At 41.7% G+C, this 126,832-nt stretch overlaps 1 protein-coding gene and 1 non-coding gene across 8 annotated transcripts; both read right to left on the bottom strand.

Annotated features, from left to right (window-relative positions):
• Positions 1 to 24,219: 24,219 nt before the first annotated feature.
• ATP13A3 (ATPase 13A3) lies at positions 24,220 to 120,521 on the bottom strand. Of its 7 annotated transcripts, none has more exons than XM_072726667.1 (34): positions 120,083 to 120,211; positions 119,237 to 119,346; positions 91,162 to 91,259; positions 89,311 to 89,484; positions 88,448 to 88,630; positions 88,105 to 88,175; positions 86,425 to 86,505; positions 85,176 to 85,245; positions 82,940 to 83,074; positions 82,423 to 82,495; positions 79,413 to 79,544; positions 77,923 to 78,102; positions 77,628 to 77,785; positions 76,559 to 76,747; positions 74,856 to 74,917; positions 71,440 to 71,590; positions 61,090 to 61,206; positions 60,001 to 60,018; positions 59,754 to 59,907; positions 59,537 to 59,657; positions 54,288 to 54,412; positions 52,607 to 52,782; positions 51,666 to 51,788; positions 51,503 to 51,582; positions 50,778 to 50,820; positions 50,581 to 50,690; positions 50,196 to 50,292; positions 49,205 to 49,277; positions 46,981 to 47,158; positions 44,809 to 44,996; positions 39,755 to 39,843; positions 36,244 to 36,324; positions 34,536 to 34,625; positions 24,220 to 27,972 (listed from the first exon to the last, which is right to left on the bottom strand). In XM_072726667.1, exons 3-34 carry the CDS (start codon positions 91,210 to 91,212, stop codon positions 27,775 to 27,777), a joined length of 3,771 nt encoding a protein of 1,256 aa, XP_072582768.1. In that variant the 5' UTR covers positions 91,213 to 91,259; positions 119,237 to 119,346; positions 120,083 to 120,211; the 3' UTR covers positions 24,220 to 27,774. The 7 variants fall into 7 exon arrangements, with proteins under 7 accessions (XP_072582768.1, XP_072582776.1, XP_072582796.1 ...); XM_072726675.1 differs by lacking the exon at positions 120,083 to 120,211 and adding an exon at positions 119,904 to 120,010; XM_072726695.1 differs by lacking the exon at positions 119,237 to 119,346 and having other exon boundaries at positions 120,083 to 120,521.
• On the bottom strand, positions 26,363 to 26,470 carry LOC112913819 (U6 spliceosomal RNA). The gene has a single exon (XR_003233737.1). It is a non-coding gene; the product is annotated as a U6 spliceosomal RNA (small nuclear RNA).
• Positions 120,522 to 126,832: the final 6,311 nt, after the last annotated feature.

The raw sequence follows: 126,832 nt of genomic DNA, 5'->3' as shown, positions 1-126,832 counted from the left end.
TCGCGGCACCACCGCGGGATGGTCGGCCTCGGCGCTCGTCGGCCAGGAAGAGAGCCGTCTCTGGCTCGGCCAGACCGTGTCACCAGGGGCCCTGTCGCATGTGGTCCACAAGAAGCCTCGGGAGCAAGCAGGGCCCGAGAAGAGAGACGGGTGTGGACAGATACCGTGGGGCCTCGCAGTTAAGGGGGAAGAGGCTCAGCTTGCAGGGGGAAACTGAGGTAAGGCAACCAGAGAGGTCGGAAGGGAGGGGAACCTTGCCAGGGTGGGCCACACATTTGCCTCCAAGCTTTGTCGCAAAGAGAGAAAGGCGAGCAGGTCTGTTTCTGCCCCAGATACGAAGGTCAGGGGCTGAGGGGGGTGTAACCCTGGGCACAGACCAGGTGAGCGTCTCTCCCGAGGGTCTGAGCACAGTGGCTACTTTGTCACTTAGTCCAACAGTCTCCGCACCGAGCATCCTTGCCACACACGGACGGGAGTCCCATGGGGCTGTTCTTACCACACTCCTCCACGAGCCCCTGCCAACTGCCATATTCTGCAGAGGCCCAGTCCGTGTGGTCCGGACCCCAGTTCTCGGCATCCCTGGCCTTGGGAGAGGCAGAGCCTAGGCTATTGGAGGGGGTCACGAGCCGCACCCCACATCTCTTTCCAGCAACTCTCCCTAAATATCATTCCCCTCCCCTGGGCATTTCAACAACATCAGCTGCCTGGGCAGGGGGGGCAGCACTGCTCCTCAGGCAGGTATTGAGGTGCCGGGCTCCTCTCCAGAACATACAGACCCATCTGTGCTAGAGTCGCTCAGGAAATCAAGTTGCCCGAAAAGAGAGTCTCTAAGCGCCCGACAAAGAAACCACCTGGCTAATCGGAGCAAAACCAGAAATTCCTCAAAGAAAGGAAGATGCAGGAGTTTATTTTCAACTGGGTGTTTAAGTGATACCCCATAACTCAACCTATAAACCAAGCCCAAAGGGCTGGGCCCTGGTTAAGAGTCTGGCATTGCGGGCCTGTCGGGAGGATGACACGCTCAGGAAGCTGTGACACCCGGCGGGCCTGTGAATCAGCCCCACTGTCCCCACGGGCACCTCCTCCTCAGGAAGGGAGGCAGGGGGAGGGGCAGCCCGAGCAGGGATGTCCACTGCCCTGCCGGTCCCCTCCCCGGTCACGGAGCTGCTCAGGTCACCCTGGGCTCCCTGCTGCCTCCCACCAGCCCCTCCTCGAGGGCAGTGGGACCCAGGCATCCCAAGGCGTCAGAAGATCCTCACGGAGCCTCACTTGCATGAGGGATGTGTGCACGTCTATGCCATCCAGAGGAACTGAGTTCCTCCATTTACAGGCAACTGAGTCCAGAGGGGAAGAGACTTACCCAGGGTTGTACCGTGAGAGGCACAGCCAAGTCAGGAGTCCACACGCTCGCTCGCTGGCTGTTCCTCCAGGAAGAGCCTGACCTCAGCAGGTCTGACACTTGGTGCCACAGCGCCTGCTGACATGACGTGCCTCAGGAGATGCCACCGCAGGACACCAGGTCCTGGGGAGGACCCACCTCACTCCGATACCATGGGCGCCCAGGGGACCTTCTGGATGCAGCAAGTCCTCCCACAAAGCTTTGCAGGTCACAGAGCACTTTCTCAGCCATGTGTCACCATGACTGTTCCAGGAGTGCCTCTTCCCGGCATCCGTGGGGTAGGAGCAGGACTGCGACGGGCAGGACGACTCTTGCTGTCTCACTAGGAAGAGTGAGGATCCGCGCCTGATGCCAGAGGATGAGCTTTCTGTTTGCGGCAGCGACTGGGCCGCAGGACACACAGGCGGTGCTCCCAGTTGGCGAGGAGCCTGGGACCCAGCTGCAGCACCCACCCAGGGGGCCTCCGACAACCTCGCCAGGGGTCACGAGAACAACCAGCCAACATGTGTTTCTTCGAAGCAGGGGGTGGGCGGCGGGAAGGCACATGGGGACAGGGACACAAGGGTCAGCGCTTACCCTAATTTCCCAGCTGTTTTGGGAAAGGCCCTTTCTGTAGCCACTTAGGTATCAGGAGGGCAATGAGCAGGGTCAGCCCTCAAGTGCAGCCTAGGGGAGGGAGGGAGGGAGGGTCGGGTGACAAGGGTGTGTCTTTGAAGGGACAGAGGAGGATGGATGGACAAGGGAGGGAAGTGATTCAAGACTCAGACTCAGGGTTCCTGTAGCATCAGAACACGAAGGACCTTTATAGATGGGGGTCTGAGGCCCAGGGACGGGAAAGGATTGACGCAAAGTCACAGAAGCTGGTCAGTACAGATGGAAGATGTGATCCTCGGGAGGGCGACACTGGGTACCTAGGGGGAGGGATAAAGTAGGTGTGAGAAAACCAGACTCAGGCTTTGGCTAGCGGCCAGCCGAAGGGCCATGTGAGAACCTAGGATCGAGCTTTCCAAAGCAAGGTGGGCATGTAAAGCCCAAGGAAGCCTCTGAAGGCCTGTGAAAGGCCATTGGCACCCTGCTGCTGGGGCGACTGGTTTTGCACTTGTTTGTGAGAACATGGACGGGTCCCAGGGCACTAAGCTCCCACGCCAACTAATGCCCGCAAACTGATCTTCCGCTCAGCACAGGTCAGCTCAACAAGGCCGTGACCAACGTCCCCAGTGGCTGGTGGCTGGGCACTGGGTTACACCCTTATCCACCCAGTTCAACCCAGGGCTGGGTCCATTAATCACAGACTGTGCGAGCGGAAAGGGATCTTAACGAGCATTTTCCAGCCTCACACCTATCTCCATCAAACACTGGAATCCATCGCGGGGTTGCTCAGCTACAGTCTGAGCTCCAGAGACGGCTCCCAGCCCCAGGTGGGGGCCGCTCCGACCCTGCACGGCGCTGGCTGGCTTCTTCCTTGGACTCAGCCGCGATCTCTCCCCCTCCTCACTCTGTATTTCCCGCCAACGGGTCTTCATTCGACCCCTTGAAACCTTAGGGAATACATCCCTTCCTCTTCCCCAGACCAATCTTTAACTGGTGGATGCAATGGGCAGCACTCCCCAAATCCTCACTGTTCCGGTTGGACACCCTTGGCTCTCTAAACCGGTTTCCACAGGCCTGGGTTCAGTCCTTCCCCAGGCCCTTCTCCATCCTAGTGATTTTCTACTATACTCTCTCCCCTCTAATGCTGGGGGATCCCCAACATTGAACATGACAATCAAGTTGAAGATGAACATCTCAAATCACTACCCACATGCCCCCTCTCCTTTCTGCTATCTTGTGTTTAAGCTCCCTGATGGGAGCTTCTGAGACCCAGACTGTGGCTCATAATTCAACATGTAAGGCACAGGACAGGACGCCTGGGGGCTCAGTGGTTGAGCGTCTGCCTCCGGCTCAGGTCGTGATCCCAAGGTCCTGGGATCGAGTCCCACGTCGGGCTACCCACAGGGAGCCTGCTTCTCCCTCTGCCTGGGTCTCTGCCTCTCTCTGTGTTTCTCATGAATAAATTTTTTTAAAAAAACCTAAACACGCATGGCAAATCCTGATTTTCCAAAACATTATTAAGGAAGTATATTTAACTCTGTAAAAGGCAGTGGGGTCAAGGGTGGGATCCCCCAGTGGCACAGTGTGCATGGAAGCTAAGGTGTCAGTTCCCGTTGTGGAGGCCAGCTTGTGCATGACACCTGGATTCAGGTGACACCTGACTCTGGTGCCCACCAAGCACCAAGCCCTGCAGCTCCATGACAGAAAGTCCATATAATACACAGCTTTTTCCCCAAGGAGCCCAGTTAGGGAGAGCAGTACACGTGGAGGTACAGCGAAATGTGCTGGACGCCATCATGGAGGCATGAGAGCGGGAAAGGTCAGGTTCCTATTACCGCTGTAGCAAATTAGTACAAACCCAACAGGGGTCTCAATGAGCTCAAATCAAGGTGTCAGCAGGACTGGGTTCTTTGTGGAGGCTCTAGGAGACGATCCTTCGATCCTTTTTTTCCAGCTTCTAGAGACTGCCTGCCTTCCTTGGCTCATGGCCCTTTCCCCATGTTCAAAGCCAACAGTGTTGTTACTTCTCCCAATCTCTCTCTCTAACCTCCTGCCTCCTCCTTTCACGTAGGAGGACTTGTGTGATTATGCTGGGCTCCCCTGGAAATTCACAATAAACTCCCATCTCAGGTGTCTTAACCCGATCACTTCTGCAAAGTCCCTCTTGCCCTGTCAGGTAAAATGTGTTCCTGGGCTCTGGGGACCGAGACCTCAACATCTTTGGAAGGCACGAGAAATTACTGTCCGTGGGAAGACGTGGTATATTTGAATGGATCCTTCAAGGCTCTGCGAGAGTTTTATGCAGGAAAGCCTTGGTGCAAAAAGGAAAAGGGATTCACACGAAGAACGTGCTTGCTCAAGGCCTGGAGACAAGAAAGCATAGCTACTGTTTCCTTTTTTGATGACCTGCTTTTCTTTGTCTCTGGAAAGACCCAACCCAATGCTGCTAGGGTGCAGAGGTTTACTACCCTTCACTGCAGTTCACTTCTTCCTAGGATGGCTCTGAACAGAGAAGAACCTGCCTTAAATTGAACCGTGCTGTTCTCTTCATCACTGGACACCTTAATAGATCTCACAGTCCCCAGAAGTTGCTTTAGTTGGACCAGAAAGGGGGACTGGGCAATGGAAGGGTCATGGCACACAGGGGTCTGATACATCCGGAAGGTTCTCTGAGGTTCATCCTTGGGCAAACTGTTCCTCCTAAAAGCCTCAGAACAGGTCACCAGGCCGATAACTTACTAGAACAATACCATTCCCAAAGCTGGCCGGCCTCCTCTACTCCTGTGCTACAAGTCAACTGAAAAGAACTTGAGCTGAGGCTGAATTTGGACTTGAGCTTCAAGAGATTAAAAACTCAGAAATGCTGACATTTTCTGTTTCTCTTGATGTCATTGCGAACTTAAATTGCTAGAGGTTTGGAGTCAGGGAGGAGGCCCACTGCCCTCTCCCCGAGATAAGTCAGGGTTCTGACAGCCTCAGTCCAGGGAATCACTGCTGTGGCCATGGGCAGGGCGGCCAGGAACTCTGTGGGCTGCGGAGGGAGGACAGTGCCTGGACAGGCTGGTCCAGGACACACCTCCAGGTCCCTGATCTCTCTGCATCCTCTGTTGACATCCTCTGCCCCTGCGTCTCCTCTATGCCAGGCAATTGCTCCCCGTGATGCTCTGGTGTGTGAGGCAATGGAGCGGATACCACCCTGTCCTCAGTGCTGAGAAGGGCTTAAGTTTACAGCGCATTTTTATATCCCTTACTTTCTTCAACTCTTACAACAACCTGGTGAGGGAAACGGAGTAAGTGGCAGGGCTGAGACCAACTCTCCTCTGTTCCCGCCACACGTGGACACTACCCATGAACTCTGGACCACGACTGCTGGGTCAAGGCTGGGCCTGCAAAAACCATCAATGATGGTCTGCACCCAAGATTTCCAGCTGCATTAGAGACTCTTAACTCTAGGGAAAAAACTGAGGGTTGCTGGCGAGGGTGGGGAATAGGGTAATCGGGTAATGGGCCCTGGGGGGGGGGGGGCACCTGATATAACGAGCACTGGGTGTTATATGCAACTGACAGATCACTAAATTCTACCCCTGAAATTATTAATACACTATATGTTAACTAAATTGAATAAAAAATTTTTTAAAAAAAGATTTCCAGCTCCTTTCTCTTGTTTCCTCCCCCCTCTACCACCTCTCTTCTGTATCTGTATTCCTCTCCTTTTCTTCTTCTCACCAGCCAAGAACCCCACTAATGATGCTCATTTCTTGGGGGCCCCTGCTAGGCTGGAGGGACTAGAACCCCTGGACCAGGATGCCTCCAACCACGGGATGTGAGTATCCTCCTGGTGCCTGTGTCCCCCAGTCAACAGGTCCCAGGTTGGGCAGTCGAGTCATCCATACCAGAAGCAGCAGTGGGGGCGGGATCTTGGAAAGCTCCAGGCCAGAAGCCAGAGGTCTTCACATGACTCTGCCAGTCATAACCTTAGATATATTACTGCCCCACCCTGGACCTCAGTTTCCTCATCAGTAAAGTAGGACAATAATACCCACCTCCCAAGGCAGTTGTAAGGGCTAGAAAAATTGACTTCATGGTGCTGGGCACTTATTAGATTTTTAATAAAGCTTGGTTGAACATGGCAGCAGCTGGAGTACAGAAGCTTCCTATGGCTGGACTTGGAAATATCAATATCTATGTTGAGTAATAAGAGCCAGGAAGCACCAACAGAGAGGTAGAAAGGGATAGAGGAAGGGTGTCACGGGGCAGAGCCTGCTCATTGTTTTTCTCCTAGGCAGCTCAGGCTCCCGGGACTCTGGATCCAGCCACTGGATGCAATTAATGCTTGTCTTTTTATGATGTTGATGAGATCATCTTGTAACATTCCAAATGCCTAATGAGGGTGTGTGCAACTACTGGACACTGAGTCCTGGAATCTCCCTGCCGTCGGCACACCCTGGTAGTAATGGTGATTTTTAAAAGCTGGGAAGCCCAGAGTGACTTCTCCCCAAACAGACTTGGCCAGTCCCAATGTCAGTAGAGATTCAGAGCCCAACCTGCAGTGGTTCCAGAAAGAGAAGCCAATTACAATTCTCAGTGGTGGGGGCAGGGGTGGGGGATGGGGTGGGGGACCCCAAAGTATGGGAGGAATCCAGGACCCAGAACAAGGAAAACTCAATTTTTCCCAGGGGCAAAGAAACCCCAGAGCTTGAAACTTGTAAACTAGAAATGGATGGATTTTCAGTTAAACATGCAAATTGGTCAGAGCCAGCTGTCATCTGCCCCTCCTAGGATCTCACTTAGATGGCAGTAAAGGAATGGAAATGGTATAAACCCACAACATCATAGGGAATGGGAGAGGAGTATCAGTGGATTGGACCCCTCAGCACATTTACTGAACAAAACAGTTGAATGTAGGTGGGGAGGAAGAGGAGGAGGTCACAGCCAATGTGAGCAGAGAGAGCTCATTTTCCTAACAGGGCCGCACAAAGGCCTGAAGATTCATTACACCAGGTACAGTGCAGGACAGATCACATAAGCTGTGGAAGTAATAACCAGGAAGTTTTTTGAAAGTCAGTATGTGGAATAGTTGCCTCTACATCCATCCCTAGGAAAACAAACAAAAAATTTATTTAAAGAAATTATAAGGTCCTCGAGAAAACAACCCTTTACAAACATTCTTGCTTATAGAGATAGATTCCTAGTATAATACTCAGCTTGCTACGCCAGAGCCCTAAAATGAAGCTTGCCAGCCAACAACTCTTGCCCACATGTACAAAGTTCTCAAAGTCAGCTACCCTATTTCCTCATTTAAAAATATGAACAGGCAGGGATCCCTGGGTGGCGCAACGGTTTGGCGCCTGCCTTTGGCCCAGGGCGCGATCCTGGAGACCCGGGATCGAATCCCACATCGGGCTCCCGGTGCATGGAGCCTGCTTCTCCCTCTGCCTGTGTCTCTGCCTCTCTCTCTCTGTCTGTGACTATCATAAATATAAATAAATAAATAAAAAATATGAACAGGCAAACAAGAATTTAAGGCAAGCAAGCAACAAACAACAGCAATGACAACAAATCCCAGAGAAAACATATAGTTTGGAAAATAAAAGGGAAACTTAAAAACTGCAAAATTTAAACTGTAATATCCTAAGAAAAATCCAAAAGAGACAGCATCCATAAAACAAAAATAAGAACCTAGAAAAAAAAAAAAAAAGAACCTAGAAAAAGGAACAATTAAAGAAAAGAATCACAGAAATTATAAATACAATTGCAGAAATTATAATTTTAATTCAACTGTTAGAAGATAGAGTTGAGGGATGCTTGGGTGGCTCAGCAGTTGAGCATCTGCCTTTGGCCCAGGGCATGATCCCGGGGTCCCAGGATTGAGTCCCACATCGGGCTCCCTGCATGGAGCCTGCTTCTCCCTCTGCCTGTGTCTCTGCCTCTCTCTATGTGTCTCTCATGAATGGATAAATAAAATCTTAAAAAAAAAAAGATAAAGTTGAGAAGTCTCCAGAAAGTACAAGAGAGAGATTAAAAAGAAAAAAAGAAGGTAAGAAAGATTAAAATAAAGAACAAAAATTATAAAGGAAATAGTAGAAAAGAATTTCACAAAACTTAAGGACACCAGTCTCCTGAGGACCCTGGATGTTTCCAACAGTATGAATGAAATAAAGAGCAACACATGCTGCATCATATTGAAACCAGAACATAAAGGATATAGAGAAGATCATGAAGTCTTCTAAAGAAACAATGAGCAACTCTAAATAATAACAAATTCCCATTAACAACCTTGGTGCAAGACAATTTGAATTCAGAATTCTATTCCCAGCTAAACTAGCAATGAATGAATACTAAAGAAATTTTTAGGCTAAGGACTTGGAAAAGAGGAGAGTCTGTATATCCTCTTTCTTAAGAAGTTATAAAATGAACTAAAATGAAACTACAGATTGGGAGAAGATCTTTGCAAATGACATATGAGATAAAGGGCTAGTATCCAAGATCTATAATGAATTTATCAGTGCTCGCTTCAGCAGCACATACACTTAAAAGAGAATTTATTAGACTCAACACCCAAAAAACAATCCAGTCCAGAAATGGGCAGAGACATGAACAGAAATTTCTCCAAAGAAGATATGCAAATGGCCAACAGACATGAAAAAATGCTCCATATCACTTGCCATTCAGGGAAATACAAATCAAAACCACCATGAGACCCCACCTCACACCAGTGAGAATGGCTAAAATTAACAATTCAGGAAACAAATGTTGGAGAGGATGTGGAGAAAGGGGAACCTTCTTGCACTGTTGGGGGGGAATGCAAGCTGGTGCAGCCACCCTGGAGAACAGTGTGGAGGTTCCTCAAGAAGTTAAAAATAGAGCTACCCTATGACCCAGCAATTGCACTGCTGGGGATTTACCTCAAAGATACAGATGCAGTGAAATGCTGGGACACCTGCACCCCAGTGTTCACACCAGCAACGTCTACAATAGCCCAACTATAGAAGGAGCTACGATGTCCTTCGACAGATGAATGGCTAAAGATGACGTGGTATATATATATATATATATATATATATATATATATATACACACACACACACACAATGAAATATTACTCAGTATCAGAAAGGACAAATATCTACATTTTACTTCGAGGTGGATGGAACTGGAGGGTATGATGCTGAGTGAAATAAGTCAATCGGAGAAAGACAAACATCATATGGCTTTACTCATATGTGAAATATTAAGAAATAGTGAAAGGGACCATAAGGGAAGGAGGGGAAACTGAGTGGGTAAAAATAAAGAGGAAGACAAACCATGAGAGACTGAACTCTGGGAAACAAAGGGTTGTAGAAGGGGAGGTAGATGGGGGGAAGGACTAACAGGGTGACGGGCATTAAGGAGAGCACAAGAGGAGATGAGCACTGGGTGTTATATGCAACTGATGAATTATTGAAAACTACATCTGAGAGTAATGATGAACTATATATATTGGTAAGCTGAATATAATAAAAAAAAAGAAGTTATAAAATGAGGTACCCCTAAGGTGGAATTTAAGTACAAATGTAACTTTTAGAAAAACTACATGTGGGGGCCCCTGGGTGGCTCAGTGGTTGAGCGTCTTGCCTCCAGCTCAGGTCGTGATCCCGGGGGGTCTCTCCCAAATATATTTTTAAAAAAACCCACTACATGTGGTGCTATATCTTTATTGAATTACGTGAAACTGTTGGGGTTTTTAAATTAAAAATGGTTGAGGGATGTCTGGGTGGCTTAGTGGTTTAGCGTCTGCCTTCAGCCCAGGGCATGATCCCGGAGTCCCGGGATTGAGTCCCACATCGGGCTCCCTGCGTGGAGCCTGCTTCTCCCTCTGCCTGTGTCTCTGCCTCTCTCTGTGTCTCTCATGAATAAATAAATCTAAAAAAAAAAAAAAAGAATAATCTTTAACCAAGTTTGAAAAGTTCAAACCTTAAATTAAATAACAAGATACCGAAGATGGTTGTGTGTTTGCTGGGGAGTGAAGACAGTAAAATCCACACCATGTTTAGAAAGAGAAATGATGAGGCATGTGGGTGGCCCAGTGGCTTAAGTATCTGCCTTCGGCAAAGGTCACGATCTCAGGGTCCTGGGATTGAGCCCTACTTCAGGCTTCCTGCTCAGCGGGGAGTTTGCTTCTCCCTCTGCCCCTACCCCTTGTGCTAGCTCTCTTTCTCAAATAAATAAATAGAATCATTTTAGAAAGAAAGAAAGAAGAAGAAGAAAGAAAGAAAGAAAGAAAGAAAGAAAGAAAGAAAGAAAGAGAAAGAAAAAGAAAGAAAGAAAGAAAGAAAGAAAGAAAGAAGAAAGAAAGAAAGAAAGAAAGAAAGAAAGAAAGAAAGAAAGAAAGAAAAGACATATTGAATACTTTAAAATTTGTGGGGAAATTTTATAGTTAAGTATGCATTTTTTTAAAAAATCACTAAAAGAATAAAAGACAATGAACAAAAAACCATAGATATACATATGAAAGAAAGAGAGTAATATAAATTTATCTATCTGCCGGAGGGTGGTGTTAAGAGAGGGTGTCAAAAAAGCAAGGACAGAAAATGGGAAATGGAAAATATAGAACGCTTAACCAACTGAGCCACCCAGGCACCTCAACAAGCTTTATTTAATGAATGTATAATAACCTGAATTCAGTTTTTTTATTTTTTACATTATTTTTATACTCAACGTGGGGCTGCAACTCAGGACTCCAGGATCAAGAGTGGCATGCTCCACCGATTCAGCAGCCAGGCAACCCGTGAACCTGAGCTAAAAGAGAATTTTTTTTGTCAAGCACAGAGAAGCACTCACAAAAAAATTGCCTGTGTACTAGGCCATAAAACAAGGCTCAAAAATGTTCAAAGAATTGGGATCATGCAGGGGCAGCTCAGTCAGTAGAGTGTTTGACACTTGATCTCAGGTCATGAGTTTGAGCTCCACGTTGGGTGTAAAGATTAATTCAAACCTTTAAAACATGAAAACAAAAAATTGAGACAAAGTGTTGGGATCCTACAGAGCACAACTGAGTTAGAAGTTAATACAGGGGGAATCCCTGGGTGGCGCAGCGGTTTGGCGCCTGCCTTTGGCCCAGGGCACGATCCTGGAGACCCAGGATCGAATCCCACGTCAGGCTCCTGGTGCGTGGAGCTTGCTTCTCCCTCTGCCTCTCTCTCTCTCTCTCTGTATGACTATCATAAATAAATAATAAAAAAAAATTTTTTTAAATTAAAAAAAAAGAAGTTAATACAGGAAAATTTCAAAAAAAACAGGAAAATTTCTTCAAAAGCACCCTTCTAAATAACTCCGTTCCAAGGAAAGCTCGAAATAAAATGAGAGCCTGCAGGAGGAGCCGGTAAGAGAGACCAGGCATTAACTGGAGCTGAAATCAGGAGCCTCCGGAAGAGCAATACCTGGGAAGACGGATACCCTGAAGAAGGGGGACGGTGGAGAATTAATGGGCTAAGACCCCAATCTACAAAGTCATGAGAAGAAACGACTACGTAGAGTCAAAGGAAACAGAAGAAGATAAAGGTGAAAGCTGCCAGGGAATGTGACAGAAAACAATTATACCAAGAGGGCTGTGGGGGAGCCCAGTTCGTTCTTACTAAAAGCTAATGAAAATGGAAAACGTATTGCAAATGGATCAAGAAAAAAGGAAGATGGGTCTCAACAATAGTGGGGATGAAGAAAGCACAACTGCAGATGCAACCAAAAATTTAAAGCAAAAACAGAAATAAAAACGTGATGAAAAATGTTGGACCATAGAGAACATGAACAATGTCTGAAAAAATACGTGTCACAAAAGTGAGAAATAGAAGATTGAATAGCTCTCTACCCGCTGGAAGACATGAAATCAGTAGTTAAAAATGAGCTACACAAGTGTACACACGTTGCAGGAGCCGGACCCCCAAGTGGCCCCAGCAGGCCCCGACCCTGGAACCCCAGCTCCTGGGACCCACGCCTCCTGCTCCGCCGGCCCAGCCGCGCACCCGGGAGGACGCTGTGCGGGAGGACATGTGACTTCCCGGGCCCAACAATAAGGCCCTGGGACTTGTGCTCCCATCTCTCTCGAGGGACGAGGGCTGCCCCGGGGACACCAGCTGCCGGGTCATGAGACACGCAGAGAGCCTGATACAGAGGCCCCTGTGCCAAGGGTCCCGCCGTCCGTCCCCCGAGGACTGGCAACCAGGTGAGGAGCAGATCCTCCAGCCCCGACCAAGGTGGCCACAGTCCCCGCCAAGGCTCAGTGATGATCCACGAAACCCCCGAGCCACAGCCACCCAGTTAAGCTGTTCCCCATCTTCCAACCCTCAGAAACTGTGAGAAAATAAACTGTATCATCTTAGGCCTCTAGGATTTGGGGTCTTTTTAATGCAGAAATAGATAACTAGTACACACGAAATAAAACCAAGAGGGCGTTGGAAAGGAATTCTAGAACACATTCGAGGAAAATGTAATTATTCTTTACAGGCTATTCCCAGAGAGATTACCCCCACCCACCTTATTAAGCTGTATAGTTTGGACAATACTGTAAAAATCAAAGATATTATTATTTTTTAATTTACAAGGGAATCTCATTAATGAACAGATAATAAAAGTTCTAGATAAAACATTAACAAACTGAATCCACGTGTATTTTTTAAATGCATGATGAGGCTTGGGATTACTTTATAGAGTTGTGAGAATGAACTTATTTTTCAAAATCTATAAATTTAATTCACCACTTTATTACATAGGACAAAAACTGTAGAGCATATTAATAGATAAAAAAATAACATTCAACACCTACTCATGATTTTATAAATGACTTAGCTAGAGCTAGAAAGATCACGTTCGTTAATGAAGCATTGGAGGCTTTCCATCTGCAATCAGGATGCTGTTAAGGATGCTCCCCTAGACCATTGCTATTCAACATTGTATTGGAGGCTTTAGCCAATGCAGGGAAGATATAGTAAGATCAGTAATTATAAGGTGTAAGGGTTTAATAGGAAAAAGCAAGTTATTGGAATCATAGTCAGAAGATAATTACATAAAAATAAATCCCATTTCTACATCCTGGTAATAAACCATGAGAAAATGTAATTTTAAAAAAAGATAACATCTATAGTAACAGCCACAATTCAAAAAAGGGGGAGGAGAACTAGGAATAAACCTAAGAAAATCTGTGCAATATTTTTTTTAATATTCTATTTATTGGGCAGCCCGAGTGGCTCAGTGGTTTAGCACCGCCTTCAGCCCAGGGCCTGATCCTGGGGTCCCAGGATCGAGTCCCACATCGGGCTCCCTGCAGGGAGTCTGCTCCTCCCTCTGCCTGTGTATTTGCCTCTCTCTGTGTCTCTCATGCATAAATAAAATCTTAAAAATATATTATTTATTTATTTATTTGACGGAGGGGAGTAGGAGAGCACAGGCAGGGGAGCAGCAGGCAGAGGGAGAAGCAGACACACAGCCCCACTCCCCACTGGGCAGGGAGCCAGAAGTCGGGCTGGACCCCAGGACCCCGGGACCATAAGCTGAGCCAGGAGCCCCTGTGCAAGAATCTCATGCAAAAAATTCTGAAACCTCATTGAAAGATCATAAAAGAGCTAAATAAACAGAAAGGCAAACCACCTTTATAGACAATTGTGCTAGGTTTTGTAAAGGATGCAAACCCTCCCCCAGATTAGTTCACAAATTCACGCAGCTCCCACCGGCATTCCAGCAGGTTTCTCCGTGGGGCTTGCCCTGCTAACCCTAACGTGTGCGTGGAGTTGCAAAGGGCCCAGAATGGATGAGGCTTTTTCTGAGGAAAAACAAAGGGTGGTGACCCCATACTAAGAATTACAAAAGCTACAGTAATGATGACCGTGAGTATAAGAAGAGACCAACAAGCGACAGAAGCCAGAGGCCAACCTGTGCATGCAGGGAAATGTGACAAATGACAGAGGTAGCTTTGCAGACCAGTGCGGAAAGGGTGGGTTAGGTGGCAAACGGTCTGCACGTTTGGGAAACATGCAGTTGGTTCCCTACGTCACACAGTATAAAAAATTCCACGTGGACTAAAGCCCTAAATGTGAAAAACAAAACTTTACAACTTTTAGAAGAAAATATAGAAGAGTTCTCTTGTGACTTGAGAGTAGCAGAATTTTTTTTCTGAAGATTTTATTTGAGAGCGAGTGAGCGCATGTGCAGGGTAGGGGCCGACAGGAGCACAGGGAGCGGGAGAGCGAACCTGAAGCAGACTGTGCGCTGAGCAGGAGGCCGACCCGGACCTGAGCCAAAATCCAGAGTGGACACTTAACAGACTGAGCCACCCAGGGGGCCCCAAAAACACTTAATCAAGTGTTTTTTTTTAAGGAACCATAAAGTTATATTGCTAAATTTGACTAGATTAAAATTAAAGCTGCTATTCCACACAAGACAGCATAAATAAAGTGAAATAAGCCGCAAACTGAAAAAGGATAGTTCCAAAGTATACAATTTAGAGGACTGGTGCCCAGGATATTTAAGAATTCCTACAAATCAATTTTTTTAAAAAGAAAGGCAAAATGCTCCATTATAAATGGATCGATGTATATGCACAGATAACTTTCAGAAGAAATGAGTAATTATAAGTTTAAGCATTTTATTTATTTTTTTAAAAAGATTTTATTCATTTATTCATGAGAAACACAGAGAGAGGCAGAGACACAGGCAGAGGGAGAAGCAGGCTCCCTGTGGGGAGCCCGATGTGGGACTCGATCCCAGGACCCCAGGATCACGACCTGAGCCGAAGGCAGATGCTCAACCGCTTGAGCCACCCAGGTGCCCCAAGTTTAAGCATTTTAAAAATAAGTCCAATAAACATACAAACATTTAAAAATAAGCTCAGCTTCCCTAGTTATCAGGGAAATACAAGACAAAACAATGAGATACCATTTCATACCTATCAGACCAAAATTCAAAATGATGATACTATCAAAGGATTGAAGAGGATATGGGGCAATGGGGAATAAAAAGAAAAAGACATAATGGAAATACACATCCATCAATGAGAGAACAGATAAGTTGTGGAAAATTCATCCAATCGAATATTGTGCAGCTATTAAAGTGAATGAACCAGAGCTGCAGGCTTGGACAGATGTCAATAATCCGGGGGCGCCGGGCTGGCTCTGTGCAAAGGGCACGCAGCTCTTTTTTTTTTTTTTTTTTTTTTTTAGATTTTATTTATTTATTCATGAGAGAGACAAAGAGAGAGGCAGAGACACAGGCAGAGGGAGAAGCAGGCTCCCTGCAGGGAGCCCGACATGGGACTCAATCCCGGGACCCCGGGGTCACACCCTGGGCCAAAGGCGGCACCAAGCTGCTGGGCCACCCGGCGGCCCGGGCACACAGCTCTTGATCTCAGGTGAGGAGTTTGAGTCCCATGTTGGGTAGAGATTAAGTAAATAAAGTAAAACAAAAACAAAAAACAAAAAACAAAACCCCATGAGGCCTGGGGAAAGGCTTGACGAATGCTACGTGCAGAGTCACCCGTTCACAGAGAACGTGAGAACCGGCCGCTACGTGGCTCGTTCAAGGGCACGAAGGCACCACCACGCGCAGGCACTGGGACCCGCACCCACACAGGTGGCATTTTGTCCTATTTTGTGGGGCTAAGAAACAACACACCTGAAGCCCCACCCAGCGGCTTGCTATGGCACCGAGGTCCACACCGATCCCCGCGACGCCCCGCCGTTGGCAGGCACGGCCCGGGCAGGGACATGTCCAGCTGGAGGGGACAGCACAGCGCAAGGCCTTGGAGTAGGGCTCAGGTGCGGGCTTGCTCGGCCCCTGCACAGAGAGCGCCGCCCGGGGAGGGCCTGCAGCGGGCCAGGCGCAGGTGACCCCGGGACCCTGGGACCCCAGAGGGCCCCATGGGAACGACGCCGCCCGCCGGCCTGGGCGCCCGGCCACTGTTCTCTGCGAGGGAACAGCCTCCGCGGCCAGTCTGGGCCGGAGCCGGCGTCCCCTGGGAGCCCGGGCGTCAGGCTGCAGGGAGGCCGCAGCTCAGAGTGGGCGCCCCGGAGGCAAGACCAGGTGGGCCATGGCGCGGAGCGAGCACGCAGGGTGGGGGGTGCCCTGGGCCCGGAGGCTGAGAGGCGGCCCGCGACAGGCCATACTTGAGGCCACACCTGAGCCTGCCTGGGCGCTGCTGGGGCCTGGCCCCCAAGGGGCAGCTCCCACCCTGCCCCGGTCACACAGGGCCACCTGGTCACACAGGGCCACCACCGACCACAGGGCCACCTGGCCACACAGGGCCGCCACCGACGGGCGAGACAAGCTGACTTGGCGTGATCTCCAGCCCGAGAAAGTCTGCTCTCACCGTCATGTGCGCAGAGCAAAAGGCCGCTCAGAGCTCTTGTGCAATCAGGGAGCAAATAATTGCTTTAGCTCCTTAATAATAAGAGCTGGCGTTTACTGAGCTTGACTGGGCGCAGGGCACGGGGTGAGTCAGCACACGATTTACTGCCCTTACTTCTCACAAAAACTCCCGAACGCAGATATTGTTTGTCCCTCTCCAGGGATAAGGACCCAAGGGTTAGAGACTGTAGGTGTGGCCCAGGCAGGAGGTGCAGCTGGGGGCGCTGGCAGAGCTGTGTGCGTGGGACGGGGACAAGGGGGGATGGGGATGCGGGGGTGGGGGGACGGGGACACACCGCCTCGCACAGGCTCCCAGTGGGGAGGCCGGAGGAGAACGTGATGCCGCTCGAGAACGTGATGCCGCCACAGCAAACTGGAAACCAAGCTTCTCGTCACATCCACGAGCACCTGTCGCAGGTCAGGGGCTCCATTAATGCTTTGACATGAGGTAGCACTTAGTTCCAGAAAATTAAAACCAACCCAGTATCACGATGACACTCGTCACCTGCGGAGGAAGCAGGGAGAGACACGTAGATAGAGCTGCCAGTGGCAGGATCCAGGGCCTACCCCTATACCTGAGACCCACTGAGAGGCCCCCTCCTGCACCCCCTCCTCCCACCCCTTGGCTCGGGGCAGGAAGGCACTGAGCTCCTGGTCCCGCCTGCAGAGAAGGTCTATCCCGGAAAGGGGCACTGAAGGCAGGAGCCACAGGCCAGAGGCTCGGGGTGAGAAAGGACAAGGGAGACCCGGGACAGTTCGGCTTTCAACAGCAGAGAGAACAATCCATCCTGGGCCCAAGAAAAGCCCGCATCCCGGGGGTGGCCCGAGGTCATGTTACTCAGACTGTGCCTGGGACAGGCCCGGCCGGGGGCTGGTAGGCCGTCTGCACCCTTCCCGCTGGGAGGCAGGAGGCCCCTCCTGGGCACCGGGGGCACTAGGATGGGCCCAACCCTGGTGCCCCCGGGCACCGTGCGAGCAGCAGCCACAAAGCAGACTCGACTTAGAGGTGCTTGGAATCCCAAGGAGGGAGGGGGGAGAAGAGAGGAGGGAGGGGGAGGAGGAGAGAGGAGGGAGGGGGGAGGAGGAGAGAGGAGGGAGGAGGGAGGGGGAGAAAGGAGGAGGGAGGAGGAGAGAGGAGAGAGGAGGGACAAGGGAGGAGGGAGGAGGAGAGAGGAGGGAGGAGGAGGAGGGAGGAGGAGGGAGGAGGAGGGAGGAGGAGGGAGGAGGGAGGAGAGAGAAGGTGAGAGGAGGACAGATCTGGCCACGGTCTCATCAGCTGCCCGTTCCCGTGGACTCACAGGCCGCTCGCTGATTCACTCTCCCAGGAACAGGCCGAGTGTAACCACAGCGAACACGAGGGTCCCGGGAGGATGGTCTGGGGACCGAAAAGCAGAAAACAGAGACCTCAGAACGGGCTGCGGTCCTGGCGTCCGCCCCTGGCCACCGGCTGCGCATGGCCCAGGGCTAGGGTCTCTGGACGGTCCTGCACTGTGGCGGCCGCGGGGCCGAGGGGGAGGGGAGGGGAAGGGGGACCTCGGGGAACGGGGTGGGGTCCGGGGGCCTCCCGCTGGCAGTGTTCGAGCTGCGCCCGATCCAGGCCGCGGAGGGCACACGGGCGTGGGGCAGGGCCTGCCAGGGAACGCCACCGGCTGACAGAGAGCGCTGCGGGCACCTGCACCTGCACCTGTACCCGCACCTGCACCCGCACCCACACCCGCACCTGACTCGCACCAGACTCGACTTAGAGGTGCTTGGAATCCCAAGGAGGGAGGGGGGAGAAGAGAGGAGGGAGGGGGGAAGCGTCCTGGTCCCTCACCTCCCGCACCCGCACCCGCACGGGAACCGGCACCCACACCTGCACCTGCATCTGTACCCACACCTGCACCTGCACCCATACCTGCACCCGCACCCACACCCGCACCCGTACCTGCACCCACACCCGCACCCACACCCGCACCCGTACCTGCACCTGCACCCACACCCGCACCCGCACCTGCACCCGCACCTGCACCCGCACCTGCGCCTGCAGCACCTGAGGGGCAGCGGCGGGCAGCGCGCAGCTGGGGTCGTGCAGCCCCCACAAGCACCCGAAGGTGATGCGGGGCGAGTGAGCCCAGTGCGGGGGGCGACTCCACAGGTGCGGAGTGCAGGTGCGGCCGAATGCGGAGACACGAGCTGCTCGCTGTGGAGTCCGAGCGCCCCCGAGCGAGCCGTGCGGCCGCAGGGCAGGTGGGTCCCGAGGGCCCGGGGTGCGGCTCCACAGGTCGGCGGAGCGCAGGGAGGGGGCGCTCCCGCAGGGTCGCAGTCCTGGAGTCCCTCGCCCGCAGCGGCAGCCCCGGGTTCAGCGCCCGTCGGTGGACACCAGGCTGCGGTCCAGGAGGTGCGGGAGGTGCGGGAGGTGCAGGAGGTGAGGGAGGTGGGGGCGGTGCAGGAGGTGTGGGAGGTGCAGGTGGTGCAGGCAGTGCGGGTGGTGTGGGCGGTACGGGAGGTGCGAGAGGTGAGGGAAGTGCGGGAGGTGGGGGCGGTGAGGGTGGTGCGGGAGTTGCGGGAGGTGCGGGAGGTGCCGGCCCTGCGGGCGGTGCGGGAGGTGAGGGAGGTGCGGGCGGTGCGGGCGGTGCGGGAGGTGTGGGCGGTGCGGGAGGTGCGGGCGGTGCGGGAGGTGTGGGCAGTGCGGGCGGTGCGCGAGGTGCGGGAGGTGCGGGCGGTGCGGGAGGTGAGGGAGGTGCCGGCGGTGCCGGTGGTGTGGGTGGTGCGGGTGGTGCGGGAGGTGTGGGCGGTGCGGGCGGTGCGCGAGGTGCGGGAGGTGCGGGCGGTGCGGGAGGTGAGGGAGGTGCGGGAGGTGAGGGAGGTGCGGGAGGTGTGGGCGGTGCGGGCGGTGCGCGAGGTGCGGGAGGTGCGGGCTGTGCGGGAGGTGAGGGAGGTGCGGGAGGTGAGGGAGGTGCGGGAGGTGTGGGCGGTGCGGGCGGTGCGCGAGGTGCGGGAGGTGCGGGCGGTGCGGGAGGTGCGGGAGGTGCGGGCGGTGCGCGAGGTGCGGGAGGTGCGGGCGGTGCGGGAGGTGAGGGAGGTGCGGGAGGTGAGGGAGGTGCCTGTGATGTGGGTGGTGCGGGTGGTGCGGGCGATGCAGGAGGTGCGGGAGGTGTGGGCGGTGCGGGCGGTGCGCGAGGTGCGCGAGGTGCGCGAGGTGCGCGAGGTGCGGGAGGTGCGGCCCCGCGACGCCGCCCCGAGCCCCCCACGCGCCCCTGCAGGCCACAGCCGGCTCCGTCCCCGGAACCCCAGGGTGCCTCGCGGCCGCCTTCCCAGCTGCAGCCCCACGTGCTGAGACCCGGTGCTCCCGGGACAACGATCCGCCCCCACGGATCCTGGCCCTGGGTAACGTCCTGCAGTTAAAGCGCCTCCAAGCCCGGGGCACGTGGGGGCTCAGCGGTGGAGCGTGTGTCCTGGGCCCAGGCCGTGACCCCCGGTCCTGGGATCGAGTCCCGCGTCGGGTCCCTGCGTGGAGCCTGCTGCTCCCTTGGCCTGGGTCCCTGCCTCTCTCTGTGTCTCTCAGGAATAGATAAACAAAATCTTTAAGAAAACTTTTTTCAAGCTATAGTTAAAAGCCGATACTTTAAAATCTTTACACAGAACTGGTGAGTCACGTCGAAGCTCACAGACGCCGGAGCAGGGCCCACGGTGAAGCGTCCTGGTCCTCCTGCCCGCTCGCACAGGGGACGGGGGGCCACAGGCCTGAGGGGCCCAGCGGTCTGCACAAACCAGGGCAACGACCGCCCGGTTCCTGTCGCCCCAGTCCTCGAACAGTGGACAACTCTGGTCAGGCGCCCGGGAAACACGGGCCAAACCTACACTTTATGCCACTCAGTGTTCTCAGCGTTTTCTTTCTTCTTCCCTTTTTTTCTTGGGATCACTTATTTATTCATGAGAGACGCAGAGAGAGAGAGAGGCGGAGACCCAGGCAGAGGGGGAAGCAGGCTCCACGCAGGGAGCCCGACGCGGGACTCGATCCCGGGCCCCCGGGGTCACCCCGAGCCCAAGGCAGCCGCCCAACCCCGCCCAGGCCCCGGGCTCCCACAGCGCTTCTTTACGTGAATCCCCTCCATCCCTGTAAGAACACGGTTGTCCTCCTGGGCTGAGGGAGAGGCCGCTGAGGCCCAGCGGAGGTAACACCACGGTCGCGGGGCTGCAAGGGGACAGGACCTCGGACTGTGCCGTAAATGAGCAGCTCCCGTTCCCAAGCCGCTTCACAAAAGACACCAAGTCGTGCACTGAAGCACACGTGGCCAGTACCCAGCAGTGCTGACCTGCCAGCGCAGTGTCCCTGAGCGACACTGCGCAAACCATCTCTTGGACCAGCCCCTGTGATTCTGCACGTGGACACTGACCGAGCCCGCCGCCCGCCGCAATTTCCTTCAAGTGTTGGGCCTTGCCCGGTGGCGCCGCGCCCTGAAACCGCTGATGGGCTCAGGGCCTGGCCGGTGACTCGGCGCTCTCCAAAGGAAGAGGGAAGCGTCCCTGCATCCCGAGGATAAAGACCCGGGGACGGTCAGGGAAGGCCCTTCCCAGGAGGCGAGCTGTGGCGCTAACTGAAGGGGCCGCACGGACTGAAACGCTGGCGTCAAGGCGGACGGGAAGGGGCAGGAGGGAGGTAAGTTTCTCCACAAAGCGGCACATTAGGACCCCGCGATGCCGGGGAGCTTGGGGACACTTGATCCCCGGCAGCCTCACCCCTTAGGTGGGTCACCCTTCCTCTGCCGTCCCCCCCACCGCCCCAATTCTCCGTGCCAGTTCTCCTCTCCCATTTTGAGGAGTAATACGACTAAAAACGTCCTTGAAGGGGGCCCACACGGCACTACAGGTTTGAAGGGCGTTCACGCATCCAACGCGGGCCGTCCCGCTGCTTTCCACGGAGCTGTGCCAACAGCGGTGCTGCCTAGAGGGCAGGCCGGTCCTCTGCCTCACAGCCCTGCCGTCCTCGGAACGGATTTTTTTTTATTTTTACCATACACACGCAGCAGGTCTCAGTGTGGTTCTAATTTTTCATATCCCCCACTTAATGAACTTGAGCATCTTTTATATTTTTAATCCTCACTTGTGCTTCATCTCCTGAGAAATTTTGGGTTCTTTTGCTCATTTTTCTATATGTGAAGTGTGTATGTCTTTAAAAAAACTAAACTAGGCATCCTTTATATATTCTGGATACTAATCCTTAGTCAGTTAAAGGTGCCAAATATCTTAAACTAGTTTGTGGTTTGCCTTTTCATCTTCATGATGCCTCTTGACAGACACAAGTCTTAATATAAGCAAAGTTATCTATCTTTTATGATTCCTGTTTTTTGTATCAAAAGTCCTCCTCTCATCCCACGTAAAAAAAATTCTCCTATAATGCCAGAGTTTAAGTTTTGTCCTTTGTTCTTAGGTCCTTAATCCATATAGAACTGATTTTTGTATATGATGTGAGTTGAGTCCAATTTTATTTTTTTCCATTAAGAAAACCAGCTGTCCTAGCCCCATTTATATATAATTAAATCCCCTTTTCCTTCAGAGCTTACTGTCAGCATAGTCATGAATCTGGGAGTCTGTTCCTGGGCTATTTGATAATCCCTCCACCAACACCAAACTGAAATAACTTTTTAATGTTTAAAGCCTGAAAATATCCAGCATTTTAAGAAATGTGAAGAAACATTCTCATACTACAATGATGGGAATATAAATTGGAGCAAACTTTTGGGGGACAAGTTTAGCAGTATCAACTAAATTAAAAATATACATACCCCTTGCCCAGCAGTTACACTGCTAAAAATACATTCTATATCTAGGCTCATTAAAATTTGTGCACAAGGGGCAGCCCGGGTGGCCTAGCGGTTTAGCGCCACCTTCAGCCCAGGGCCTGATCCTGGAAACCCAGGATCAATCCCACGCCGGGCTCCCTGCGTGTAGCCTGCTTCTCCCTCTGCCTGTGTCTCTGCCTCTCTCTGTGTCTCTCATGAATAAATAGAATATTTTTTAAAAATTTGTGCACAAAATGGAGCACCCAAGAGTTCAGTCAGTAAAGCATGCAACTCTCGCTCTCAAGGTCAAGGGTTCAAGCCCCCATGTTGGGTGTGGAGCCTACTTAAAAACAATTGTGCAGGGATCCCTGGGTGGCGCAGCGGTTTGGCGCTTGCCTTTGGCCCAGGGCGCGATCCTGGAGACCCGGGATCGAATCCCACATCAGGCTCCCGGTGCATGGAGCCTGCTTCTCCCTCTGCCTATGTCTCTGCCTCTCTTTCTCTCTCTCTCTGTGACTATCATAAATAAATAAAAATTAAAAAAAATTAAAAAAAAAAAAAACAATTGTGCACAAAAACACTACAGGGTTGTTTGTAGTAGAAAAAACAAAAACCCCTAAATGACCATCAATAGGAAGGTAGTGAAATTTCTAAAGTATGAAACATCCATGCAATGCAATGCCTTGTGGACTTCAGTGCCGATGTCTAAGATACACAGAATGATGTAAAACAAAGGCAACATAGCACACATATATAATAGAATTCTTGTGTAGATCTTAAATCAGAAGAAGACTTTGTGTCAAATTCGGGTAAGCTGCTGTGGCCTATTTCCCAAGGAAGCGCTCTGATCAGAAGCACCTCCAAGTTTTATTCTTTGGAAAGAGAATATTCTGAATGCCAAGGATATGGAAGGTGCAGACAGTAGCACACTGTGGAGTCCATTCGCTGAAAACCTGGATGTTTAGGATTTTTTTATCCATTCATGAGAGACACAGAGGGAAAGAGAGAGAGACCCAGGCAGAGGGAGAGGCAGGCTCCCCGCGGGGAGCCCGATGCAGGGCTCCCGATGCAGGGCTCTGCCCGGGACCACGACCCCAGCCACAGGGCCACCCAGATACTCCTGGATGAGGTGTTGAGAAGTATTTTGAACAATGAAGCTGATGGCTCCCGTGTTTTCACGTCCTTTGAATTTTGGATTCATGTTAACAGGTTAGAAATCTGCTCTGCTAAGAGGCAACTTCTGCCTCTTAAAAGTCACCCCAGCCTATAAGGTTTGGCCTTTCCAAAGCTTAGCTGTCTGCCTGGAGGAGACATGGTCTCCTCAGTGAGGGGAGACTCGGGGACCAGGGCACTGGAGGGATCTCTGTGCGCCTACGGAGCAGTCAAAACCCCAACTCTGAACAGCTGACGTTCTCCTCCAAACTCCTCCAACCTCATCCTTCCCTGCAATATACACTCAAAATACAGCACCTGACAGTGACAGCCAAGGAAGACGGGGGCTGTGGGGTCATGACCACAAACCACAGGGGCCGTAAGGAACCTGGGACTCTAACCTTCACACCACCCAGTCCATCGCACCACAGCAGTGCGGAGGCCACAGCAGAGGATGCCCACTCCTGTAGAACCCGGGATGCCCAGAAGCATCTCCCGCCCTAGTACAAGGCCAACACAAATCCTGCCTTCTCTGAGGTTTCTCGGACAATGCACAGTTCCACAGCTTCTCTCTCCTTGGGAACGCTCTCTTTGTAGCCACGGCTGCCACTTGACTTCAAACTTACACAATTTTACACGGCATTGACGTGGCTGGATCTTCCCAACTGTTAGTAGATTCTAAGCCTCTTGTCTCAACATTTCACGATTGCCCTCTGGCCTCCATACAAATAACGTTTGGTTCTACATCGTATCTGACTAACGTTTCCACTGGATGGTCACACACATGATGTGATATATATGTGCAAAACGGTATTTATCCCCTTCAAAAATTCTAAGTTAAACAAAGGAAATGGGAAAATAAGAAGTAGGAAAATAAATCCAGAGAGGGCAGTATTTGTATGGCTAAAAGGCAAACAAATGTATAAGGACACAGAAATAAAATGTTATTTCATTCATTTAAATTTTTATTTTGAATAGCTTCAATCCAAAAAAGATTATGAATTTACAATGCTAAATGTACAATTATGAATGTATGCCTTTTTGACATCAGGGTACCATTCTTGAGCAGCAATACAATTTAAAAAATATAAAGATGCAGTATCATTTCTGATATAAAGTTACTTAAAAAAATCCAAAGTCTTAGGGAATTCACAAATCATAACAGGAAGTAGCTATCTTATTAATTTAATGTGCACATAATTACCAAATTTAATTACATTAAAAATGTGTAAATGCCCACAGACTATACAAAAATTAACATCGCACATTTTGTCAAAAGTTCCCCATCACCTCCCACCATAAATATACAAAAACCTATTTTCGGATATGTCAAAATTGCATGCATGCGATTTAGAAGGTTTTCTAAAGCTTGGATTTTGCTCTTCTCTGGATATTATTATCTATAGCCATTTGGGGAACAAAATACATAAACACTGATATGTTATTTACCATGCCTCTGAAACTGTGCAGTATCTTCACAAACATGGGAGACAAAATAAATACAGTTAAGACCGCAACAGTTCTGTTTAAATGCAAGTGCAATTTGGAAAGCTCTCGAATGTAAGAATTATAAAACTAATATAAAAAGTATTTATTTTGTTGTTGGCTTAGCCACTTTTATTCAAGCATTATTTGCAGCATTGCTTTACAGCAGTTGGTGCTAGAAGATACAAAACATATAGTTACCACTATTTATATCTGAGGGAGAAAAAAAAAAAAACTTTAAACAACCCTGAGGGAGACACACATTAAAAATCTTGTTATTTATTTAAAAAGTTAAAAAGTTACATATCATTATTTAACAATTACTTTTCCGGACATTTCTGTCCTTTAAGTATGTGCATAAATAAAATTTAAATCGGCAATATTTATTAATCTTTAATACATCAAAATAAGATATGTACAGATTTTTAAATTTAGGTCTGTATACACTCAAATAATTTAATGTGAAGTTCAGAATCAAAATTACTATGTAACGGTGACCTACAGAGAGGGAACTCCTCCTATCTATGGCACTGAGTAGGACCCACACCTAGATTCACAGACATTCTTCAAATAATATTCTGGAAACCATCAACTGCAACTTGAACAACCCACCTTGTCTATGTTCAAATCTGATTCCTACAAATGCTCTTTCAGCTACCTCACTCCTTTGAAACCTCACTCCTTTGAAAATAATATGGACAAATGAGATATAAAACACTTATAAAATCTAAATGTTAAAAAAAGAGAAAGGTGTAAAAAGTACAGCTCTTTATGGTCATGCTCTTAAAGATGTTAAATACAATCCGGTAACTGGATTTCTAAGCTGCTATTTAGTCATTAATTATATGCTTCAGTATTTAAATCAAAGAATAAAACCTACAATTCTGGGAAATCACTTTAAGAATAACGCTTATACATACTGAAAATGAATGTGGAAATCAGAAAATGATCAAGAGTAAGTAACTATAGAAAACAGTGCTAATTCACAGCTCAAGAGGTCTAAGATGCATAGCTTCACAAAATTGTTCATTCATGAACAACTGTTCTTATCTAATGTGTATTAATATCATATTATGCTTTCTGATGGAAAACTTCGATTAATATTTTTGTAAGAATCATCAGTGGCAATAGCAGTTAACAGTGATCCTGAGTGTAACTTACATTTTCCTATAGTTACCTAACATCATTCAGGTCTCTGCAGCATAAAAAATGAGAACCATGTGGTTCTAGAGCTCTGGCTAACATCTGATAAACTGGTAAGTATCTATCAGAAAAACAATGATCAGCTGGAAGTGGACAGCACAAGCCTGCTACCAGTTAGGGAAGAACACAGGATAATGTCACATAGTTTAGTTAGTTTAGTGTCCGTTTTATAGCACAGCAATTTCTGTGTTTATCAGAACTGTGGGCTTTGCGAAACTGCTGGATCTTACCCAGAAAGGCATTAAAAAAAAAAAAAAAGATTTATTTATTTATGAGAGAGAGAGAGAGAGAGAGGCAGAGGAGACTCAGGCAGAGGGAGAAGCAGGCTCCTCACAGGGAGCCCAATGCGGGACTCGATCCCGGATCCCAGGATCACGCCCCAAGCTGAAAAGATATGGAACATGTGGAACATGTCACGAATTTGCGTGTCATCCTTGCACAGGGGCCATATGCTAATCTCCTCTGTATTGTTCCGATTTTGTGTATGTGCTGCAGAAGCGAGCACCAGAAAGGCATTTTTAAGGTTACTTTAATTTTGTTTCGAATTTAAAAATAACCAGAAAAAACAGAAAGGTGAAAAATACTTTTCACATTTCTTTTGGCCCAATTAATGTCTATTCTTTAACTTTATTTCATTTTTTCTTCCTCCCACAAATTTTTACATCCAAATTAATGCTCCTTGGTAAACATCCCGTCTTAAACAGGTAAGCTCTGACCTCTGGCGCCACCTAATGGCATAAAACAAGCTCAGCGAGTTCACACTGTTTTGAAGAAGCAGTCACTCAAAACCACTCATTTTTAAGCCTCATTATTCATAGGAGAGACATGTATCAACCCTTCAATATTTTAGTAGGTGAAAGTCTAACTCAAAAGACTAAAACAAAACAAAAAACAAAACCCAATTCACTATTATCCTATGTCTTTAAGTAATTAAAAAGATAGAAAATAAAAATATTTAAAATTATATAAAACCTGAGAGAAAAAAAAGAGATATCAGACAGACCTACATCTATTGCAAAACAACAACAACAACAAAAAACTTTCTTTCCCAGTGAAAATTGTCCTACAACATTTAAGTGAAGTAAATTATACTACTGACAGGAGACATACCACAAGATCTGTTTAATAGCTTTGAGGGACGTCTGAAGAAGGCAGTGAAGCACCTTGCTGATTAGAAAAATAAAACCCAGGCAGTTTGTACAGAAAATATAAAACCATAAATGGGAATTACCTGAGTTATTCTATAAGCAACACCATAAAACTAACTCCTAGGCTATCAAAGGGAACAGGTGTAGGTATATATGGAAGTCTTTGCAAGAAATTTTGGAACCAAATGAAAACAGGCTTTCTACCTATTTTCACTGGAGGGTAATTAACACCCATTTTATTGATCAATCGCAAATTTAGGGCTGGTATATAAACGAGGACTTTTTCTAATAAGCGAGTGAGGAAAATAATAAATTTAAACAGATAAACCAAGTCTCAGAAGCTAATGTCTAAAAGCCTATCAAATACCAACTTTCTTCTGTACCCTATATAAAGAGTATCACTGAGGTTAACAAAAAATTCTGGAAATATATGTATCATGTAGTTACTGAAAGAAGATATAGGACTTTACAGACTATTAATTTAACTGACAGGCCAATCTTATTGTTCTGTTCTGTTTATTTAAAAAAAAAAAAAAAGGGGCTCTAGTATCAGCTATTAGAAGGGACATAAATTGAAATGGTGCCATCCCGACACACAGGATCAGAATGTCCTAAAATTGCATTCTCCTGCTACTAACATACCACCGAGAGTGATGCACTGCTATGTTATGGTGATGATTTGACATGATCCGTTCTCTTTAACTAAAGCTTTAGCTTCTGTTGTTGTCTGAGGTTTTGGTGGCCATTCTGGATCAACCAAGAGCTCCTGAGCCAGATACATATACTTTGCCTTTGGTACCTTCTTTCTACAGCCCAGAGCCCAGGACAAGCAGCATTTTCCCCACCGATCCACTGACTCCTAAGAAAATAAGGGAAAAAAAGAATATACGAGTAGATTAAGATCTGCTTGTTCTTAACAAGTTTTTAAAAGCAAAATACATCAACAGGAAAATAAGAGAAATGACTTCTGAGTACAACAAATAAATGGAAAAAAATCCAAATGAAAGAAAATATTTTTAATATTTAATATGAAAACCCCTGTATTCTATCCCAGATTATACCATTGCTCCTAGCAATTCAGCCAGCTAGCTGCTCATTTTTGGAAGAAAGTAGTATACAAATATTATTATTATTACTATTCATGTCATCTTTCAAAAAATAAAGCACGATGAAAATACTGTTAGGTCAAAACTAGAACCTGGATCGTGTTTACTGTCAATCACTTCTTTTCACATGTTTTCATTACTATAAAAAAACAACTTTGTTTTATAATTATAGCTTCCCCCGGTGTTCCACTATTGGAAAGAAGTACATAGAAAAGTATAAATCAAGCACTATTTCTTAGTATTATTTCATTATAAAAAGCTCTGCTGGCATTGAAATTCTTCTGGATCAATCCAAATGTTTTTAATGAATGTGATCTTAGATAAACAATCTTTTAAGAACAAGAAAGCAGTCCCTAGTTATACAAAAATGTAGATTCAATATAGGTCCTCAGAATTTAATTGAAATTTGAGATAAAACTGAAATAAAATAAAACTAAAATGATTATACTGAGACGTAAGTTATAGTCAGTCACCTCTGCAGAACAGTCAACTTCTAATTACTCTGGCTGTCACTTCTTCAAACAAAATTTAAACCCCATGGTGTTTGTTGTCCCATCAACATGTACCTCAAGCTGCAACTAGGTTTAATCTCAATTGAAGTAATCTCACAAAATGAAATGTAACATAACTGAGGTAAGTAAAGCATTTTAATATTGATACCCAAAATGGTTTCATCATCAAAGAAGGCAAATTTGCAATTACATGTTTTGAAACGTGTGTTTCTAAATTGGCCAGCAGAGAACAGCAAAAATAATATAAAATTAAAAAAAAAAAATCTTTAAGACTTTCAAAGGTCTTCTAGTTTATTTTATCAACAAAACACAAAAAGATGCACTGGTACCAAGAATTCACAGGCAAAAACTGTGGTCACAAACAAGCTGTATGAGGACTGGGGGGCGGGGGAGGCTGGAGATCTTTATCTAGTAGCCTCTTTATTGTCATAACTAAAAAGAACTATCATCATCTTAAAAGAAGTCTACAAGAAAATACTTGGCATTAGGATTCAGAAGAGACTAAATAGGATTCTTCAGGTGATCCAAATAACAAATACAGCTAACCCTTGAACAATATGGGTTTGAACTGTGCAAATCCAATTACGCAGATTTGTAAAATACAGTACAGTACTAAAAGCTTATTTTCTCTTCCTTATGATTTCTTTTAGTAACACTTTGCTCTAGCTTACTTTATTATAAGAATACAGTATATAATACATACGACATACAAAATATGTGTTAACTGACAGCTTATATGATCAGTAAGGCCAACTGTAGGCTATCAGTAGTTTTGTTTTGTTTTTAAAGATTTATTTACTGGAGAGAGAGGGAGGGAGGGAGGGAGGCAGAGAGCGCAAAAGAGCAAAGGAGCCCAACACAGGGCTTGATCTCACAACTCTGAGATCATGACCTGAGCTGAAATCAAAAGTCGGATGCTTAACCAACTGAGCCACCCAGGTGCTGCCCCAGTGGTTAAGTTTTTGAGGAGTCAAAATTTATACACGGATTTTGGGCTGCACGGGGCGAGGGGCAGTTAGCACCTCTCACACCTGTGCTGTTCAAAGGTCAACTGTAATTCCTTCCCACATTACACGTCGTGTAGGCACATACACAATACACCTTCATATGTAACCTGAGACGAGACTCACTACTTGGGTCTATGTTTTCCCCAAGGTGCTTAAATTCTTCAGTGTAGTGAGAAAAAAGATCCCTGTTCCTAAATCAATCTGAAAGCTGTCACTTTTCATTTTACAGCCTGTAGCACTGTTAAAGGACCACAGGAAAAGGCAAATGGTGAATGCTGACTTTAAAAAAAGCGAAAACATACAGGTTTTGACTGTCCAGATGAACTGGCTGGGTGGAAGGGCACGCAACAATGCATAGCAGGCTGAGTTAAGATAAGTCACAGCCCAGTGCCTTCAAATTTAAGACACACATACACCCGTAAGTCCAGTTTCCTACCTGTAGAAAGTGAGGCAAGCAATACATTGGAAACTAATTTCGTTGCAAACAGAATCACAATGAAATAGAAATCTTTTTACATTGAGATGCATGTTTTTTAAAAAAATCCTCACTTCCTTATCAAAAACAAGTAAAATTATTATAATTCAGAAAAAATAAAGTCACAAGAAAACTAGAGAATCTCCTTCTACTATGATTAGAAACATGCTGTTCCTGTACCTCACCTTCCCCAAATATCATACACAAAAAAATACACAATATAGGTTAGTTTAAAAATACAAACATACCACATACATCCTCAAATACAATCCAATTCACCGGTAGAGAAAAGAAAAGGTGCTACAGGCATGCTAGAGAAATGAACCAAGGGAGATATGATGATGGCAAGAAGAGGAGGGCAAAGAGGTGGGACACCACAGGGCTTAGAGTGAGCACGCAGGTCTCCCCCAACATCCAAGCATAATCCCTGAAGCAGGAGAATACAGTAGTTATAGCAACGGGATCTTCTCCTTTGCTGCCGAAAGCAATGGTTAAATGACTGAGTGTGTCCCTCAAAGACAGGAAAGTGGCTACCACAGTCCAGAAGAGAGACCACAAAGAACTTTCAAAAAGATCTATAGCTAAAATTCTCCTGCTTCTTAGGCCATTCCAAGCTATTCACTCTAGAATCCCAATGCCAGACTACTTTTAGGAAATGCTTTCACGGGTAGCATGTAAAATATAAAGCCATGCTTGTGGGGGAAGCGCTGTAATGATACTGTGGTTCTCAAAATCGTCTTCTTCCATACCAATCCTGAATATAAAATAAAGATAATCAGAATTAACATTCTATCTAAATAAGTTCAAATAATCTTCTACGTGGCATGAAGATTACCACTAACATCTGCTTTTCCCCCCAAAAGGAAAACATGATCCAGCACAAATCCTCGGGCAGGATCAACCTACACAACGACATGATCCTAGGTCCACATCTACTACTAATTGGCCCTAGTTTACCACACACAGGATACACACAAATGCTTTTTAGTAACAGATTATGCAGCACAAATCTTCCTAAATAGGGGTAATGCTTTATAAAAAAAGAAACTCTTGAAATTGAGAAACCCTGGTTTCAACTCCCGATTTTGTTATTCAATACATGCACAACCTTGGCAAGTCAGCCCAATGTTGCTTCTTTATGTACAAAGTGAAGTTAGGAATAAGACCTTAAGATGTGGGAGGATGCTGGAGGTGTACAATGTCCCTTGTCGATAAACAGGTATTTTAGACAAAGTCGTCAGAGATTTTCAGATAAGGCTCCTGACTTCCCAATCCAACTGTCTAAGATGTGGGGCCTAGTCCAGGGCCTCTAGCTTTGAAATTTTCAACACAATTCCATGGCCCTTGGGTCTATATGGTAAAGGAGGAAAAAGTAAGAAATAGGTCTTCTCTTCCTCCCAGAATTAATACAGATGGTTGGGAGTTGCAGTCTGAAAAGACCTCATGGGATCCTTGGTAGAAAAGAGCACAGAGCAGTCAGAGGCGGAACGGAGAGTTTGTGGCAGAGAATCACGGTAGCCACAGAAGTCCTTAAGGGACTTCTCGCCTCTACTTTCTTTTTCACCTTCAATTTTGGCACTAGTGACATCTCGGACTAAAATTTCTTTGTGTGGAGCTTCTGGGTGGCCCAGTTGGTTAAGCATCCGACTCTTGATTTCAGCTCGGGTCATGATCTCAGTTGTCATGGAATCAAGTCCCATGTCAGGCTCTACACTGTGGAGTCTGCCTGGGATCCTCTCTCTCCTCTCTCTCCCCGCCCCGCTCATGCACTCTCTCTCGCTTTCTCTCCAAAAAAATCAGTCTTTGTTGTGAGGGGTTTGTCCCGTGTACTACTGTAGGATGTTTACAGAGCAAAACCCCTGGCCTCTACCCACTGCACGCCAGGAGCAACCCCTCTCCTCTCCAAGTGTGACAACCAAGTAGGCCTCCAGACACCATCAAATGTCAGCGTAGGCAGGGGGCAAAGAGAACTGTCTCTGACTGAGAACCACAGCCATATGGATACAACTAGCTGACTAGTTCTTGAAGGGTCACAAATATGAACAGTGAAACCACATCACACACAGAAGTGTCAGAAGATGAAAGTGGGAAGCATTCTGTGCTAAAACCTTACAACAACTCTTTTCTAAAGCCAGTAACTTAAAAAATGCTTTCTCAATCATGACTACAGAAAATGAAGACTAAAATTCTCGTCTACTCTGGGATTCTCAGAACAAAGTGGCAAAACATACAGGGAATGCTGGAGCTGCCTATGCTAGACCACTCGCTACCTTCACTCTCTCCTGTGAGCACTTCTGAGGTAGGACTTCACATGAAAGACACAAACTCTTAAAAATAAGGAGGACAGATACTACCAAATTTCTAGAAAACAGATTTAGCAAATGATAGAATCTTCTCCCATTCAATTTTGGTTGAAAACTGAGGAGAAATTTCCAATTCAAATATTTTAAAGGAGGCTTACGATACCCACTTTTTGAATAAATAGGTATAAATAGGGCCTCCTCAGAACCTGCCATTTCCTGCTTAAAGAATTTTTTTTCTTAAGTAATCTCTAGGGGCAGTCCAGGTGGCTCAGTGGTTTAGCGCTGCCTTCAGCCCAGGGCCTGATCTCGGGGTCCTGGGATGAGTCCCACGTCGGGCTCCCTGCATGGAGCCTGGTGTGTCTGCCTGTGTCTCTGCCTCTCTCTCTCTCTCTCTCTCTCTCTTTCTCTCTCTCTCTGGGTGTCTCTCGTGAATAAATAAATAAAATCTTTAAAAAAAAAATCTCTACACCCAATGTTGGGCTCAAACCTCATAATCCCAAGGTAAGAGTCACAACACTACAGATTGAGCCAGTCAGGTGCCCTCGCATTTCCTGTTTAGATCAACAGTTAGAGAACTCTTTGGAGATGCTGGAAACTCAATGTAAATGTTTTCCATGGCCTGGGCCTTGCTGATACAAACATTTCATATGAGGACTGATGATATGAGCCAGAATATACCCTTTGAAATAACATAGTGAGGTAACCAAAAGGAAAAAAACTTGGACACAAAGGAGATTTAGCTAAAGGATGTGAGCCCCTGATATAGCTGTGGCCATATCACTACACCGCTTTGAGAAAAAGGAACTGAAGCTGAAGCCAGACTCATCCCATTACTACCAAATTCTCACTCTTCATCATAAAGCAGAAGACAAGGAAATGGCACTCTACGGGACCTCTTAGAAGGAAAGTAATCTGTGATACTACACTGGGCATCAAGCCCGTTGAAATACCAAAATAAAGCTCAGGAAGTTGGTACTTAAATAAAAGAAGGCTAAAAATAAGTGAGTGGCCCAACTCAGAAATGCCAGGGAATCCTCTTGAACTCTGAAAGCTTTCCTTGTGCCTCAGAATGAGGGGAAGATTTAGAACTCACATGTGTAAAAGCACATCACCTCGCCAATGCATAAACGGCAATGGGTCAGATGAGGAGGTGGGGAGACACTGTACTGTCAAGTTCTTTATATCCAAATGGGCTGGATCAGAGCTAATTCAACGGTATCAGGTAAAAAAAAAAAAAAAAAAAAAAAGACTGACCTGATATGTTACCTTACATAGGGCATACATATGCTTCTACACATGTAACACAATATTAGTTTATACTATACGACTATGTTACGGTATCTAACTATACTTCAACATCCAAACACCAGGAAATAAAACATGGGTTTTATTCAACTATTTCTCTCCTCTTTTTCCCATGGAGCTTGTATGTCTTTCAAATCTCAGGCTTGCGAAGGGATCCAAAAAGTCAAAGTCCCACGCTGTGATTTATTTACAGATATGCATGGTCTCTGAAAATCTTTATGAAGAGAGACCTATGTTTGGAAAAGCCAAAAAGCCACCCAAATCAAGGTACAGTGATTGCTGACAAGAGATCAGAAATAATTCCTCAAAATTTTGGCCTCTGAATTTTGATTCATTTTGGCCTCTGAACAATTCCCATTTCATAACTATGTTTCCATGAATCTCATTTAGGTCTAATGGGACTCATGAAAACCGTAAACATATAAACCAGAGAGAAATGGGAAACCTCTCACTACTGAGAAGACCTTTACACACAGCGAAGATACGGATTGGAATGGAAAAGAGACTTATGAAATTTCTGAAGTCCTGAAAAACCTGTAACAAAGGTTTGCCAAGAATTTTCTAGGACTCCTTACAGGGAATGAAATGCCAGGCACAGGAGAAAAGGTTGAGGCAACACACAACAGAACACCACCCTACAGAAAGGCGGCAGAGCACACAACTAAAAGAGCCTAAATACACGTGAAGAATTGAGAGTAAGTGCTGATTTCCAACCTGTGGTGGCTGTGTGGTGGTGAAGCGATATTCTCCTTGTTTGTCTCGATTGAACACAACTTTCCAAAGGACCATGTCAAGGAAGAAGTTCTGAGAGATATTCCAGTGAGTTAAGAATTAAAAATGACTAAGTCATTCTTTATTAATGTGCACATTTTAAAATGCTCATACAAAGCTGCATCATTAGTGAAAAACATGACTTGGTTTTCATATAGACAATTTCAATTAATATTGGAAAAGGATAAAGCATAACAAGAGAACATTTTTGGTTTTTTGGTGTTTTTTTTTTAACAAGTACCATAAAATTCTTGAAAAAATGGGACCTCTAAAATTTCCACAAAATGTGGTTTTTAATCGCATCCTTGGGTCTTTCCCATTTTATAATAATGCTTATAATGAGGTTTTTTTTAACAATGAATTATTTTCGTTCAATTAACATAATATTAAGTCTATGTCTATAGATGAGCTCATGAGCATCATCAAAGTCCAACACAAAAATTCTTTCAATACTAAACAAGAATAATAGAGATTATGAGCAGATTCCCTAAAAATTGTTTTTCTCTAGATTTTATTTTAAATAATATTTGTGTGAATAGATGAACTTATATTATAAAAAAGGGAAAGCTTTTAAAACATAATATCTCAGATGTGCTTTCTTGTGTCCATAAAACAGCACAAATACTTTCCACTGGACAACTTAAAAAAGCAGTAGCATAATAGCTACGCTGCCAATTATGGCCCAAATTTAAATACCAAGTCATCTTTTAGAAAGATAACAAATTAAGCATAATTTCCAAGTCAAGAACTATTATCACCGAAGTATACACATTTCCCCACAGATTACTTAATTTTAAATCAAAAGCCTGCCCTATGAAGAGAACCTTTCACTTAAAAATGACAACTGTATCTCCTTCTTCCATTTCATATATTGCTACTATAGAAGTGAATAATAGAAGTGAATATATATTCTATAATAGAATATATTATATTCTATAATATAATTATAATAGTGAATTATAATAGTGAATATAAAAGAAGTGAATTATAATATTTTAATAGAGAACAGATAAAATCTTATTAATAAGCATTACTTATTACTGGCTCCCTTTACAGAAGTCAACTTAAGGGCAATCCTAATAGGAGAATAACTATATAATATACAATCGATCACAGAGGACTTAAGACCTCCAGAGGAAACTCAAAAGTAAATACCAAGGAGGAGGTTCCAGTAATCAGTGCCAGTAAGTTCAGAGCAGTCATTATTTTATACTTTGAATAAACTGTTATTAAAATTTACTAGAGTTCATGTAGAAAGCCCCCTCACTCCTTTTTCCCTTAAATGGGAGTTTTTACTGTATACCACAGGTCTCCAGTGGTACACCCCCATTCTGATTTCATGATCATGGGCCCACTAGTTGAGGGGTCGCATGAGCACTAATCTTCTCCCCTTCCCATAGATCACTAATGTTCACTATCTCTCTGCTTATCTCCTCCTATCTGTATGATTACAGCTACATCATATCCCATAATATGACAATTATCAGTTAACAGAAAAGGTCAGGAGAGAGAGCTAAATTAATTTAACTAAAATGAGACTGAAACTCTTTGTGGGCTTCCTTAATGTTACCTGTCCTCTTCTCCCAGGACTATTAAATCACCAAGAATCCCAAAGCAGCAACGTAGCCATCTGATTATCTGAAGTGCTTACCTCCACCATGATAGATACAAGGGCATTGACAAGAACAATCATGAGCATAGTTATACGCCACTGATATGGTACACACACTATCTGTAAGACAAAATTTTTAAGTTAAAATTGTAGTGTGCAGTTTATGTTACAGCATTATATCATGATTTTGAAATTTGCTGAATTCCTATTACATACCAAGCACCTTCACATACATTATCTACTCAATCTTTAACAATGCCACAAAGTATATCCACTTTTCAGAGGATGAAACTCAAAAGTATAACTCAAGGTTAAAAGAATACAGTACAGTTAAAGTTGCTGAGCTTACAATCAAATCCTATTGATTCAAACTCAAAAGCCCATGCTTTCTACTAGTTAATGAATTTCTAACAAGTTCCTATTTTTAAAACAAAATCCTGTCTATAATGAGGCAGATACTGATCAAATAATGAAGTATCACTCAACACTCTATATACTGTCATAAAGACAAATTCATAAAAGTATACAAATTAACAAATACAGTCTAAGTTTTCACTTTAATGTCTGTGATTAATTTCTAAGGTCTAAGAAAATAAAAGGGAAAAAATCCTATTCATGCATTCACCTTTTAGTCAACACATATTTACTGAGTACCTAAAATACTGTGCTAGATGTGGAGGACTAATATGATCTTATGTTTTAGAAAAACACCTATGATCCCAGCAAGAAAGATTTTAAGGGTGGAGACTGCTATAGCAATCAAGATAAGAGATGATCGAAGTAGAAACCAGTGATGGGGCCACCAGATAATAGTTATATATTTGGTCTCTGACACAGAGCACTTAAAACTCTTTTAATTTCCTGAGTGATGGTGACAATAAGAGCGGCTTACTCAGAGGTCCTAAACACCCTGGAATTTCCTAGGGATCATGTCTTTTATTCTAAGGAGGCTACTCATGGTGGGCTCCTGGATAGCTCCAGGATGGGGGCTGGTTATCAGAAAGACTAAGCAATGATTAGAAGCTTGGCGCTTTCAGGCCCACTCCCCCATCCTCCACGGAAGGGAGAAAGGCTGGAGACTAAGTTAATAACCGACCATGACTAGATGAGGTAGCCTCCATTAAAAAAAAAAAAAAAAAATCCCTAAACTTCAGGTTTAGAGAGCTTCTCGTTCAGGCAACACAGCCACGTTCTGGGAGGTTGATGCATCCCAACTCCACAAGGACAGAAAGTCTTATGCTCGAGACCTTTCCAGACCTTGGCCTATCTGCCTCCTCATCTGGCTGTTCATCTGTACCTTTATTATAAACCAATAAACATAGGTCTTAACCTCAGTTTTACAGCAAATTATTGAACCTGAGGAGGAGGTTCTGGGAACCCTGATTTATATGTAATCAATAAGAAGCACAGGGGATGACCTGGGACTTACAACTTACAACTGTTATCTCAAGTTGGAGAGCACTCTTGTGGGACAGTCTTTAACCTGTAGGGTGTGTGCTGATTCCAGGTAGTTGGTATCAGAACTGAATCGTAAGATACCCAGTTGGAGGACTAGTTGGTTTGGGACACACAGTTGGTGTTACAAGTATTGTGAGTAGAGGAAACAATAGCTGCCTTTTAGGTGGCAAATGAGATGGAGTAAAGGTAAAATAGATTCAGAGTAAGAAAACAGAGAATCTAGCAACAGACTGGCTATGAAAAGACGACGACACATATACACACTTCTCACTCAGATAAGTACTAGTAACAAAAAAACAAAAGACAAAGCAGGGTCGAGGGAGAACATGATGGTAAGGTTAGTTGTCAAGATGATGAATGAAAGAACTGATCCGTGAGCTATGCATGTAATATTCAGTATGCCAGTGGATACTCAGTTCTGAAGCTCAGTTGTAAAAGCTGGGCCAACATAAAAGATATGACAGGAGAAGCCAGCACTACAGATGAGCTCCTCCAAATGTACAGAGTTAACACGGGAGAGAAGAATAGAAATGTGTGGAACACTAACATCTAAGGAACAGGAGGAGAGTCTGGAGATTAAAAACGATGAGTCATAGAGGTTAAGAAAAAAAACAAAGGGAGCACAGCATCACAAAATTGTAGAGGGAGTCTCCAGAATGATCAATCACCTGGCTAACTTGTCAAATACTGCTGAGGAGTCAATTAAGGATGGGGAAAAACAAAAAACAAAAACTAAAAGGACAAGTCCACTGGACTTAAGAAGAAAGTTGTTAATGGCCTTGGCCAGGGCAACTTCAGTAGGTAGACGCCAGACTATCTGATGAGTGTGTGAGAGGGGACTCGAATTACGTTGCACTCTTTCAGGAAATAATTTGGCTGTGAAACAGAAGACCCATGTGGCAGGAGAGAAACATAAATGGGTTTTATTTTGTTTTCTTCTTTTGCTTAAAGTGCTTATCTAACTCCCTCATCAAAGCACATGGGGCAACAGACACACTCATACCCTGCTGGTTAAGACTATAAACTGTCAACCTCTTCAAAGTTCAGTAACACAACTGCTTGTACCTGGGATAAAACCCTGAGCACAGGAAAAGATGACAAACGACCTAATTATTTCCCAATGGAGATGGAGAAATGAATAAAAGTATACTCCCATAATCTATAATAGAATACTACACAGTAGTAAAAATGAAATACATTTATTGACATGGATGCATCTTAAAAATAATGCTAATGAGAAAAGGCAAGTCACAGAAAAATACAAATAGCGAGGTGCCACTGTCATACAATCAAAAGCAAGCAGAACTATCTCTATGGCTTCATACAATATTGGTTAAGTATATAATTAAAGCAAGACAATGAGGTAAAAAATTAGAAGAGTGGTTCCCTCAGGGTGTTTGGAGAAGGGTATGTGACAGTGCCTTACTGGTGTCATGTTACCTTTTTTAGGTTGGATGATAAACTCATGGATGTTATTTTATTACTATTGTGCTGCACAACTTATATACACGTGCATATTCTCTTATATAAAACAAGTATTTCATCATTCGTAATATTTTTAATGAAAATATGAACTCAGTGGCCAGAGAAGAAGGGGCAGTAGGTACAGACTATTCAAGTAAGTTGAGAAGGGACAGATCAAATAACAGGGTCAAAGCTTTTTTTTATTTTTTTTTTATTTTTAAAGATCAAGGAACATTTTTTTTTTCCAGACAGGGAAATAGAACCAGAGCAAAGACTGAAGAAAACAGGCAAGAAACATAAAATAACAGACTCAATAAAAGCTGCTGTTTCAATTATGTTCTTTATTCTTTTTAGGGTATTTTGGGGTTAATATAACTGCACCTTAGAAAATTCAGAAAGAAGAGATCCTGGGGGAAATGACCTTGACAGTTGAATCTTTGTCCCCAGTAATATGAGAGCAAGGGAAGGGAGAGATCGTTAAACCCTAAGCAAACCTCCAGAAGTCCCATCTGGCTGTGTAAGAACCACATAATACTAACACGTCATTGTCTGTTCCTGTCTTACTACTGCTCTCCTAGATATTATCACCCTCAGACAACCAATAGTAATTGATGTGCTGAACCCTTACCTGAAGAACCTGGTCAATAGAGGCAACTGGATGCAACATGATGAGTAATATGAAAACATACAAAATAATCACAGACACAACAAAAAAATCTGAAAAAGAAAGTAAAACAATTAAATTAGAAGTTCCTTTAAATAAAAATGCATATATAATAACAACTGATATACTAGCAATCCTGTATTTGGTTTTGAATACATCTATTTAGGTTGGTGAAATATATAAAGTGTGTGTTTTGTTAGGGCCAAAGAATTTATTTATGTGATACAGACATAATCAGCATTTATAAAAATAAGAGACAGACTTTTATGGACACTTATTTCTAATTTCCCCAGACAGATAGCTACTTTATAAGATAATCAAGACCATATATAATTCAAAGACAGGAGACTAGCCTATGCAGAGCAAACTGAGATTATCATTCAAAACATGTATGGACTAATTACTGTTGACTATAAAAATACTGAATAACATTGTTACTCCCAGTATTAGGTATGTTATAATCCTAAATAGAGGCATTCTAATTTGCCTCTAAGTATATTTCTGTTAGGGGAATCCCACTTTCTCAATGACTTCCTCTGTGAAAATATTGCCACAGAAAACATTAGTTAAAACCCAGAAACTGAGTTGATTTACTATTTAAATGTGAACTATTCTGCTTGCTGCTGTAGCTAGAAATGGTAAATTCAATCCAGCAGTACTTCCCATTACTTTCCAACTCAAAACTCCCTGCTTATGGCCATTTGCTAACTGTGTATATGCATGCATACATTTGCACATAAACAAGCAGACTCTTATTTATATAAGGAGCCTTAAGGCTCAGAAATTTCCCCATTATATTGGTATTCTCCAACTCTTTTCCCTTTTTTCTTTGGCCTGGATATTTATTTACAAAATCTTTTCTGAGGTTTGAAACTCAAATTTTATTAATACCATGTGGAACCAAAATTTTATCAGAAATCCTTCAGATTGGGTAAAGAAGTTAATATACTATTCTATGGACTGTAAATGAGGGATCTCATACTATTTTTAAATATAGGAGTCATTTATAAGTATAAACACTGTTAATATGTCAGTTTCAAAACCATAGGCCAATATCATTCATTGCTCTGCAGAAATAACATATATAGTTATTGTTTATATATGTTAATATACATATTTATTGTTCTAACAACTTAGGCAGAAAGTTGTATTATTTAACATCCATGCCAAAGTAGGGGAACTTTTATTATGAGTCACTGACCGACAGGATGAAAAGTCTGGGACACATGTTAGATTTAAAAAATTTTTCCCTAGATTTTTATTTTTAAAACACACTACTAAACTATAAACAGAAAACATTAACATTTTATTCAATAAATGTAGCAGCTAAGGCAACACATAAGTTATATAGTTATTCAAAGAGTTAATGTGGTCAGTTAAAAAAAAAAGCGTTTGGAAAGTGCTAGTTGTAAGTACAGAAACACACAAAAGACAAAATCAGAAAAAGAACAAGAAGAAATGGTCAGAATACAAATGCCAGAGAGACACAGAGACAGAGAAAGTGGTTTCAAAATAGTAATAGCCCATATTGAATGTTTTCCAAATTTTACTGCATTTTTACAGCTATACACAAAAGAGATTTATCATCTAGTTCCTGACATGTTGCCAGAAAACAATTTTTTACTCAGGCTCATAAACTTCTTACATCCACCTCAACAGCGTTTCTCAAATTTTCCTCTTTCTCCTAAGGCCACTCCCTTTGATCACACGTCTAAAAACCTGCCACAATATCCATGTGAAGCAGAAAATAAGTATTTAAACCTTTCCTTTCTTTAGCCAGGGTAAAGAAAGAGGCGCTATTAGAAGGAATCTGACAGGGACGCGCATCGGCGGCCAATGTAAATAGCCACCAAAATGAAAAGATAAACAGAGAAACCAAGAATGGGAAAACCAGGTATTCATTTTTGAGAGCTACGGAGTTTCTAGCTGACTGTGCTCTCCGCTCCTCGACTCTCCTGGCATCGCTACTGAAGTACAAGTAATGCTCTTCACCAGAAGACTGAGCGATCAAGACTAATTCTGTGTTGGTGGTGACTGGAGATAAGGGGAGAACGTTCCTTAAGGTAAACATTTAGATTCCACCACAAAGCTGTGTGAACATGAACACATCCCTAGGAGCTGAGGTATTTCAACTAATAAGATGAGGATATGATGAGGAAAGAGTAGACTTAGGCCTTCAAATGCAAAGCATTTGTAAATTCAAGTTATTATGAACGATGTCTCAGCTTATGGCATCACAGATTTGTTCATCAAAACCAGTTGGTTTTGATGGCATATGGCATCAAAATCAGGCATCATAAAGGAGTTCCTTACGTTCCCCTTAGTATGTAACTCAGAAATAAAGCCTTACATAGAATAAATAAACCTACAATACTCGTTCATGACTCTGATATATACTTCTCTTGTTCCTTCCTCAAAAATATGAACTGGGGTCTTCTGACTTATAACCACAAATTTCAAGTCTTTTTATTCCTAACCCTACTTCCTTATTATTCAGTTTATCTTTGAAAGGCCACCTTATCCTGCAGAGCCTCTAGGTATCTGCTCCAATCAATTCAGGCCTGGCAGAGGAACAAGAAAAAATATAGACCCAGAAGAGGAGAAATACTGGCAGTCCAGCAGTGAGGTCTTCGCAGACCGGACTTGGATGTCACAAGCAGGAAGTTATAGGACTCAAGTAAGACGCTGTAGCAAAAAAGAAAGCCAAATCCAAGAGATCACATCTAGTTAAACAAGACTCTAAGAATTAAGCCTGTATCATCACGGCCCACGGTCAAAGGAGAAAAATATAACTGGGCTAATAAGCTGAAGCTAAAAATGGGTCACTGCAGACTGCAATTCAGTTTGATTCAGAATCCAAGAGTACAAAAGAGTACAAAAACACTCTGACGAGAATGCCTAACATGCCTAAGATTGAGATTAATTTTTTAAAACAATAATCTCAAAATAGGTTTAATATGTTTCACTATTAAGACACAGAGAATAGCACCAGCAAATCCTAGCAAAGAAAGAAGAGCTAATGTCAGCTCTAGTAAAGCCTCACTCATTCCCAGCTCTACTTATACCTTATGCTGTATTATTTCTTTATACTGTTAGACTATTCCTATCACTGCTTCCCCCCCACTTCTTTATGCATCAGTAATGGAAAGATTAAGGAACTCTAATGACAGACAAGATGTGAAAATCAGCAAAATACGTGTATGCTGTCTTTAGTGTTCCTATTTTACTTTTTCAGGAGGCATATTTTAAGACAGCATGCACTTCTGTTTATCCACCAGACATGCACAAGCTGCTTATATTAAGGACAAAGGTTTTTGTGGGTATATTTTTGCTAAAACATAATTTTTAATACACATCTTAAAAAAAATAGTCCAATGATCAACAACTGAGTTTATTATTTATTCAAGTCAATTTGAATTTACATGCAAATACAAAATATCTTAATACAAAATTAAACGGTAATACAAAGCTTTTAAATTTCTTGAAATTTTCCAATACAAAAGATGCATTTAAAAAATTGGCAATTAATAATCTCTCTTTTTAATTGGAGTGGCATGGATAGATAGGGTTGATTTACTTAGATCTATAAAATTAACTTTCCTGACATGGCTGTCTTACTTACAGTCTGAACACCAGTTTTCTTATATAAAGAGAGCATTATTCTCTGAGGAGATGTTTTAGCCCTTGGGCATGCTAAATATCCTTGAAATTTAAAAATATGGAACTAAAAATAAAACATGTATGTCAACTTTAATTAAGTTCACCAACTAAAGCTAACTTTAGTTATGAAGTACTCAGAAGCTTTTGAACTTGTATGGAAGGCTTTTTGTTCCAAAGCATGCTTCCAATATGCTTTTCAGTAATACAGTTTCTACTTGTTAGATAATATCAGAGGTTTTTGTTGTTGTTGTTTTTAATTTATTTATTTGGTCGAGGGAGGGGCAACAGGAGAGGGAGAGAGAACCCTGAGAAAAGCTTCACCTCACAGATGCGGGCCTCAATCCCATGACCCTGAGATCATGACCTGAGCTAAAACCAAGAGTCAGACACTCAACTACAGCACCTAGACACCCCAATATCAGTTTTTGTAAAAGAAAAGCATAAAATCAGATTTCAGCCTTATTAATACTTGAACAGTCTTACCTGTCCAAAGTAGAAATAAAACTTGACCTACAAACCACATAGTGGACAATTACAAATTAAATATATGAGAAAATGCTCTGTAAACTCTCATGATAGAAATACCATGAGATTTTATCATATCAATATAGTAGTTGTTACTTACGTCTAGGTTATACCGAAATCTGTGACCTGAGTTTGCCAACCAGAACAGTGGCATTTCTTTCTACTATAGCAAAAGAATTACTGTTCATTCATTGATACTGCAAAAATCTAAAGTTCTTTATGACAAAAATTAAGTTATCCCATATATTAGTATATTCTCAACTTTTTGAAAATTGGCAATTTATAGTCATTGATTTTTTTTTCCCCATTACCCCTAATTTTGATCAATCAAAATGCTGTCTCCGATTGCTATAGTTAGATGAGTCAACACAGGCATAAGACTCCATTCTACTGGCCCTTTAAGCAGAGTGGATGCAAAGGTGACACAAATGAAGGATTCCAGGTGAATACTGTCTTGTAACAGGGTCAAAAATGACAAAAAGACAGCTGGCACTGCGCAGACCACCCAGAAGCAAAATACAATATCCACTGTTCCAAATGAAGAACCTCTGTTCCTGCTTCTAATTCTAACTCTGTCTGCAATGGGCTGTAAAAATAAAAGCTGGAGCCAGAAGCAATTGGATGTGAAAACCAGGAATGTTTAGGACTGGTGGCTTCAATTTTAAACTTTAGAGTGGCAGCTACCATGAGAACAAGACAGTAAACACCTAAATCACTAGGTTCGTTCTATTTGTGAAGACCTATTTCATTTTGAAAGAACAGTTTAACTCTACTCTTCCTACAACATTTTTAAAGAAACGAAGCAGGATAAAAATCACATATGCCAAACTTACAATTCTTGTAGCAAGGCTGCCTGAAGGGTTTTCCTTTTGAAAAGGCAATTGCCACTATGAGGTACTGAAAACTGGAGATAAAAAACACTGTGGTATTTTCATAATTTTGTATATTACGCGTATCAAGTTCAGTTTCATTGTACAAATGTGAAGAATTCCAATATAGGCTTCTCGTTGTATTACAAGCACTAGAACACAAAAATATTTTACATTACTAAATACCATTCTCATTTCCCAAAAGAAATCAATTTTCCAGGATGGCTGGGTGGCTCAGCAGTTGAGCGTCTCCCTTCAGCCCGGGGCGTGATCCTGCAGACCCGGGATCGAGTCCCACGTCGGGCTCCCTGAATGGAGCCTGCTTCTCCCTCTGCCTGTCTCTCTGGCTCTCTCTCTCTCTCTCTCTCTCTCTCATAAATAAATAAGTAAATTCTTTTAAAAAAATTCTTTTAACTGCTTTTGAATCACTCTCATAATAAACATAGAAATAAGGTTTTTTATAGGAAAAATTTCAATGATATCAAGATAAAAATATGTAGAACAGGCAACAGAGTTAAGGGTCTCTTAGTCACATCCCAGTCAGTTTAAAAAAAAAACTAGAAGAAACTTCATATTTAATAAGCTTCTCTCACTTTTTAAATTTGGGGATAAAAGTAAGTTAACCATACTGGAATCAAAAGAAAAAAAACAAAGAAACACAGTAATGGTTAACAGACCTTAGGTTTGACCTTATGTTCTACCACTTTTTAGCTTAACTGAGGAAATATTCTTTCATTTCTGAGCCCCCATTTCCTGATCTGTAAGGATGGATACCACCTGCGCCATCACAGGGTTTCTGTGAAGAATGGGGAAGAGGACTCCTGTAAATAAACGCCCAGCAAAGCACTTTAGCACTGAGATGGGCCCCAACCTCTTATGGCACGCTCTCAGCTCTGCTTCCAGGTGGGCAGGACTGTCCAACACACTTAACAACCAGCACTAAAACATTAATTATAAAAGCACAGGCAAGTACTAATAAAATGTTGATCTGCTACAAATGAATCCTGGAAAGCTTCCCCCGAACAATTCCATCTATTCCCTTGGGTGCTTAGTGTTTATACGTGCACACAGGCAAACAGTAATGTTAAATTTCTTAGTTTCCTACAACCTTTTTTTTTTAAAGATTTATTTATTTGTTTATTTATTTATTTATTTATTTATTTATTTGAGAGAGAGAGAGAGAGAGAAGCAGAGACACAGGAGGAGGGAGAAGCAGGCTCCATGCAGGGAGCCCGACGTGGGACTCGATCCCAGGACTCCAGGATCACACCCTGGGCTGAAGGTGTTTTTTTGTGTGTGTTTTAATTAAGTAGACTCCACTCTCAATCATTTGTGACTGATAGAATACCCATAAATAAGAGAACCACTTAGTACTTTTTTACAAGTTTTTATAGGTCTTAAAATGTCTTTCCTAAATTTGGATAAAGTTAGAGGCACAAACATTGTGGGTTTAGAAGACTCTACTAATTTCAATCTTTTCATTTTACAGATAAGGAAAGTAAGGCTCAGTAGCTAATTAGGAAACTGATCCGATAGTCTCATCTTGGTAATAATTATGATGACCACCACGCCTGACCACATTTCTAGAAATTAAAGGAGTTACCATGTTGTAAAGTCAAATACAGGCCAAATAACTTAATTATATAATCAAGCAGCTTGGGAACATTTTGTTTTTAAAGATTTTATTTATTTATTCATGAGAGACACAGAGAGGCAGAGACACAGGTAGAGGGAGAAGCAGGCTCCCTGCAGGGAGCCCGATGCAGGACTCCAGGACCCCAGGACCCCGGGATCATGCCCTGAGCTGAAGGCAGACGTCAAACACCCAGCCATCCAGGTGTCCCTGCTGGGGAACTTTTAAATAATTTTAAAACTTTTTTTTTAAAGATTATTTATTTATTTATTCATAGAGACACAGAGAGAGAATGAGAGGCAGAGACACAGGCAGAGGGAGAAGCAGGCTCCATGCAGAGAGCCTGACGTGGGACTTGATCCAGGGTCTCCAGGATCACGCCCTGAGCTGCAGACGGTGCTAAACCGCTGCACCACCGGGGCTGCCCTTAAAACTTATTTTTACACGCATATATGTTCCAACACATTTTGCACAAGATTTTTTAAATGGATTGACCAACTTACTCTGATTGTGGATGCCATACTTCATACCAAGGTTGCTGCTTGACCCAAAAAAATCCCAAAGATTGAAATCCAATGCAGATGATGATCTGAGACAAAACGGAGAAGAGAAGGGCCCCGGATATAAGACCTGAGGGTGGTCTTTGTGCCACAAGTTCCTTCCAGGCGGGATTTAAACTCACTATATTGAAGAGGAAAAAAAGGAGAGGTTTTTATCTAAACAGGTTGCTATAAAATACAAAATCAGATTCATTTAGGAACTTAGATTCGTTCCATCTAACAAATCTTTAATATGAAAAATGTCCCAAAGCCAATCCAGATGTCATACATATTTAAATCATCTGTAAAAATATACAATTTAGGCTTTTTCAAAAGTGCCTCACAAGTACTTTTCTATTAGCCTACTGAATTTCAGAGAAACGCTAGTACAAGAATACTAAACATAACATATAAATTATAATTTTAATCAACATCCTTCTATGTTTAAGAATTTATTTTTGCATCTTTAATTGCAAAGCTACAGTAATAATACATATTTCTTTCTCTTAAGACATAAACACATACCAAAAAAGGAGACATTAACGAAGGTTGAAAGCAGGGCGCCTGGTAGCTCAGTTCTGACAACCAAAAATACCTCCAGACATTGTCAGATGTTCTCTGGGGGGCAAAATCATGTTGGTTGAGAACCACTGGGTTAAACAATCTTTAGTGGATACTAAAACTAGTGAGTGAAAATTTAATGAGGAACAGGATTTTTCATTGTTTCAGTATTTTTCTACAGATTACATAATAAAATTATAAAGAGAAGAGCAGAAATTATAGTGGAGAAACTTGGTGGTTATCACCTTAATAAGCGTTCAAAGCCCTTTTTTAAGTTACTGTTACGCTTATATAGCTTTCAACCTTCGTTTTTGTTGGTTTTTTAGAGATTTTATTTATTTTGAAAGAGAGAGAGAGAGAGAGCACATGAGCAAGGGGGAGGGGCAGAAGGAGAGGGAGAATAACATGCTTCCTACTGAGCAGGGAGCCTGATGCAGGACTCGATCCCAGAACCCCAAGATCATGAAGTGAGACATGATTTGCCAGGGTTACTGGCATCTAGCAGGTAGAGGCCAGAGAGGCTGGTTAGCACCCTCTAACGCACTGAAAAGAATTATCTGGCCTAAAAGGTCAGTCAGAGCAGGGTCTTTCCATGGTCGAAGTCCATTATTCCTTCTATAGTTATTAGTTTGCATTTTACTCTCAGGCAGAGCTTTCCCTTCTCTCCCTATTTATTTCCAATATGGACTTGTGAATTTTCATTTGACTAAGTGGGTTATATCCATTACATCATGATTTCTTTTGATATAATCACCAAGACCAAATAAACCAACATCTTGTGTCCCCTCATACGCTGTACGTAGGATACAGTATTGCAATCCTCCTGCCAAGAATTCACAGCCCAAGTCTAATGTATAATCGGACAAATCCATATAACTGGGTTTCTTCTTTCATAAATGTCAACATCAAGATGTCCCCCAAAACGGCTGATGTAATATTCTGGATTTAAAAAAAACACTACAGTGGGGCGCCTACCTTGGCTCAGGTCATGACCACAGGACCCTGGGATCAAGCCCCAGATCAGGCTCCCTGCTCAGTGGAGAGTCTGCTTCTCTCTCCCTCTGCCCCCCCACCTGTTCTCTCTCAAAAAAATTTTTAAATCTTTAAAAAAAAAAAAAAAAAAAGAGTAAAGTGACATGATAATGAAATTTGTGAGCCTAGATTAGATTCTGGTCTAGAGAACAAGGGGAAAAAATAGGTAGAAAGGACATTATTGGGATATATGACAAAATCTGATTATGTGCTGTGGATTAGATACTATATCACTGTTAAACTTTCTCATCTTTATAACTATGTTTAATTACCTAAGAGAATGACTTTGGCGACAATATACAATAAAATATGTGGATGCAAAGGGGCATGATTACACAAACTTATTCTCAAATATTTTAGAAAAGATGAAGAACAATAAAATAATAAAACAACTAGGACAAATAAAAACAACTTGTAGTAGTGCTCACTTCGGCAGCACATATACTAAAAACAACTCGTAGTAAATGAAGTATTTACAAGGAATCTAAAGAAGTATGCACTGTGTTATAATTGTTATAAATTTACCAAAGTTTAATGAGTTACATACATCAGAATTTCATATGCTTTTAAACCAATAACGAAGCAAAATACTCACTTGTAAATACCACTACCAAAATGATTGCCAGATCAATGAAGAGAAACTGGAAGTCTCCTAGGTTACTTAAGATCTACAGAAATAATTTTTAAAACATAATTAGTTTTCAGAAACTATTTTTACATCACTTTCCCCCAGCTTTAGATTTTTCCTCCTTGGTTTTAGTATCTCCCTCCTCCCACCACCAATAAGGACAACTTTAAAGTGACACTTAGACCTGCTTAAAAATTAAAATACAATTACCTTTTATATTAGTGAAAAAAAAAAACACGTATTTGCAAAGATTCAATTTACTAATATAAACGGCAGCTACTAAACATTCATTCAGTAAAAATTTAAGTTTTTTGGCAAAAACAAAACAAAACAAAACAAAACCAGAAGCTTGTACTTACAATATTCAACACTCTTGAAACTTAGTATCTAAAAGCTTCCTAAGACTATCTAACACCATCCTCCCTGATCCTTTCTACAAATGGTAGAAAGGGATAGTTTCACAAAGACCCCCTGGGATGTCACATTTATTTTGAGAAAATTCTAAAGTGAGATCACTTCAATTATCAAATCTGATGGAGTATACCTATAGATGTCACTTGTTTACATTTTTTCTCCAAATACAGAAAGTCCTACAAACTACTGCTGAAACATCTTTCCTTATTCTGACCTTTTTCTGTAACTATATAGCAAAGTTAACTAAAATTCCGAAATATGTCATAGCTTGACATTTTGAAGAATTCCCAATCTGCACTAAAGTAAAAAAAAATTACAATCACCTTTTATTCATAGGGTCCTAACCACAGTCATCAACGTTAAAGAAAATGCTGTTCTAGACTAATGAGATTTTCAATCTGCTACTCGAAATATAATAAACTAAATGAAAATTTATAGGGGCTAGTTATTTAAGTTCCATACTTAGTGGATGCAAACATACTCAATTTTTTGGTTCAAATGCCTTAATAAAAGCACCATCTCTATAAGCAATGACGGTACTCACAGAATATAGCAGAGTAACACTGAAGTACTGTATAATGCTGTACAAAGCCATAAATTTAAACACGCAGAAAGAAGTCATTAAAGCAGCACGGCCTTCCCTGTGAAAACAAATGTTGGCATGTGAATAAAAGCATTTTGAACTCTTCCAAATCACAATTACATCTTAACAGATGAACATCAACATTCAACAGCTACAACAAAGCACTTTTCTAACAAAAGAACTAAAGCCAAGCAGAACCGAAAGAGAAGTTGCAACCTATTGCTAGTGAACTTACAGATCGAATATACTAATAATACATCATTACAACAAACTCATATTAATTTCTATAATTTTTTCTATATTATTAGAGCAAGCCACAAATAGTGAAATTTTCAACTTGTGCTACCTGATAAGGTTTGGCACACAAGAAATACTAGGAGTTTTGGAGGTAAAGGGAGATGCCACTGAAGCCTCGAGCTCTGATAAAGAAATGCCTCCATGCGCCCTCTTCAAAGCCTAATGGTTGAAGAAGAAAAGTGGTTACGTTTTGTGACTATGACTTAGGCTAAAGAAAGAACTCTAAATCACAAAAACCATACTTACACCACAATCATTTGCACCATCACCGCACATCCCAACAAAGTAACTGAGAAACAAAGATTAGGTTAAGATTTTGATTACTTTTATAAAACAAACATTTAACTTAAGATTTCCCCAATATGTTATTTTATTATGAAGAGCTGACAGACCAAGACCTCCCCAATGGAACTAAAGAATCTATTTATCACAATGACCATAGGCATGTTGCTTTGCAAACATCACCAGCTTGCAAGCCAAATAACCTGAGTTACTGTCCCATTTCTGTCACAAGCTGGGCAAATCAGTTTCTTATTTGGCATCTCAGTTTCCTAATTTTAGAGCAAATTTTAGAGCAATTTTATGGGTCTGTACAGTCTTTAGTAACCTACTTTTAAGGCTACTGGTAAAGATTTCTCCCTTTAAAACTTAAACAAATAAATAAAATAAATAATAAAAATAAAAATAAAAATAAATAAAAAATAAAACTTAAACGTAATTATCAATAGAAACGATGAAGCTACTTCTACAAGCTGAGTGAATGAAGCCTTTCTTACAGATACTACCTGGAAAAGGAATTATGGATATTATACTTTAGCTAAATAAATGAACATGAGTCTATTTTAAAAAGGGACTTAGAGTTATCACCTACTGACAGGTGACAACTCCATACACATGAAATATTAGTTACTTTTCTGGTTTTGAAAATGAAATTATAATCCATAAAAACAAAAAACCCCACCAATACTTACTCTACATTTTGCAATGCTTCTATTAGTTGTGTCTTCTGATCAGGTGCCATACGGGCAAACACAGTGCCATGCAACATCAACTGGGAAAAATACAAATTTCTTTAAAATATGGTTTGCAACGTCTTCATGTGAACACATACATATATAAACCTAAGTCACTAACCTTAGGAGCAAGGTCTTGAAAATGTTCCAATATCACTGAAAATGATTTTCCATTCATTGCAAAATGATAACGAGTCACCTGAAGATCCTCTAAGCTATCATGGACCAGTTTAATTGGAATAGCCTGTGCATGAGACATTTAAAACCGTATTTAGGCATCCAGACCAAGTAACAAAATCTTATTTTAAATATATTTGATCTAAAGCTAAAGTCTTTCATCTGATATTTTACATAAAACAATGAAAGTTTAACATTTGTTAAAAGTACAAGGAAAATTTTAAGGCAAGCTACCATTAGTGGTTATTTAAAAAAAAAAAAAGGCTAAAATCAGCTTTGGTTTCAAATAATGCATAGACTAAATATTATGGACCACTGGCACCATTTATTATTACCTTTAAAATAGGATACGGGCGCCTGGACGGCTCAGTTAAGAACGGTTAACTGCTCTTGGTTTCAACCCAGGTTATGATCTCATGGGCTCCTCGCTAGGGAGGGAGTCTGCTTGAGGATTCTCTCCTGCTGCCCCTCCCCCAATTAGTGGACTCTCATTCTCTGAAATAAATAAATCTTAAAAAAAAAATTAAGGGATGCCTGGGTGGCTCAGCGGTTAAGTGCACCTGCCTTCAGCTCGGGGTATGATCAAGTCCCACATCAGGCTCCCTGCATAGAGCCTGCTTCTCCCTCTGCTTCTGCCTGTCTCTGCCTCTCTCTGTGTGTCTCATGAATAAATAAATAAAATCTTAAAAAAAAATTAAAACGGGATAAATATCTGGGATTATCTTTTAAGATAATGAATCCTAATGAATCAATCTCTGAGGAGGTGGCCCAGGTGTCTGTTTTCATTTGTTTTTTGTTGTGTTCTGTTTTAATGCACCACCTTTATTTTTTCGGACTAAATTCAAACAAGCAAGCTTCAGAAGGGAAAATTCTTCTTGACATTACCTCTGAGTCAATTGCTGATGAATTACTGCACTGTGTTAGAGTGTCTGCATAATGCCAATTTATTTTGGCGACTTTCCCATCCTTTGGAGGTAATGCTTCAGCAATAATAACTTTGTCCTGAGGTAGTATCATTCCACAGTCTCTAGCCACAGAAACAGCGGTCAACATGTTGTCACCTAATTTTCAAAATATTGAAAATACAAATAAAATAGGAAGATAAATGTATTCATAAATGTATTCAGCAATTAATACTTATCAAGAAGATCTATGATTGGGCTTGGCAAGAAGATAATATACAGTCTTACTCTTGGAGCTTAAAAATAATTAAAATTGAAACACACTTTTCAAAGGAAGCCTCAAATAACGGAAGCACACATATGCTTAACAGTCAGACCATTCTCACCTACAATTTTTAAAGCCAGATATATTGTGAATCTTTTTCAGTCATGCACTAGTAGTAACCATCAACACCTGGCACAGTGCTATACACAGAGCAGGTGCTCAAAAAATATTTGTTGAAATAACTTAGGAGTGACTGATGGTCTGAACAAGAATACCTAATATCACAGGAAAAAAAAAAGAATGGATTACAGAAGTAAAATGATAAGGTAACAAGAATACAATCTTTACAAGATAGGAAGAGAAAACAGACATCCTCTCCATCATGAAAAGGAGAAAAGAAAGCCCTGAAAGAACAGGATCAAGAAAATATAAATGTATGTGAGAGGCAGGGAAAGGTCTGGGAAGCCCACTGCTGCCAGAACTGAAGGGTAATAGGCCTTCTGTCCCCCCAGTTCCCACATACTATTTCTGTGGGACACAAGGCCACAGTCTGTCATGGCAGGGAAAGAGGGGAAGAGACTGAGAGGGAAAGTGTTTTGAAGGAGGAATCATTAGAACCAAGGAATTGCTGGGATGCTATTAAATTTCTTTACTTGAGCTACACAGTGGTAAATAAGTATGCTATTACATCGATCTCAGAGTCTAAAACAAAAAATTGTCAATTGCCTTTTCCATACAGGTCTTAGTAAACACACAAGAGCCATAAAGTGATCATCTTAATTCTGATTATGTACTAAGAAAAAAATACTTAAGAGCTGCCACAATTTCACACAGCTAAGGAATGGGAATTATCTAATATCAACAATATAATAATTCCAGGAAAATCATTTGGATATAGTCATCAGAAATCAAAAACCAATCAAACAATGGCTATTTTCACTAGTATGAATTCAATCAATGATAATAAACATACTTTTATACGTAAAAATATAATTCTAACAAATATTAATAATCATTTTCCATCCATCTGGCACAGTTCTAAAAATTACAGGAGACCTCCAAAATGAACAAAACATTCTCTTAACCCCCTAGAATCTTAGGCTCTAGTAGAGAAAACAAATCTACAAATAACTAACACAAGATACAATAACCGCTATAAAAAATATGAATCTAAATTTTTTTCAAAATGCCCTCCACCATTTTACTACTTCTAGAAACAGAATTTGCTAGCCCTCAAAAGAGTACTGCAAAGTTATCTTATACCTTTAAAAAACATTCTGAGCTACAATGGGACAAGGTAGGATGGAGCCACCATATACTTTCATAACTAACTGATCATTCCACAATATCCCATAACCTGAACTCTCAATTTTTCCTGTATCCTTCGATAATGTCTAACCTGTGACCATGACAGTGCGAATGTTGGCTTTATGCAAATCTTCAAGTACTGCAGGGGTTTCTTGCTTTAATTTGTTCTGCATTACAATTAATCCCATAAAATCCATGTTGTTTTCAATGACGTCTCTGCAGAAAAAGAAATTTTAACAGATAATGGCTTAGTCCACAGAACAGATCCTGTTCTCTTTATATAAATAAGGCAGGGCAGCCCTGGTGGCGCAGCGGTTTAGCACCTGCCTTCAGCCCAGGGTCTGATCCTGGAGACCCGGGATCGAGTCCCACATCGGGCTCCCTGCATGGAGCCTGCTTCTCCCTCTGCTTGTATCTCTGCCCCCCCCTCTCTCTCTCTCTATCTCTCTCTCTCTCTCTCTCCCCCTCTCATGAATAAATAAATAAAATCTTTTCAAAATAAATAAATAAATAAATAATAAGGCAGTTTAAAATACCCGTAATTTACAAATTGAAACATTTTATATGTTGAATAACCATAAACCATAAATGTGTTTGCGTTCAGTATTCATAAATATTGCAACTGTAAAAATAATTCCCAAGAGTTATATTGTAAAATAAAATTTTACCCTTTGAAATGTGAGAAATAAGGATAATTTGGAAATGCCATCTTTGTAAGACACTAAACATCTGTAGTACTAACAAATGTTCACCTGTATTCTACCCACAAAATGAGGAAGCATAAATAAGTCTATGCTTTACTGCCCCCCACAGTGTACCCTAACATAAATATTAGCAAGAAAAGGAAAACCTTGACCACAGCACATTCAATACAGTTACAGTGAATTCACTATCAAGCCTTTGATGAATTTTAAAGGACTCATAAAAAAATATAAAAAAAAATAAAGGACTCATAATCAAATTCTCAATCTTGGAAGTATGATACAAAAACTATTTAGCAGTCTGACAATAAGATCTACAATGGGTCCCAGAGATGGGGCTCTTAAAATATTTATTAATATTCAATAGCTATTAAGAGGCTATTCCTTCAAAAGTTGAGTTATCTACTCTGCACAAGTAGTTCTACTAGTCATTGGGAAGTCAAAGATGAAAAGGTACGATCTCTACTCATGGCGTTTTTGTGGGAAAACAAACGTGCCAGCAAAGAGATGCATGCAGAGGCTCAGAGGCTCAGCTGGTCGAGCATCCAACTCTTTAATTCGACTCAAGTCATGATCTCAGCGTTGTGAGATCGAACCCTGGCACTTAGTGGAGATTCTGCTTGGGATTCTCTCCCTCTGTCCATCCTCTCTCTCTCATTCAAATAAATAAATAGTCTTTTAAAAAGAGAGGTGCAAACAAAAATATCATGGAGATGACTGTATTCTTTTTCTAAAGTTTTTTTTAAAGATTTTATTTATTTATTCATGCGAGATATAGAGAGAAAGGCAGAGACACAGGCAGAGGGAGAAGCAGGCTCCATGCAGGAAGCCTGATGCGGGACTTGATCCCAGAACTCTGGGATCACACCCTGAGTCAAAGGCAGATGCTCAATCACTGAGCCACACTTAAGCGTCCCAACCGTTTTTTTTCTTTTTTAATTTATTTATTTATTCATAGAGACACAGAGAGAGAATGAGAAGCAGAGACACAGGCAGAGGGAGAAGCAGGCTCCATGCAGGGAGCCCGATGTGGGACTCAATCCAGGGTCTCCAGGATCCCGCCTAGGGCTGCTGGCAGAGCTAAACCGCTGCACCGGGGCTGCCCCCAAGTGGCTTTTTGACGCAAAATTCAATAAAGGCACTTTAAATACACAGCTCTAAAAACAACCTTTGAAATATAATTTATAACTATGGACGGTAAAGGTATTAAAGAACAGTTGGGGGGGGGGGGGGACTGCAGGCTCAGTTAGTTAAGCTGTCTGCCTTTGGCTCAGGTCATGATCTCAGGGTCCCTGAGATCAAGCCCCAAATCACATGAGGCTCCCTGCTCGGCGAGGAGTCTGCTTCTCCCTGTCCCTCTGCCCTTCCCCCGGCTTGTGCTTCTCCCTCTCTCTCTTTCTTACAAAAATAAATGAAATCTTTAAAAAAAAAAAAAAGTTGTGCTCTTAAAAAACGTTTAGAAACAATACAAATGACACTACTGGTGGTTGATAGTAGAAATAAATCTTGAACTCTAAAAATGCATTTCAGGGAACAAAGCTGTACCAGTATGAAACTCTAGGGTCTAAGCAATGTAGCCATTTTCCCATGATCTGCTAGTTTTTTGGCTGCTACTGTTTTCCTAACTCTCCAATGAATGACACAGGTCATGGAAACTTTGTCCCCTAATGACTGAATAAAATAATATTCTACTGAAGATATAAAGGTTCAAGCTGTGAGAGAAATGCCAAAACTTGCCCCTGTAAGATAGAATGGAAAGACAGAGAAGGTCTTGGTTGAAAGATGTGGAAGAAGGGGAGTAGAGAAAGTTCTGTGCAGAGAAGGAATAGCCTACTCAAGGGCATGAAAGGAGATCTGAATAGGAGAAGCTCAAGCACTAAAGAAAATCAGTAGTTAGACTTTAAGGGGGAAAATGGCAAAAGGTAAAGCTGCAGAGAAAGAGCCTAATGTGCCCCTTCACAAGAATCAGAACAGAGTATTTTACATGTGTACCTCCCAAACAAGCATATCCATCAGATCATCTGGCTATTGCTTTTTTTTTTCTTTAAATGTTCATGCTTAAACCACATCCCCCAAATATTGTGTTAATAGAATTCTGAACATAGTTTTTCCTTTTAGCTATTGGGCTATCCATTCCACTCCTTCAGTTCTCATTCAGAAAAACAAGACTGTACTCTGAACACTGCCCTAATTCTTTTCACTTAGTGTGCCTGAAAATACAGGTATCTATCTCCCACTTTCCAAAAGCTTCCATTAGGTCACTTTACTTTTATGAAAGACCTATATTAATACTTGTTTTCACTAACTGAAAGAAATTGAACAGGATTTTTTGCTTTCAAGAAAGAAAGGGCAAAAGGCAAACTTAGCATTTAGAATGTTTTGCAGTGGATCATTTCAGAAGCAATGCACTCCTGAGCAGTGAGAATGGCGCTCCCAGCTCCTTCCCTGGGAATTACAATCAGTATCTCAACATAGAGCCACCACACAGCTTTGAACAGTGTCTGTGAACATCTTGTTCTATCCTGACTTATTCTGTGCCTGCATCAGAAAGATGTGTCCTGATTTACCCCGAAGATACAGATGCAGTCAAATGCCAGGACACCTGCACTCCGATGTTTATAGCAGCAATGTCCACAATAGCCACACTGTGGAAGGAACCTCAGTGTCCATCGAAAGAAAAATGGATAAAGAAGCTGTGGTCTATGTACACAATGGAAATTCCTCAGCCATTACAAATGACAAATACCCACCACTTGCTTCGATGTGGATGGAACTGGAGGGTATTATGCTGAGTGAAATAAGTCAATCAGAAAGGACAAACATTATATGGTCTCATTCATTTGGGGAATATAAAAATTAGTGAAAGGGAATAAAGGGAAAGGGAAAAGAGAGAAAATGAGTGAAAATAAATATCAGTGAGGAGGTGGCAAAACATGAGAGACACCTAACTCTGGGAAATGAACAAGGGGTAGTGGAAAGTGAGGTGGGGGGGGTGACTGGGTAATGGGCACTGAGGGGGGCACAGCGGGATGAACACTGGGTGTTATGCTAAATGTTGGCAAATTGAACTCCAATTAAAAAAAAAGAGATATGGTAAGCAAAAAGGAAGGAAGGAAGGAAGGAAGGAAGGAAGGGAGGGAGGAAGGGAGGGAGGGAGGGAGGGAGGGAGGGAGGGAGGAAGGAAGGAAGGAAGGATGGATGGATGGATGTGTCCTAAGGTATCAGAAAAGCTTAAGAGAGGTTATTTTTGGAGTCCGGAAATACTCAAAATTTTGTCCACGTAAATTAATAGTAACTGTTTCTTCACTTTAAGGCATTTTGGCTTAGGAACAGCTTCACAAGAACACTTCACTTTCACATAGCAAGAAAAACTGTAATTAATAGAAGTGTTAACAGTCCATAATTTAGCCACTGCCCTATTCGTTATGTTATTGACACTATTTCAACCTGAACCTTATACACTTGTAGAAATAGCTCTTTAAGCTGGATTCCCAGAATTGCACTTGCTGGGTCAAACCGTATAAGCAAATTTAAATTTTGATAGGTATTACACATGTTCATTATGAATCTACAATAGTGTAGTAGCTGTATGTCATTAAAATTTTCTCAAGCCTTCACTAACACTTGGTATTATCAATCTTTTCAACTTCACCAACCTCAGGAAAGAAGTGATATCTCACTGTGGTTTTATCTTGTAATTCTCCAAAGAACTAAATAAAGTATACTACCATTTTCATGTGTTCATTGGCCATTTGTATGTCTCTTTCTGATTATTTCTTCTAACACTTTCTCTTTCTTTTCAAATGAAGTGTTATGCGTTTTGTTTTGTTTCTTTCCTGACGCATATCCCTGATGGTGAACCCTTCCACTACATGATGGGAAGCCATTTACGAGAATATTAGGTAGGACGTGGTATTATATCTGAATGGTTTCTTTTAAAAGATTTATTTATTTATTCATTCATTCATTCATTCCTTTTCATCATTCATTCATTCATTCATGATAGACATAAAGAGAGAGAGAGAGGCAGAGCACAGGAGGGAGAAGCAGGCTCCATGCCGGGAGCCCGATGTGGGGCTCCATCCCAGGACTCCAGGATCGCACCCTGGGCCAAAGGCAGGCGCTAAACCGCTGAGCCACCCAGGGATCCCCAGATCTGAATGTTAAAAAGCTCTCTGGAGACACCGTGGAAGAGAAAGGGAAAAACTGGAAAAAAGGAAATGTGATGATGTGAAATGTCATTCGACCTTTGGGAGTTGTTCCAGAAAGGGGGGACTGGTACGGTTATTGTGACTCAATATATTCTGACCAAAATAGTACTTGGTTCCAACCTCTGGGCAAAACCAAGTAGATTATTTGGGAAAAACAAACTATAAGAGAATTATGTTTATATTTGAAAACATAGTTCTATTCCTAGAACATGCCTGACACATAGTAGGCACTAAATAAATATTTAACAAACAAACTGAGAAGAATTCTGAAGAGTTGTGCTTGTATCTCAAACACCTAAAACAAAACACCGCATTAGGTATAGTTGTATATATTTCATAAATATTTAACAAATACTTGCAACATACAGAAATTTCTATATGGAAAACATTACTGGAAAAACTGCAGAAAACCCATTCATCAACCTTACCTGCTAATATTCTGTACTTTATGCCATGTCAGTTTTGACTCTAATTTTCTGTGTGCAAGAGCAATCACACGGAAGCCCTGTTTAGTGTAATCTTCTAAAACTTTTTCAAAATCAACAGGAACTTTTAAAAAGGAAAAAGTAAATGTCATTGTTAAAATTGCAAATACAAGTACATACAAATGTAAGAATTTTACTCAAAGCCTAGTTGCTTCCTTACCTGTTTCAGGTTTACAAAGACTGGCAATGACCTCAGGTGCTCCTTTCATGTAGGCATCCATCTTCTTATCCCCTAGCACCCTTGCAACCACACTCATACGTTGCAAAGCAGAAGAAAATGGGAACTGGCGAACAATTCCTATCTCATAAATAGCCTATGTAATTTCAAAAGATGCACAAAGCATTTACTATTTTTTTTAGAATTAAAGCATGTATACTTAGGTAACAAGTTAACATTCTTTACTTACTGGAAGTTCAAACAGCTCCTAAAAATAAAACAAAGCAAAAAGAATAAAAAAATAGTATATAGATTAGGTCTGTTAACATACTCGAGTTAAAAGAAAAACAAAACTTGATACATCCTCAAGACATTTTAAAAATAGCAAGGAGCTTCCATTATTTCAAAGTCAATTTCAACACTGCTTCTCTAACTTCCTAGCATTTAAAAAATATATATTCTTGAATATTTTCAAATATTTTCCTATCATTAACATATTAAGTACTAAAATAAACTAAGTAGGAACATAATTTGAAATTCACCTAAAAATAAAGCCTTTCAGGACACATGGGTGGCTCAGTCAGTTAAGCACCTGCCTTCAGCTGGTGTCATGATCCTGGGGTTCTGGGATGGAGCCCTGCATCAGGATCTCAGCAGGCAGCCTGCTTCCCCCTCTCACTCTCCCTGCTTGTGCTCTCTTGCTCTCTCTCAAATAAATAAATAAAATCTTTAACAAATAAAATAAAACCTTTCACATATTCTTTTTACTAAATCCTGAGAAAAAGATGCAATTTAAAAGGATTAATCACCATGTATTCACAAAGCACTAAGTTGCTCCATAAATGGAAGGAAAAGTAATGATAATGAGAATTAAATCCCAGGCGCCTAGGTGGCTCAAAGGTTGAGCGTCTGCCGTCTGTCTTGGCTCATGATCCTGGAGTCCCCAGAGTCCCAGATCAAGTCCAGCATCTGGTTCCTTACAGGGGGTGGCGGGGTGGCCGGGGGAGTGGAGGACGGGGGACAACACGGGACAAGGGGCACAGGGACGGGGGATAGACAGACGGACATCGACTGCTTCTCCCTCTAACTATACCTCTGCCTCTCCCTGTGTGTGTCTCATGAATAAATAAATAAAAATCTAAAAAAAGATAATTGAATCTCAGTGTTTTACACAGAGTGTCTACAATACACAAGGTAGTTTGGGATAAATGCAGTTAAAATATTCGTATCTACATGAGTTAAAAAAAGGACATGTGATTTCATCTTCTAGCAACATTTCAAAAAGTGAGGACTAAACATGAGCATCAACAGTATTATCCAACTTAACATGATTTCGCACCATTTCTTGGTTTCCTGCAGGTGTGGATGCAGGAAGCAGCTGTTTTGCAGGACGAACCACAGTGGGCATAATTCGATTATGAAGTGCTGTTTCCTCTTCAGTTGCTTCTTCCAGAATCTGAAAGGAAAATATCCAGCATATTACTTCATAAAATTCAATTCACTGGTTCTACTTTTATATATATATATTATATATATATATATGGCTATCTTCAGTTAAAAAAAAAGGAAAAAAAGTCAGTACCCAAGGAATAAATGAGCACTACTAGATCATTAATATAAGTAGAGCAAAATATAAACAAAATTAAAGTGCGAGCAACCTATGAAAGATGGGAAGCAGAGGTTAGAAGTGGAATAAAGACAAAGCAAAGAGAAAAACTTGTTTTGCTTCTACAACCTGTTTTAGAGACTATTTACACACGCGCGCACACACACACACAATACCACAGAAGATTCTTGCAGTAGCAAAAACACTCAGTCTATTATCCAAGGAGTCTTGTCTCCTAACAGAAAAGAATTCAAAAGTATATGGAGCGCAAGGGAGTTAAGATGGCGGAGTAGAGGGAGCCTGAGCTTGCCTTTTCCCTGAACACGGCTAGATAACATCCAACTATCCTGAACAAGAAGGAATATGATCTAAGGATTAAGAAAATAATCTAAAAAATAAAAAATAAAAAATAAATTTAAAAAATTTAAAAAAAAAGAAAAAGAAAAAGAAAATAATCTGCACAGTAGGACAAAGCCTGGGACACAGGAGAATATTTGCTTTTCTGAGAGGCCTCCTGAGTAGGGATGGCCAGGAGTTCCCTTCCCCAGGAACAAGAGGGTGGGGTGACACCATATTGTTCTGCCTCCATCTACCCACCCCCCCACCAGCTTAGGCAGACTTCAGAGAGAAACCGCACCCCCCAGGAGGCTGGAGCCCTCAATACGAAATCCCATCCCCCTGCACTTGGCAGGGGAATTTTTAAAAAGGCAAGTCAGCTAGTGAGACAGCGCCAGCAGGCTCCCCTCAGAAGAGCAACACAACCCCCTACCCCCCCCGCCCCCGCCACCCTCATGGACCAAGTCTACTGATTAAAAAGTGCTCCCCCAAAAAAACAAACAAAAAAAAAAAAAAAAGTGCTCCCAAACATCAGCTTCTGGTGGAAATAAGATCAGGCTTGCTTCTTTTATTTCCCCTCTTAATTTTTAAAATTTTTTTATTTTTCTATTTCTTTTTTTTCTTTTTCTTTTCTCTCTCTCTTTTTTTTTTGTTTTGCTATGAGGCTTGCTTACAATCTTTGTTCATTTGTTGGTTTGTTCATTTCCTTCCCTTATTTTTTCGGATCAGTCTTATTTTTTGTCTCTTTTCTTCTTTCCTTACTTTTTTCCCCTTCTTTCCTTCTTATTCTTTGGAAACAGGGTTATAGTTTTTGTTTCCATTTTTGTTCCTTTTCTAGTCTTGGATCAGGCTTTTTTTTTTTTTAATTTTCTTTTCAAATCAATAAACAGACCAAAGCACACCAAGTCAGAGATCCAAACACTCCCCACTATAAACAAGAATGAACTCCAAAGAGAACAGACTGATTGGAAAGGGCAGTGAAAACACAACAGCAGAGTACACACAGCATACACCAGAAACACTTTCTGAAGTTTTTGTCTTTTTTCTTTTTTTTCTTTTCTGGACAGATGATGACAAGACGGAGAAATTCACCCCAAAAGAAAGAATAGGAAGTAGTAGTCACAGCCAGATATTTAATCAAAATGAAAATAACTAAGAGATCTGAACTAAAATCTAAAACAGGGCAGCCCGGGTGGCTCAGCAGTTTAGCACTGCCTTCAGCCCAGGGCCTGATCCTGGAGTCCCGGGATCGAGTCCCACCTTGGGCTCCCTGCATGGAGCCTGCTTCTCCCTCTGCCTGTGTCTCTGCCTCTCTCTCTCTCAATCCATGTCTTTCATGAATAAATAAATAAAATCTTTAAAAAAAAAATCTAAAGCAACTATACAAAGATACTAGCTGGACTTGAAAAAAGCACAGAAGACACTAGAAAATCCCTTACTATACAGATAAAAGAAGTAAAATCTAGTCAGTCCAAAATTAAAAATGCTATAGCCAAGATGCAGTTCCAAGTGGAGGCCATAAAAATGAGGATGAACAAAGCCATGATACAGAAAATAAAATTATGGAACATAATGAAGCTGAAAAGAAGAGGGAAAGAAAACTATTAGATCACGAAGGCAGACGTAGAGAACTCAGCGATTCCAAAAAGCGAAATAATATCTGTATTTATAGGGGTCCTAAAGAATGGGAGAAGAGGGTAGAAAGTTTACTTGAGCCAATTACAGCTGAGAACATCCCTAATCTGAGTAAGGAAAGAGGCATTCAACTCAAGAGGCACAACGAATTCCCCTCAAAATCAACAAAAATAGGTCAACTACCTCCACATATTAGTGAAACTTGCAAATTACAAAGATATGAAGAGAAAATCCTGAAAGCAGTTCAGGACAAGAGGTCCTAAACCTAAAAGGGTAGAAACACAAGGCTGACAGCAGACCTATTCACAGAGACCTAGAAGACCAGACCATATACTGGCATGATATTCAACAAGCTGAATGGGAAAAATATGCAGCCAAGAATACTTTATCCAGCAAGTCTTCATTCAGAATAGAAGGAAAGATAAAGAGTTTCCAAGACAAACAAAAACTAAAGGAACTTGTCTACACTATACCAGCCCTGTAAGAAATATTAAAGACCCTTTGAGTGGAAAGAGAGGCCAAAAGTACAAAGACCAGAAAGGAACAGATACACTCTACAGAAATAGTGACATAACATTTAATACAATGGCACTAAATTCTTATCTTTCAATAAGTACTTTGAATGTAAATGGACTAAATGCTCCAATCAAAAGATACAGGGTATCAAAATGGATTTAAAAAAAAAAAAAAAAAAAAAACAAGACCCATCGATATGCTGCTTACGAGACCCATTTTTTGACCCAAAGACAGCTCCAGATTGAAAGTGAGGGGATGGAGAACCATTTATCATTCTAATGAACATCAAAAGAAAGCTAAAGTAGCCACCCTTATATTAGATAAACTACATTTTAAAACAAAGACTGTAATAAGAGATGAAGGAGGAAACTAATGTCATAATAAAAGGTCTATCCAATTAGATCCAATAATTGCTGGGGATCCCTGAGTGGCTCAGCAGTTTAGCATCTGCCTTTGGTCCAGGGCGTAATCCTGCGGTCCTGGGATCGAGTCCCATATCGGGCTCCTTGCAGGGAGCCTGCTTCTCCCTCTGCCTGTGTCTCTGCCTCTCTCTTTCTCCTTCTGTGTCTCTTGTGAATGGATAAACAAAATCTTAAAAAAAAAAAATCCAATAATTGCAAATATGTATGCCCTAATTTAGAAGCAACCAAGTACATAAATCAATTAATAACAAAATTAGAGAAATTCATTGATAATAAAATAGTAGAGGACTTTAACCCTACTCACAGCAATGGACAAATCATCTAAGCAGCAGAACAAGGAAATAAGTGCTTTCCTTATTTGATTAAGGAAATTTCCTTATTTCCTTATTATGACACACTGGACCTGATGGACTTATTAGCAGGTATATTCAGAACATTTCATCCCAAAGCACCAGAATACATATTCTCCTCAAGTGCACATAGAACAGTCTCCAGAATAGACCACTTACTAGGTCACAAATCAGGACTCAACCAATACAAAAGACTGAGATCATACCACACATATTTTCAGACCACAATGTTATGAAACTTGAAGTCAATCACAAGAAAAAATTTGCAAGGACCACAAATATATGGAGGCTAAAGAACATCCTACTAAAGAAAGAATGGGTCAACCAAGAAATTAAAGAAGAATTTAAAAATATATGGGAGCAAATGAAACACAGCAGTTCAAAGCCTTTGCGAGGCAGCAAAGGCGTCCCTATGAGAGAAGGATATAGCAATACAAGCCTTTCTCAAGAAACAAGAAAAATCTCAAATACACAAACTAGCCTCACACCCAAGAAAAGCTGGAAAAAGAACAGCAAATAAAGCCTAAACCTAGCAGAAGAGAAATAATAAAGATTAGACCAGATGTCAATGATAAAAACAACAACAACAAAAAACAGTAGAACAGATCAACAAAACTAGGAGCTGGTTTTTTAAAAGAGTTAACAAGACTGATAAATCCCTTGCCATATTTATAAAAAAGAAAAGAGAAAGGATCCAAATAAATAAAATCATGAATGAAAGAGGAGAGATCACAACCATCACCAAAGAAATACAAACTACCACAAGAGAATATTATGAGCAATTATGTCAACAAATTAGGCAATCTATAAGAAACAGACAAATTCCTAAAAACTACCAAAACTGAAACAGGAAGAAATACGAAACCTGAACACACCCATAATCACAAAAAATTGAATCAGTAATCAAAAATCACCCAACAAACAAGAATCCGGGGCAGATGGCTTCCCAGGGGTAATTTACCCAACATTTAAAGAAGACTTAGGGATCCCTGGGTGGCGCAGCGGTTTGGCGCCTGCCTTTGGCCCAGGGCGCGATCCTGGAGTCCCGGGATCGAGTCCCACATCGGGCTCCCGGTGCATGAAGCCTGCTTCTCCCTCTGCCTGTGTCTCTGCCTCTCTCTCTCTCTCTCTCTGTGACTATCATAAATTTAAAAAATTTAAAAAATAAAAAATAAAAATAAAGAAGACTTAATACCTATTCTTCTGAAACATTCCAAAAAATAGATCTGGAAAGGAAACTTCCAAACTCATTCTAGGAGGCCAGTTATTTTGTTGATCCCAAAACTAGACAAAGACCCCACTAAAAAAAGAATTACAGACCAATACCTCTCATGAACACAGATGCAGAACTTCTCACCAAGATACTAGCTAACAGGATCCAACAGTACATTAAAGGGATTATTCACCACAACCAAGTGGGATTTATTCCTGGGTTGCAGGGATGGTTTAACATCTGCAAATCAACTAATGTGATACACCACATTAATAAAAGGACCATACGATCCTCTCAATAGATGCAGAGAAAGCATTCGATAAAGTACATCACCCTTTCTTGATTAAAAAAAAAACAAAAACAAAAAAACTCCACAACATAGGGATAGATGGAATATACTTCATCATAAAAGCCATACACAAAAGACCACCGCGAATATGCTCCTCAAGGGAAAAACCTGAGAGCTTTTTCCCCTAAGATCAGGAATATGACAGGGATGTCCACTCTCTCTGTTATTCAGCATAGTACTAGAAGTCCAAGCCTCAGCAGTCAGACAGCAAAAAGAAATAAAAGGCATTCAAATCGGCAAAGAAGTCAAATTCTCACTCTTCACAGATGACATGATACTCTGTGTGGAAAACCCAAAGGATTTCAGCAAAAAATTGCTAGAACTGATTCAGGAAAATTCAGCAAGGTGGCAGGATATCAAATCAATGCACAGAAGTCTGTTGCACTCTCACGGACTAACAATGAAGCAGCAGAAAGAGAGATCAAGGAATCAATCCTATTCTCAATTGTACCAAAAACCGTAACATACCCAGGAATAAACCTAACCAAAGAGTTTGTAAGAGATATGTACTCTGAAAACTACAGAACATTTATGAAAAAAATTGAGGAAGACACAATGAAATGAAAAAACATTCTATGCTTGTGGATTAGAAGAACAAATACCGTTAAAATGTCTATACTATCCAAAGCAATCTACACACTCAATGCAATCCCTATAAAAATACCACCAGCATTTTTCACAGAGCTGAAACAAACAATCCTACAATTTGTGTGGAACCAGAAAAGACCCCAAATAGCCAAAAGAATGTTGAAAAAGAAAACCAAAGCTGGAAGCATCACAATTCCGGACTTCAAGCTCTACTACAAAGCTGTAATCATCAAGCCTGTATAGCACTGGCACAAAAACCAGACACATAAATCAATGGAACAGAATGGAGTGCCCAGAAATGGACCCTCAACTCTATGGTCAACTAATCTTCAACAAAGCAGGAAAGAATATACAACGGAAAAAAGTCTCCTCAACAAATGATATTGGGAAAACTGGACAGCCACATGCAGAAGGAAACTGGACCACTCACGCCATACACAAAAATAAATTCAAAATGAATGAAAGACCTAAATATGAGACAGGAATTGATCAAAATCCCAGCCTTTTTGACCCCAGCTGCAGCAGTGTCTTGCTAGACACATCTTCAGAGGCAAGGGAAACAAAAGCAGAAATGAACTATCCTGGGACTTCATCAATATAAAAGACTTTGCAAGGCAAGGAAACAGTCAACAAAACTAAAAGGCAACTTACAGAATGGAAGAAGATAATCACCAATGACATTATCAGATAAAGGGCTAGTATTCAAAATCTGTAAAGAACTTATCAAACTCAACACCCAAAAAAGAAAAAATCCAGACATGAAATGGGCAGGAGACATGAACAGACACTTCTCTGAAGACATACAAAAGGCGCCTGGGTGGCTCAGTCCGTTAGCATCTGCCTTCGGCTCAGGTCACAATCCCAGGGTCCTGGGATCGAGCCGCGCATCCAGCTCCTAGCTCAGCAAGGAGTCTGCTTCTGCGTTTCTCCACTCTCCTCCCTGTTCACGCTCTCTCTCCCTCTCTCAAATACATAAAATCTTAAAAAAAAAAAAAAATGGCTAAGAGACACACGAACAAATGCTCAGTATCACTCGGCATCAGAGAAATACAAATCAAAACCACAATGATATCACCTCACACCAGTAAGAATGGTTAAAATTAACAACTCTGAAAACAACAGATGTTGGCGAAGGAGGATGAGTGGAAAGGGGAACCCTCTTACAACTGCTGGTGGGAATGCAAACTGGTGCAGCCGCTCCGGGAAACAGTATTAAGGTTCATAAAAAGGTGAAAATAGGGCAGCCGGGTGGCTCAGCGGTTTAGCGCCGCCTACAGCCCAGGGTGTGATCCTGGAGTCCCGGGATCGAGTCCCACGTTAGACTCCCTGCATGGAGCCTGCTTCTCCCTCTGCCTGTGTCTCTGCTTCTCTCTCTCTCTCTCTCTCTCTCTGTGTGTCTCTCATGAATAAATAAATACAATCTTTAAAAAAAAAGGTGAAAATAGAGCTACCCTACGACCTAGCAATTGCACTGATATTTATCCAAAGGATACAAAAACAGGGGCACATGCAACCCAGTATTTATAGCAGCAATTTCCCCAATAGCCAAAATATGGAAAGATCCCGGATGTCCATTGACAGATGAATGGATCAAGATATGGTTATATTTACAATGAAATGGTAGCCATCAAAAAGAATGAAATCTTGCCATTTGCAATTATGTGAATGAAACTAGAGGGTATTATGCTAAGTGAAATAAGTCAGTCAAAGAAAGATAAATACCATACGATTTCACTCCTATTTAAGAAACAGATGAACATGGGGGGAAGGGAAGGAAAAAATAAGATAAAAACGAGAGGAAGGGAAAGAGACTCCATTATAGGAAAAACCTGGGGTTATTGGAGGGGAGGTCGGTGAGGGGCATTAAGGAGGCACTTGATGTAATAAGCAGGGTTTTTGGTTTTTTAAAATTTAAATTCAATTTGCCAACATATACTACAACACCCAACACCCTGCTCACTGCCTGTTACCCAGTTACCCCACCTTCCCTTCCTCAACCCTGTGTGTGTTTTCCAGAGTTAGGAGTCTCTCATGGTTTGTCTCCCTCTGTAATTTTCCCTACTCAGTTCCCTTCCTTTCCCTTATAATCCCTTTCACTATTTCTTATATTCCACCTATAAGTGAGACCATATGATGATTGTCCTTCTCCGATTGACTTATTTCACTCAGCATAATACCCTCCAAGTCCATCCATGTCAAAGCAAATGGTGGGTGTTCGTGTCCTCTGATGGCTGAGTGATATTCCATTGTGTATATAGACCACAGCTTCTTTATCCATTCATCTTTCGATGGACACTGAGGCTCCTTCCACAGTTTGGCTATTGTGGACACTGGTGCTGTGAACACTGGGGTGCAGGTGTCCCAGTGTTTCACTGCATCTGTATCTTTGGGGTAAATACCCAGCCCAGTAGTTCAATTGCTGGGTCATAGGGTAGCTCTAAGCACTGGGTGTTATGTGCAACTGATGAATCACTAAATTCTACCCCTGAAACTAATACTATACTATATGTTAATTAAATTGAATTTAAATTAAAAAAGTAAAAAGTATATGGAGCTCAGATATGGTAACTAGAACCACTGGATCAAATACACACTGATGTATAAAGATTTGAGTTTAGGGATCCCTGGGTGGCGCAACGGTTTGGCGCCTGCCTTTGGCCCAGGGCGCGATCCCGGAGACCCGGGATCGAATCCCACATAGGGCTCCCGGTGCACGGAGCCTGCTTCTCTCTCTGCCTGTGTCTCTGCCTCTCTCTCTGTGACTATCATAAATAAATAAAAATTAAAAAAAAAAAGATATACTTTAAAAAAAAAAAAAAAGATTTGAGTTTAGTGTTTCAGACTGAACATTTACGGTTAAGATACTACTATCCTAACTGCTTGAAATTTCATTTAAAAATTTATTTCTGGTGAAATTAATTCCAACAAAAACTTGTATTAAATACACATATACCAAGAAACAATAAACTAATTTGACTTAAAAATGAAGCAAGCAACCAATGGGAAAATTAAGTGGAAGAGAACTGTGTCCAATTAGCCAACTGTATACAAAATAAGACATTTTAACATCTCTGAAATTGAGATGTATCTTATATGGCGTGGATCACATCACATAATAGTAGTGTTTGGTTATGTGGAAACATTCCACTGATATTTTGTGGTAAGATCAAGCATCAAGGCATCTCAGAGTCAACAAAACATGCTACCATACAAACTTAATTACAAAACCAGTGTTGTTGTTGTTGTTGTTGTTGTTGAAGACCCACAAACAGGACACTAAATCTATTGAAAATCTGTTCAGCTGGAGAGAAGTTTTAAATAACAAAGATGATCCATCCTATTTTGCTTTACTCTTATAAATTATTCTCTGTGGGCCTTTTGCAAATTAAATTTAACAAATATTTACTTTGGGCTATCAGAAGATGGCCAAACACTAACCTAGCCATTCATCTTCCTCCCTTTCAAAACATTAATACACACACACAAAAAAAAAAAAAAAGAAAGAAAGAAAGAAACCTACAGAAGCAAACAAAGTTAAAAAAGGAAAAGGATTTCAAATATAAAAGTAAAATGTAAAGTGAAACATGTTGATGGATACAGCAATGGAAGAAAAAGTACCCAGAATAAAAAGCAGACATTCAGGAGAGGTACATTTCTTAACAGCCAGAATAGTGGAACTAAGCACAAAAACAAAAAACAAAATCAAGGGTCACTGTCTAGAGAGAGAACTACCTACCTGAGAGGAGGAAGGGCTGCTAATGTAAGGGTCTGCACTCCAGAACGCAGCTCTGCCTGGGCAGGCACAGTAGGAGCAGGTGAGGAGAGGAACCTAAAAGGCTAACCCTGCAGCTCTGTACGAAGGCACACATGCTCAAGAGACCTCACCTTCAGCACACAGGGAGCTCCCCCTGGTCAGCCTTCCCTCTCCAGGGAAACACAACTCCGGAAAACAAACTAACTTGCTACCGGCAGGAGAAAAACCTGACTGCAGCTACCCAGAATTATCAAATCAAACCTTCAATCTTAAATACAGAAGTACCACAAAGATGTATAATGAAAACCCAAAGCATGAAGGAAAAAGACCAAGCGTAGGGAGGGAAAAAGAAAACTGGCCCAGAGAAAATAATTCAGAAGCCAGAAGGAACTTCAAAAACAAACTTATTATTGCTGTGAAATGGTAACCAGAAAACATAGCAAGCACTCAAATTAAAATGATCAACATCAAAACAAAAAGCTGTAAACAAATTTATGTGTTTGTATACGTGTGTGTGAGAACACAGAAGTAGAAAATGGAGACAAAAGTACACTGAACACACAGGGCTATATTTTTCACCCATGATCAACAAATTGTTGCTGCTAAAGATCATCTTACGGACTTGGGCTTACTGCCCCAAGTCAGGGATAGCTGGTTTCTGTTATAAACATAAAGCAGGTACCTGAGCAGATCATCCTCTTTTATAAAGGTGTTTGAGTTAATTTAACTAAAACAGACACTTTTTTACACAATTATAAATCTTTTTCCAATGACATATCTTTAGAAATTACACAGTTCCTTTTATGGTATGAGATAAACCTGTTATTAAAACAGCTAGCAGAAAAAAAATCTCCTTCTGTAAGGTAATTTTTACGATTATTTTCCTTAAAGTTACATGTGCTTCAAAATATTGAACTTACCCATCCAATGGCTTCAAACATTTTCAGATCAAGTGGATCACCAGAAAGCACTCCTTCAATCTTTGTGAGTGAATGACAAGTAGCCATGCAAGCAACAAACTGAGACTTTACCAGTACCTCGTTGCAAACATTTTCTTCTGGCAAAAGAAAACTAAATAGAAAATGCACTGAATTAGATTCATAAATCCCAAGACAATAAATATTTCAACCACACACCAGTTTCATAAATATTAAGAAATAGAAATAAAATGTTATCATTTCTGCATATATTATTTTCACTATAGTTTTTAGCATTCAAAAATATTTCCCTCTATGTAAATTATACATAACTAAAATACTATATTATCTAAGATTGTGAATAAGTATGCCAGACAAACCAATATAGAAAATATTAGATACCAAATTAAAACTTCTGCCTGAAAAAAAAAGAAAAAAAAAAACTTCTGCCTGAGGGCTTATGATAGATAAGAATACATAAAATCCCTTTTGTAAAAACACAAAATGAACGTGTAACATGTAATGTTTTAAATGTGAAACGGAGCTCATAAACAAGAAAAGTTTTCAAGTGCCAGAAATGGAAAGAGAAGAAAACCAGGAGCGTGAACCTGCATGATGCTGACTGCCGAAGGAAAAGGAAGAAGGGAAGGGAACCATCTCAGTACCCTAAGGCCCTAGGCTTTAATCCCCTCACAGGAACAGAACACAGAGATCTGGCCAGATACTAAGTAGGGAGTGAAAACTGAAAGGATCTCTTTCACCCAAGACAGACAGTGCTCTTGAAGAGCATCCTTGGAAAAGGAATATACTAAATAAAAGAATGGAGCATCTCAGAAAAAAAACATACTAAAAATAATTTACCTGCAGATCCAAAGGCAAACTACCTTTTCCCCCAAAGTTCTGAAAAAGTTAATATCTGTATCATATTTACAATGCACTAGGCACAGTTCTAGTAACTTTACACGTATGTGACTCATGTCCTCTTTACACCACAGAAGAGGTTTTATTATCCCCATTTTATAGATAAGGAAACGGAGACAGAGAGTGAAAAGTATGTTGCCACGGTTACACAGAGCATTAAGTGACAGAGCAAGGATTCAAACACAGGAGGTCTGGCTTTAGGGCCTGAACTCTGAACCACTATACCACTCAGGATAGGATCTGGGTTTGAATACGTGCTACTGCAAGTCCAGAAATCCTCAGGTTATGAAAGTAACATTGAAGCTCATGTGGCACCACTACCACCACTCTTGGCCAAGCACAAACTCTCCAGAGAGGAGTTCCCACAGCACAGCCACAAAGAAATCTTACAGAAAGTTCCTGCTAAGCCTAAGTCCATAATTTAAACATGCACTGGAAAACATTCCCATGACTCAACAGACACAACAAGACAGAATTAGAATCCCATAAATTTGAGATAATAGAATGGCAATCTGGAAGAATGCAAAAAAAGGCACTTTTAAATTAAAGACTTAGACAAAGAACAAGACACCACGGGGGGAGAGGAGGAGATGTGACTTGGAAAGAACCAAAGGCAGTTTCTTGTCTAACCGATGGTCAGGATTCCCAGATGAAGAAAACAGAGTGTGGAAAAGATCATAACAGAGTAGGGAAAAAAGCTCCCATTTTTCCAGAATTTATGAAAAGCATGCATCTTTGGAATCAAGAAGCAAATGAGTCCTGCACAAGTAAAAAGAAACTGCAGAAATCAAGGATAAGGGAGTATTCTTAAAACAACAATAAGGAAAGGAGTCAGGAGAAATGAAATCACACCGTCAAAGCGCTGAGAACAGCTGACACCCTGGATAGATATGCAGCTACACCGTCCTTCAAAAGTGACAGCAAAATGGAAGAATCACTAACAAATGTAGCTGCAGAAGAGGGCAGTGCAGTCCAGGGGTGTGGGGCAGAAGCAGCAGTGGTTAGCAAAGATAGTCCTAAACCTAGGGAAATCTCAGCCTGCGGATGGTATAAAACCCAAGTCCTAATCCTAAAATATTGTGTAACAAATACATCTAAATAAGTGTGGGGAATAATCAAAAAAGTACTCTATAGTCCACGGGTTTCCTGGGGGTTTAGAAACCCAAAAAAAACACCCATGAACTTTAGACTCTAAATATGATCACTAATAATTTAAGGACAAGCAGTAAAAAATTAAAATGCATAAATTCTGAGAAAATGTGTGAAAATATGGAAGAGAAATTGAGAAAACGTGTGTCTGTACTGGAGTGAAGAACGGCAGAAATAATTTCCAATATAACTGAAATTACAAATGTGAGCACAACGGCACAGAAAGATTAAAAAGTAAAGCTATGGAAAAGACTACACACTTGGCAAACATTAGACCAAAGAAAGCTGCGACGTGTAACTATATAAAATATAAGATGAAACGGAACTGAAGGCAGGATGCATTAGGAGGAAGACAGAAGATCACAATGTGACATTCTATTGGCTAAGATATAACAACTCTGAAATCACATGAACCACACAATATTCTCTCCAACTGTAAACCCTAAATCCCACAGACTTCTGAAAGGAAAAAAAAAAATGACACAAACACAACTACTAAGCCATTAAAAGACAACAAAAACATAAAGACGAGACACACCGTTGGAATATTTTTGCAATGCATAGTACTGAAAAAGATTACCACCTGAACAAAATAAAAACTACGAACACAACCAAAAATTGTGTCAATATATAAACTGACAATATACAGAAGAATGTTAAATAACAATCCTTCCTAAAATGTGAAAGTAAGAGCAGCTTATCAAGTAACGAGGGAACTGCAAGAGCCACAATGAAAGACCGTTTTCAATCTATCCATGAGGCAAGAATGAGAAGTCTGACAATCACTTACAGGGCGGTATCACTTGGTAACTAGGCAGTCCCTACTAAACCTGTAGCCATGCAGGTGCTATATAACCCAGCACCGACATCTTTAAGAAGCTAGTTTACTGAAACTCAATCACATGCTGACAAGATGTGTATAATAATTGGAAGGGGACATGAAGAAAAAAATAAAACTGCTCCCTAAAATATATATTATGGTTTAATCCCATCATGGAATACTACACAATACTTAAGATTATGAAAGCAGCAAAAACACATGTACAATATATCAGTCACATGTTTATTTACAGATAGGTCTTGTTTACAGACAGATGTAGAAAAAAATATAAAAACATGCAAAGATAATAGAACACAACTTCAGAATGACGGTAGGAACAGATTAAGACTTTAGCACTATCTGCGATATTTAAATCTCTTAAACGAGACCTGAAACAATTATGGCAAAAGGTCAACTGCTTAATCTTGGTGTTGGGTACACAGCTGTCATATTACTTTCTATATGTTTTAATGTTTCATATATTAAGACATCTAAGAAGTAATAAATATCAAATCTAGCTAATATTTACCGTGTATTTTCCACTCGTTGAATCCCCCAAAGATCTAAACCATCTTCAGTAAGAGTTCCAGTCTTTAAAAAAAAAAAAGCACACATGTACAAAGTATGAATAATGCCTCCAAAAAACAGAAATCACAAAAAGTTATGCTACATATACATAATAAAATAGGATACAGCTGTCAACAAAGGAAACTAGTAAGATCTCTGTATATTGATGAGGAATAACTTCCAGGAAATAATTAAAGTTAGGGAAAGGGTGCAAAACATTTCTTCCATTATGGTTCCTCTACGGGCAGGAGGAACATACTTATAGAACCATATGTTTATGTGTTTGTATTACGAAAAAAACAGTCGAGCAATACACCAATTAACCTATCAATCAATAAAGGCCTACCTAGGAAGGAGACAGCAGGACAGAAGGAGCCAAAAAGAGAAGAGGAAAAAGTTAAATGATATCAGGAGGAAGCAAATGGCTAAATCCAGGATGCAAATGACCTGGTTTCTTCAATAAGATGATTCGGGACAAAGGGCAAAAAAAGCAACTGCTATAGTCAATTTGTAACCAATGCAATCGTTATTTGGTTTCTGACAGAAAAAACAAATTGCAAAATTTGAGACACTTTTTGTGAAATACAGGGAAATCTGAATATGAACTGGGTATTAGATAATACTAAAGAATTGTTAATTTTGTTAAGTAGAGTAAGATAATGGTATTGCAGTAATCTTCTGGAGATAAAACAGGTACATGGAGTGAAAGCACGTCTGATGCTGCCACCTTCAAAACGAAGGAAGCAGTTAAAGTAAGACTGACAAAATGCCTACGTCTTAAAGCCGAGTGAGGACTTTTCATACTTGTATCTTTTCCCCACTTTTGTGACTGCTGAAAAGTTTTAATAGTATCTCCCCAAAAGGCATAAGTGAAATTTTCTAAACAGAGAAGTATGAAATGTAGTCATGGGATGTAATTATTCTTTTAAAGTAATCTGTACACCCAACATGGGGCTTGAACTCAAACCCCAAGATCAAGAGTCGCACACTCTACCAACTAAGCCAGTTACAGACCCCAGGACAGGACAAAAAAAAAAAAAAAACAACTCATTTTTTTCCCTCAATAATGAAAATGCAAAAAAATCACATATCTATCATATTGGTTACCAAGTAGAGCTTGATGGGAGGTTTTCTGGCCAATGTTTAATTCTCAAAATAAAACTTTTAAGAAAACTAATTCCAGGAGAAGGAAGGAAAACCCTTTGTTTAAGAAGCAAGGAACATTGCACACAGGTACATCATTTGTCATCAGTGACCTTCATAATTTTGAATCATATTCAATAAAATCATACGGCAAACTTTCAACTAAGCGGATATACCAATAAAATTCCAGTAAATACATCTGTATGGAGCTTACTCTGTTAAAAACATGAAAGATCAGATAAGTCTTTACTACTACTCTAAGGCATGATTCTGGATGTGAATGATTAGACAATTGCAGATTTCAGCAAATAAGCAATATCTAAGCATTAAAAATTGAAAAAGCAGTGAGAAGAAATATACAAAAATGATGCATGTGCCAAGAAAGTTGAAAAAAAGAGTATTAGAGGAACATTAAATAATGTGTGCAAATTGGTTGATAGAGAACACATTCAGAAAACCTCAATCTAAATATTTAAAAGCTACAGAAGTAACCTTTGAGAATGATTATGAAACTGAACCAACCTTGTCAAAGCAAACAAGATTCAGCTGTCCACAGATATTTATCCTTTGGGGACTAATACAGAAAATACCAATTTTTTTCAATCTTCTTTGGGCATACACAATACCAGCAGTCATCGCAGCAGGAAGTGCAGGTGGCACAGTAATGGTAATGATATCCAGAGACTCAATAATTATTACCCCAATTTCTACCTACAATTAACAGAAAAATAAATGTCAGATCCCTCCGCCTATCAAATATTTAATAATACAATGTGGGTATTTCTCCAGTGAAGAATCCATAAACTGTTTTCAATTTTATAAGTGTGTATATAGTTATATCCATCAACCATTTACAATTCGTTTCCCTTCAGAAAACAGTAAGTTCAGTGAGTTGTCAATGGACTGTGGAATGAAAACTATTTTTAAAGGAAATTTTCGGGACACCTGAGTGGCTCAGCGGTTGAGCATTTGCCTTTGGCTCAGGGCCTGAATCCAGATCGCGGGATCGAGTCCTACATCAGGCTCTTTGCATGGAGCCTGCTTCTCCCTCTGCCTGGGTCTCTGCCTCTCTTTCTGTGTCTCTCATGAATAAATAAATATTTAAAAATAAGTAAATAATAAAGGAAATTTTCTTTTGAAGAGCTCTACATGTGTCACAGGCTACACACTTCAAAGTTCAATAAACGTCTGCAGATACTCTTATTAGTACAAGCACCATATTATGCCCATCTCTAAAGGGGACAGAAAAGAAATCTGACAAGGTCTCTTAGAAGAATCTTCGAGTAAGTAATCACAAATAACTGTATATTCCAGAAGTTAAGAGAAAATAAAGTTTTCGGTGAGTGTGTAGTTGCCCCTCCCTTTTTCAGGTCACAAGCGAGCAAGAAAAAGACCACCTAGCCCAGAGCTGTCCCAAAGAACTTTCTGCTATGATGAAAATGTTCTATATTTGTACATTATAAGTCTCATATAGCTAATTTAAGTTAGATCAAAAGTTTAGCTCTTCATTCTCATTAGCCACATTTCAAATCCTCAGAAGCCACATGCCATCATTAAGACTCAACCCTTATTAAAAGTTCCATTTACATACCTTATTTAAAATGCTATTGATAATAGTGTAGATAAACCCAATGCCAGCCACTGCCACAAGACACAGTAGAAACAAGTAGGCATCTCTGTAGAGTTTAAAATCAGTTGGTTTGGGATATAGTATAGAGCGAACAAGCTGTCCTTTGGAAGTGCTAAATCCTTTTAAAAATTTAAAGAAGAAAATGACTGTATTTTTGTAAGAAAATGAGAATTATCCCAAAAACAGAATTGCTTTTCAAACATTCAGTACACATCAAATATGCTAACCATGCAAGAAGAGATGAAATGTTTTATACCTGTTCTAACTACTACAGCCTTGACAAGTTCTCCAGTGTAGAAACGAGTTTGAATTACAGTAGTCCCACAAAACAAAGTGTGTCGTTTATGTATTTCTGGACTATAGAATTCATCTCCCATTCCTTTTATGTCCACTGAAGGATTTGGCAAATTAGTCTTTGTCACTGGAACACTCTCACCTTTAAAATTAAAAAAATCATAAATTAAAGCACAGAAATCATTATCAAACACACAAATCTTGAATTGTTAAATAACCTAGATGTTATCATACTGTTTCAACAGTTCCTACGAGTTCTCATATGTGGATAACAAAGCTTATTCAATTAGCTTTCTTTCTACCAATTTCCTTGCCCAAACACATTGTCTTGTCTCCCACACTAATTCCTGGAAGTGAGCTGTGAGTTAAAATAATAATCCGGAAATCATTTTGTCCAGTTTCCGATAAAAATATCAAGTAGTTGCTACAGCCCCAACATCTGTTCACTTGTCCCCAAAAACTGAACTGAAAAGAAAAGCACTCCACAACCTCAAGCACACTAAGATGTGAGGACCTACTCCTAACCCCCACTATACATACATACACACACAGAAGACAAAAGCCATCTAGGAAAGAGAGTAAATACAGAATATGGTTGTTCTCTCAAACAACAACAAACTGCCAAATTCTTTTCAATATTAAGCATTCACATCTCTTGTTTCAAAGATAGCAAGTATGTGAGAATATTTGTGTGACTGTTTTAAGACAAAACTCCTAGCAGTTTGAAAACATATGGCAATCGCTTCCTTCCAGGTTAACTCTGACAAAAAATAAAGAAAATGTGATAAAAAGATATCAAGTTCTACCTTCAGATTAGGAATTTCCAAAAGGAAATCATCTCATAGTCTACTTCCCCCCAGTTTAAGCAAAATAAAAAATCTTTATTCCCACTTTTTACATATCAAATGGGGAAGTAAATATGCTGCCATCCTCTGTAGGCAAAGAATTTATTTCCTCTTCCCTGACTAAAATACTCCCTTCACAGCAAAAGTAGTATGCCAAAAGATACAGTGGACACCAGCATAATGATTTAGTATCACAACTGAGTATAATGAGAAACTTGGTCCCTTCAAAAAGAAAAAAAAAGGGGATCCCTGGGTGGCGCAGCGGCTTAGCGCCTGCCTTTGGCTCAGAGCGCGATCCTGGAGACCCGGGATCAAATCCCACATCGGGCTCCCGGTGCATGGAGCCTGCTTCTCCCTCTGCCTGTGTCTCTGCCTCTCTCTCTCTCTCTCTCTCTCTCTCTCTCTGTGACTATCATAAATAAATAAAAATTAAAAAAAAAAAAAAAGAAAAAAGAAAAAAAAAGGATCTTCGTTATCCATGACATTCTGAGAATACAAACAATACAGTTTTATAGTTATAGATACAAGACGGTTTTTAAAATTAATCAGTAACTACTTAATCCTAATATCATAAACAACTGATCTGATTGTTACTCATTTAGTTTACCTGTTAACATGCTTTCATTTACAATGCAAGTACCATTAATAAGAACCGCATCACAAGGCATGACTGTCCCGTTCAATGGAATGACCATAACATCTCCTGGCACAAGGTCTGTAGAAAAGATCTCTTCTATTTCTGGATTTAAAGAAAGAAAAAGAGAAGTCTGTATATCCCTTAACTTGAAGTAAAAATACAGTAAATAAAAGATCTGCAGTAAATAAAAGGTCACCTCACCTCAATACTAAGTTAAATATATGATGTAGTTAAACAGGACAATCTCAATACATGAAAGTAAGACAAAAAAAGATTATTATGGCTTAGGCTAACAACGCATAGTGTTTAAGTATGTCAGGTAGTTTGTCTCCTGATAGGACGTCAGCTACACACACACAAGTGATGCCGAGTCCCCTCTGACCAAGCAGCCTCTTAGAAAAACAGTGAGTCCACACAGGAGATTCCCTGCAACAGTTAAATAAGCTCAAATTTCTCTAACTCCTTGGAAACAGTAGAAAGCACTGAAAATTTTAGTGTACTTTCTTTTTTTTTTAATTTCATTTATTTATTTGAGATAGAGAGCATGTGGGCATGGGCAAGGAGGGGGCAGAGGGAGGAGAAGCAGGCTCCCCACTTAGCAGGGAGCCCCAAGCAGGGCTCGATCCCAGGACTCCAAGACCATGACCTGAGCTAGTCGCAAATGCTTAACCAACCAAGCCACCCAGGTGGCCCAGTGCACTTTTTTTTAACAGCAATTTTTTACACTATTCTTTTTCTCACTGCCACTATTTACGACTCCTAACATTTCAATGCCTTCAACATTCCTAAAATAGTCCTAATATTTTACATCTATTTTAAATAAATTTACAAAATAAATTAAACATTTATCTAGTTCATTATTTCCTTAGAAATTTGTACATTTAAAAACAGAAACTTGTGCATTACATTCAATTCAAAAAGATCTTTCCAAGTAAAAGGAGGTTTTTGTTAAGACTGCCTTACATTTAGACTCTGAATTCCTTCCCTCCCTGAGGTTTTAATACTATGCTCAGAAAAGACATCTGGGAAAAAAAAAAAAAGAGATCTGCTAGTTTGTAAACAAAGACAAGTAAAGAGAGAAAACTATTGTTTGTGATGTTAGTCTATAAGATAAAACACTTCCTTTCCTAAGCTATGAGGAAACAACTTCTAAAGAATTGTAGTGATATTAAGCACATAGTCGGCATAATAATTTTCTTTTTTTTTTTTTTAATTTTCATTTTTAAATAAACTCGACTCTTTCAAAGCTTTAATGCCACTTGAAAGTCTCCTCCTCTCAGGTATACCAGGAAACAAAATACCAATGACTTGGCAGCCAAAGGAGGTAAGGAAGACACACATTAGATGCAATGTCCTAGCATCCCCAGTGTCTTCCGCAGAGCAGAAAGAGGATGAGCACCAAAGGAGAAGATAGATACTCCCAACTAAAGCTGCAAGTGACCAGGAAGCACAAGGAAGGAATCACCTGCCAGGCCAGTGTTTATGCTCCGATGTAGTGTACTGAGCCGAGGGACTGGAGGCTGATTTGGTATTCTCAATTAATCGAAATAGCTACTATAGCTACTACCTCCAAGGCCCATGCTGCTGTGCCGTCTCTTTATGTCCTTTACACTTCAATACTGCACCAGACGAACTAACATATCTAAAATGTTATCCTTTCCTACTGCTTGTCCTCCAGTGTTCCTAATTTAATTAAATGGCACCCATGTCCACCCTCGAGCCTGACACTGCTCTAACACCTCGCATCCGATGAATTGCTAAATCCTGTCCAATGGACACATTTAAGTATCTTTCAGCCCAATCCTGTTTCTCTCCATCTCCACAACCCTCCTATCTTGATCCATTTCAGGTCTTCAACATTATTCTCCTCTAAACCCATCTAAAGGGACACCTGGGTGGCTCAGTGGTTGAGTGTCTGCCTTCAGCTCAGGGCATGATCCCAGGGTCCCGGGATCGAGTTCCACCCACATTGGGCTCCCTGCATGGAGCCTGCTTCTCCCTCTGCCTGTGTCTCTGTCTGTCTCTGTCTCTTTCTCTCTCTCTGTATGTGTCTCTCATGAATAAAATCTTTTTTTTTAAGTTGATTTAATTTAAAAAATTGATCTAAACACAAAGCCAGAATGATTTTTGCAAAAAGGCAAACATCAGATGACTAGCCTGCTTAAAAACCCTTCAATGGCTTTCCATTGCCTTTTGGAATGAGACCAAATTCCTTAATGTGCCTTAGATGGCCATCATCTAGTTGCTGCACCTGACACACTGAATTCCTTTCTCTTATTACAGTGACTGAGCTACCTTTCATTTCCAGAAGACTGAGCACTTAGAACCCTCTCCTCTCCCTCTTTCACCCCTCCCCTTCACCTACCTCTTACCTAATTCAACCACTTAAAAATATTTTTCCCAATAGCCATCCCTGACACCTACAGTAAATGAGCTCTAATATCTAAATCTCCTGACCCCTCCCTAGATAGCATTTGTCACACTTTCTTGTTACTAGTTATCATCTGCCTTTCCAACTGGACTGAAGTTCAGTGATGACAAGCACTGTGTCCATATTGGTAACCACTGCATCTCCAGAGCCTACCACAGTACTTGTCACATAGTAGAATAAGAAAAATACAATTTTACAGGAATGAATCTGAAACAACGTCAGAGGAGTACAAATCCAAATACTTATTTTTATTTCTTAAAAAATGAATGTACAAGGTGGCACCTGGTTGGCTCAAGTCAGTCAAGCATCTGACTTCGACTCAGAGTCCTGGGACAGAGCCCGGGTGCAGCTGCCAGCTAGCTCAGTGAGTTCATTTCCCTTTCCCTCTGCCTGCCCTTCCCCCAACTTGTGAATGTGTGCAAGTAAATATATGAAATCTTTAAAAAAAAAAAAATGTATATGTATAATACATTGGTCTTGCTTTAGTTATTAGTGCTTAATGGGTATCTTACTTGGTTTATTTTTCCAAGAGTTACCTTAAGTACTTACCTTCATTCACTCTGCAAACTGAAACTCTCACAGTACTGTGAGCTGCAACCATGTCATGCAACATAATATATTGCTGAAATTTAAAAAAAATATAAAAACTACTTAATATAAGCCTATTCTTCAAGATATTAAAAAGCAAATGTGATATAAAATAAGGGAAGTTAATATAGCAAATGCCTATTACTTTGCTGTTAAAAATGTCAAGACTAAAAGACTCAAAGATTATTCGAGGATTAGCACTTTAATGAAAGTCCTGAAAAGAGTGCAAGAACTCTTCCAGTATTCCAGCTTGTGATAAGCATGTATAGATCCCTATGCCCTCTAACCAGTCCAGTGGTAGTCTAACTCTAAAAAGCACCTGCCTTCCCCATTCTCGAAAAAAGAGGGAAAGGAGTACATATTCATATAACAAAAAAATAACTATATTAAGTATTACTTTGTACCAAATACTATCATACACACCTTACATAATACTACAAAATACACAATGTGAAAGCTGTTAATAAATTGGACTTACCTTTCTAATGGAATAGAGAGAGCTTACAATTGACACTATAGACATAATCACAATGGCTAGAGCATAATAATAGTATTCATCAGTGCTCCATAGTATAACACTGAAGAGCTGGAAAATGTAAAATGGGTTGAGAACCTAAAAAACAAGATTTTTAAGTCAAAATGAATGAGGTCTTTATAACTATACAGATGTTCCATCTTTTCATTTAAGAAATAATTAACAAGATATTTAGAGGATACCCTCTGTAATAACCTAGAGCAACACGTACTACCGAAAGAGTAGGGCAAGATATTAGCATAGAACTTTTTTATAATCAACCTACTATAATTTGGCTAAAGAAGCTTAATTTAAATTATTTGCATCCATTTAGATCCATACCAAATCCAAATAGAGATTCAGCTAGAAATAGCTAAAATATGTCTATTTAACTATTCTTCATTCTACTTCAGCAATAAAGTACGTTTACTTCCAATAATTACTGGGCTACTAAAGGATATAAAATCCTTAATTAAATGGAACAAATGTTTACTTATTATGAGCTCCAAATACCAATTTTCCTTTAAGTCAAAGGTTCACTGGAATCTACAGGGAAGACAAATATTAGATAATAAGTTACACTGTTTTGCATTCTTTAAGGAAATAATTAAGAATTAAAACCTAAAGGAGATAAGGGAATCCTGGCAATGGACTTTGTTTTCATAGTATTCTATTTCGTTAACAACTTCCCCCAAATGTCTTAAAGTGATGCTTGTATATTTTCAAAGCACTTTCTCATATATAGTCCCATTTTACTTCAAAATTAAATGAGATAATTTGAAAGGACTTACTCCAACTTATAAAAGAGCAGCGGAAAGGTTTTCTAATGATCAAAGGTAGTTACTGATGGAATTATATTATAAACAAGGCTTTCTAATTCCTAATCACAACACTTTGATACGTTCTCAAGCAACATTATATGGTTACTCTCAGGAACTGAGGGAAAACATTCTGTAGCACTACTGTAAGTATTCACTCAACTCCTGATCTTTAGCCAAAAACCAAAAGGAAGACCAGAGAGCCTAACTCTGCCAGGCAAAATCCTTACTTCGTTCCTTAATATGTTTAACTTTTATTCACATCTCCTCAATGGCACCTGTAACTGGGCAGTGACTACAATAATCATTGACCCATTTCCTTCCCAGGATAAAGTACAATTCCTCAATGTCAATCATCAGGTCATGTTTTGTATTCCAAACTTACGGTATAATGTCTAGTTCCCAAAAAATGCACCATAAAATACCACATGAAGAAGAAATATGATAAACTGTTTAAAAATCAAAGAAAAAAAACAGGTATATACATCTATAAAATAGGGCAAGATTTACATGTGCAACGTACTGAATTAAAAAAAAAAATGTACAGGGCAGCCCCGGTGGCTCAGCGGTTTAGCGCCGCCTGCAGCCCAGAGTGTGATCCTGGAGACCCTGGATCGAGTCCCACATCAGGCTCCCTGCATGGAGCCTGCTTCTCCCTCTGCCTGTGTCTCTGCCTCTCTCTCTCTCCTCTCTGAGTTTTCTCATGAATAAATAAATAAAATCTTTAAAAAAAATGTACAGATAAGAAAAGCAAAATAAGTAAGTATTTTAATTAATTAAAATGGTAATTTATGTCCCCAAATTATTTCTCTACCAGAGTTACTACTTTTACCTTCCAGGGTTTTTTTTAAAGATTTTATTTATTTATTCATGAGAGACACACAGAGAGAGAGGCAGAGACACAGGCAGAGGCTCCATGCGGGGAGCCCGACGTGGGGCTCAAACCCGAGACTCCAGGATCATACCCTGGGCTGAAGGCGGTGCTAAACTGCTGGGCCGCCCAGGGATCCCCTACCTTCCAGTTTAGAAAAAAAAAAAAGAAAGAAAGAAAAGAAAAAAGAGTGAGGGAGAAACTAAGAAACAGAAAACCAAAAATATCTTATTACTTAAATCATGGCTCTTTTTTCTTTTTTTTAAAGATTTATTTATTTATTCATGAAAGACACACAGAGAGAGAGAGGCAGAGACACAGGCAGAGGGAGAAGCAGGCTCCATGCAGGGAGCCCGACGTGGGACTCGATTCCAGGTCTCCAGGATCACGCCCTGGGCTGAAGATGACACTAAACCGCTGAGCCACCCGCTAAACCGCTGAGCCACCTGGGCTGCCCCAATCGGGGCTCTTTTCAAATTGACAACTCTATTTATCACAAATGTTGTCTTACCTCCTTAATTAGAAGCTTACAAACAGAAGGCACTTTCACAGTAATTTCATTTACTCCATAAAGCAATTTTCTATAACAGGAAAACATAATAATAGTGTTACATTATATTATATTATAATAGCATAATATATGGATGGCATTTCATTAGATAAGGTTCAAACCACAGATTGCTCTTAAATCTGGAACTTAAACATTCATGTTTCTACATACTTGTCTTCTACAATTTAATTTTCCACCTACACTATTTAAATCAAAGTAGTCAATACTGGAAAACTACACTTGTTTCATTCTGCCTCCTATCTCCTTATGTGACAAGTTATCTTTCCCACTAATCTATAATAACCATGTCTGCAAACACTTTTTTTTCATCCTTGAATATAGCAGACCTCAAAAATTTTGAATTGCAATTAATTTTTGCAAGAGACTAAATAAATGTATTTGAGGGGTCCTGTACTATTTTTCAAGTGAGAATACTGTATTGAGAAAGTTTTATTTCAGAAACAGTGTACATTTGACTTTCTAAAAAATGCTTTCAAAAAGTTGTTTAAATCCTTCCACTTAGACTCCTGGAAGTACTTTTTATACGACAGAGTAATCCGTAACTCTTGCCTTTTATGAAGTATAAGTCTGAATGAATTAATTTTTTATCTCCTAACCTGTTGAAAAAACATGCTATTAGAATAGAAGAAAACTGCTAAATTTAATTTGAGGCATTTATCCTCAAACTACGTAATACACTGATATATTTTTATGCCACAGCAAATAATAACATGATTAAAAAGAATATGCACTCCAACTAACAATTATTCATTATGGTAAATTTTAAGTTCATGCTTACAATTCCCAATACATTTCAGAAAATCTAAGATCCTATCAATTATAAGCCATATCCATTATTTTATGTGCCATCATTTAAAAATGCTCTCAAGCAAAGGATGACACACCACCCACTTTATGAAACATCTCCCCTTTAGAGATGTTAAAATGTGGAAAAATGTGCAACTTAAAATTGATGAAATATGGTATATTTTTAGGGACATCAACTTCAAAACTCCAGCGTCAACATTTCCATAATTCTTAAACTCAAAGCAGTCTTACCCAAATAAAATCAGTAAGTTGTCAACTACTATGTCTATAATATTTAAATACCTGTTAAAATGTACAACTATATGGTAAAAGGGTGAACTATATATACTACTTTATTTAGAAATTTTGATAATAGATCTAACTTTAGTTGGATAAAAATTACCTGTAGGCATGCATCCCCTTTGTCAGTCCTGCACTATGCTTTTCATAAATTGACGTACAAGAAACACCTTCATCCAGTCCCCTAAATAAATCCAAAGTTTTTACTTTAAACAAAGTTTAAAATATCCAAATGTCTTAATGCCTCATTTTTCCATATCCTGATTTTAAAGTGTGACTTCCTCACAAACAGAAACCCTTAACAATGAATGAGAATTTTTAAATCTCAAACTCCTAAGATAAACAATAATGAAACTTGTAAGTCTCAAATGTGCCAAATTCTATATTATCCAATGTTATCTATCACATAAGATGGCTCTAAATGCTCAAGTTTATATAATATTATTATCCATTAAAGGTTGTACCAAAACTGTAAGAGCTAATAAGTTAATAAAATTAAAGGTAAAGTATGACTAATATAGTTTTCCCCTTCTTCAATTTTTTAAACTTCATGTTAGAAATCCTATTCATTGATTTCTCTTTCTATAAAACCAACAATCCAAATCTGTTCCTGTTCTATTACAAACCTAGAAGTACAGAATTTATATGGATCACAGGTATTCTCTAAAATCTAACAATTCTGAGTTGGATTCAACCAACAGATATACCTCTCCCCCAAAATGTCTTAATTATGCTTATTTTAACTGAGATACTAGTCACAAAACTCTGAAGATCTTTCACATCATTTAACTCCAATCCTTTTCTACTTTTGTTCAGATAGAAAAACTAAGCTCCATAACTAACTGCCATCATTGGGATAAGTTTAAATTCTACAAGTTTCAATAGCTGGAAAATGCCACAAGGCAAATAAGGTTTGACAATTTTTTCCCACTGAAGTTGATGACTTCTCCAAAGGCAGCAGGATCAACTCCAAGTTTTTTTTTAAAAAAACAAAATGGCAGCTCACTGGCCGTGTCCTACAAGGCAATAGTTCTTAACTAGGAATGGTCTTCAGAACTAGACATGTGGAAATGCCCAGGGCTATTCCAGAATATTCCAATTCTTTAGTGTCTGAGAAAAAAATCCAGGCATGAATATTTTAAATGTTCATACGGTGATTCTCTTTGTATTGCTAATATTAAGAATTCCTTCAGCACTCAAGTAATAATAATACATCATAAGTTTTTATAATAATCACTTTAACAATAGCAATAAAAATAGAATCCTAATTAATCTAGTAATTATATAACTTGAGGCTTTCATAAAAAATAAATTTTAAGGGATTTCTCCAATTTGTCCTACTCAAAGCTTAACACTTTTAACAACATCTGAATCTTTATCCACAAGTTAAATTTCTGTTTATCTGTTACTCCATCCCTCAAGAACAAATAGATGGAACTGTCATCAATTTGGGAAATCAGAATTCAGATATTCTGACAGCCTATAAAGTATACTCAAAATTCACCTTGAAATGAACCCACAAAAAGAACTCAGATTCAGTGGATGTGGAGAACCATACTGTTTCTAACATGAACTATTTTCAAACTTTTATGTAATTTTGCCAAGGTACAGGTTAAAAGTAGGATTTATCCTAAAATGGTTAATAAGTACCAGGGACTTAATAAGTGAATAAAAGTTATGTAATAAATACCGCTTCGATTTTATGTAACACTACAATGAATTCTTTATCTGGAACATTTTCAAGGTACTCATAATATAATCCAAACAAAAGAAAAATACTTACTTTAAAAAATCAAAATTGTGAAGGGTATCATTCCAGAAGTATTTTACACTGTGGTGGGTGAAATAACGGATCTGTGGGACACACACATAAATGTTACATCAAAAACCATCATCACCCCCACACAAAAAAAGAAAGAAAAAAAAAAGGTATCATCACTTGTTAATGATCAAGTTTACTAACACAAATCTATTTACCCATTAAAGTTAAAGTGATCACATACAAATGCAGTCTTCTTCTTCTAATAATACCTAAACTGTGTTATTTATAGTAATAAGAATTTTATATGTATATGAATTTATCCCCAAACAAAAATAAAGTTTCTCTGACACTCAAATCACAATACCTGGTGTGGTTGAGTCTGTGAATATTTACTCATCTCATGCCTATTTTCTTCAGCTAAATTTTCAGTTAGATGAACAGTGTGGCCATTCGAAACTTTATTGGCCATAGATTTTGGACTCAAAAATGGGCGAGTTTCCAGAGACAGAAAGCGAATTTTTGCACAAAACCACATTCTGAATTCATCCTTATAAGAGAGAAAGGGATAAAAAATCAATTATGTATGTTACATTACTGCCTATATATATTTAATTCCCATTCTTTACATATTCTTGATTCCTAACTTCTTACTCACTAAATGTTAAACCACTTTTTTTAAACCACTTCTTAAAGATGTATAAATTTGTTATAAACATGAATATCATGAAGAGCTTTCCATTGCTCCCCATTTTATGACATACTTCACTAATATCCCAAGAAAGATGAGTGTAATTTCTTAATTTACCCATCAATGTACTGAGACCAAAAATTAAAGCCTCTGATAAAATCCTTCCAATCAAGATTTTAAAAAAAAAAACAAAAACAAAAAACCGGGGAAGCAGCAGCATCTCATAGTAGAAGGGCAGCTGGTCCAGTGAGCTGCCTGATACACCCCTTAAACTGGCTGGTGACTTTGACAGACAAGCATTTAATCTCTGGGTACATCAAGAACTTTAAAAGGAAGAGGTTGATACAATCATCTTTAAGAATCCTTTATATTCTAATCACTATGATAATATTCACTTAGAACACAAATGCTTTTAGGATTACTATTCCTAAATTATATCCTAGCAGTGCTGTTCTCCTCATATATTATTTTGAAACAAGTACACAAAAGCATTATTTTACTCCTCGAATAATCAACTTCCAATAAATACATAGACTTACAGTAGTCCTCAGCAGCACCACTTCACAGTCTCTAACTGCAGCTCTAATACAGGTCGCCTTCACCCGCCATTCGGGCATCCAGTAGAGGAGGAGGAGGAGAAAGCCACCAGTGCAAACCACTCCTAGAGAAACTACAGCAAGCTTCCAGCGACACAAATTATAGCCATAAATTTCCTGCATGGACATGGTGATCACAAGATTAAATATCAAATGATAGCAGTGCAAAATGCCAAAGTTTGTTGTTTTCCCAATGAGTATTAACTGTCTTGTCATATAAAAGGTAGTTGTGTTTTTTTTTTTTAATAAACTTAATTTTGGAATGATTTTAGATTTGCAGAAAAGTTACAAAAACATTAAGAGTTCCTGTATACCCCTCCTCTGGTTTTACCCTTGGTAAACTTAGTACACTTGTCAACATCAAGAAATGTACCAATGTCGATTACTATTAACTACACCTAGTTTTTATTAGAATTTCACTAGTTTTTCCACTGTCTTATTTCTTTTTTTTTAGAATTTTTTTTTTTAAAGGTTTTATTTATTTATTCATGAGAGACACACACAGAGCGAGAGAGAGACAGAGGCAGAGACACAGGCAGAGGGAGAAGCAGGCTCCATGCAGGGAGCCCGACGTGGGACTCGATCCCAGGTCTCCAGGATCATGCCCTGGGCTGAAGGCGGTGCTAAACCACTGGGCCACCCCCAGGCTGCCCATCCACTGTCTTATTTCTGTGTCAGGACATAAACCATAATATCACACTGTATTTAGATGAAGTTAAGTTTTAAATTTATTTTTCTCCCAAATGATTAACTAAATGTCTCAATACCACCCACCGTGACTGATCAAATTTGACGTCCCGAACCAAAATATTCCAGTTGTTTTTTAGCCCCTCCACTACCATAAACTAACAACGGTTGACAAATTTAGCAAGTGAAAATGCAGGGGGCCTAGTTAAATTTAAATTTCAATAAAAAATTTAGCAAAATATTCTTGTTTAGCCTAGCAACATATGAGACATGCTTATACAAAAAAATTTATTCCTTGGAGCACCTGGGTGGCTCAGTGGTTGAGTATCTGCCTTTGGCTCAGGGCATTATCCCAGAGTCCTGGAATCAAGTCCCACATCAGGCTCCCCGCATGGAGCCTGCTTCTCTCTCTGCCTGTGTCTCTGCCTCTCTCTGTGTGTTCCTCATGAATAAATAAATCGAATCTTTAAAAAAAATTTATTCCTTGATTATCTCAAATTCACATTTAATGGGATGTCTTCCATTTTCCCTAACAACCTTATCTCCCCAATAGTACATAGAGCTTTAAAGTTGTTTTTTTATTAAGCTGATTTTTTAAAAGATTTTATTTATCTATTTGATAGAGAGCAAGCACACACAGGGGGAACAGCAGAGGGAGAAAGAGATGCAAGCACCCCTCTGAGCAGGGAGCCTGATGCAGGGCTTGATCCCGGGACCTTGGGATCATGACCTAAGCCAAAGGCAGATGCTTTACCGACTGTCAACCCCAGCGCCCCTAAACTTATTTTAAACCTCTTTTATAAATCAAAATTACAAATCTTACATTTGCGATTATATTTAAAGCATTAGCTAACATAACTGCTTCAATTATCAAATAAAAAAGCATATACTCCTCTAAGTATTACAGTTCACAAGTCAAACAGGAATTATACTAAAACCAGCAAATAGAAACATTACATAATCCCCATTCAAAAAAACACAGGGCAAGGAAAGCACATTGATTTAGTGTTTTGTTGTTGTTTTATATAGTTTTCTAGTTTCTTGGAATAATATTATAGAAATAATAAATTCTTCATACTTGACAAATAAATTATAAAAACCAGTTACCATTTCATCTTCTTGGCCCTGGTTGATAGTCTTCCTTTCTTCTTTGTCCATATCTACAGTGGTTTGATAGTCTTGTGCTTCAAAACAGATGAAGATAACTGAGGGGAAGAAGAACAGATATTAAGGAATTCTATTGTATCTCAAAAGACTATATAACTTTATAGTGTAAGACATTGTCGTGATACGTGTATCAAAGTTCAACTGATACGTAAGTACTCCCTAAACTGCTAGCTGGTTCTGATGACATTTTCAATAGTGTGCTAGTTCTTATGATACAATCTATCACAAAACCTGGCATATTTTATCAATTAACTTACACTAGCGATAGTCTTCGTATAAAACAATTTAAGTTCTGTGAGAAACTACTACAGAATCTTCCCTTTTCATTCCCCAGACTCAGAGATCAAATTAGTTTAACCATTTTGAGCTAAAAGTGCTTCACATAACTCAAATTTATTGCTTGCTTGAAGTACAGTGAAGGAGTACCAGCAGTGAAACCAAGCCCAAAACCTCTCCATGATTATTAAATTAATCATTAAACAAATATTTACTGAGAACCTTTTACATGAATGGTAATCCTTGGCCAACAGTCAATTCCTAAAGAAGGGGCACCCCTATTAGAGATCACTCCCCCATTCTGATTCTAAGTGCACTAAGCAATCTTCTAATTGTTTGACTACCCATGATGTCTAGGAGAAAAATGAGCTGACAAATTTCCTGTATTAAAAAAGGATACTGACTTGAAATATTAGACATTCAGCCACACATTAAAGGGATTTGCAAAATATAAAACAATGTCTTAGATATTTTTCAAAAGAATATCATTAATCTACAATAAGCTTATTACTGTTATCGTTTATTAACATTGAGTTAATATGCTTAAAGACATATCAGTTCTAATTAATATAGTATCAACAGATGTAACTCACATAAACAAAAGCTCTTTACAGTTCACAATAATTTTCAAGATTATAAAAATGTCTGAGACCAAACAGCCACTACTTTAGACTAGGATTATCTCCACAGAATACAGTGGGAAGATTACTTCTCTCATTCCAGATGCCATCCTCCTACTCATCTATCCAGTGTATAGCAAAGGTCTGACACAATAGACACTCAAAAAACATTTGTTGAATAAATGATGTAAGTAAGGAAGATTTTGTGCTAAGATAGCAATAGCTATTTAATGTTTACATGATATGAATTAATAATTAAGTAAAACCAACTGCAGAATTTTAAACAAATCTCATATATAAAAGTACTGAAATATCTTGATTTATGTCATCAACAAAATGACCAATAAAAAATACTGATGCTTCCTACACCAGTACTGAAAGACTTTATACCTTCTTGGTAAGCCCTATGGTTGGGGGTCATGGCTGAGTGGGATTTCTACAGAAATAAAACACAAAGCATTGATTACATATACATGTCATACATATTGTGTATAAACTGTTACATATTACCTATGTTAATAATGTTATATGTAACATACACAATAATATGACATGTATATGTGATACATATTTTACACAGACACACACACACACACACAAGGAGTCAGTACCATCTTGAAAATGAAGTCGTAGAGATATCTGGTCCAACATCTCCAAAACACACATTATCATACCACCCTGTGAGCAATTTAACAAAAACTGCTTCTCACTCTACAGACACACACACACACACACACACACACACACACACACAAGGAGTCTACAGGTATGAAACATACTACCAGAGTCATTCTACCATGGTAAAACCAGTTCATCAAGTCAAAAGGATTGAGGTGGCAGTTATTCACAAGGGCCGTAACCTACTGCTATAAAATACTGGAAGAAGAGCAAGCCCAACCTCTTTCCCTGCAGAAAAGATCCGCTACTGCTAACTCAATGTGAAAGGCATAGCCCAATCCTGCAGGGAACCCAACAGTCACTCTCAATTGGGGAGATGAAGCTAGAAGTCTGGGGAGACATGGAAGTAGGCAAATTTGCAGGGCAGATTCTCACAGGGAAAGAACATGGAAAATATCCAAGATGGTCCCCTCAAGTCTTTAGCTGAGTACTGATCAGTGCACGTGTGTGAGGAAACTACTGAGGCCAGGGAAAGCACCATCCAAAAGGATTAAGAGGAAAAACTCATCGTGGCTCACACAGAGCTGAGAAGAGTACCTCTTCCTACCAACCATTAGTTACAAGGAATCAGGAAGAGCATTTAGATGGGTGTTGCTTCAGTAGCAGGATCAAATTAGTCCTAAACTAAAAGCTACTCCAGGGATGCCTGGGTGGCTCAGCGGTTGAGCATCTGCCTTCGGCTCAGGTCATGATCCTGGGGCCCTGGGACCAAGTCCCACATTGGGCTGCTTGCAGGGAGCCTGCTTTCCCTCTGCCTGTGTCTCTGCCTCTCTCTCTCTCTCTCTCCCATGAACAAATAAAATGGATGATAGATAGATAGATAGATAGATAGATAGATAGATAGATAGATAGATTAAGACAGAGGGCAGCCCGGGTGGCTCAGCGGTTTAGCGCCGCCTTCAGCCCAGGGCGTGGTCCTGGAGACCTGGGATCCCCAGGCTCCCTGCATGGAGCCTACCCTGCTTCTCCCTCTGCCTGTATCTCTGTCTCTGTCTCTCTCTCTCTCTTTCTCTCTCTCATGAATGAATGAATGAATGAATGAATGAATAAATAAATAAATAAAATCTTTAAAAAAAGATAGACGGATAGATAGATAAAAAATGCAAGCTACTCTGGTCCTATCTAACACAACTTAAGATGTGAAATAAACTGTTCCCAAGTAACTTAAGAGCTTCACAAAATAAAGCTCAAGGCATTTACAGGAATACAAAATATCTAGTCCCAATTTAGTAACAATACCTGACATCCAATTAAAACTTAACAGGTATGCAAAGAAGAAAAGCCATATTTTTTTATAAATTTATTTTTTATTGGTGTTCAATTTGCCAACATATAGAATAACACCCAGTACTCATCCCATCAAGTGCCCACCTCAGTGCCCGTCACCCAGTCACCCCCACCCCCCGCCCACCTCCCCTTCCATCACCCCTAGTTCGTTTCCCAGAGTTAGGAGTCAAAGAAAAGCCATAATGAGGAGAAATCAGGAGAAAAAGACCAAGAATGACACAAATAATAGAACTGATAGACAAGGACATTAAAATAGCCGTTGTAACTGTAGTCCATATAATCAAAAACAAGAGGAAAGACTGAAGAGATTAAGTACAGACATGAAAGATATAAAAAAGATCCCACTTGACTATAACATAAATAGTATCTAAGGTGAAGAATTTACAAGATGGGATTAGCAGCAGATTAAATACTGCAGAAGAAAAATCAATGAATTTGAAAACAAAGTAACAGACATACCAAAATGAAAAATGAACAGAAAAAAAGACTAGAGGGAGAAAAAGCACATAACAACATCAGTAAGCTCTGAGACAACTGTAAACACCCTAATATATGTGTTAAGGTAGGAGGGATCAAAAATATGTGATGATATAATGGCCAAAATTTTTCCAAATTAGATGAAAAACTATAAGCCTACAGATCCAAAAAGTCCAACTAATACTAAGCAAATAAACACTGAAAAATTACACCAAGGCATGTCATTATCAAACTGCTCAAACTGAAAAGAATCTTAAAAGGAGCCAGAGGGGATCCCTGGGTGGCACAGTGGTTTGGCGCTTGCCTTTGGCCCAGGGCGCGATCCTGGAGACCCGGGATCGAATCCCACATCAGGCTCCCAGTGCATGGAGCCTGCTTCTGCCTCTGCCTGTGTCTCTGCCTCTCTCTCTCTCTCTCTCTCTCTCTCTCTGTGACTATCATAAATAAATAAAAATTAAAAAAAAAAATAAATAAAATAAAATAAAAAAAATAAAAATAAAAGGAGCCAGAGGAAAAAGGTGTGTTACATACAAATGAAAACAGATAAGAAGGACATCAGATTTCTTGCTAAAAATAATGCTGGTAAGAAAAGCTGAGCAACATCAAAAGTATCTTCCAAAATCAAAGGTGAAATACAAACTTTTCTAGACACGAAACCTGGAAAAAAAATCATAATGAGCAAACCTACACCACTATCCAAAAAAAGAAAGTTAAAGAAAGTCCTCAAGTAGAAAAATGGAAATGGAAATATGGATCCCCATGAAGGAGTGAAAAGCATCAGACATGGTATGTATATGGGTAAATATATATAACAATAGCACAAACGGGAAGAAATGGAAGTATAATCTTATAAGGTTCTTAATAGTATTATTTGCAGGTAAACTGTAATAAGTTAGAGATGGACACTATAAACTCTCAAGTAACCATTCAACTAACAGACTCACAACTAAAAAAAAAAATGGTGATTAAACATAACCATAAAAAATACTAAACTAAAAAAATTTTAAAAAAATAAAATAAAAAATACTGATATAGCAGGCAAAAAAGAAGAAAAAAGGAGGAAAATGGAAACTAGAGATGAGACAATTAGAAAATAAATAGCAAGATGGCTGACTTAAACCCAACAATATCAATGATCACATTAAATATAAATGGCCTAAACAGTAATTAAAAGGCTGAGATCGTGCTTTTATTTTTAAAAAGCAAGGCTAGGGCAGCCTGGGTAGCTCAGCGGTTTAGCACCACCGGTGGCCCAGGGCCTGATCCTGGAGACCTGGAGTCAAGTCCCACGTCGGGCTCCCTGCATGGAGCCTGCTTCTCCCTCTGCCTGTGTCTCTGCCTCTCTCCCTCTCTGTGTCTCTCATGAATAAAAAAATAAAATCTTTAAAAAATAAGTAACTAAATAAAAAGCAAGGCTATCGAGACACCTACATGGCTCAGTTGGTTAAGTGTCTGACTCTTGATTTCAGCTGAGGTCCTAAGATCCAGCCCTGCTTTGGACTCCACGCTCAGTAGAGTCTGCTTTGGATTCTCTTTCTTCCTTCCCTTTCCCCCTTTTCCTGCTCTTTCTAAAATAATAAAATCTTAAAAAAAAAAAAAAAAAAAAAAAAAGGAAGGCTACAGACAACTATATGTTGCCTATAAGAAATGTAACTTAAAAAAAGGCTCAGTAGACTAAAGGTTAAAATGTATCATGCAGGGATGCCTGGGCCACTCTGCCTTTGGCTCAGGTCGTGATCCTGGGGTCCTGGGATCGAGTCCTGCCTCAGGCTCCCCACAGGGAGCCTGCTTCTCCCTCTGCCTGTGTCTCTCCCTTTCTGTGTCTCTCATGAATAAATAAAATCTTAAAAAAAATAAAAAATTTAAAAAGCATAAAATATATCATGCAAGCACTATTCAAATTAAAGCTGGAATAACTGTATTAATATCAGACACAGATTTCAAAGCAAAGATTATGGACACCTGGGTGGCTCAGCGGTTGAGCGTCTGCCTTCTGCTCATGCATCCAGGATCAAGTCCCTGATTGGGCTCCCTGCGGGAAGCCTGCTTCTCCCTCTCCCTGTGTCTCTGCCTCTCCCTGTGCATCTCTCATGCATAAACAAATAAATCATTTAAAAGAGCAAAGATTGTTAGTAAGGATTTTAAAAAATAATATTACCAGGGATAAGGTCATTTTACAACAACAAACGGGTCAACTGATGAACATAAAACAATAATCCGGGATCCCTGGGTGGCGCAGCGGTTTGGCGCCTGCCTTTGGCCCAGGGCCCGATCCTGGAGACCCGGGATCGAATCCCACATCAGGCTCCCGGTGCATGTAGCCTGCTTCTCCCTCTGCCTGTGTCTCTGCCTCTCTCTCTCTCTCTCTCTCTTTCTCTCTCTCTGTGACTATCATAAAAAAAAATAATAATAATAATCCTAAACATGTATACATTTAACATACTTCAAAATACACAAAGGACAAAAATCTAAACAACACTATCAATCAAACCGGTCCCACCTGATATTTACAGAACATTGAACTGCAACAAAAATACACATTCTTTTAACATGTGCACAGAACATTTACCAAGAAAGACCACATTCCAAAAAGTAAAAGATTCAAGTCATAGAAAGTAAGTTCTAAAAACAATGGAACTGAAACAGAAACCAATGACAAAAAGATTTTAAAAAATCCATGAGTCTGAAATCAATAGGGGAAGTACGAAGTACTCTGAACTGAATAAAAATGAAGATCTATCAAAATTTGTGGGATGCAGCTAAAACAGTATTTAGAAATTATTTATAGCACTAAATTTCCAAGAAATGCCTAAAATCATGACCTCAGCATACACCTTAAGGAAGCAGAAAAAGAGGGACACCTGGCTGGTTCAGCGGTTGAGGGTCTGCCTGCCTTTGGCTCAGGGCATGATCCTGGGGTCCTGGGATCAAGCCCTATTGGGCTTCCTGCAGGGAGCCTGCTTCTCCCTCTGCCTAGGTCTGTCTCTGCCTCTCTCTCATGAATAAATAAAATCTTAAAAAAAAAAAAAAAGAAAGAAAGAAAAAAAGTAGAAAAAAGAATAGCAAATTACATCCACTGTAAGCACCAAGGGGAAATTAATAAAATTCACAGTAGAAATCAATGAAATAATAAACAGTAAAAGGAGTAAAACTCAGTAAAACCAAAGGCTAGTTTTGGGGGTTTTTTTGTTGTTATTGTTTTTTTTGAGATCAACAAAACTAATACTCATTGCTAGTCAGTCTCAAAGAAAGGTGGGGGAGGCACAAATTACCAATATCAGGAATAAGAGAGGAGACATCACCAGATTCTGCAGACCTCAGAAATATAATCAAGGAACTTAAAAAATAAAATAAAATAATCAAGGAACTTAATGAACACTAAAGCAATACATCAACTTTTTGCACTTTTGTACTTACTTCCAAATAAAAATATTTTTAATTACAAAACCTCAATCGTTATCATAGGTCAGGGGATGGCCACAAGTTAGTAACTGCTACAGCTGAGTTAAAAGCTGAGTGTCATAGGTACATGAGTTCATTATACTAATCTTCCTATTGTTTTTTAGCATGTAGAAATTGTAATAGAAAGTGGTTTTAAATAAATAAAAGGCATACATCTGAAACTTTTAGATAGAAAAACATTTTCAGAAGATATTCACTCATTCCTGGCACCAAAGGCCATAAATCTTGAGAACTCTGCCTCTGTAAATCCCAAATCCACTGACCCAACTGATCATGTACCATGCATTACCCATAGTCTCTTACTGAGTTTTGACTCTCACTCTTCTTCATTTTTGTCTTTTACCCAGGGTCTGATCCCAGGTCCAGGGATCGAGTCCCGCATCAAGCTCCCTGCATGGAGCCTGCTTCTCCTTCTATGTCTCTGCCTGCCTCTCTCCCGTGAATAAATAAGTAAAATCTTTTAAAAAAATAATAAGAAATAAAAATCATCAGTTATGATTCTCTTTAAGCATCCTATATCACATAGGAAATTACAAAGACTATCACATAAACTTTAACATTTAATTTAAATGTATATTTAAATTTTAAAAACCTGTACATAACAGAAAGCCTCTAATTTTCTATGAATCCATAAAGATGAAAATCCATAAATATATTTTAAATTATATTGCCTGTCAAGATGAAAATACATATTAAACTATATCTAATTAGAACATTTGAAGTATTAATACCAAACTTCCAAAATCCGTTTAATTTTCAGAATATAACTATGGTAGCTTGCAGGAGTGCATGTTTTTTAATCAAGTCAATTTCTAGATTATAGAAAACAAATTAAAGAAATTTTTCTTACCAAAAGCACTATGTCATCATTCTTCCCAATTGCTGTATCAGCAGCACTTTCAAAAGCTGGCTATTAATACTAAAAACAAAACTAGGCAAAAAAATCCATTCAGATGAGAATTTTCTGCCAAATATTGTTTTGACTCTTTTTGAACTGCTTTCAAAATGATTAAGATACTAAAATTTAGGATTTTTAAATTCACTGACTTTAAATGGGTTTTCAGAAGACATACATAACCCTGGGGCACTGGTAAAGCTACTACTGAATAAATCACATCTAGTTCCAATTATACAGCCCATGCCTCAGCCTTGATGTTATCTAAATAGCAAGAAGCTCATAGGCTATTGTGCTTAACCAAACCCTTCCTTGCATTTACAATGAACTTCATTTTTTGTGTGAGTAAAAACAACAGCACAGGACAAAGTGAAGCTATCAGGAATAAATCCCACTAAGTCAGATGCAAATTCTTGAAAGCTTACTTATTTTTTTCCACACTATGAAGTACAGTGTTCTAGGGTAAGAGTTGTACCTCATTTTCTAAAACAAGAGGAGCTGACTTCAACAGGCATAGAGATCCCCAAACCTCTAAGTCATTTTTCTTCAAACCTGAATTTCTTATTAGTTGGAACAATAGTTTTATAGTAAGTAGTACGTGTGAAGAGGGTTTTCTTTAAGGAGATTCCATGTACCTACCCAGAATTACAAATCAGGTAATTTTACAAGATGCTTTAGAGAGTGATCTAGAACTTGAGTGAAACTTCAAGTGAAGCAATTTTGAATAACACATTTTTAGTTTTTTACTTCAGTATTTGCCAAGTTCAGAGATTTGGAAGTAAAAAATTAAAATTAAAACTCTTTTGGGATGCCTGGGTGGCTCAGCAGCTGAGCATCTGCCTTCAGCTCAGGGTGTGATCTCGGGATCTGGGATCGAATCCTACATCGGGCTCCTAATGGGGAGCCTGCTTCTCCCTCTGCCTTTATCTCTGACTCTCTGTGTATCTCTCATGAATAAATAAATAAAACCTATTAAAAATTAAATCAAATTAAAAATCTGTTGGCTCAAAATTCACAAAACGAAGTTATTCCAAAAGAAATTCTTAAATAGCATTTTTTATAAGTTTGTAACATATACTCTGCCGTTTTAAAAATTAAAATTGCATTAAGACTTTTGGGTCACTTTGCAGTGCTCGGACGGCACAGTTGGTTAAATGTCGACTCTTGGTTTCACTTCAAGTCCGGATCTCACGGTCCTGGGATCAAGCCCGAGTCCAGCTCCACGCTCAGTCTAGTGTACTTAAGACTCTCACACTCCCTCCCTCTCTCTCTCTCTGCCCCACCCCCCTGCTCGCTCAGGTGTGCGCCCACTCTCGCTTTCTCTGAAATATATAAGTAAATCTTTAAAAAAGAAAAAGACTTTTGGGCCACCTTGCATTGTTGAAAGACAGAATGAATCATCTACTTGTCTCTGTAGTTCTAGATTTCTTTTTCTGAGACTTACACATGCCTATCCATGTTAAATAAAAATTTGGCAAACCCATCTTTAAGGATCACTCACCAAAAGGTTTTTTAAAGATCCTAAAGTATAAACAGGTCAGCTAGCACTCTGAATATTCTTTCATTGTCAAATCTGTAGCATCCACTGTAACTAAGATACCCTTCAGCAATTCAAAAGCAGTTCTCCCTTTGAAATAAAAAGTACTCTAATACATATAAAATCCTTACTCATTGAACAGCCTCAATTCTTATAGCTATATAAATATTTGTGTAAAACAATTTTTTTAAAAACTCAATCTCCTAACTATAGAAACCAAATTGTCACAACTCTTTATGAGGGCAAAACTTAACACTTCAAGTCAGCTTCTAACAATAAGAATGACATAATATAATTTAATGAATACGTGGAAATTTTACAAGGATACCAGCTAAATTTTAACAAAGCTCTAGTGAATACCCATTTTATCACTTCCCATCTTGAACTTTCTCTTATAATACATGCTTTTGTTTCTGTGTTTAGGCTTAAGGAAGACCATTGTATCCAATATACACCAAACCAAGACCTATTTACATTTGTAAAGTACAGTCTTTGTATAATTATGTTTTTTTATAGGTTACAAAACAATGTGATATCTAAAACAAAATAAGTTAAAATTAGGAAAAGTAATATAATTATGTCTTAGGATCAATATTAGGAACATCAAGAGTTACAACTTAGCCCACACTATAGCATATTTACATACGTTTTTATCACTTTTATTACATACACTATTTAACAAATCACTCCTTTTATTCAGAGAAAACTCCCTGTGAGGAGAATGTCATCATCAGGCAAAATGTAACTTGGAGTATTAATCAACTACAAAGTATTTAATTAGTAAAAATGGGAGTGTTAAAAAAAATGGGGAAAGTAGTTTTGGACTGACAACTGATATCTATGTCTTAACTTTTGCTTTGTAAAAATGGAAATGTGTAAAAATTCTTTTTTTTTTTTTTTTAAGATTTTATTTGTTCATGAAAGACACAGAGAAAGAGGCAGACACAGGCAGAGTAAGAATCAGGCTTCCTGTGGGGCGCCCAATACAGGACTTGATCCCAGACTCTGGGATCATGCCCTGAGCCAAAAGGGCATGTTCACATTAAAGTTCTTTTATGGATAACATAATAGTTTGTATTTTTAAAATGTCTACTCACATGAATGAGAGATTTCCATTTATTCAAGCTACTTTGTTCTTAAAACTTTTAAACTTCCCCTTAAATCTTTCTCACGTATGTAACTTTTCAAAACTCCATATTCAAGGACTGAGAGTTATAAAAATATTATAATTACTAAACTGATTTTAAATTCTTACCATCAATTATGAAAAATGCTGCAGCAAGCAATAGGAAATAGTAGATAGGATGGCTGTAATAAGACAAGTCCTACAGCCTGAATAATCAAAACAGGCAGAATCAAAAAGGCCTAGAAAGAAAACTGGCTTCTACCCCTAAGATAATAAAAAACTTTTAAAAAATGGAGACAGTGGCTACTAGTGGTGACAGGGTGCTGCAGAGTGAGAGTAAGGAAGAGATTTTAGTGCTTTTTGAATAGTTGTACCGTCTACATGTAATAGTATTTTTAAATAGTTAATGAAAGAAGGAAGGCTAAGTGTATGTATAAGCTTCTAATTCTACAATGCATGGACAATCTTGGGTGGGAAACTTGTAGGAACCTGAAAAGCACTTCATGGCGATCTATCAAGCCATTCTCCAGATTCTCTGGATCTCTCTTAATTAGGTTAAGATAACGTAGTCATTTTGGCAAGATACAGTAGTCATTTTGAAAGCCCTCTTAACAAGTACACTTCCAGTAAGCAACAGTTGATTATATTTATTTTTACATCCCCTTCACAGTTTGGCTCCACTGAAGTAAAGCAGTAGCCAGTGACACAGCATAAAATAGCAGCAAATACGAAGATATTTAATCAGATTAATCCATCTAAAAAAATTAATCCATCTGCAAGCATTAAGTAAGCATATATGCCATGTTCATTACTATATTAAGGAACTGTAGGGGATAACAACTTTACCCTAAAATACAAAAAAAAAAGGAAAGAAAAAGATCACAGAACTCAAGAAAAAGCTTTAACTTGTTCTTACATGACAATTAAGTCAACATGAACTATTTTGCAAGTTCCTTCACCTGTTGGTTTCAATTGGTTTCAATTTCTTCTCCCCTGAAACCCGGCAATTGTAATAGTCCACAGGATTCACTCCGACCATAAAAGTTTTTACCCTCATCAGTATTGCCTCTATATCCATCTTGCTGTTGCACTTTTTCACCACTAGGTGATGTTCCAACATTGGTAAGGAAAAGGCTAACAGTTTTCAGGAACCCTAATAGAAAAGCGGCTGATCAAAAGAGATGATAAGTTCGAAGATTTTTTTTTCCAGTATGACTGGAGATACTAATCTGGGAAAGCAGGAGCTGGCTGTATAATACAGCCTATGTTTCATGTGTCTCAATAGAAAAATAAGACACAATAAACACAAACAAATGATACATGGGGGTGGAGGGGAGAGAATATTATTATTATTCTTTATTATATATTATTATTATTGCCTTTACAAAGGTATATTATTATTGCCTTTACAAAGATTACTCCCAAATTCACAATTGTCTGAAACTAGAATTTAGGGATCTTATATGTTGTGAAGCAAGGAAGGGGAAACGTAACAAAGTGCCCAGGAACCTATTAGAGAACAAGATGAGGTAAAGTATAAAATTATGTGGTAAAACACTACTTGCCCATTAAACTGGGGGGAAAAAAAGGTTACACTGCTGTTAAGAGTGAATCTTGTGACACCTGGGTGACTCAGTTGGTTAAGCATCTGACTCTGGTTTAGGGTCAGTTTATGATCTCAGAGTCATGAGAATGAACCCCGCATCAAGGCTCTGTACTGGGCTTGGAGCTTCCTTAAGATTCCATACTCTCACTCTCTCTCTCCCTCTCTCGCTCTCTCCCTCTTGCGCCCCCCCCACCACCAAAGGAGGAGGAAAAAGAAAAGAGTGAATCTGTACTACTTTTGGAAAACCGATAGTGTATTAGAATTTAATACTCCCACACTTTGATCAAACAATCTCAATTAGAAATCCATGTCACGGGCAGCCCCGGTGGCGCAGCGGTTTAGCGCCGCCTGCAGCCCAGGGTGTGATCCTGGAGACCCTGGATCAAGTCCCCCGTCAGGCTCTCTGCATGGAGCCTGCTTCTCCCTCTGCCTGTGTCTCTGCCTCTCTCTCTGTCTCTATGAGTAAATAAATAAAATCTTTAAAAAAAAAAAAAAAAAAAGAAGAAGAAATCCATGTCACATGTACATATAAATACAGGTTACCAACCATTAACTGTTTTCTTCAAATTCATGAAAGAGTGTATGAGTTTTGTGCTTTCGGGTAAGAGGGGTATATATAAGCAGAAAAGCCTAACTGAAACAAGTTTTTAAAAGCAAGCACTAAAGAAAATGTTTGGCATTTAATACAGTTCTCTTTTTAGAGAATTCTAGACAGAGTCCCCAATATGGGACTCGATCCCAGGACCCTGAGATCACACCATTTGGCTCAAATGTGAGCCAAAGGCAGACATTCAACCGCTGAGCCACCTAGGCGTCCCGACAAATCTAGAGTTCTAACAACAGCTTGTATAAAATACCAAATCGGCAAGTGGGTTTAACTGCCCAAACTAAAATATACACTTTTAAATTTATTTTTTTTAAGATTTTATTTATTTATTCATGAAGACACAGAGAGATACAGAGACACAGGCAGAGGGAGAAACAGGCTCCCTGCGGGGAACCCGATGCGGGACTCGATCCCAGGACCCTGGTATCACGCCCTGAGCCAAAGGCAGACACTCCACCACTGAATCACCCAGGTGCCCCTACACTTTTAAATTTAGAAGATAAGGATTTTTGTTAAGTAATATATGACAGTGTAAATTGGTGATTTCTTCTAAAATGTAATGCTGTTAAATCCAGATCTCTAACAGCTTGACATTTCAATCAGCAATTTATTTTTTTTTTAATTTTTATTTATTTATGATAGTCACACAGAGAGAGAGAGAGAGAGAGGCAGAGATACAGGCAGAGGGAGAAGCAGGCTCCATGCACCGGGAGCCTGACGTGGGATTCGATCCCGGGTCTCCAGGATCGCGCCCTGGGCCAAAGGCAGGCGCCAAACCGCTGCGCCACCCAGGGATCCCTCAATCAGCAATTTAAAATAAAATTTAAACATTCAGAGGCACCTGGCTGGCTCAGTTGGTAGAGCATGCCTAGAGCAAGTGGCTTTTAATCTTGGAGTTGTAAATTCAAGCCCCACACTGGGTGTGAGCTTACTTTTAAAAATAATAATAATAGGGCAGCCGGGTGGCTCAGCGGTTTAGCACCACCATCAGCCCAGGGCTGATCCTGGAGACCAGGGATGGAGTCCCACGTAGGGCTCCCTGCATGGACCCTGCTTCTCCCTCTGCCTGTGTCTCTGCCTCTCTCTGTGTCTCTCATTAATAAATATTTTAAAAATAATAATAAAATTTAAATATTCATCAATTCTAAGACTCCTATTATCTATTTTTTTATAGAAACCAGGTTACAGCTTAGATAAAACCTTATTCTTGCTACTAGCTCGTGACCGTCATTATGCAGTTGTTGCATGTACTGCTTGAAGTTGGTCTCAACTATGGTATTACAGTACTATGTCATTTCAACTGAGCAAAGTACATTGTTGTAGTACAGTGCTGAGTTTAAATTGATTAAACATTCAAAAAGATTACACTGTAGCTGCATTCTGAAACAAAAAGTAATAGTGTACAAAGATAGGTACCCAAACAAAGCATCAGAGCAGAGGAAGGGCTTGGAGGAGAAGAGGTGGGAATGGGTAGAGAATAGTTAAGAACGGGAAATAAGGAAGGAAGAAAACATTACAGAAAATTATATTCTAAGTTGTACGTCAAGAAGTTACACATAGAACCCAGAGATATTCATTTTTCTGATTAACAGCCAAACTAGGGACGCCTGAGTGGCTCAGAGGTTGAGCGCCTGCCTTTGGCTCGGGTCGTGATCCCGGGGTCCCCGGATTGAGTCCCACGTCGGGCTCCCTGCATGGAGCCTGCTTCTCCCTCTGCCTGGGTCTCTGCCTCTCTCTGTGTCTCTCATGAATAAACAAAATCTTTTAAAAAAAAATTGCTGTTGAATGGCCTTACTCATAGTACAATCATCATAGAAGTCTGAACTTTCTCATTTCCTATGGTCATTCTGTAATCCACTATTCAGGATTTTAAAAAGAAAAAAAAAACGCATTTGGGGACTATGCCAAACATAACAAAAGTAAATGACACATGTACAGGGATTCTTAGTTTACAAAACACTTTTACTGGCCTTATTTACTTTACTTAGCAGTTTTTTTAAAAATTTATTTATTTATTTATTCATGAAAGACAGAGGCAGAGGCAGAGACACAGGCAGAGGGAGAAGCAGGCTTCCCTCAGGAACACAATGTGGGACTCGATCCAGGATCACGCTCTGAGTCAAAGGCAGATGCTCAACCGCTGAGCCACCCAGGCATCTCTACTTACCAGTTTTCAATCAATATCTTCTTTCAAAAACGGGGAAAAAAAACTCTTCAATTACCCAAAATTAGCACTTTTTACTTTCCCACAAAGTCAAGCATAGGGTGACTATATCAAAAAGCATCACCAACAAATTAAGGAATTAACATGCAGACAGCACTTTCAAGTGTCTATTTTTCAAAAATGCATTTGAAAGCCAAATGTAGTTGAAAGACTGACTAGACTCCTAAGATGGCTCACAAATGACCTTTTACCTCCCACAATTCTGCTAAATTATACTTCCTATTACAGTAGCCTGGGTCATGGGGCAGGTAGCCAGGTAACCCAAGTCTTTACTTCCTCTGCCCACTTCTTAATTATTAATACTCCCTAGGCCTCCACATCCTCTGCCCACTACTTGATATTCTCTGGCTTTCTCTGTAGCAACAGAAAGGGCCAAGAGTAGCACCACTGACGCGTCCAAGGTGATAACTACCAACAGCTGCCAACCAGTATTTTCAGCACTAATCTCTCTCGAGCTCCAGACCCACAGATTTAAACATCATGTTTACATACAACTAAAAGTCAGGGATCCCTGGGTGGCGCAGCGGTTTAGCGCCTGCCTTTGGCCCAGGGCGCGGTCCTGGAGACCCGGGATCGAATCCCACATCGGGCTCCCGGTGCATGGAGCCTGCTTCTCCCTCTGCCTGTGTCTCTGCCTCTCTCTCTCTGTGTGACTATCATAAATAAATTAAAAAAAAAAAATTAAAAAGAAAAAAAAATCAGTTTTAAAAAAAATAAATAAAAATAAAATAAAATAAAAAAACAACTAAGTCAATAGATTCATTTTATCTTTCTTCCAAACCCAAACCTACACCCACCCCCAGCCACTGTGAACAATTCCCTCTACTTCTTAAATGAGTATGATTTGCAAACACTCCATGCCAGGATTTTGGAAGTCATCCTGCACTCCTTCCTATCCCACAAGTAGGCACAGTCTTACTTTACCATGTCTACCTTTCTCACGTCCCCCTCACCCTGCCCCATCTCCACTGGCACCGCCTCAACTCAGGTCCTGATGCCCTCTCTAGTCTCCCTCATTCATATCAATATACAATCCAGATATAATCATTTCTCTGCTTGAAATTTCAATAGTTTGCCATTGTCTGCAACATTTCCCAAACTGGTAAGAGTCCCTCCAAAATAAAATCTTTAAAAAGGCATCCCCTGCTCATATAAATTGAAGAAATACACTGAATTAAACAATCCTTTTACTAGCAAGACACTGAAAAGTCTAGGGGCACCTGCTGGCTCAGTCTGTTGAGCATCTGACTTCAGCTCAGGTCGTGATCTCGGGGTCCTGGGAAGGATTAGTATGTTGGGCTCTCTGCTCCAGCCTTCTGCTCAGCCAGGAATCTACTTCTCCCTCTGCCCCTCCCCCCGTCATGCTCACGCTCATGCACCACACACACACTCTCTCTCTCTCTCTTTTGAAGATTTTTTTTTTTTAATTTTATTAATGAGAGACAGAGAGAGAGAAAGGCAGAGGGAGAGGGAGAAGCAGACTCCATGCAGGGAGCCTGATCCAGAACTCGATCCTGGTACCCCGGGATCACGCCCTGAGCCAAAGGCAGACACTCAACCACTAAGCCACCCAGGTGCCCCCCTCTCGATCTCTCAAATAAAATCTTTAAAAAAACACACAAACCTGAAAAGTTTCACAATACACAATACTACAGGTTTCCCTACCATGAATGGGGAAGTGGAGTAGAAGATAGGCCCAACTGGGCTCTAAGAACAAAGTTACAACTAAGTGGAAGACATGTAACATCCCTCAGAATCTGGCCCTGCCCAGTTGTCACCACCACCTACCTGCCTTTTACCAGTGGTTATCATTCACTTCTTACAAACCTTACATCCCATCTATAAAGAACACATTTGTAGTTCCCCAAAGAACTATTGTTTCCTGACTCCAGTCCTTCACATACATCGTCCCTTCTGCCAACAATGCCCTTCCCGAACAGTCTAGCTGAAGGGCTCTTACAAGTACTTCCAGACCCTGGTCAAATAACTCCACCATGTTTTGATTGTCCCTTCTACCTTCCAGCAGGACAACTCCATCTTGTCTCTTCATACCTGTCAGAACATTTGTCCTATAATATCGGACTTACAGGGGCACCTGGGTGGCTCAGCGCATGATCCCAAAGTCCCCGGGATCAAATCCTGCATCGGGCTCCCTGCGTGGAGTGGAGCCTGCTTCTCCCTCTGCCTGTGTCTCTGTCTCTCTGTGTCTCTCATGAATAAATAAAATCTTTAAAAAAAATTTTTTTTTTAATTTTTTTAATTGGACCTACAGACTGAAAACCTTAAAGGCTGAGAACAAAGACAGCACCCAGCAATGGAGGTAAATGAATGAAACACGGCAAGACAAGACAAAGGGTATGAGGAAAGGGCAAAATCCTTCCTGTTTTTCTGGGTAAAATTTCACAACCCAGTACATTTTGTCTTTGGCATGCTCCCACACTCATCCCAATGCCCTTTCCAACTTTCCCAATACCCTCTCCTATGTCCCTTGCTGACTCCACATACTCTGCATACCCTCCACCTACAGCAGTATATTCTTTGGGATCAACTACTTCTTCATCAAGAGTCCAAAATTATGGGACGCCTGGGTGGCTCAGTGGTTTAGCATCTGCCTTCGGCTCAGGTTGTGATCCTGGGGTCCCGGGATCGAGTCCCGCGTCGGGCTCCCTGCAGGGAGCCTGCTTCTCCCTCTGCCTGTGTCTCTCATGAATAAATAAAATCTTAAAAAAAAAAAAAAAAAAGGCATGGAGAAGATATGGGCAGTAGGCATTTGGCAGTGGTAGTGGTAGTGCTACCAATCAAAAGCTGGCCCATGTAAAGGTCTCCGAGTATTCCTAACCGGGCTTCCCTCAAGTTTTCTCATCTCCCCACTCCACCCATTCCTGCACAGGAGCAGCAATGGGCACTACCAGCAGAAACAGAGCTGGAGATGCTGCTATACTGCAATCCTATGGGTCACCCACTCTTGGATTGAAAACCTGTGTTCATCTTAGGGACCAATGGTGACCAGTTTTTCATTATTCTGGAAAGTCTCACTAACATGTTCTCCAGGGCCTTAAAACAGTGCCTTTATCCTCTTCAGGTAATATCTTGAAATATACCCTAGACCATTGCTTGATTTAGAAAAAGGCAAATTAGGGGATCCCTGGGTGGCGCAGCGGTTTGGCGCCTGCCTTTGGCCCAGGGCGCGATCCTGGAGACCTGGGATCGAATCCCACGTCGGGCTCCCGGTGCATGGAGCCTGCTTCTCCCTCTGCCTGTGTCTCTGCCTCTCTCTCTATCTCTCTGTGACTATCATAAATAAATAAAAAAATTTAAAACTAAAAAAAAAAAAAAAGAAAAAGGCAAATTAGCTGAAAAAAAAAAAATGTTGCCCCAAGTATCCTAATATGCTAGAATAAATCTATAAATATCAAATTAACATTTAGCAAAAATCATTATGGCTTATCACCACTTTTGATTTCACAAAATGTCATGTTTCAGAATGTCACTGTCTGGGGCGCCTCAGTGGCTCAGTCGGTTAAGCATCTGCCTTCAGCTCAGGTCGTGGTCTCAGGGTCCTGGAATCAAGTCCCACATCAGGCTTCCTGCTCAGCAAGGAGTCTGCTTCTCTCTCTCTCCCTCTGCCCCTCCCGCAATGTGTACACTCGTGCACATGCTTGCTCCCTTTCTCTAATAAATAAAAATCTTTTTTAAAATGTCACTGTCAACATGTCCTTAAGAACTGTGCTAAATGCTGGAGATTATGAAGATTAAATTTCTCGCCTCAAAGCATCAAGTCTAATGGGCTAGAGATAAGCAACACATATCAAAATGGCTGAGTGCTATAAAGTATACCTTTGATCTAAGACCTGAAAGGTGTGAAGTTCATCAAGCAGTAAAGAGGGAAAATAACAGAGGGATGGAATCCAAGCAGAGGAATTACCTCGTGCAGAAGTACTGAGGGAAGAGGAGGCAAATTAGTTAGAGGAGGGGCTTGGGGAGATGGCAATGAAGGGATGCACTAGCCGTGACCGAAAGCAAGTCATGTATGGAATTGTTGAACCATTATATTGTACACCTGAAATACTGTATGCTAACCAGAATTAAAATTAAAACAAATTTAAAAAGCACTAAGGCGAGAAATCCTAGAAAAACGTCTTGAATACAAATTAAAACAGCTGGAGCATAGGGTAGCCTCTATGGAACACCTGGAAATGGAGCTAAAAATGGGACAGGATCAGATCATGATGAAGAACCTTGCCTGATATGATAAAGACATAGATTAACTTGCAGATGATGGAGATTCTGAACTTTTTACAACTGAAAGAGACCAAAGCCCATGCCATGGGGCCACATTCCAAAGACTACAACTTGAATGGTGTCTCTGGGACCCGTACAGCGCAGCAGCACTGTGTTCACCTGCTAGACCATCTGCCTTTAGCGAGAGGGCATTTCTGCTCAAGTGAGCAGAACTCATTTCATCCCCATACATCCAACGTCTCGCCCTGCGCTTGGCACATACAGGAACTAAGAAAATACTGAAGAGTAAGATTTGCCAACACAATCGTATGGGCAAAACCAAGGGCCCTAACCAAGCTTCCTTCCTGCCTGCCTAGAGAAATCACAACTCTTACGTACCACCATAACTGGTAATTACTGCAACTTTTAAGGAACATGAGGAAAGATCACTCACCACAGGCTGCATCAGAGATAAGGAAGGATTCAGGGAAAAAACACATTAAGATGCCTCTGAACCTAACTAAATTAAGCACTGTACTCTGTTCTTCTCACCAAACACTGAACAGAAAACAACCTGGGTTAACCCAAATCTATTCATCAATGAAGTCTAAGGCAGTGGTAATAACTATAAAAAGTATAATTTCATATCAAAGCATCCATGAAATAAAAATCTATTTTAACTGAGAATGTTAGGTTTTCAAATCATTAAGTGCTCCAGACAAAATTAGGCTACTTGCCTGCAGTAGCTTGCATTTACTGAGCAAACTGAATCACATGATTATTATTGGCATGTAAATAAGGATTATATCTCTTACGCTTGGAAAAACAGTAAGGCAAAAGAAATTTTAAGAGAAACTTTAGGAAATCAGAACCAAAAATAAGTCATAGATGAGCTTAAAAAATGAACGGCTTAAGAAGTTAAGGCACAGGTGCACCTGGGAGGCTCAGTCCGTTAAACATCTGTCTTTGGCTCAGGTCATGATCTCAGGCTCCTGGGATGGAGCCCACATTGGCATTAGGCTTCCTGCTCAGCAGGGAGTCTGCTTCTCCCTCCCTCCCTGTGTGCGCTCTCCCTTGCGCCCGTGCGCGCTCTCTCTCTCTCTCAAATAACAAAATCTTAAAAAAAGAAGAAATTAAGGCATAATCTCGAAGTGGATGATAAACCTTTGGTCTTTGAAGAACCAGAGACCCACATTTAAAGAAAGCAATCCAAAGGCCACAAAGGAAAATAAAATTTAAAAACTTCCTTTTAAGGGGATCCCTGGGTGGCGCAGCAGTTTAGCGCCTGCCTTTGGCCCAGGGCGCGATCCTGGAGACCCGGGATCGAATCCCACATCAGGCTCCCGGTGCATGGAGCCTGCTTCTCCCTCTGCCTGTGTCTCTGCCTCTCTCTCTCTCTGTGACTATCATAAATAAATAAAAAATTAAAAAAAAAAAAAACTTCCTTTTAAATAAAAGATGTCAGGGGATGCCTGATGCCTGGGTGGCTCAGCGGTTGAGTGCCTGCCTTCGGCCCAGGGTGTGATCCTGGAGACCCAGGATCGAGTCCCACGTCGAGCTCCCTGCAGGAGACTGCTTCTCCCTCTGCCTGTGTCTCTGCCTCTGTGTGTCTCTCATGAATAAATAAATAAACGTTTTTAATAAATAAATAAAATCTTTTTAAAAAATAAAAATAAAGAAAAGACGTAGGGACACCTGGGTGGCTCAGTGGTTGAGCATCTGCCTTTGGCTTGGTCCTAGGATCAAGTCCCACATCAGGTTCCCCATGAGAAGCCTGCTTCTCCCTCTGCCTGGGTCTCAGCCTCTCTGTGTGTCTCTCATGAATAAATAAAATCTTTAAAAAAAGGAAGCCTGGGTGGCTCAGTAGTTGGGCATCTGCCTTGAGCCCAGGGCATGATCCTGGGGTCCTGGGATCAAGTCCCACATAGGGCTTCCTGCAGGGAGCCTGCTTCTCCCTCTGCCTGTGTCTCTGCCTCTCTTTCTGCATCACTCATGAATAAATAAAATCTTTAAAAAAAAAATCTTTAAAAAATATAATCCTCAAATATAAAAAAATAAAAAGATATAAACACATTTCAATAACCAGTATTTTCTATTGTTTTTATTCTTAATTTTTATTATTTTAATAACCAGTATTTGTAAATGAAAATAATGCACATAAAACTCCATTAAATAAACCTAAGTAGACATATTTTTAAATTTTATACTGTGACCAGGAGTGAATGGGTGAATGGATAACAGTCACAACAGTCCAACAGGATGGAGGGAAATGGCTGCATTGCAAACACACCCAGAGAAAGAAAGACAAAAATACGCATAAAATGTATATTAGAGATACATGAGGTTAACAGCCTGAACCTTTTAGGATGTTCCCAAAGATGCAAAATCATGGTATCTTTCTATGAAGAGCCTGAATACAACACTATGTCATTACTGCCCGCTGCTCTAGTTAAAATAGGCAGCAATCCTCAATCCCCCACCCCCACACATCCTCATCTCTCTCTCATACATACGTTACTTGTTTTGAGTATGTTAAATATAATTAAACAAATAGCAGTACGTTACCATTTACTGAGCCTATCCTCACAATTCTCTAAGGTAACTTTTATTATCTCCAGTCATCAAAGGAAGAAACTAAAAAAGTCACTTGAACCCAACTATAGAGCTAATAAGTGATGAGGCTGAAACTCAAAGTCACTTGTATATGGCTCTGAAGCCCACATTTTAACCACTATACCATGCCCACTCCTGAGGCATTTTTAGCCACCATTATCTTTTTTTTTTTTTAAGACTGATGTTTTCTTACTGTGCTATCCCAAGAGTAATATATTTAGGCTCAGATACTTCAAATTTCATGAAAAACATCTACAACTTATACAGTTCTTTTATTTATTTTTAAGTAAACTCTGCACTCAATGTGGGGCTCAAACTCACAACCAGATCAATAGTCACATGCTCTACCAACTGAACCAGTCAGGGGCCCCTATAGTTCTTTTAAAATAATGCAGATTTGGGATGCCTGGGTGGCTCAGCCGTTGAGGTCTGTCCTTGGCTCAGGGCATGATCCCGGGGTGCCGGAATCCAGTCTCACATCGAGGTTCCTGCACGGAGCCTGTTTCTCCCTCTGCCTCTCTCTGTGTCTCTCATGAATAAATAAATCTTTAAAAAAATAAAAATTAAAAAATTAAATAAGATAAAATAATGCAGATTTTACTAACAGTAGGGAAGACATTAACTAACAACGAATATAGCTGAGTATCAATCCAGAATTACACAAAGTACAAAAGGTCCTCCAAAATTCCCAACTTTAGGACCTAGCCTTTTAATTATGCTAGATTATTTGTGTGGTATGAAACACCCAGTGCAACCCTGGAAAGAGAGCAGCTACCTAATTCCTTTCTCCATTATTCACATTGTAGACTCTCATTATATGCTTTTAACTATACCTACTCAACAATCATGTTACAGGAGAAAAGAAAAACAAGAGAAAAAAAACACTTTAAATAGTGGTGGTGGGATGCCTGACTTTACATCCTTGTCCCAGAGTGAGTGTGCAATGGGGACTATAAATATGTTCCTCAGCCAGTCTAAAGCCCCATTCACCTGTCAAAAGGTATCTTGCAGGGATGCCTGGGTGGCTCAGCGGTCTGCCTTTGGTTCAGGTCGTGACCCCGGAGCCCAGAGTCCCACATCAGGCTCCATGCAAGAAGCCTGCTTCTCCCTCTGCCTGTGTCTCTGCCTCTCTCTGTGTGTGTCTCATGAATAAATAAATGAAATCTTTAAAGAAAAAAAAAGGGTATCCTGCATAGCCAATTATGATCCAGCTCACCAAAAAAGTAACCTATTCTAAAAGGTGGAGGAAAAACTAGCCATTGGAACTGAAAAACAGTATGTCAGTTAACAACCAGTTTTCAAACTGGTATCTTCCTGAAGGACTCTTTCAAGGAGAATTTTGGCTATGCAGGATTTCTACATTAAATGAGAATTTGGCCCAAAGCCCCCATTATAGAAGATGATTTCACTATACTCAGCTCTTTAGATCAGAAAGAATTACGAACTCAAACATTTGTCTTATATATCAAAGTAAGTTAATAACTAATGCATTATTCATTCTATTTCACAAATGGGAAAAAGCAGAGCAACAGGGATGCTGTTAGAAGGCACACTAGACCCATGTGGGAACTGTTCCGTGACTTATTTTAAAATAAAATAAAAATGGGGTGTCTGGATAGCTCGGTCAGTTAAGTGTCTGCCTTCAGCTCAGGATGCGGTCCCAGAGTCCTGGGATTGAGCCCCACATAGGGCTTCTTCCTCACCCTCTGCCATTCCTCTCCTGCTTGTGTTCTCTGGCAAGCACACTCTCACCCGCTCGCTCCCTCGCTCTGTCAAATAAATAAAATCTTTAAAAATAAGTAAGTAGGGCACAGCCAGGGTGGCTCAGCTGGGGTGGCTCAGCAGTTGAATGCCGCCTTCAGCCCGGGGCATGGTCCTGGGGTCCCGGGATCGAGTCCCACATCGGGCTCCCTGCATGGAGCCTGTTCTCCCTCTGCCTGGGTCTCTGCCTCTCTCTCTCTCTCTCTCTCATGAATACATAAATAAAATATTTAAAAATAAATAAATATAATAAGTAAAATAAAATAAAAATGTAATAAAGGGGCACCTGGATGGCTGGTGTCTACCTTCGGCTCAGGTCATAATTCCAGGGTCCTGGTATCAAGTCCCACATCAGGCTGCCCGCTCAGCTGCTTCTCCCCCTCCCCCCTGCTCGTGCACATGCTTGCTCTCTCTCTCTCTCAAATAAAAAAAATCTTAAAAAAAAAAAGTAATTAAAGTCAGTCATGTAATGAAAAGCAATTCTTAACATTGGCTCTCAGTAGAAAAAAGAAAAAAACAGTGAATTTTGAGATGAGCCATTACTACAATACAAAACAAAGGCAAGGGCATCTCTGGGTGGCTCAGCTGTTTAGCGCCTGCCTTTGGCCGGGGGCGTGATCCTGGAGTGCTGGGATCGAGTCCCGGAGTCCCGCGTTGGGCTCCCTGCATGAAACCTGCTCCTCCCTCTGCCTGTGTCTCTGCCTTTCTCTATGTGTCTTTCATGAGTAAATAAATAAAATATTAAAAAAAAAAAAAGAGCAAAGGCAAGAGTGGAAATAATTCCCTACCAACAGAAACCATCTAACCCTAGATCCTTTACTAGCACTAGCATGCTATCACTTACTGTACACATTTCCTCGGTCTAGGACCTGTGACCATTCACCATTGTCTTCCAATCTTACACTTCATTATTTCAATGTCTAACTCACAAATTCCTTGTGAAGAAAATAGGTAAAACTAAATAAAATAATTAATCTAGCTTGCTATCAGAGGTAGAACTGTCTTTCATATTACTATCCAAAAACAGTTATAAATATTTTTACTTATTTTTTCAAGATTTTATATTTAAATAATCTCTAACATGGAGCTCGACCTTACAACCCCAAGATCGAGTCGCATACTCCACCGACTGGGCCAGACAGGCATCCCCAAATATTTTTATTTAAAACTTCTGGAAAAAGTCCACCTACATCAAGTTCCACATCATGTAATTAGGAAACCCTGCTTTACACAGTTAACTCACTTTTAACAGAAATTCAATTTCTTACCAAATATCTAAGTATCAACAGATCATTTAAAAGCAAGATCCAAAGGGAGCAAGTGAGAATCAACAAAAGAGACAAATTTCAATTAAGAGATTAATTACAACCCATTTAATTCATACCATCCCACATACACAGACATTAAACACAGGGTACTTTTTACTGCGTTCTCAGTTCATACTAGTATCAGTGGTCTCGGGTGATAGGAGAAGGTAAAAGGTGTGTCTTCTTCACCTGTTCCCTCAAAGAAACATGCCTCCTAGGAGCTCGGTTTCCAAATGTCTGTATGGCCTCTTTCCCTGGGGAGATGCCTTGCGGGTACAGAACTCCTTTAATTTGGCAGTCGTAAAGTCTGCTATCAGAGTTAATGTTTTACCACTCAGACCTAACAAAGGCCCCATTATGAGCCTCCGGGTCTAAGATGTTACCAGATCCAGTGCTGGGACAGTTCTCTCTGGAAAACTGCTCCATAGAAACTCTCCAGCACTCGGCACTCTCAACTTTGCTCATTCTCACACATCTGATGATCTGAACAAATCTCCTTCTCCTACATTCCATTCTTCTCCCTCCTTCCTAATGACATTTTTTAACTCGTGATTACAAAAGTGATTGTTTTTTATTACCACTGATTTGTGACATTTCACATCATCTCTATTTTTAATCTTACTAATTAAAAATCTTTTGTGTTTTTTTAAATACTTTTTTTAAAATACTTTTTTTTAATTAGAGATAGAGCGCAACACAGGGCTCAATCTCATGGGCTGAGCCAAAATCAATGACACCTAACCAACTGAGCCACCCAAACACCAAACTAATACAAATGTTTTTAACCTACAGCTTATGTAATCACTAGGTACCATGAAGTCCAGGGCATGTTACCCTACAGACAACTACTTACTTTCCTCCAGATAAACCCAGAACCTTTTATAGTTTTACATAAATCTTAAAACATGGGCTCTAATTCTGATGCTCTCTTCTTTCTCTATCTCAAAATATAAGGTCAACAAAATTCAAGTTAAGACTCTAACAATTATTTCCTTGCCTCTTGCAAGTTTCCTGGACTAGTTAGATGGGTTAATAATTAGAACATGGTTTCGGTGACTACAGATCTATTATCACCATAGGCCAGTTAGTTTCATTTCACACAAACTATGTTCCAAAACCAAAGATTAAATCCCATCAGCGATCTCTTGGATGCAGATTTAACTAGATGAGCTATACGGTGCACTCAGCATGCCTTCCATCACTGGAATGTGTATCTACCTGATATATTAGGTAATAGCACTACATTATCTTCTTTTAGTGTACCGCTATAAACTGTTATCTTAATAAGTGATAAGCTGCTAATTCCTATTCAACTCATGTTCCATCACAAAGTCTTCTACTTAATACGTATATAGTTAGTTTAGGTTACCCAGTATACCAGCGGACAGAATTCAGTGTTAGGTAACAAGTAATCACGATAATTTTAAAATTCTCTTTCTGTCTTCCCAGAGTTTTAGCAATTAAAACCATTTTGTTGTCATTCAAAAATATAAAGTTATTTCCCCCGTCACCCCGACCATTAGGGAAAAAATACAGAATAAAAACAAAGTTTCACAGGATGCCTCCCTATCACTGATCATGGCCCATCTCCTAGGACTGCTATCAATCTTCAAAGTATACTCACATCTTCAAACCTCATATTCACAGTGCTTGCAAGACTACCTACCTACCAGGTTATACAAGCAGAGCCTGATTTAGTGTATAGAACGAAAGAGGCAAAGGGAGAATTGAAGTGTCTCAGCTAACCTCAAAACTCTCTGAAGTAAGTATTACTATTTTTGTTTTCAATAAGAAAGAACTGGAAGAGGAGCAGCCCAGGTGGCCGGTTTAGCACCGCCTTCAGCCCAGGGAGTGATCCTGGAAGAGACCCAGGATCGAGCCCCACGTGGGGCTCCCTGCACGGAGCCTGCTTCTCCCTCTGCCTGGGTCTCTGCCTCTCTGTGTCTCCCGTGAATAAATAAATAAAATCTTTATTAAAAAAAAAAAAAAAAACAAAGAAAAACAACTGGAAGATGATGAAGATCAAGGAAGTTAAGCAATTTACAATATAAGGGACTTTGAAGACACGCAGAATCCTAGCTCTCTGTTACCATATGGGACAAACTGTTTCTATTTCTAGGTTTACCATGTTAGCGGTCTGTGACTGTGGGCAACTTAACATCCCTAAACCTCAGTTTCCTCATCTGTAAAATAGGGTCTAGGGGTGCCTGGGTGGCTCAGGGTGTGATCCCGGGGTCCTGGGATCGAGTCCCACGTTGGGCTCCCTGCACGGAGCCTGCTTCTCCCTCTGCCTGTGTCTCTGCCTCTTTCTCTGTGTGTCATGAATAAATAAATAAATCTTTAAAAAAAAATAGGGTTTAAATGAAATAATCCATGTCAAGTGTTTGATTCAAAGCCTACTATGTAACAAGCTTACTCAGTAACTATTAGCACTGGTCAAAGTCAAACGGTTAGTTATGAAAAGTCAAAAAACAAACTCCAGTCTGATTTTCCAAGTCCATGCTTTTTCTACAATATGTTGTAACTGCCAATAAATAGTTCTTATCCACGTAAGAATCTATACTTGAAATATGACATCAGTGGAAAACTGATGTTACCTAAATGAGAGAATTAAGAGCTAACTGAGCCAACAGAAGTATTTTAGCTCTAATATCTAATAAGCAAACGCCACAGAAAGTCATCAGAGGATAATGTTTAGACATTCAAGCTTACAAAGCTTTGTTGTAATTACTATGAAACTATTTTCCTATCTGTGTAGGAATTTACCTCAAATCAGTTATAAATTAAGATTCTTAATTACCAAGCATACTCCAAGTAAAGCAACCTGATTGACCTGGACAAAGAAATCAGCCCTCCTACTACATAATCTGAACACTGCATAAACTGAAGCCTGTCAAGAGTATCTTCAAGAAGAATTGCTACCTCTTATTTTTTATTTATTTATTTATTCACGAGACACAGAGAGAGGCAGAGACCCAGGCAGAGGGAGAAGCAGGCTCCACGCAGGGAGCCCGACCTGGGACTGGATCCTGGGACCCGGGGTCACACCCGGGTCACAGGCAGGTGCTCAACCGCTGAGCCCCCGGGCGCCCCTGCCACTTCATACTGTCGTGGGTAACTATACTACTTACACACTGAGACGACCAGTGTCCTCACTTTTCCTGCCCAACACCCTGAGGGACAAACGACAGGCTCCGCCAACCTTGACAGACACCTCACTGAACCGTCTGTCCTAGCGGGTCTGACAGCGGCTGATGCAGGAGCACAGGAGCAGAACCAGGATCGGGAACAGGCTACAGGGAACCTCCAGGAGCTGACCTGTATTTTAAAAAGTGCCGCTAACCCAGGATGGGGCGTCCGCACACACTCATCGTAGCAAGTGTAGCCTCCTCGGCAAACAGGCCTCCCTAGCACAGGCCACACTACTCCTGCGAAACAAAGTACACGCGCCTTGGTAAGGAGGCAGAGACCCAGCCAAGGGCACGACTCTTGTTTTTACAGGTTTTACTTATTTATTCATGAGAGACAGAGGGGCAGAGACCCGGGCAGAGGGAGAAGCAGGCTCCATGCAGGGAGCCCGACGGGGACTCGGGGGCTGGACCCCTGACCTGGGGTCATGCCCAGGCGCCCAATGGGGACTCGGGGCCTGGATCCCCGACCCGGGGTCACGCCTGGGGGCCCGACGGGGACTCGGGGACTAGACCCCCGACCCGGGGTCACAGCTGGACGCCCGTTGAGGACTCGGGGCCCGGACCCCCGACCCGGGGTCACGCCTGGGCGCCCAATGGGGACTTGGGGCCTGGACCCCAACCCGGGGTCACGCCTGGGGGTCCGACGGGGACTCGGGGGCTGGACCCCCGACCCGGGGTCACAGCTGGACGCCCGTTGAGGACTCGGGGCCCGGATCCCCGACCCGGGGTCACGCCGGGCCGGAGGCAGGCGCTGCCCCGCGGAGCCCCGGGCGCCCAGGAACCACACGTCCCACCTGCAAGTCAGCCCTCAGCGGAGAACCGGAACCGCCTGGCTCGAGCGACACCTGCGTCTGTCGCGCCTTCGGGGCTGTCCGCGGCCGACTCGCGGGTCTGGAGCCGCCTCCGCCCGCAGGCGTCCCCCTGAGCCAGCTCCGAGGCGCACGGAGGGGACCCGGCCCCGGGCGAGTCCTACCTGGCGGTCGGGGACGGGCTCCGGGACGGGCTCCGGGGACGGCCGCCGCCCCTGCCCCGCACCTGCCCCGCCCCTGCCCCGCACCTGCCCCGCCGCCGCCGCCCAGGAGCGCGGGTGCAGGCCCCGGAGGCCGCCGACCGCAGGCTCCACGCCCGCCGCTCGCCCGCCGCCGGCTCCCGGGGGCCTCGGGGCCCGAGCAGCCGCCGCTCCGCGGGGCGCCAGGCCCGGGCCCGCCGCTGCCGCCGCCGCCGCCGCCGCCGCGCTCAGCCCAGCCCCATCGCCCGGGGCCGCTCGGGGTCGCTCGGGGTCGCGGCGCGGCGGGCGGCGGGGGCGGAAGGCGCGGCGGGCGGGCCGGGCCGGCAGCGGGCGGCAGGAGGGCCGCGCGGGCGGGGAGGGGGCGGTTCTCCCTCGGAGGCGCAGGGGCGGCCGGCGACGAAGCGGCCCCCTCCGCCGCGGCGCCGGGACCTCAGCGCGGGCAGCGGCCGGGGAGCGCGGCGAGCTCGGGCCTCCCGCGCCCGGATGTGAGGTCACGTGGCCGCCTCGGCCGAGCGCGCCGCGGAGGGGCGCGGGACGTCGGGGGCGGGGCCTCGGGGTGGAGCGGGGGCGGGGCCTCGGGGCCTCGGTGGGCGGGGCGACGGCGCAGGCCCCGCCCCCGCGAGCCAGGGGATGCGGCGGGAAGGCGCTCGCCCAGCCGCCCAGTGCGGGCGGGAGGCTGCGGCTGCGGGTGCAGGGCAGGGGGCTCGGCGCGGCGGAGGCGGACCTGCCCCCCACCCCACCCACCCCCCCCCCCCCCGGTCCCGGCCGCGCAAACACGAGCTCTTAGCACAAACGTCCCGCGACGGGCCTGCAAGCCCGGCCCACGGTCCAGGTCGCCCCCGCCCCCGCCAAAGACAGAAACGCGCAATTCGCCTTCGGCGGCGGGCTCTGCGCCAGGGCCGGGAAGGGCGGAAGCGGACCCCAGGGACCCCTACGCCCCACCGCCTGCCGCGCCGGAGGCTCTTCCGAGGGCGCTGGAGGCAAACTCCGCACCCCCGTCCGCACCGCCCCCGCACCTCCGTCCACACCTCCCCCTGCACCTTCCCCTGCACCTCCCTCCGCACCGCTCCCCCGCACCTCCCCCGCACCGCCCCCTGCACCTCCGTCCACACCTCCGTCTGCACCTCCCCCGCACCTCCTTCCCCCCCCCCGCACCTGTCTGCACCTCCCCCGCACCGCCCCCTACACCTCCCCCACACCTCCTCCCCCCCGCACCTCCGTCTGCACCTCCCCCACACCTCCCCCCCGCACCTCCCCCGCATCGCCGCCCCCGCACCACCCTCCGCACCGCCCCCACCTCCGTCTGCACCTCCCCCCTCATCTCCCCCGCACCTCCTTCCGCACCGCCCCCCGCACCTCCCCCCGCATCTCCGTCTGCACCTCCCCCGCACAATCCTCCGCACAGCCCCCAGCATCTCCCCCCGCATCTCCGTCTGCATCTCCCCCGCACGTCCCCCCGCAGAGGCTTGGTCCCTGCCCGCTGCCCGCCCGACCCGAGCCGCGCCTTTGGTTTCCGCCACCTGCTGCCCGGGCCGCTCCCACCTGGAAGCGCGCCTCCCTGGGGGCCTCCCTACACCTGGCGGCTTAGACGCGAGACAGGGACGGGGGCGACCCGCCCGGCCCCCCGCCCTCCGCACCCGAGACCCCTCCCCGGAGGCCAAAAGCATTCCGGCTCCGGTTCAGTAGTGGCACCTGGTGACACCTGTCCCGGGCCCGCACTTACGGCGACGCCTCATGGGGACAGGACGCTGCTCGGAGTCCGCAGTGCAGGTGATGCGGGAGGGGGCGAGCTGCACCTGGCAGGGCTGGCATCCCGCAAACGACCCCCTGGGTGGGCAGGTGTGACATTCTCCGGGAAGTTTCCAATTGTCTTCGCGTTAATACCTTGCCAGAGGGAAAAGCAATCTTTAACTTGACATCCCAAGGCCTCCAGTATCTCCCCGTCCTCTTTAGCATATGAAGGACCTTTTGAAATCTCCCTTTGGGGAGGCCTGGGGGGCTCAGCGGCTGAGCGGCTGACTTTGGCTCCGGGTGTGACCCCGGGATCCTGGGGTCGAGTCCCACATCAGGCTCCCTGCATGGAGCCTGCTTCTCCCTCTGCCTGTGTCTCAGTCTCTCTCTGTGTCTCTCATGGATAAATAAATAAAATCTTTAAAAAAAAAAAAAAAAAAGGAATCTCCCTTTTTCCCTACCTCCCACTCCCCAGGTAATCAGCCACCCCTCCTAGGCCCAGGGCAGCCGCTGTTCCTGCCCCCGGGGTCCCGCCCCCGGGGTCCTCTCCCCGGGCTTTAATAAAACCAGCATTTTGCATCAAAGACGTCTACAGAATTCTTTCTAGGTCGGCTCCAGATCTCACCTATGTCCCAAAACTTCATCACAGGTGTCACACTGCTCCTGGCTCCCTACGTTGTGTGGAGCTGGACGGTTTCCACCCATTTCCTCACCTGGCGTAGACAGCACACCCCACCTGGTGGGCCTGTATCTCCCTTCACAACCCCTGGGCACAGTCCCACCACTTGTGTGTGTGTGTTTCCTTTAAGCCTTATTAGTGCTCAAATGATAAGGGGTGTGTTAGGGTTGTCAAACTCTGAGAAGCCCGCTGGATAGGATTGAGCCCTTAAAAGCCTCCTGCCCCAACTCTCCTGGCCCCTTGGCTCCAGGCTACTGCTTCTCAGCCTTTAAACCAGTTCAGGTCTCTCCCAAATCTGAAAACAAAGCTGTGGTGCCAGCCCTCCATTCCAGGCGCACTCTCCAGTTAGCTTCCGAGGGCTTCTCCCCCTCTCATGCAGGCTGCAGGCCTCTTAGACGGGTGTGTGTGTGCATGCGCATGTGCCTGCGGGCCCTTCTGTCCTGTCCTTCTCCCCCTTCACCCCCCCTCCACTTCCTCATTTCTCAACACTTGACAGTCTGGCTGCTTCTCTCCTTCCCCCCCCCCACACACCCCCTTGCTAACCCTGCTCAGGCAGGAGTAACCTCTGATCTTCATTTACCCAAAGTGGAAAGGTACTCCTCAGGCCTATCTCTCTGGATCTCTCTACTGCATTTGACACCTCCAGATGACTCTCACCTTCTGGAATCTCAATACTATTTTGGATTCCAAAGGAGTGCACTCTCCCAATTCTCACGTCTCAGTAAATAAGGCCCCTGCCTCCTCTGGTCCTTCAATGACATCACCCGTGAATCTGCGCCTTACATGCAAGACTCCCTGTAAGCCCCTCAGCTCCTCTCAATCCACGCTCCTGGGGATTGCCTCCGTCCTCACGGTGTCAACTACCTGGTCAGCCATCCGCAGGCCTCTTTCACAAAAATTAGACCCAAATATCCTCAGTCCGGCCTGCCTGGCGGCCCTATCTAGACATATCACCCAGGTACCCCAAGCTCAGCATGTCCGAGAGACTGAGCCCACCCACTAGCTGCATAGTAGCCCACTCTCAATTGCCCCCCCCCCCCAGCACCCAATGTCATCAGAATTAGAAAGTTGGAGGGACGCTGGGTGGCTCAGTCAATGAAGTGTCTGCCTTTGGCTCAGGTCATGATCCCAGCTTCCTAGGATGGAGCCGGGCTCAGTGAGGAGCCTCCTTCTCGCTCTCCTGCTGCAGCTCCCCTTGCTTGTGTGCTCCCTCTCTCTCTCTCTCTCTCTCTCTCTCTCTCTGTCAAATAAATACATAAAATCTTTTTTAAAAAGTTGTAAATCTTGGTTCAGCCCTTTGCCTTATCCAGGAACCAAATCCTACCTATTTTACCTCCTTAGTAAGCCTGGAATCCCCACCTCCATTCCCACCGCATGGACCCACCATCCTTTGGAGCAGCCTCCTAAGTGCCGCCTTCAGGCAAACTCAGCCTCCACTCAGCCTCCAGAGCATCCTGCAGGAGCCTGTCAGTGCATTGAGGCTTTTCAAAGGCCCCGAAGAGCCCCAGACCTCAAGAAGCAGCCGAGATGCCTAGAGCAAGGCAACAACCACCTGAGCAAGGGAAAACTGTAGGAAGAAAAAAGGCAATTGAACTCTTCAGGAAATTCTCTGCTACAGATGTTCTGGGTACCACAGAGGAGATCTGGACACTGCCTGGAAGAGATGCTGAGTCACCAGGAGAGGCTTGAGCCTGTTGATAAGCTGAGGGAAAAGATGGAGCCAGGAGAGGAGAAGAAGGCCAAGAAGGTAGAAAAAGAACAGAGCACGTCCAGAGAAGTTCTGGGAGGCGGGCTGACGCCCCACCCGCGATGATTCCAGCCGGGCCCTCCCTCCTGTGACCCCACTCTCTTCCAGACCCCCGACCCCCGCGATCGCAGCGCCAGACAGTCCTCACTTGACCTTCTGCAAGAACCTGTTGGCATGTCCTTCGCCCTCAAAACCGCTAGCCTGCTTGCCTCTGCCACTCACGGTCACCGCAGCCACGGGACCAGAGGAAGCAGCCACCCCGGAGCTGCCCCGTGGCTCGCCCTCGCTGCGTGTCCCGCCCTTCACAGGACGGTGCTGGGCCTCCCCAAGGTCGCGGTTTCCGACTCCAGCTGATGCTTTTCAGACCTTACCTTCAGCATCTATCTCCTATTCTTTTTCTTTCTTTCTTTCTTTCTTTCTTTCTTTCTTTCTTTCTTTCTTTCTTTCTTTCTAGATTTTATGTATTTATTCATGAGAGAGAGACCCAGGCAGAGGGAGAAGCGGGCTCCACACAGGGAGCCCACGTGGACTCTATCTGGGATCTGGGGGTCACGCCCTGGGCCCCAGGCCGCCCTCCTCCGCTGAGCCCCCCAGGGGTCCCACAGGGATAGCTCTCATTGCTCCTTAAAAGTGGGTGTCTGGGCCCCTCCGCGGAGAAGAGCACTGGGCCACCTGCACCCCCCCGGGGCTGACCTCTGTGACCTCCCCACCGGCTGCTGCAACAGCCCAGCGCCTTACTACTCAACCCTACCCTGTGACCCTCGGCTGTTCGGTGTCCCGGCTCCGCGGCCCTCTCATCCTCACACCCTGACTCACTTCCGCCTCCTAAACCCACTTACCGGGGGCGCGGCACTGGCCCTTCTGCCCAAACCAGCTCTGCCTCGGCTTCCTGACCTTAGCAAGAGACCGGTACCCGCCAGGGCGCAGCCGGAACCCTGGGGCTCATTCTTGCCACTCCAACACCACGGCCCATCAAATCCGGCCGCACCCCCCCACTGCTACTGCTCCTAGAGTAACCCGAGCCCCTCCGTCTCTCACCCGGATCCTGCCTTCCCTCCTACCTGATATTTTTCTACTTTGACCCTTCACCCTTGTCGGATCCTTTCTCCCACAGCGGCCACGGCTCATTACTGCGTGTGACTCGGAGCACAGCCCTCGCAGCCATCCAACCGCTTCCCATTTCATGGAGAATAAAGTGAGGATTTCTTCGACCTACAAGGTCTGTTGTTGGATGTGGCCTTCCCCGGCATCCTCCACCATCACCCGTCACCCTCTTCTTCCCCAGATCCGCTTGCCCACCTCACCTTATCCCAACCACAGTGCGCCTTCTTTCACTTCCCCAAACACACCAAACTCTTTCCTGCCTTAGGGCCTTTGCAAACCTGGTCTTTCTGTCTCTTCCCTTTTTTCCCTCACCTAGCTGGCTCTGACAAATTCAAATTCAGCTCTTAGATGACTATACATCAGTTCTTTTTTTTTTTTTTTAATATTTATTTATTCATGAGAGACCCAGAGAGAGAGAGGCAGAGACACAGGCAGGGCAGGCCCCATGCATGGAGCCCGATGCGGGACCCGATCCCAGGATCCCGGGGTCACGCCCTGGGCCGAAGGCAGGCCCCAAACTGCTGAGCCACCCAGGCGTCCCAATATAGGTCAGTTCTTGAAAAAGGCCTTCCCTGGCCACTATTTACTTATTTTCTGATGACCTCCATTTAGTATCTTTATAACAATTATTGCAATATTAATTATCATGAGTTTATGTATGTGTTTAATACTTGTCTCTCTCATCAGACTTCAAGATCTAAAGATAAGGACCAGCTGTAGGTCCAGAATTTTTCTAGAAGAAGCTTAGAAGTGGCAATCTTTTTGGAAGAGGAAATGAGGGTTTCAAGACTATGTTTGCATGGCACTTAATTAAGAGGGACAAAGTGTCAGTTCTTTGTAAATGAGGGACAGGACTTTTGGAATTATGGGGAAGAGGCACATAAAATATGCCTCCCAGGCCATCTCTTGATGCTACTACGGGGAGAGACTGAGTTGATCTTATTTATCACTATATACCTCGCAGTAGATGAAACCCGGCATACGATAGTCAAATTTTATAGTTGAATGAATAAATGAATGAATGAATCAATGAATGAATGAGAGGATGGATTCAGTCTCAAAAATGATCTCTCTCAAAGGCCTTTCCAGGCTAAGAATTCCTCTTCTGTGCATCTTTTTCTTATCACATTTGCAACCTTAAATAAGTATCAGTGTTTCTAGTTTCTATTTGTTTATGTTGTATTCATAGTTTTCTTTCTATATTTCCAAATACTTTCATGGCAACAACAGTGCCAACACTAAAATTGTAGTTAGTCTGCCTTTGGCTCAAGTCCTGATCCCGGGGTCCTGGGATCAAGTCCCACCATCGGGCTCCTGGCAGGGCGCCTGCTTCTCCCTCTGCCTGTGTCTCTGCCTCTCCCTGTGTGTCTCATAAATAAATAAATAAATAAATAAATAAATAAATAAATAAATAATTTTTTTAAATGATCATTGATTTTCATGACCACCATGT

The sequence above is a fragment of the Vulpes vulpes genome, chromosome 1 (genome assembly GCF_048418805.1).
Source record: "Vulpes vulpes isolate BD-2025 chromosome 1, VulVul3, whole genome shotgun sequence".
Classification (NCBI taxonomy): domain Eukaryota; kingdom Metazoa; phylum Chordata; class Mammalia; order Carnivora; family Canidae; genus Vulpes; species Vulpes vulpes.
The sequence above is the reverse complement of the archived record's forward strand: the minus strand, read 5'-3'. Positions and strand labels throughout refer to the sequence as shown.

Bases quoted from the DNA above. Each gene is read 5' to 3' on its own strand.
- ATP13A3 (XM_072726695.1), bottom strand. From the start codon at position 91,212: ATGGACAAAGAAGAAAGGAAGACTATCAACCAGGGCCAAGAAGATGAA. The intron at 85,246-86,424 runs GTAATTTTTATC...TTCCTGTTATAG, and splicing joins AAGGGGATGCATGCCTACAG to AAAATTGCTTTATGGAGTAA. The intron at 44,997-46,980 runs GTAAGTTGGTCA...TTTGTGTTCTAG, and splicing joins GTATGGCATCCACAATCAGA to TGCTTGTAATACAACGAGAA.